Consider the following 144,179-nt stretch of genomic DNA (forward strand, 5'->3'; position numbering starts at 1 on the left):
TGATAAAGGAATAGTCTAGGGAGGCCGGGTTACACATGCAAATTATGTAAATGCTCAAGCTAATCATAGGTGGTGATACAATCGTTAATTGTTTAGGCTTAAAGACAACCACCTCTCGGCCTTATTGTCAACCATAGATCGGGTCCTAGCGAACTCTCGTTATAACTAGGCCGTTCTACTAACACATGTTTACTCTAATTCATTTTCGTGCCTCTCAACTTATAAAAATGAATTAACAAATTTAATCTAAGATAGTGATTGATACGTGTATTTTATATAAGGTTTTTACCTCATTTTTACACGCATTTCTGTACTATTTTACGTGGCATCTAGCTACAAATACCCCCGAATAGTCTACTTTGGTTTGTCTTGCGTATGTTGCAGATACAGACCGGAAAGAAGATAAATTGAGCCTAAACCCATCCCAGTTGCATACATTTATGGAGAAAAAGGAACCGGAGCTTGGAATCTATCACTTTGAAGACGCGTGAGCTGATTTCGGAAGGTGTCAATGTGCCTTATGCACTAATATAGCTCGATCGACCTCTTTTCAGTCGATCGAATGCTTTATCTCTTGTAGTTTCACTCGATCGAGTTTTTTTCATACTCGATCGAGAATGCCATTATAAGAAGTCCTCGATCGAACGGTTTTTCCATTCGATCGAGTGGAATTGCTGCTTAGTTCCTCGATCGAGTGGTTTAATTCTACTCGATCGAGAGGTTTTGTTCTGTAGTCGTATTTCTTGCCTTATTTCGTATGGGCTTTATAATTGGGCTTTGTTACTAGGTTAAGTAGTATGATTTTTCGACTAGGGAATGACACTACAGACTACGTTGCTTTCCTCTTCTCTTCTTCTCTCTTAATCTCTCATACTCTTCCCTTGGATCGAACCTTGTAATGGGTATTATACTTTCTTCTATTTCTTAATCTCTTTTATTGCTATTACTTCTTCTCTTCTTTTATTTTTGCAATTACTTTATTCAAATCCTTCTCTTTTATTATTATTATCATGTTTAATTCCTCTAGTCTATGTATGGTTATTGTTAATCCGATGATAATACATAGCTAATTCTTTTTGCTAAGACTTAGGAAATCCATGATTATGAAGGAATTGTAAATTGATATATTAGGTTTAATGCTTGTGTAGTTTATGTTGTTAATCGCTACATTTAATTGTTTCTGTGTAATTGAGTCGACGCAATTAGTCATTTAATCGTAGTAAACCTTGACCTGGACCGAAAGGTTGGAAAGGGTGAGACTTGTAGCGAACATTAGGGCACCTTAGTGAGGGTGGAAGCTAAGCTATTTGTGTGTTAGGGCGAATTGAGACCGGAAGGAGATATTCACTGCCCCATAGACCATACTTGCATTGACCTGAGACCTAAATTACTTGACTGAATGATCATGGTGAACCGACTGTCTTAGCTATTTTCTCCTTATTTGCTTAATCCTTATTCTCTTGCCTTTCCCCTCTTCCTTAATCTTATTAGTTTACAACAACCAAATTCAAACCCCCAAATTGGTTATCGCGACAGATTTAGTTAAAGGTGACTGCCCTGTGGAGATCGGCCCGACTTCCCTAGCTATATTACTTAGAGCCAGTTGGTTATTTTTGATAGGTATACGACTAGCCTATCAAATTTTGGCGTCGTTGCCGGGGAGATTGCGTAATTTTGTTGCTTTATTTAAGTTTGTCTCTCGTCTCAAGGAATTCATTCCTTGAGACTGATCTCATATTTTTGCGAGTTCTTGATTAGTTTTGCAGGATATCTGTTCTAGAAGAGAACATTGTCGTACTCTCCTCTCGTAAAATTCTATCTCGCTAGATGCCAATATAGCCACCATTCGTGAGCCGACGGTGGATTCCCTTCCAAAAGGCTTCCTATTACCCACTACTGACTCGGGAACCTTTGGAATCCACCCATCTTACATACACCTAGTCGAGAGAAATCTCTTCAGGGAGGTAACTGGAGAAGATACGTGCAAGCACATAAAGTCAAGCATGATCTTTGCTCCACCATTCCTCTTCTTCTTTGGGTGACACAGACGAGTGAAGGGAGTTCTCTTTCCCTTCTCTTTAGCTGATGATGCCCGGGAATGGTTGAGGGATTTAGACAAGGAAGCAGCCGGTGTAACCGACTGGAATTCTCTTGCCTTGGCCTTTTACAGGCGATATTTTCCACCACAGCACACTAATGTGTTGAGAGCTCAGATTACTGTATTTGAGCAACTACCTACTGAAGACTTGAATGGGGCTTGGACTAGGTTCAAGAAGCTTGTCCGTTTTGTGCCACATTATGGTTTCAAGCGTTGGTTCTTGTGTACCCAATTCTACAATGGGTTGTATCCAGACCAGAGAGCCATTCTTGATAATGCAGCCAAAGGGAGATTTTAGAAGAATGTAGAGGATAGTAAAGGGTGGCATCTTATTGAGGAGATGGCCATTCATGTTGCTGAGTATGGAAATCCCCGAGGAGGTAGGAATGCAAACGAGTTGGTAGTAGCTGAGGTGGAGAGTCCTAGCGGAAGTCTAGGTAGTCCGGAGATTATAGAGACTGTGGGTGAGCATGCACAAGTTTGTGCTATTACTGAGCATGAGATACTATGCGGTAGATGCGGCATGGAGGGGCATGACCCTATTGGTTGTCTGGCGAGTGTAGAGCGTGTCCTTGCTTATCAGAAATTCAGGCAAGGAGTTCCTTTTTCTCAATTATATGAAGACTTGACGAGTGCTTCTACTTCTTCTACGCCAATGTCGCAGCCTGGTTCCTCTTCTACAAATGGGGAGTATGACGAACTGAAATCCTTGGTTTTGAACTTAACGCAACAGCTTGGGAAGAAAAGTAACAAGGATAATACCACTATTGTGGAGTTAAGAGAGCAAGTTGCGCAGTTAACGCTCGCGCAAAACCAAATTCATCATCCACCCTCGTGTGATCCAGTCAATGCCATCAATCTCCGAAGTGGCCTTGCTTATGAGGGGCCAAAAATGCCAGAAGACGGGGTTGTGACAGCTGATAATGCCCCGGAGGATGAGTTGGACGAGTTTACGGGCGATATCCCTGCTGCATATTGTCCAGTCACTCGATCGAGTGAAACTACTACTCGATCGAGTGAAATAACCCAACCAGATGGTCGATCGCGTATAAATCCTACTCGATCGAGAGGTGCTCAATTTAAAGACTTCGATCGAGCAACTCATTCCTCTCGATCGACCACTGTGACAGAAAAAGTGACTCGATCGAGTGAAAATTGTACTCGATCGAGAGAACTTGAAATACAAGAGCTCGATCGAGAGCTTCATTTACCTCGATCGAGTAATTCTAAAGACAAAATCACTCGATCGAGTGAGGAAAGTGTTCGATCGAGTGCCAGAACCAGCGGAGATCCTATTTTAACATCTAATTCCGCTATCGTGTCATCTTCCCCTGCTGTGAAGACGTCACGTGCTGATAAAGGTAAAGAGAAAGTCGCGGGTCCACTCATTTCTACCAGAGTACCCTTTCCAGGACGTCTGAAGGACGCAAAGGTTTAGCGACAGTACGGTAAGTTTGTGGACGTTGCCAAGAACCTCCAGGTAACTGTCCCTTTGTGGACAAGGCCCTCGGGAACTGCGTCCGCTGGATCCACACTAGGCATAATCGACTCGAGGTTCTTTCGAATCGAATTAAGACAAATTAGAGTCGCCACCAAGTTTTTTGGGAACTTGGAACCGTTCAAGTCAACTTTACACCTTTCATCGAAAAGCATAAAGCCAATCGACTACGAGTGATTAAAGATAAAGACTTATACCCTATATCACTCGATTTGAATGACTCTCGTAATCCAATGGTATTTAGACGGATCCACAAACCATAGATCTTGAGTAAGGGGTGAGGGTACGTGTTAGGAAGCCCATAAGGACACCTAACCCCGCCCGTCGATAACGGCCTCTACTAAGTCAAGTATCGGATTTCAAACAAGGTCATAGCTACTACGATATATGATATGCAAACATCGTTTTAAAACCCTAACATGTGACAACAATTTCTATGTCGTTTTAGATGCAACTAAACTAACTTTGTCAAAGTTGTAATTTAGCATGTGGGTTGATTGATCTAACAACATACAAAACAAATCAAACAAGGCTTAAGGGGGAATAGGGGAGCCGTGGGATCTACCTATTACAAACCAGGCATTTCATGCCGACACAACGATAAATTAAAGATACAACTCGATCTAAATACAATTGCTACATACGATACCATACACGACACATGGCCAATTTGGCCTAGGAAAACGTGCACAAAGGGGTGGCCCACGGTTCACATGGCTCACGGCCTTGGGTCACTCCTCGTGATGTGTGCTTTCACTTAATATCATCGAATTAGACATTGGGCTACGCACCAAAGCATGCATTAGCATAAATCGGGCCATGTTGTTTTAAACAACATGCGATTTACTACGCTCTTACATGCATTGAGGCACAACCGTCTAACTAAACAAGACTAAGGTTTTTAGAAATCGTTTGACTCGATAAAAGAAAACTAACTACAAACAAGTTATTCTAACGCGACTCGGAAATACAAATTAATTACGAGATACAAACAACGAGACTAAGATAAAAAAAGGAACGAGAAAAGGGATACAAAAGACACGGCCAAACATGACCTCATACACGGCTATCCTAGTTCCTAGGTTAGATTCATTAGGTTAGATGGATTTGCAAAGCGATGCGGGAAATACATTAGAAATCGATGACAAAAGAGGTCAGAAGGCTTCGCCTAAAACCGGGTGTTCTACACGGCCTAAGGGGTCAAATTAGGTCAAGTTCGCTAATTAAATTAACTAGTCGAGTGCTAATAAGAAGGTGCTAGTCACGCACTCTTATACTAGCGAGAAATTATGTGAAAGAGAGAGATGCATTCATTAAGTTACAGAATTGTTAATTGATTTCAAAAGCTATGTCGAAGGACCCTAACATGTCTAATTAGGTTATTTAAATGATCGAATATCGCCTAAATAAGTCATTTGTTAACAATCAGAGGTCATACTAACATGTAAATGGTCCTAGGGTGTGTCGAATTGGCCGAAACAAACAAAGGGTCAAAAACGAGGAGCGAAGTTAGAAGTTCGTTTTATTTATGTCCTACCTTGAACACGAGGATATGTAAATGAGACGGGGGTGTACGACCGACTGATGTAGCGGTTTCTTTCCCATCTCAAGTCAACGCGGGTGTTCATGGTGGTACTTTAACTCATACTCGGACTAAACTAGTTTCGTAGTTAATTAGAACAATCGATAAACAAAAAAACGATAAACAAACAAAAACAAACTATAAAAAACAAACATAAAAAACGAAATAAAAGGGAGAAAGAAGAGGATTTGATGCACCCTTAACCTACATGTATCGTTTACACCGTCTTGGGTCGTAATCGATGGTAGATTTTATCTCGAGAGGCCGTCGTCGACGAAGAAACAAAGCAAACAACACGTTTTTATCGAATCTGGACAGCAACTTTCAAACAGCGATTTCTCTCTCGTTTCACGATGAAAATTCGATTTAAAAGATGTTTTGAAAACTAGAAAGAGAGGAGAACAGAGATATTAAAGCAACCCCTGCTCGTTTTTAGTTATTGGGCACGAAAAACGAGCACAAACAGAACTGGACAGACAGGAAAAAGCCGCGAAAACAGAGTGTATAACACTCTGTTTTTCGTGGGAATTCGTGTACTCTCAAGGGCAATTTGGCTCGTAAATCTTTGTCTAATGTGTAGATGGATGTTTTATGGTTAATTTGGAACAAGAAACTCGAATTTTGATGGAGGTTTGAAGGAGGAACGAATTGTTTTTCGAAGAGGACACACAAACTGTTTCAGTTTGTAAGTCGGTTTTGTGGAGGGTTTTTGAGAGGCAATTAGGGTTTGTTTCTGGAGTTTTAAGCTTGTAAGTGAAGGTAGTATGTATGGAGAACTTAGAGGAGTGAATGTATGGTGAAGGGGTGGTATTTATAAGGAGTTAAAGTAGGGTAAAAGGGAGGAGAGGCAGACGGGCTCGGCTGAGCATAGCTGCTGTCCAGCAGCTTTGGGGGGGTTTTCTAGGGTTCGTATGGGGGGTTTTCTTGGTGGTTAAGGTAAGGTAATATGGGTAGGATATTAGGGTATGGGTTAGGGTTAATGGGCACGGGTTTTGGTGGTATTTGGAGCGGGTTTTGGGCTCGGGATTGAGCTGCAAAACAGGGGGGCTGCTCGTGTATGCGGGCTGTTTGGGGGTGATTTGGGGCATGATTTGGGCCATGGATATGGGGTTCGAACTGGGGTTGGATGGGTAGAGGCTTAGGTTGGTTAGTGTACTCGAGATTCGTGCCAACTCGTAAAGAAAATGGGCTCAAGAACCGAGCTATAATCGAGCTCTAAAACACGTGTTTAAAACGAGTTCTTTTCGATTTTTAAATCGATTTTTCAAATCGATTAACACATTAAAATAAATGATTTTTCAAATCAAATATACTCATAAAATGATTTTTCAAATCAAATATTTATTTTATTTTCAATAAAAATAAACTTGAGAAAATAAATTCAAAATAAAGCAATAAAATGAATTCACTTAAAAAAAAAACATTTAATTTAAATATCATTTAAATTAATAAAATACTCCGTCGACAACGCTCATTCTACATCGTAAAACGAACCCAAATAATGACAATGACAACTAATAAAGAATACATGTGTCCTATCATCATCGGGTGTTTGTCGGGTTCTCTATAAATTCCAATATCGACGGATACAGGTATCTACAGAGCCCCCACTTTGACTGAGGCTTGGACAAGGCGAAAGTCAAAGTATACCCCAGATCCCTCTCGACCTGAGGATTCTTCGGGTCGTTTATAGTCCATTAGACTTGCGTATATAAGCTCTTGACCATAAGAAGAGATCATACCTGAAACTTCGTCGGGGATTAACTCTTCCTTCTGTTGCGTCGAATTATCATCGTTGGTCATCGACCCCTAAATTGCATATATGGTGGATTGAGCCTTATCCTTAGGCGCCTACGTATCCGTTTCTGACGGAATCAAACCCGCGTCGTAGTTCGGCCACTGCTGACACATGCCCAAAGTTTATCATCTGCTGGCATTTGTCCAAAATTCATCATCTGTTGACATTTGCCCAAAGCTTATCATCTGTGGCGGCAGCCCAAATGGGACGAGACTTTCCAAGGAGGTTGCCGCCGCTTTCATCATTTGCTTTCGGCTACGGAATTCTTCCATTTCATACTCTTGTATTGAATTGAATTCCGAGTGGATGTCATCCTTTTCATCTTGATAATGGTCTCTCAAGCCAACGGCTTAGCTCTTCTGATAATGGCTCTAAAGTCGAAGACTTTAGAGCCCCCAGTTGAAGCATATCCTGCTATATTTGAAACACAAAAACGTACTACCAATAATCATCACATAAGCACATTTGGATCATCGATCCTAAAATTAGATAATTTGAAAGATTGGGTCATCGACCCGAAAATTGAACACGTTGAAAATCTTGAATAATTGGGCCATCGACCCGAATTTTGAATTTGTCATCATTTAGAAAATTGGGCCATCGACCCGACGTTTGAATTTGACATCACTTGGAATATTGGGCCATCGACCCGAAATTTGAATTTGAAAGACTGGGTCATCGACCCGAAATTTGAACATGTTGAAAATTTTGAATAATTGGGCTATCGACCCAAATTTTGAATTTGAAATGAATCACTTGGATGTTGGGTCGTCGACCCAAAATTTGATTTTGAACTTTGAGATTTGAACCTTGACTTGAAATGTACCACTACTTGGATCATCTATCCCATAATTCGCAAAAGTTTTTGAAATTTGAATTCAAATCTTTGGCATTTTGAAATTTCGGAATTCTGAAATCTTTGGCATTTTGAAATCGAACCTTGACGGGTGAGCAGGAAATACGACTCAGACACTCTGTATGACCCGTAAATAACGTGGGCGTAGCCCGCTACCGTAAAACAAAAAAGGAAAATAAAACCGCAAGTGTGCACGGGTTTTAATTCAATTATTGACTTGTTGGGGGTAGAAATGTAAATTGGCCATTCTGGCGCACCCAAAAGATGGCAAATAGGAATCACAAGGCCATCGGACTTGAGACACAGATATCGTATGGCATGGGCGTGCTCCCAAGGGCACTTGGGAATCAAGATCACTTGGCATTGACAAGGTGGATTAAACTCACGGAGCAACAACGTTAGCCTCGCCTAGACACTAAACACAGACTGATTTTATGAGAACCGTTGGACATCACACATCACTCTTGTTGGGAACATTCTGCCACTCTTCTCCTCACCTCCTTTCTTTTCAGCGAGTATTCATCATTTCTTGCCACCGCCTTCTTTCTTTTCAGCGGGCTTTTACTATTTTTCTTCCACGCCTTCTTTCTTTTCAGCGGGTTTTTCATATTTTCTGTTCCCAACACAAACCTACATCTATATGACTCGGCATCTTTGCCTAAACCGTTCGATAAAGCTCATTCTGAGACTTGATACTATTCATCCGAACCTATATCGTTATCCTAGCCTACATCGAGTGCTAAGAGTGACTCAAACAAAGGTGGCTTCATTTGGACTTGGTTAAGACCCGTAAGAAACCGACAAGATGACAACTTGGTTGATGAGTGGATTGAATCCCTTATTCTGAAGGACTGCCTACGTATTCGCGTGAAGCGAAATCAAATCCGACGTAGTTCGATCATGGTGCATAAACATGGCATTTTTATTGTGTGTACACACTCGAAGGTTTCACCTAAGGTATCATGTCGTATCCTATTCTAGCCTGTAAGGTACCGTTGTATCCCGTGTCTAGGGTTGGTACAAAAGTCTTGGATCTTTTGGGATGTGGAGCTTGGTAATAACAAGTTGGAATGGTTAACCATCATTCTGAAGGTTTGTTTTGTGGTGCTAAGGCCAAGGGATATGGCTGCTGATGTGGTTGGAATGGGTGTCTCGGGTTTGATGAACCACGAGTGCAAATGGGTTGAAAAATGATGTGGGTTCAAATTTCCATGTCTGGACCCTAAAGGCTGGGTGTAACAACACAAGCGGAATAATTCTCAAAATTACCGACTATCCCTTTGTAACTGTCTCAGGAAGGACTTAGAGGGTAAAGAGGTTACTACTTAAGCTTTTGGGCTTCGCCCATTGAACTTCAACTATGGGTACTTGACTTGACTTCTGGCTTCCGTAACTTCGACATTCAACCAAAAACCTTTTGCAATAACTTCAACATCTTTTTTTTTCTTTCATCTTTTTTTCATTTTTCTTTTTTTTTTTTCATTTTTTTTCATTTTTCCAATTTTTCTCTTTTTCTCATTTTTCATTCTTTTTCATCTTTTTTCTCTCTTTGAAAATGATCTTCTATTCATTCTCTTAGTCATAAATGGATACACCTTGAAAACTGGGCTTCGCCAACTAATTTGGGTAGTAACTAACAATTCCTTGTTAGAACGGGTTGATATCTTCTCTCTTCGAGATGGGATGATTTTGTTGGGGAAAAGGCTTGCCTTCCATCATCGATAGGGGAAACTGTTGGGGTTAGTGTCCTTAACAGTTAGTGCAAGGACTTATAAACCTCTAAAAGGATCAAAGGGCATACTTTGGTATTATTATCAGTTGATCCACGTTTATCAATAACGGTTGGCTTGCTAGATAAGTTTGACGTTATTGTCATACAGATGGCGGTGATCAACTGGTCCCTAAAAGTCACACCTATAGGATACGTTCGAGAGACGTGACAGTATGAAAATACTGTCATGTAGATGCCAAAATTGACTAACCAGTTAGTCCGAGTTATTTGACTAGTAATTAGTCAAATATGTGATGTTGAGATATTATATTTAATACGGATTAAATATCATGAGCTAAGGCGAATTAACCATTAATTAAATAAAATTAAATATAAGCGTTTCATATTTAATTAATGTATATTGAATAAATTATACAATACTTTTTTTTGTCGGACACGTATTAATAATTCAAATAACCCGTATTATTAGGCGATGCCTTAATCTCCGATAACCGATAACAGCTTTATAATCAGACCGCGTCATATACATTTTAGCGATTTTGCGAACCAGACCATGAGCCAAGACTAAAAGGAAGTGGAAGCCCACTTCCCTAGGTAGCCCATGGCCGGCCGAGTGAGAGGGAACAAAAGGGAGGGTTTCTCCTCCCTTCTAACTGAATCAAAACATTTGTAAAAATTCTAGGGTTTTGGAGATCAAGCTTTCTCTGAAACCGAGATCTCACATCTCGAGAAAAACTCATAACAAGTTCTCCCAATATTGCAAGGCAATCGGAGAACACGTTCTAGCACAAGGGCATATCTCGGACAAGGTCTTGGGTGCAACAATTAGGAGGGAATCTGGTTTGATTTCTGTTCTTTACGCCGTTCATCAAGGACCCGAGGTTGATTTCTTGTTCCTTATCGTTTTTATGTTTTATGACAATATTCACATGTAAATTTTACGTTATAGTCCTACAATTAAAGGGGTAGTATACGGATATTAACCTACAAGTGGTATCAGAGCGAGGCCACGTGAATTTTTCCATGTGTTTTTCATAAAACTATCTTGAAACGATTTTTGTTTTGTCTAAAAATCCGTGCGGCAGCAGTACTTGAAACGGCAGAAATTTTTTTTTCTGTTTTTGCTGCGTTTTTGGTTGCTTTGGGAACCGTGTCATGATTACACGGTTGCTCTTGTTGTTGTTTTGTCTCGAAAACCGTGCCGTTTCATGATTTACACGGCCGTTTTCGTTTCAATTTTCATATTGTTTTCACATATTGTTATTTTATACGGAGATTATAACAACATGTCATGTTTTGTCAATTGTTAAATTGTTTTGATGCGGTTTTGATCAAAATTGCACTTGATTTTGTCTCGAAAATCTGTTTTCACGAGGGTTTTGAAGTTTCAGCCATTTTTGCATTCGATCGAGCGTATTTCTACTCGATCGAGTGCCTTTTATGTCTTGTTTTTGATCGATCGAGTCCCTGTTGTGCTCGATCGACCCCTTTCTAAACCCTACTGCTCGATCGAGTTGTCCTCGTACTCGATCGAGCAGATTAGCTGATAAAAGTACTCGATCGACCACCAGTTCAGTCGATCGAGCACTCTCTGTTTGGCAACCTTCTCGATCGACTTGCGTTCATCGATCGAGTTCCTTTTGTCCTCGATCGAACACTTGTGTCACTGGATCGAGGGTTTTTTTGCTTTGACAGCTTTGAAAATTTGTTTCTTTTGATTTAAATTTTCTTTTGGCTTCAATATGTACTTTATACGGATATAGTACACTCGCTATGATTGTGAAACGGTTCACACACGTACCATTGAGTTATTTTAAAGCGTTTTAAGGTAACGGACTGTATTAGATTAAAATTAAATTGATAGAAGCGGTTTTATCACATGAATTTTAATCATTAAAAGGTGGTTTGGATAAATTTAACATAATTACGGAATTATGTCACGAATGAATTTGTTTTTAGTTGATGCATTTTTATTTATCGTTTATCTTGAATGCCGTGAATGCCTTTTATTACGTATTTAATTTTTGCAAACGGTTGTAACTTAGTGTGGCCTTAGTAGAACGTGTTACCGTAATGATGGAACACGGTCTTGGTTGTATTTTGAGATCTCGTATCTCCGTTTTGGATTTTTCACTTGTAATTACAGTTTTAATTAGAATGTAAATAGGTTTATATTTTGTAATTTTAATTGTAATTTTTGAGAAGACCAAAGATGGAGACCGGATGCTCACTCCCGCTACTTGGATCAAGATGGAACATCAAGGCAAGCTTTTCGGGTCCAACGGTGGATTCCAAAGTTGTATTATGTTCTTTTACTAGGATAGGCCACACTAGGACTCTTTTATTTACGTATTGCATTCCTTTATTTATTTTTCGTAACGATAATATGCATCATTTTCCGCCTAAAAACCAAGCCACCTAATTATTGCATGAAAACTGACACATATAGAGGTCACGAGTTAGTTTTCATTGACATTCTCATGTCACACGTTTTTAAGCCATCATCCAAATAAATTCATTCACGACAAACGCTAGTTATTCGTTCACTTAAAATGAATTATAATTTTGTTGATGGGATCTTCCTCGTATAAACCAAAATTGAGAACGGTCTTTATAGGTCAAACTCCAATGACTCCCTTCTTCGTCGGTAGGCATACTATGACCCCTTCTACGTCGGGTAAGTTGGAACCGATTGACCTATTTTATCTCAACACTGTGGTCACTCGTACGATCCTGTGATCATGGTGGACTATAGATAGGATTTACGGAAATCTATCGACCAAGAGTTCTTCCGGAAGAATTAGCTAAACAGTTGGCTTATCAATTTACAGAAATTGAGTCTTGGGATCACTTGTATCATTCTTGAGGGAGATCAATTATGCAAGTGCAAGAGTCTACATGTTTAAAATGAATTTTAAAATAGACTTAAATCACCTCGATGAGTTGCTTATTTCGTTTTGTTTTCTTTCTTTTTCAGTGTAGATCACGATTTTAAACTGCTAAACAACAAATGGCTGGTTCAAGTGATAACCCAATGCCAAGTGCCACATTGGACCGTGAGTCCTGGCTTAGGATCTTCATGAATCAGATGAATCAGTCTACTCGACTGAAGAATGATGGATCCAACTTCGCGGACTGGGAGGCGGCATTACGGAATGCTGCCGCTGCTGACGGGAAGCTCAAATATCTCTTGGAGCCCATCCCGGCAAACCCAGGTCCCACGGCTAGAGCTGCTGAAGTCACCAAGTTTAATGATTTCTGTATGGAAGCGGGTGCGATTAAAAACGTACTCATTTTTGCAATGGAACCCAATTTGCAGAAACGCTTCATAGCCCATGGTGCAAACAAGATTTTCACCACGCTCACCAAGGAATTCTCGAAAGCACCGAGAATCGTGACCTATGAGCATACCACTCGCTTCTTTGATGCGAGACTCCAGAAGGGCCAACCGGTTAGCCCACACATTCTCGATGATTGAGAATGTCGAGAAACCGGAGACCTTTAATCCGTAACATCAGCGAGAATATTGTTATCGACCGTATTCTTCATTCACTCCACGATGGTTATTCGCAATTTAGAGCGAATTACTATATGAATGATTTGAAGAAAACTCCCCATGAACTGCACTCCCTTCTCGTACAGACCGAGAAGGACATGAAGTCCAGTGGGAGCATGAAACAGGATGTTCTCGTTGTATCAAATAAAGGAAAGGGTAAGGGCAAAGCTCAGGCAAACCTAGCAGTAGGTAAGGCGAAGTTCAAGAAGTCGGGCTCAGGTAAGAGTGGTCCTGGTGAGTCGAGTAACTCATCAGGCGTGACAAAGAGCAAGAATGAAAACATGGAATGCCATCATTGCCACAAGACTGGGCATTGGAGACGCACATGTCCTGTTTATCATGAGGACTTAAAGGCAGGTCGTGTTAAACCTGTTGGTATGTCTTCCTCTTCTTCTACTTTTATTCATATGATTGAGATTAACCACGCAAGTTACGGAACTTGGGTACTTGATACTGGTTGTGGTTCTCATCTGTGTAATCATGTGCAGGGGCTCCGAAACATCGAACCCCTCGTAAAGGGTGAGGTGGACCTGCGTGTTGGGAATGGAGCAAGAGTAGCTGCCATCTCCAAGGGGACATATGTGATCCAGCTTCCTAGCGGATTCGAGTTGTCATTATATGACTGTTATTATGTTCCTAGTCTTTCGAAAAACATTATTTCTGTTTCTGCACTTGACAAACTTGGTTTTTCATTTGTAATTGAGAATAATACTTGCATTTTCTCTTTAGACAATATGATTTATGGCAAGGCAGTCTCCATGAATGGAATTTATGTTTTAGATCAGACCACGGAAATATTACACGTAATGAATAAAAGGTTAAAGGTTGGTGACAAAGATCAAACATATCTATGGCACTGCCGTATGGGACACATTAATGAGAAACGCGTAAAACAGCTCATCAAACATGGAGCTATCTCGGCCTTTGATTTTCAATCATATGGCACGTGTGAATCATGTCTCATCGGTAAGATGACTCGTATTTCCTTCAAAGGTGTTGGAATGCGCGGCTGGCGACCTATTAGGACTCATACACACGGATGTATGTGGCCCTATGTCAATCACCGCACGAGAAGGCTATAGGTATTTCATCACTTTCACGGATGATTTAAGTAGATATGGCTACGTCTACTTAATGAAGCACAAAAGTGAATCCTTTGAGAAATTCAAAGAATACCAAAATAGGGTACAGAACCTACTTGGTAGAAAGATAAATACACTACGTTCAGATCGTGGTGGCGAGTATCTTTCTCACGAGTTTGATCAACACCTTAAAGACTGTGGGATCGCCCTACAGTTAACTCCACCTGGAACACCCCAGCTGAATGGTGTGTCCGAACGGAGAAATCGAACACTACTTGATATGGTTCGATCCATGATGAGTCACACGGTTTTACCTGATTCATTATGGGGTTATGCTCTATTGTCAGCCGCTCTAATACTTAACCGAAGTCCGTCTAAAGCTGTTGACAAGACTCCATATGAACTATGGAAGGGAACGGTCCCTAACTTGTCCTTTATACGGGTTTGGGGCTGCGAGGCTTATGTCAAGTGGAGACACGAAGATAAGCTCGGCCCGCGATCGGTCAAGACATACTTTATAGGTTATCCTAAAGGATCACGTGGTCATTACTTCTATTCGCCAACCGAACAACGTGTTTTTGTTGCGGCTAGTGCGACATTCTTAGAGAAGGAATTTCTCGAGAATGCAAAGAGTGATAGAACCTTCGACCTGTCGGAGATTCCAGAACCAAACACCGAGCAACCATTGGAGGAACCTATTCCTTCAATCCCGGCTGCGGTAAATATTCCTGAGGAACCTAGGAGGTCGGGAAGAGTCTCTATTCCTCCGGACAGATACATTGGTATGGTCGAGGAACATGACATAGATGACGTTCTACTCTTAACGAATAGTGAACCTGCAACCTATAAAGGTGCCGTGACCGATTCGACTCGAAACTATGGCTTGAGGCCATGAAATCCGAGATGGACTCTATGTATGAGAACAACGTGTGGGATCTTGTCGACTTACCTGCTAAGGTTCGTCCCCTTCAATGCAAATGGCTTTACAAGATAAAGCATTCTGTGGAAGGTCAACAAGATATCTACAAAGCACGACTAGTTGCTAAAGGTTTCACCCAAGTGCCAGGTTTGCACTACGATGAGATTTTTGCACCCGTAGTCATGCTGCGTTCCATTCGGATTATCTTAGCGATTGCCGCTTTTCATGATTATGAAATTTGGCAAATGGACGTGAAAACCGCCTTCTTAAACGGCTTTTTGGAGGAAGAGTTGTACATGGTACAACCCGAAGGTTTCATCGATCCAGTACATCCTAAGAAAGTATGCAAACTTAAGCGTTCCATTTATGGACTTAAGCAAGCATCAAGGAGTTGGAATCATCGCTTCGACCAAGTGATAAAAGAAAATGGATTTACTCGATCTGTCGAGGAACCATGTCTATATATCAAGTCGAGTGGGAGCAAGATTGTCTTCCTAATATTGTATGTTGACGACATACTCCTGATTGGGAATGACATACCTCTCTTAACTTCGGTGAAAGTATGGTTGAAAAACCATTTCCAGATGAAAGATCTGGGAGAGGCGCAAAGAATTCTGGGCATCCGTATCTATCGAGATAGATCACGTCGGATGTTATCTCTCAGTCAGGAGTCTTACATAGACAAAGTCCTAGAGAGATTCAACATGACTAACTCCAAGAAGGGGTTCCTTCCTATGGCTCCAGGGGTGCATTTGAGCAAGTCTCAGGCACCAGAGACACCGGAAGAGAAAGAGCGCATGACACGGATTCCTTATGCTTCGGCTATAGGATCAATCATGTATGCCATGATATGCACACGTCCGGACGTGGCATATGCATTGAGTATGACAAGTCGATTCCAACAGCAACCAGGTGAACCACATTGGTTGGCTGTCAAGAACATTCTTAAGTACCTCCGGAGGACTAAAGATTGGGCATTGACTTATGGAGGCGATCAAAAGCTATGCGCAACCGGTTACGCAGATGCTAGCTTCCAAACGGATCGAGATGACTCGAAATCTCAGTCTGGATTCGTTTTTACTCTTAATGGCGCTGCGGTCACCGGAAGAGTTCAAACAAATCACATACAGATTTCTACGACCGAGTCCGAGTACTATGCCGCGTCTGAAGCAACAAAGGAAGCGATATGGATGCGTCAATTCTTACATGGACTATCTGTAGTGCCTAGTTCGAATGACCCGATCACCATCTATTGCGACAATAGTGGTGCCATCTTCCAAGCTAAGGAGCCAAAGTCTAGCAACAAGTCTAGACATGTACAACGGAAAGCTCATCTAATCCGAGATTACGTGGAGCAAAAGGAAGTAGTGATAGAAAAGATTGCTACTGATGATAACATAGCAGATCCTCTCACTAAACCATTACGACAAGATAAGCATGAAGGGCATGTTAATTCCATGGGAATTAAACGTGTTCCTAAGTTGTAGTACTCTTTTATGGATCAGATTCATCCTCTCTTGTACTCTATACGACATCATCGTTTTGATATTTTATATATATATATTTTGTTTTTCATGTGGATTTGTACGACAAATTTTGAACACCACAAAGTGAACTGAACGAACATTATATCTTTTCAGTCCTTAATTGCCCACATGAGCTGATAACTCTGGCAATTATTTTGTGACGTTGGTTGATGGTGGGTTCAACGAGCCATAAGTCAACCGGTTGGTGACCAATCACGAGGCGATTTATACGGATATTTCGTAGGACACACTTGTGACATCGACGTGGAGTCCTAAATGTTTTATAACATTCGTTGCCCGGTCGTGGATAGGACTTCCATGGTGATCCTAAGAGTCGATTCTTTTGACTATCGACTGTCTCTTGAGACTAAGGCAGATTTTGGGTGACTTTGGTTTCTTTCTCACGGTCATCCGTAATAGGGGGCCAAGTAGATTTTTTCTGGGTCATTTCATGCTGTGCTTAGATCGGAAGGAGTTCGAGTTGAAGGAAATATTCAGCCTTTATCAGGTACTTGATATTTCTCAGGGCCACTCGAGGAGATGTAATCGAAATGCATGGCCATGCTCGGATACGGATTCGTTTTATCGGTTAAGTTACTCTAGCTAGTCGGAAACCACTCTAGATACGGATCGATTGTAAAATACGACCTTTGTGGATCCGGATCTGCAAATTGTTTTACATTGAGTGGGAGAAATTTTAAATGAATATGAGAATCGGTTATCGCACATACACTTGTACGGACAAGTGGGAGTTTGTTGGAGCTTGTGTCCTCCAATTAGTGCGGATAACGTCATTGCACATACACTTGTACGGACAAGTGGGAGCTTGTTGGGGTTAGTGTCCTTAACGGTTAGTGCAAGGACTTATAAACCTCTAAAAGGATCAAAGGGCATATTTTGGTATTATTATCACTTGATCCACGTTTATCAATAACGGTTGGCTTGCTAGATAAGTTTGACGTTATTGTCATACAGATGGCGGTGATCAACTGGTCCCTAAAAGTCACACCTATAGGATACGTTCGAGAGACGTGACAGTATGAAAATACTGTCATGTAGATGCCAAAATTGACTAACCAGTTAGTCCGAGTTATTTGACTAGTAATTAGTCAAATATGTGATGTTGAGATATTATATTTAATACGGATTAAATATCATGAGCTAAGGCGAATTAACCAGTTAATTCGTAAAATTAAATATAAGCGTTTCATATTTAATTAATGTATATTGAATAAATTATACAATACTGTTTTTGTCGGACACGTATTAATAATTCAGCTAACCCGTATTATTAGCTGATGCCTTAATCTCCGATAACCGATAACAGTTTATAATCAGACCGCGTCATATACATTTTAGCGATTTTGCGAACCAGACCATGAGCCAAGACTAAAAGGAAGTGGAAGCCCACTTCCCTAGGTAGCCCATGGCCGGTCGAGTGAGAGGGAACAAAAGGGAGGGTTTCTCCTCCCTTCTAACTGAATCAAAACATTTGTAAAAATTCTAGGGTTTTGGAGATCAAGCTTTCTCTGAAACCGAGATCTCACATCTCGAGAAAAACTCATAACAAGTTCTCCCAATATTGCAAGGCAATCGGAGAACACGTTCTAGCACAAGGGCATATCTCGGACAAGGTCTTGGGTGCAACAATTAGGAGGGAATCTGGTTTGATTTCTGTTCTTTACGCCGTTCATCAAGGACCCGAGGTTGATTTCTTGTTCCTTATCGTTTTTATGTTTTATGACAATATTCACATGTAAATTTTACGTTATAGTCCTACAATTAAAGGGGTAGTATACGGATATTAACCTACAGAAACAAGGAGCTAGTCCGGGTTTGTCATAGAATCATCTAAAAGCTTGACACAAACATTGGTTCAGATGGAGGTTTTCTACCACCAGACATGGAATAGGTAAAGGAATCAAACACGGGATCCTAGTGTACCTTACATTTTGAAACAGGACATATTTCTACCCCAGGGATTCCTTTGAGTGTGTTGTGCATTTTATCATGCTTTCAGAATGATTGAGGATTGGAAACAAGACATATTTGGAAACGAAACTGCAACTTTTATTGGAATGACAAATGCTTAACAGACTCGAAGGAACGATTCCTAGGACACACCCTAGGTCATCGCGGAACAAACGACTCAACTTCAGGAAAAGAAAGTCCTAGACTCGACTCGACTAAGATAAGAAAACAGATCCCGACTCATAATTTCAAATCTGGTCATGAGCTTTCCCTTGTTCAGCTGTCAGCTTAGATGCTCGGCTCTTGTCCTTGATCCCTGTGATGGTCGGCCTCCATCTCGAGGTAGTCCTCTGAGGATCTACTCCAGTGATGAAGGTTGGTGAATCGAATTGTCTTTACTTCGTTAATGAGAGGAGTACATTCTAGGGCAAGACTCCCGACTCGAATTTCATTCTTCGGGTTTGGCAAGAATTCAAAGCAATCCACAAATATTTTCTCGATAAACACCCCTTTCAAGTGACATGGGTGGATAAGATGGGAATAATCGACATTGTCTTCGACAGAAACAAAGTTGGCGTGATCGCCAAATGGATTGGTGATGTTATTGGGTTTAACAGTTGGGATTGGGAGTGTTCCATTCTCGATCATGTCTTGAATTTCGTGCTTCAGTCGATAGCACCTTTCAGTATAATGGCCTTTCCCTTGATGAAAGGCACAGTAGGCATTTGGTTTATACCATTTACCTTGTTGATCAGCGGGAGGGTCCGGAGTTGGACCAATAGGCTTCAGCTTTCCTTGGGCTATGAGCCTTTGGAGAGCGTATGTATAAGTGCATCCGATATCGGTGAATGCCCTTGGTGTTTGGCGCTGCGGATTCTTCGATTTCCCTTCTAAGATATTGATGGCTTCATCAATATGGGTCGTTGCTGGGGCCTTAGCCTTAGACGATGAGGCCCCTTGGTACCCTTTCTCGCTTTTTTCCGCCTCGCGCCTTATGACATCATCTTCTACCTTTATCCCGATTCTTATCAATTCTTTGAAAGAGCCAAAATTCTGGTATTTCAGAGCATTGCGGTAAATAGGTCGTAGATTCTTTACGAACTTATCTACCATTTCAACTTCGTCAGGCTTCTTGGCTAATTTCACGCTTTCAGCGCGCCATCTTGCAAGGAATTCAGTAAAGCCTTCTTTGTCTTTCTGTGTCATCACCTCTAATGTTCTTATGTTGGTTTGAATCTCGACATTATCAGCATAGTGCTTGCAGAACTCCACTGTAATATCTTCGAAAGTGGGGAAGTCCTTAAGGTCCAGTTATAGAACCACGCCTTCGGTGTTCATCCGTAGATTGAGCGAAAATTTCGAGAGCATGTCGGCAGGTACTCCCTTCAGTGCTAAGTACCCCTTATAGGCCTTAACATGGTGGACTGGATCTTCTGTGCCCTTAAACTTTGGGATGTCAGTGAGTACCATGTTCGTGGGCAACTTATCCTGCACCGGGGCATAGGCCCTAGCATTCTCATAGTGAATGTTCTTCCCCTGGGAGAGTTTCAAACGGTCTTCGATGAACTTGAACCGTTTTTCCGTATCGATCGGTGGTGGAGGGGAATCTTCACCCCCTTACATTCGATTGCATCCATTCGGGTCATCATGAGGTTCACGGCCTCAGTAAGCTTGTTAACAGCATCTTCCATTGCTTGACGTCGGGTTTTTGGCGGCCTTTCTACAAGAAAACCCCGTACTGAGTCAATATCTAAAGTAAGAGCCCCTGCACACTTAAATACACGACCCCAACTTGACTCAAACAAAGACTCGACTTGAGATTGACTAACCAGAGGTTCGACTCACGGTTGGATTTAGACCTTGGTTCATTTTAGACTTGACAAAACGACATGACTCAAACTGTCATAGCACGATTCTAAACTGGACTCGGTGTGACTAAACCCGTGATTGGACTAACATAGCCCATAGGTTCGGGTGAAACGCCCTAAATGGCCTAGCTTGGGCGTTTCTGTGGACTATCCTAGACCAAATGGTCGACCAACATGACTCAAGGCCCAAGAGGTGAGCTTGGGTGACCCAACAAGGTCGTGTTCTAGACTCTTAGAACGAAACACACCCGGCCTAACACGGCCATGACCCGGACACGACTTGACGCATTTCATGCTTGGTTGAGGTTCGAGAGACGTTTTGGATTGATTTTGAAAAAAACGAAAGATTGATTCGAAAATGAGATTTGAAATGGGCAGCATGCCGGCTATAAAAGCTCATTTTGGGCCGAAAATTCTAGTCCTATTTGGGCAGCATTCCGCGTTTTTAAAACCATGTTATTTTGAAAGTAAGTTGTTCAAAAGTTCGGTTTTGAAAAGGACATGGGAAATTTCGAAAAGACTCGGGAAAACAATTTGCACATTGTCATTCTCATGTTACAAGGATGTATGCTCCTAGACATCTCTAAGTCTCTTAAGTCTTCTACAAGAAGGTCTATGCCCTCCATCCTTTTGCGGTCTTATAGAGCAAGGTGTCTTAAGGTAGAGTACCTAGAAGATCGTCCCCACCATCAAGAACCACGCGAGGTGAAGTGGAAGCGAGCAATGTGCAGCCTCCTAGCATAGTGGGACGTCGCCCCCACGCATCACGAAGAAACGCCGGACGGCCCGGCAAGTCCTTAAGGGTTTATGCATGAATCGTAGCACTATGAGTAATGTTTTACTTTCCAACACTTTCTTTTCAAGTTTCACCTCGAAGGAAAAGACCTTAGAAACAAAGTGTAACTAGTCCTCTTTTCCCCAAATGAGTCGCCAAATCAGGACAAGGCCCTCGGGATCTGCGTCCGCGGGATCCACACTAGGCATAATTGACTCGAGGTTCTTTCGAATCGAATTAAGACAAATTAGAGTCGCCACCAAGTTTTTTGGGAACTTGGAACCGTTCAAGTCAACTTTACACCTTTCATCGAAAAGCATAAAGCCAATCGACTACGAGTGATTAAAGATAAAGACTTGTACCCTATATCACTCGATTTGAATGACTCTCGTAATCCAATGGTATTTAGACGGATCCACAAACCATAGATCTTGAGTAAGGGGTGAGGGTACGTGTTAGGAAGCCCATAAGGACACCTAACCCCGCCCGTCGATAACGGCCTCTACTAAGTCAAGTATCGGATTTCAAACAAGGTCATAGCTACTACGATATATGATATGCAAACATCGTTTTAAAACCCTAACATGTGACAACAATTTCTATGTCGTTTTAGATGCAACTAAACTAACTTTGTCAAAGTTGTAATTTAGCATGTGGGTTGATTGATCTAACAACATACAAAACAAATCAAACAAGGCTTAAGGGGGAATGGGGGAGCCGTGGGATCTACCTATTACAAACTAGGCATTTCATGCCGACACAACGATAAATTAAAGATACAACTCGATCTAAATACAATTGCTACATACGATACCATACACGACACATGGCCAATTCGGCCTAGGAAAACGTGCACAAAGGGGTGGCCCACGGTTCACATGACTCACGGCCTTGGGTCACTCCTCGTGATGTGTGCTTTCACTTAATATCATCGAATTAGACATTGGGCTACGCACCAAAGCATGCATTAGCATAAATCGGGCCATGTTGTTTTAAACAACATGCGATTTACTACGCTCTTACATGCATTGAGGCACAACCGTCTAACTAAACATGACTAAGGTTTTTAGAAATCGTTTGACTCGATAAAAGAAAACTAACTACAAACAAGTTACAGAACGCGACTCAGTAAACACAAATTAATTACGAGATACAAACAACGAGACTAAGATAAAAAAAGGAACGAGAAAAGGGATACAAAAGACACGGCCAAACATGACCTCATACACGGCTATCCTAGTTCCTAGGTTAGATTCATTAGGTTAGATGGATTTGCAAAGCGATGCGGGAAATACATTAGAAATCGATGACAAAAGAGGTCAGAAGGCTTCGCCTAAAACCGGGTGTTCTACACGGCCTAAGGGGTCAAATTAGGTCAAGTTCGCTAATTAAATTAACTCGTCGAGTGCTAATAAGAAGGTGCTAGTCACGCACTCTTATACTAGCGAGAAATTATGTGAAAGAGAGAGATGCATTCATTAAGTTACATAATTGTTAATTGATTTCAAAAGCTATGTCGAAGGACCCTAACATGTCTAATTAGGTTATTTAAATGATCGAATGTCGCCTAAATAAGTCATTTGTTAACAATCAGAGGTCATACTAACATGTAAATGGTCCTAGGGTGTGTCGAATTGGCCGAAACAAACAAAGGGTCAAAAACGAGGAGCGAAGTTAGAAGTTCGTTTTATTTATGTCCTACCTTGAACACGAGGATATGTAAATGAGACGGGGGTGTACGACCGACTGATGTAGCGGTTTCTTTCCCATCTCAAGTCAACGCAGGTGTTCATGGTGGTACTTTAACTCATACTCGGACTAAACTAGTTTCGTAGTTAATTAGAACAATCGATAAACAAAAAAACGATAAACAAACAAAAACAAACTATAAAAAACAAACATAAAAAACGAAATAAAAGGGAGAAAGAAGAGGATTTGATGCACCCTCAACCTACATGTATCGTTGACACCGTCTTGGGTCGTAATCGATGGTAGATTTTATCTCGAGAGGCCGTCGTCGACGAAGAAACAAAGCAAACAACACGTTTTTATCGAATCTGGACAGCAACTTTCAAACAGCGATTTCTCTCTCGTTTCACGATGAAAATTCGATTTAAAAGATGTTTTGAAAACTAGAAAGAGAGGAGAACAGAGATATTAAAGCAACCCCTGCTCGTTTTGAGTTATTGGGCACTAAAAACGAGCACAAACAGAACTGGACAGACAGAAAAAGTCACAAAAAGAGTGTATAACACTGTTTTTCGAGGGAATTCGTGTACTCTCAAGGGAAATTTGGCTCGTAAATCTTTGTCTAATGTGTAGATGGATGTTGTATGGTTAATTTGGAACAAGAAACTCGAATTTTGATGGAGGTTTGAAGGAGGAACGAATTGTTTTTCGAAGAGGACACACAAACTGTTTCAGTTTGTAAGTCTGTTTTGTGGAGGGTTTTTGAGAGGCAATTAGGGTTTGTTTCTGGAGTTTTAAGCTTGTAATTGAAGGTAGTATGTATGGAGAACTTAGAGGAGTGAATGTATGGTGAAGGGGTGGTATTTATAAGGAGTTAAAGTAGGGTAAAAGGGAGGAGAGGCAGACGGGCTCGGCTGAGCATAGCTGCTGTCCAGCAGCATTGGGAGGGTTTTCTAGGGTTCGTATGGGGGGTTTTCTTGGTGGTTAAGGTAAGGTAATATGGGTAGGATATTAGGGTATGGGTTAGGGTTAATGGGCACGGGTTTTGGTGGTATTTGGAGCGGGTTTTGGGCTCGGGATTGAGCTGCAAAACAGGGGGGCTGCTCGTGTATGCGGGCTGTTTGGGGGTGATTTGGGGCATGATTTGGGCCATGGATATGGGGTTCGAACTGGGGTTGGATGGGTAGAGGCTTAGGTTGGTTAGTGTACTCGAGATTCGTGCCAACTCGTAAAGAAAACGGGCTCAAGAACCGAGCTATAATCGAGCTCTAAAACACGTGTTTAAAACGAGTTCTTTTCGATTTTTAAATCGATTTTTCAAATCGATTAACACATTAAAATAAATGATTTTTCAAATCAAATATACTCATAAAATGATTTTTCAAATCAAATATTTATTTTATTTTCAATAAAATAAACTTGAGAAAATAAATTCAAAATAAAGCAATAAAATGAATTCACTTAAAAAAAAACATTTAATTTAAATATCATTTAAATTAATAAAATACTCCGTCGACAACGCTCATTCTACATCGTAAAACGAACCCAAATAATGACAATGACAACTAATAAAGAATACATGTGTCCTATCATCATCGGGTGTTTGTCGGGTTCTCTATAAATTCCAATATCGACGGATACGGGTATCTACACCCTTTTACCAAACTTATTACCCAGGTACCTACTTACGCTAAATTTATGAAAAATATTGTGACGCGTAAGAGAGAGCTAAGTGAATTTGAGACTGTTTCTTTTATGGAAGAGTCTAGTAATTTACTTTTAAATAAGGCTCCACCTAAAATGAAAGACCCGGGCAGTTTCTCTATTACCTGTGTTATAGGCAATGAAGTAATAGATAAGGCTCTTTGTGATTTAGGAGCCAGCGTCAGTGTCATGCCTCTATCTGTCTGCAAAAAATTAAATACGGGTCACCTTAAATTGACTAACATTACTCTACAGATGGCTGATAGATCTGTAAGACGACCCTTAGGTGTCTTAGAGGACACCTGGACCCCAATTATATTAGGAAGACCGTTCCTATGTACAGTCGGGGCCATTATTGATGTCAAATAAGGGCGTTTGACTCTTGCAGTAGGGGATGGCGCGATTACTTTCAGTTTGCCTGGCACTTTGGCTCGGCCAATGATAGAGGATACATGTTATTATGTTGATATTGTTGACGAGTCTGTCTATGACTTCTGGTAGGGTTCTTTTATAAAGGACCCACTAGAAGCTCTTATGCTTTTGGATGAGTGTGCAAATAACCCAGATAACAATGACGCTGTGTTGGATTTGCTTGAAGCTGCTTTAGATGAGCGTGAACTCACCGACGCCGAGGGAGAGCAAGTGGAACAAATGATCAGTACTCTTTGCTCCATAGAGGTAAAGGTACCCGAGCGTAAGCCTCTTCCATCTCATCTAAAATATATTTTCTTAGATGATACTGAGCAATATCCAGTTATTGTTAGTGCTAAGCTAGATGATGATCAGCTGGCTGCTTTGTTAGCTGTGCTTAAGAAAAACAGGAAAGCTATGGGTTATTCTTTGGATGATATCAAGGGGATTAGTCCCGATATTTGTATGCACAGGATAGAGCTGGAGGAAGATTACAAACCTTGCGGACGGTCGGTGGCCGTTTGAACCAAAAGATGCAAGATGTTGTGATGGTGAGGTAATGAAGTTGCTCGACGCAGTATTATCTATTCTCGTTGATCATTCCAAGTGGGTGAGTCCAGTGCAGGTAGTTCCTAAGAAAGGAGGGACTACTGTGGTCAGGAATGACAAAAATGAGTTAATACCTACTAGAGTAGTGACTGGTTGGCGGATGTGCATAGACTACAGACAGCTGAATGCCGCCACCAAGAAAGATCACTTTTCCCTTCCTTTTATTGATCAGATGGTAGAACAGTTAGCCTTTCATAAGTTTTTCAGCTATTTGGATGGGTACTAAGGGTTCTTTCAGATCTCTATTCTCCCAGATGATCAAGCAAAGACTACTTTTACTTGTCCTTAGGGCGTGTTTGCTTATCGCATGATGCCTTTTGGTTTATGTAATGCCCCTGCTACCTTTCAAAGGTGCATGATGAGGATATTTTCAGAGTATATTGAGTCTATTATGGAAGTTTTCATGGACGATTTTAGTGTTTATGGAAGTGATTTTTCTAATTGTCTATCTAACCTTGATAAAGTGTTGCAGCCCTGCATTGAGGTTAATCTTGTGCTTAACTGGGAAAAGTGCCATTTCATGGTCAACGAGGGAGTTGTCTTAGGGCACTTAGTTTCTGACAGGGGAATAGAAGTTGATAAAGAAAAAGTGGAAGTGATTCAACAATTACCTCTTCCTATTAATGTTAAAGGAGTGAGGAGTTTCCTTGGTCACGCCGGCTTTTATCGCCGGTTTATCAAGGATTTTTCAAAGATTGCTAAACCACTTACACAACTGCTATTTAAGGATGCCCCTTTTGTATTTACTGATGAGTGTCTTTCTGCGTTTAACAGGTTAAAGCAGGCTTTGGTATCTGCGCCGATTATACAGCCTCCCGACTGGGATTTGCCGTTTGAGATAATGCGTGATGCCAGTGACTATGCACTAGGAGCGGTGCTAGGACAAAGGAAAGACAAAGCTTTAAATGCAATTTACTATACGAGCCGAACTCTGGATGAGGCTCAAGTGAAGTACACCACTACTGGAAAAGAGATGCTAGCTGTGGTTTATGCCTTAGAGAAATTTCGTTCTTATTTGATTGGGTCAGAAGTTACTGTTTTTACTGACCATGCAGCGCTAAGGCACCTCCTTGCTAAGAAGGAGGCTAAACCACGGCTACTGAGATGGATACTCCTTCTTCAGGAGTTTGATTTGCAGATAAAAGATAAGAAAGGAGATGAGAACGTTGTAGCTGATCATCTATCGCGACTGTCACGACAAGAAGGAGAAGATTCTTTACCTAATGATGAGTCTTTTCCTGATGATTCTTTATTTGCTGTATTGTCTTCTATTATTAACCAAGAACCTTGGTATGCAGATATAGCTAATTACGTTGTCAGTGGCAAGCTGCCGCCTGACCTTTCTCATCAGCAGAGGAAGCGTTTTCTGTATAACGCAAAGCAGTACTTCTGGGATGATCCTTACTTGTTTAAGGAATGTGCAGACGGTCTCTACAAACATTGTATTCCGCAGTGGGAGACTAAAGTAGTCCTGGAAGGCCGTCACTCATCCTCTTATGGTGGTCACCACGATCCATCGCGCACCGTGGCTAAGGTACTTCAGTCTGGTTTTTACTGACCTTCTTTGTTTGCTGATGCTAAGGCTTTTGTTTCAGCTTGTGATGCCTGCCAATGATCAGGGAATATTTCAAGGAGACATGAGATGCCACAAAATGGTATCTTCGAGGTTGGGGTTTTCGATGTCTTGGGCATCGATTTCCAAGGACCGTTCCCATCTAGTAAAGGTAACAGGTATGTTTTAGTAGTTGTTGATTATGTGTCTAAGTGGGTTGAGGCAATTGCCTCACCTCATTGTGATGCCAAGACCGTAATAAAGATGTTTAAAAAGATCATATTTCCCCGATTTGGTGTCCCTAAGGTCGTCAATAATGATGGGGGAATGCACTTTAAAGAAAAGAAACTAACTTCCATTCTGTCTAAGGTTGGTGTTCAACACCGGCGTGGTTTGGGGTATCATCCTCAAACTAGTGGTCAGGTCGAGGCCTCTAATCGCGAGATTAAAGAGATCCTATCTAAAGTAGTTTCTAAATCACGGAAGGATTGGAGTCTGAAAATAGAAGACACATTATAGGCTTACAAAACTGCCTTTAAGACACCGATTGGTGCATCACCTTATCGGTTAGTCTATGGGAAATCATTTCATTTACCTGTTGAGTTGGAATGTAAAGCTTGGTGGGCAATTCGCGAACTTAACTTTGATCCTAAGTTGTGTGGTCAGAACCGTCTTTTGCAGCTAGATGAACTAGAGGAGTTTCGCCTATGATAGCTCACGCATTTACAGGGAGAAGACGAAGAGATGGCATGACAAAATAATTTTACCTCGTGAATTCCATGTCGAGCAGAAGGTGTTTGTAACACCCCCATACTCCAAGTGCCTTACCAGGACCACTCAGGTATAAGGATGCCACCATCTCGGTTACCCGAGGCATGATATTCATAAGACAATAACGAAACAACTTTAAAAGTAAATAAAGTTTAAAGTGATTACATAGCAAATCCAAACTGATAAAAAGAAACACAAGATTCTCAGACGGTCTACTGCTAAAACTATCAAAGCTATAAAACATCGTTTGACACAGCGGAAGACTTCTAACTGCCACGTGATGACTCATCCCAGCTATCCCATACGCGTCATATCATACCCGCTCAATAATCGCTCACCACCCCGAATGGATCACCACGTTTTAAAACATTTAAACGGGGTCGATAAATCACACAATTCAATATATATCAACAATAAGATAAAAAGACAGACTTAACCGTCACACACACAACCACACCAATTCCAACAATCTCAATCACCGATCGTCCACCGGACTACCAAATTTCCGCCAGGGGGGACCGCACCGTACCCACCAAATCCCCGCTCCTCATAATGAGCGATAACCCTGTCCATTAATGTGCACATCCCTTTTGTGGCGGGTTTCACAGAAGGCGAAACTAGGGCGTGAAGCCACTCCCGCAAGTGACCTCACTCAGCCGAGGACACGCCTCGAGAACCATAGACAACGATCACAATCACAACCGTCACAATACAATTACTATATCAAACAATCAATCTCAACACATCAACAATCATCCCATTATGGGACTAATACTGAGTAGGAAATCCTACCTGGAAAGCACAACAATCGACGGTCTCAACAAATTGTATCAAAAGCCTCTTCTACAAATCCTCCTCCTATCATACATACACATAACCACTACCAATCATTATCTACAACAAAACCCCCAATTCCCCATATTAGGGTTTAAACAAACTCAAAGAAACAGTATAAAATTGGTATGTAGATCTTACCCTTGACGCAAGGAACACTATGATGCAAAGAACAAGATGATCCGACACTCCTAGCCTTGGGGATTTGCCAACAACGTGACGAGAGAGAACCACGTAACTCCTTTTTCTTTTGAAGGGTTTAGAAAGGTTAAAAGTGATTAAATAAACTGACGAAAACCTTTTATATCAAACTCGCGTTATTAGCAAAACCCGTCAAAACATTCCCGAAACCGGCTACTCGATCGAGTAGCTAAGGTACTCGATCGAGTGCCCCTTACTCGATCGAGTATCCTAGTTACTCGATCGAGTACCCAACAGTCGAAACTATTTTAAAACGCAACACACCCTTACTCGACAGAGTAAGGCCTACTCGATAGAGTACCCAGAGACTCATAAAACCGTAGTATTACAGTCTTCCCTCCTTAAAAAGAACTTCGTCCCCGAAGTTCAACCCATACATGAAACAACCATGCTAACTCGACCAAGACACCACAACATAACTAAGAACTCAAGAACTCGACCAAACATAAAACATGAACTTTTAACACCCACTCCACCAACTATGTTTACTTCCTTAACATGACTCACGATATCGTATCCACCACATATATATCTCTCACAACACCAACTCCATACATAACCAACTACCATCCTCTAACGCTGCTAGCTCCATAGTATCATCCACTATCAAATCCAAAATCAAGACACTCATTGACATCAAATGGAATGTTACATTCTACCACCCTTAAAAGGAACTTCGTCCTTGAAGTTTACTAACACTCATAAACATCATCATCCAACTCAACAACACCGGTGAAATATTCTCACACTCCTAAACATCGAACTACTACAAGCACGGTCATGACCTTTAACAAAATTAACCACAACACGAATCAACCTTTTATTCGACATCAAGACTCAAACTTCCAAATATATTACCATATGCACACCCATCAAAATCTCTTTTATCGCATCCTACTCCTCTTAAGATAAATGTTACGTCCGCGTAACTCGCTAATACTAAATCCGAGATATATCTTTTCATTATCCTCATCACCACCGCATGTCAAAGATAACCACCTATAATTTAAACACTCGCCATGGACACATTCAAGGCTCTCTTACTTAAACAACTCTCATACTTCACTTCACTCGTCACACCACCTAACCTATACCACAAAATCCTTAGCTTAACCCAAAACTTCACTTGTTCCCTATTACCGCAACATGACATACCTCTCTATATAAACTATCTAAAACGCTTATCGGCAAAAGCATAACTCACGATCCACACTTGTTACGCACACTCACACTAGATCCTCAAGTTCCTTTCTTTCATTACCATTAAGACTTATACATAACTTAACACGACACTTATTATTCAACACCCTACACTCACTGTCTCAACAAAGGATTATGAACCACCTGCATATATCAGATCATAACCACACATGTTCTACGAATTTCTTGCCATGACTATGACTACCGATGCCTCATCTTAAAACAAGATCAAAATTATCAGAATAACTTCTCACAATCGTGTCCCATCAACAGAATGTCACTATATCATGACAACAACGAAAACATGTACAACTCTCTTTCATATCATACTCTACCCTCATTCCAAAACTTAACTCGGTAAGAAACATCGATAACAAAACAACTCGTCTATCCGTACAAATGAAACTCACGGAGGCAACATCAAACAAAACAACAATCTATGTATGATCGGTATGTACTTTCGAGACTCGAATCATAATCATCCCGCTTACTCCACCACAACCGGTGACGGCATCACAACACCGCCACCAACAACACACCGCAGTCGAAAAAAAAATACCCGCATCTCAACACTAAATATCGTGCCCGGATCACCACCCGAGGCACCACAACCACATCGATAGTCATCACAACGCATACAACTCCCATAAATACGACACGTAATAACTTCTCCGACAAGAAAAACTTACTCAAATCCACTTTAATAAATCATAACACAACATATTTTATGAATTAAACAGATAATAACCTCGTGAATATCATCCCCTTACCGTATCACAGATTGACATGTATCATGAATACATACAAGTATAGCCAGTCATGCCGGATCACTCAAATTATTACCTTTTTGAATATCATTCAATTAGATTAGTGCGTACTCCAACATGCATTACAGAACATTCAAATAACAACATTATGATAATCACATCATACCCACGTCTTGTGAGGTCAAAACCTCACACAAACATTTATATATCACGGACGTAATCACATCCAACCAAATCAATCCCGATCACGTAAGTTACCACCGGATAAAAGTTACCTCTCACCCGAGCTTAATTCGTATGCCCCTCATAACACATTCTCTCATTCGCATAACCATCACCTCATGCCAAATATAACCATACCATTAATACTCAACTACTAACAACCGCCTCATATAACCACATCTTATGCTCTCTCTCACAACCATACATATCAATCTGGTCTCTACAAAATCAACCTCTTTAGGATTGCTACCTTTCTAATATACCATCACCCTTAACCACTAGTCACAAATCATAACACTACCACTGTCCGGACATCAAACCTCTTACACCCATTTCTAAACATCACGATTTCTTTCCTATCTTTGGTTAACATCCCAAACAACGAACATCAAATCCATCAACAAAATTACCTCAACATTCTTTCCAATACTATCCTTAATTGTATCATCATCTAACTCTCCACCAAAAATCTCGTATCGTGCAAATACTCCACCAACTTCATACTCCCTTAATTCCTCTAAACTCATGATTAATCATGTTGTCCGACACTTCAGATAACCATTAACTTACTTACTCTTGACAAGATTATCATACATCTCGACGATTCCTTACTTTTATGTCACATAACTCCGGTGAACATTTTTCTCAACTTACTTTTATCCTTCTTTTCTCTTTATACTCAACAATACCATTTAATAGTTCAACTCCTTATTACTTCTACCTAACTCTTTAGTGCTCCAATTACCTTCTCATCGCTCTAAAACCCAAATCCCATTATTTATATCGATATCACCTCGCTCTTTCTTACCATGGATCTTCTCTTGCTATGCTATCACTCACACTTGCCACTAATCTATCCATAAAATCAACGTTCACTTTGTCCAACAATTGCATCTCCTTTGTACCTCTCTAGCAATCAGAATTCCTTTTGTACCGTTAATTGCCCAAGGAAATCACACAGTAGTTTCATCTCTTAATAAACCAAATCTCTCAAACTCACTCACTGTCTACAAATCCACCTCGCGACATGTCTCCACAAAGTTCACTATATACTACTCTTCTCAACCCCTTTAAAACGAACTTTCACTGTGTATATTCTTAACCCACACGACTCCTAACCATCCCCCTCCATGATTCTTTACACGTCTCAAGTCAGCGCCATTTGCGTCCCTCATTTCAATCTTTTCATTCTCACGTTCCATAAACTCACGTCATCCCTTGCCCACATTCACTTACATTTTCATTACTCAACATACAATCATGTCACTCATCTCGTCTCACACAACATGCCCTATGCCTCAATTAAGCCTTACCAATCTTCCTTTTCTTTTTCCTCTACCGATCACAACACATATAAATCATGTCCTCCCCACCGAACTCATACTCATTATAGGTGCCACTCTTTACATCATAAGATTGGGTAACTTACGCATCATGATCAACATACATATAAAACGGTGAATAAAGAAGCAAATTAATACCTTTAAATTAAACATAATATGCAACGAATGTTAAAAGATAAGCATATGACCCAAAACAGGGTCACTAGATCGAAGTAAAGCCACTCGATCGAGTAAGTGACTTACTCGATCAAGTAGGTGAAGATCAGAAGCACGTAAAACAAATCACCAGGGCTACTCGATCGAGTAACTAACGTACTCGATCGAGTGCCCCCTTACTCGATCGAGTACGTTAGTTACTCGATCGAGTAGCCCAATCTCAAAGACTGTCCGAGTTTTTCGTAAAACAGTCATAACTCACTCATTTCTTGGTCGTTTTGGGCGTGTGACCTATCGTTAGAATCGTAAAAGGACAAGCTATCAGCTCTAATTGGAATCACATCAAAATCATTTATGCATCTCAAGTTATAACAGTTTAAAGACAACCTCTTTATAAACGAAAAATACAACTATTGATTTTTACTGCCCAAACGACTTAAACAACAACAAGGTAGACAAAACGACTCAGTACACATAAAACCAGTATTGCTAATCTCATGTTACCATCTCCAAAAATCAAGCAACAACATCCATCATGCACATTTATTATTTAACTCATTAGTCATGTACTAACCGCATACTTTAAATTTTATAACTTTTCGTAACACAACATTCTCATACATTACAAATCCTATTTCCATGTTACTAATACAACAACATTACAAATACACTTCGTCACCTAAACATATTCATAATCACAAAATTCATATTTTCATGCAATTGCTACTCCATCTTTTCCAATCAATTCATCCATTTCCAACATATTACTCGTCATTCTCATACACTTTTCTAACAATTCCAACCAACATTGTAAGCCAACTATCATGCAACATGCTTTCAATCAACAACATACGAAATCACATTATCACCATCTTTTCTACACATTCCCCATTCTCCACATACATACATCCACTGATTCATGCCACACATCACCATATAGGTACACAATTCACAGGATAAACACATAGTGATCCCGACTCATATCCCATGGTGACCGGTTCAAAATTGTAGGGCGAGTTCGCGACTTTAGGACGTCTCCCAAGTCTTTGCATTAGCTCCTACAACCTTTACCCCGGGTTCATTTTAATTGACTCCCTATATTCATTGGGTTCATTGGTTACAGGTTTCAGGATCGTCTCTCTGATACCATTTGTAACACCCCCATACTCCAAGTGCCTTACCAGGACCACTCAGGTATAAGGATGCCACCATCTCGGTTACCCGAGGCATGATATTCATAAGACAATAACGAAACAACTTTAAAAGTAAATAAAGTTTAAAGTGATTACATAGCAAATCCAAACTGATAAAAAGAAACACAAGATTCTCAGACGGTCTACTGCTAAAACTATCAAAGCTATAAAACATCGTTTGACACAGCGGAAGACTTCTAACTGCCACGTGATGACTCATCCCAGCTATCCCATACGCGTCATATCATACCTGCTCAATAACTGCTCACCAACCCCGAATGGATCACCACAGTTTTTAAAACATTTAAACGGGGTCAGTACTAATCACACAATTCAATATATATCAACAATAAGATAAACAGACAGCTTAACCATCACACACACACAACCACACCAATTCCAACAATCTCAATCATCGACTGTTCACTGGACCAGCCCTGCCAGTGGGGGACCGCAGCCGTACCCACCTAATCCCCGCTCCTCATAATGAGCGATAACCCTGTCCATTAATGTGCACATCCCTTCTGTGGCGGGTTCCACAGAAGGCGAAACAAGGGCGTGAAGCCACTCCCGCAAGTGACCTCACTCAGCCGAAGACACGCCTCGAGAACCATAGACAACGATCACAATCACAATCACAACCGTCACAATACAATTACTATATCAAACAATCAATCTCAACACATCAACAATCATCCCATTATGGGACTAATACGAGTAGAAATCCTACCGGATAGCACAACAATCGACGGTCTCAACAAATTTGTATCAAAAAGCCTCTTCTACAAATCCTCCTCCTATCATACATACACATAACCACTACCAATCATTATCTACAACAAAACCCCCAATTCCCCATATTAGGGTTTAAACAAACTCAAAGAAACAAAGATAAAATTGGTATGTAGATCTTACCCTTGACGCAAGGAACACTATGATGCAAAGAACAAGATGATCCGACACTCCTAGCCTTGGGGATTTGCCAACAACGCAACGAGAGAGAACCACGTAACTCCTTTTTCTTTTGAAGGGTTTAGAAAGGTTAAAAGTGATTAAATAAACTGACGAAAACCTTTTATATCAAACTCGCGTTATTAGCAAAACCCGTCAAAACATTCCCGTCAGAAAATGCTTACTCTCGATCGAGTAGCTAAGGTACTCGATCGAGTGCCCCCTTACTCGATCGAGTATCCTAGTTACTCGATCGAGTACCCAACAGGTCAGAAACTATTTTAAAACGCAACACACCCTTACTCGACAGAGTAAGGCCTACTCGATAGAGTACCCAGAGACTCATAAAACCGTAGTATTACAGTGTTACTATTTAATGGCCGACTGCGATTATTTCCTGGCAAGCTGAAGTCCAGGTGGAGTGGTCCTTATACGGTGACAGCTGTCACTAAATTTGGATCCGTTGAGCTAGAAGGTCCCGGGGGAAATCGGTTCAAGGTGAATGGGCAATATGTGAAGCACTATCACGAAGCAAATGAAGCAGACAATTGTGTTGAAGTCTTGTACTTTGACGAGCTTGACGCGCCAGTTAATTGATGCCAGAAAGGTCGTGCGGGACCTCTTAAACTCGCTTTCCGGGAGGCAACCTGCCCCGTTTTTTGTTGTACTTTTGTTGAACTTATTTCTTTTCCTTTAGCTGTATGTTGAACTTTAACACCAAACTATGCGTCCTTTGTATTTCCTATGCTTCTTATATGCATTTTGCAGGTGAAGCAGCTCGATCGAGTGGTTTTTCTACTCGATCGAGCACTTTTGCTAAGATTTACACTCGATCGAGCAACTGCTATCCTCGATCGAAATGCTGCAAATATCGTTCTCTCGATCGAGTAACATATTCTCTCGATCGAGTGTTTTTGACGCCATTCCTCTCGATCGAACTATTCTGAGTTGTTCGATCGAGCAGATCCTTGTTTAAGCAGCTATTTTCCGTCTGATGAGCTGCTGTTGGACTACCTATGACCTCCCATGTTCATGGTCGGTTTGGGGAGGTACCTCTTCATGACGTCTTGTAAGTTTTCCGTCTCCCGTTATCCTTTTCTCCTTAGTTTGCATTCCTTTCATTATTTTTGGTACAATGAGGGCATTGTACGGTTTGGTTTGGGGAGGTATGCATCCATATCTGTGTCTGCATGTTTTCTTGCATTTCCGTTTGCACGTTTATTCATTTTCGCATGCATCGTTTTTTTTAATTCAAAAATCACATAAAATTCAAAAAATGTCACGTTTATTTTGAGTCGGAACGTTTGAACTTTGACGCTACATTGAATCTTTACCTCTGCCCTGCATACTCTTGACATATCGTTGGAATTATAATGTTCATAATCTACGAGTTTTTGTTTCCCTCTTATCTGAACGAATAGACTTGACTCATGTATTGGCAAGCTACATTACATTCTGAGGTTAGAGCTTTATAAACTGGTGACATTCATGACCGGTTTTATGTAGGATGTGAGTAGTATTCTCTGTAAGGCATGTAACATCAATTTGCATAAGCATGAATCTAGTCATCTTAATACCTGTATGCATTCGGTCTGTGGATGGTGACGCATGTTAGGAGAGGCAGTTCCCTTTATTTTATTCTAGCCATGAGCCTCACATAGCCAAACTGCCCTTTTGTCCTATTAGCTACAGTCTATAATTTTGCCTACCCTAGCCGAGCCAGTGATGAGTAGCCGTTTGGAAAGCTTTACTGCAGTTTGGTTATATATCTGATTTCAGAAATCGGTGGAAGAGTTGAAGGGAATAAAAAGAAAAATTTTGTGAAAAAGAAGAAAAAAAGAAGCAATAGAAAAAAGAATTGAAAAAGAAATATGAAAAGAAAGAAAAATCATATGCGGAAAAATGAAGAGTTGTATAGATGATTTTTACTCCCATGTCTTATTTGTATCCTATGGGGAGTTGACAAGTTTATGGAGTATTGTGAGTTGAGTGCATCTAATTTGCACTGTTTTGTATTGTTATATTGAGTACGAAGTTGGGATGCAGTTCACAATTTGGATCCGTTGTTGCTAGCCTGGCTATTAACTCCACATTTCCAAACTCATCTTAGCCCCTTCTTACCCATTACCTTACTTACCCAAATTTAAGTCCTCGGCATGTGTCTTGGTCATTAGTTTGGTTGGAATGCATATGTACGGTTGTAGAGACTTTATTCATGTTAACTGCATGCATGTTCTTATAGGTCGAGTTAGGTGAGTGTCTTTACTTCTTTCTATGTTTCACTTATATACTCACCCTGTGGTTTTATTTGAGGGATGAGCGACCCGTGAGAGTCCGATATCTTTGAGTCATGCAAGTCGACGGTTCAGTAAGTTTGAAACGTTGATTTAATTCGTTTGCACTTATCACTTGCCACCTTGTTAGTTGTTGCATTAAACTGGTTTTGGTGGATGATGTGTAGCTGATGCGTTGGTCCCATTCCACTGTTTATTCTTAGTTGCATTCATAGTTTGCTTGGGGACAAGCAAAGGTTTGGTTTGGAGAAATCTGATGCGTGTATTTTATATAAGGGTTTTACCTCATTTTTACACGCATTTTTGTACTATTTTACGTGGCATCTAGCTACAAATACCCCCGAATAGTCTACTTTGGTTTGTCTTGCGTATGTTGCAGGTACAGACCGGAAAGAAGATAAATTGAGCCTAAACCCGTCCCATTTGCATACATTTATGGAGAAAAAGGAACCGGAGCTTGGAATCTATCACTTTGAAGACGCGTGAGCTGATTTCGGAAGGTGTCAAAGTGCCTTATGCGCTAATATAGCTCGATCGACCTCTTTTCAGTTGATCGAATGCTTTATCTCTTGAAGTTTCACTCGATCGAGTTGTTTTCATACTCGATCGAGAAGGCCATTATAAGAAGTCCTCGATCGAACGGTTTTTCCATTCGATCGAGTGGAATTGCTGCTTAGTTCCTCGATAGAGTGGTTTAATTCTACTCGATCGAGAGGTTTTGTTCTGTAGTCGTGTTTCTTGCCTTATTTCGTATGGGCTTTGTAATTAGGCTTTGTTATTAGGTTAAGTAGTATAATTTTTTGACTAGGGAATGACACTACAGACTACGTTGCTTTCCTCTTCTCTTCTTCTCTCTTAATCTCTCATACTCTTCCCTTGGATCGAACCTTGTAATGGGTATTATACTTTCTTCTAATTCTTAATCTCTTTTATTGCTATTACTTCTTCTCTTCTTTTATTTTTGCAATTACTTTATTCAAATCCTTCTCTTTTATTATTATCATGTTTAATTCCTCTAGTCTATGTATGGTTATTGTTAATCCGATGATAATGCATAGCTAATTATTTTTGCTAAGACTTAGGGAATCCATGATTATGAAGGAATTGTAAATTGATATATTAGGTTTAATGCTTGTGTAGTTTATGCTGTTAATCGCTACATTTAATTGTTTCTGTCTAATTGAGTCGACGCAATTAGTCATTTAATCGTAGTAATCCTTGACCTGGACCGGAAGGTTGGAAAGGGTGAGACTCATAGCGCACATTAGGGCAGCGTAGTGAGGGCGGAAGCTAAGCTATTTGTGCTTTAGGGCGAATTGAGACCGGAAGGAGATATTCACTGCCCCATAGACCATACTTGCATTGACCTGAGACCTAGATTGCTTGACTGAATGATCATGGTGAACCGACTGTCTTTGCTATTTTCTCCTTATTTGCTTAATCCTTATTCTCTTGCCTTTCCCCTCTTCCTTAATCTTATTAGTTTACAACAACCAAATTCAAACCCCCAAATTGGTTATCGCGGCAGATTTAGTTAAAGCTGACATTTTCCCATCTCCCTGTGGAGATCGACCCGACTTCCCTAGCTATATTAGTTAGAGTCAGTTGGTTATTTTTGATAGGTATATGACTAGTCTGTCAGTGATCAATTATCAAAGACTAGCAATATAATGCAAACATGTGAAAGAAACAATGAAACGATATTATAACATCCTAGTTCAACAATTGCAAGAACTACTCATGCATGGTTTCCCTTATTCCCTAGACTAGTGAATTACTCATGCATAATGTAAACTAAACTAATGACAAATGATAAAGTAAACATAATAACTAATTGATAATGAAAATGACTAAGGAATAACAAAATAATACTAGAAATGAAATTACCTTGACAATGGAAATAGAACTTGAATATAGAAGAACAAATACTTAAAATGGAAATTGTAATACAATATTGAAATGCTAAAGGAAATGTAAATAACATAAAATAAATATAACCTTCATTTTATTCTAGTCAAAGGACTCAAATAAGAGTAAGAAAATGGTGTAGGAAAGAGGTGTAAGAAGTGTATATATAAGATTTGTCCAAAAAGTTGTGTCGATCAACACCCTTTATATAGGAATAAATGAGTAAAATTTGCAAATGAATATAATGGTATGTCTTAATGCTCCTTAATTCCTCCGGTTGAATGCTCATATGGAATCCAAAATGACGTCCTAAGCATACTCTTAATTTTCCTTCAATTCTTGATTAATTAGCACAAGAAATCCAATGTTTTGCTCTTAATGCCTCTTCCAATATGAAATCCTAAGCTTGCTCTTTAATCTTCACTTTGAGCTTCATTTTATTTGTTTTGTCCACCAAATAATATGGTCCGTCATCTTTAGCTCAAATACTTGTGATTAGCTCCGCTTTACTTGGGATTTGCCAAAGCGTAAGAAAATGACTAAAAACCGCTCCAATTCCTACATAAGACAATAAAATACAAGAATACTACCAAAGGCGATATTAGCTCAATAAATCGCTCCTAAGAGCGCAAATTAAATATAAAACCGAGCTAAATATGGGGAGAAAAGTATATATAAAATGGACTTATCAATTTGCAAAGAATCTAAGCGTGAAGTAAATTCTGGAGCTTGAGAAGCAGTTGCTTTTCCTTTAAGCTTCTTTTTTGCTGCATCTCTTCTTCCAGGATGACTCATTGAGACACTAACATTTACACTATTAGGGATCTCAGGATCACATGAATCATCTTGTTCATTTAACATTGATCTTTTGAACTTTCACTACTTTGAATTGCAACTTCTTCTTCATTTTGAAGGTTTGGGTTTATGTTGATACTCCATTTTGAATATTTACTCGAAACATTATTAAAAACGTCCAAACCATTATATATATCTCCCGTTTGCACCGATCGAGTAAAAATACGGCTGAGTATGATAATTCTTTGGCAAAAAGAAATGAAGGATTAGCTATTCCCATCACGGTCCCATTCCCGGGGCGATTGCAGAACAAAAAGACCGAGCAACAATTCGGTAAGTTTGCTGAAACTTTAAAGAGCCTTCACGTCAACGTTCCCTTCGCCGAATTGCTAACCCAGCTACCCTCTTATATGAAATTCATGAAATAAATATTAACATGTAAGAGGCATATTAATGACCACGAGACGGTGGCTTTGACTGAAGTGGGCACTGCCCTAATTCAAAATAAGACTCCGCCTAAATTGTCTGACCCGGGTAGCTTTTCTATTCCATGTTATATTGGGACCCATTTAGTTGGTAATGCATTATGTGACTTGGGAGCTAGCGTGAGTGTCCTACCATTGTCTCTCGCCAAGAGACTGGGTTTGACTAAATTTCATTGTACCAACATGGCCGTGCAGATGGCCGACCGTACTTTATCACGGTCCCTAGGTGTCTTAGAGGACATACCTGTTAATATCGAGAAGTTCTTTATTCTCGTTGACTTTGTAGTCTTAGACATCCCCGAAGATTCTTACACTCCTATCATTTTAGGACGACCATTCTTTTTTACCGCTCGCGCAGTAATAGATGTTGGGGGAAAGACTCTAACCTTCCAGGTAGGCGATGAAGAGTTAACTTTTTATCAGTCTAGCGTTTGCAGGGCTCCTATGTAAGTCTAGCCCTGCAATGCAATACCTTCTACTGACCCTGACACGGATCCTCCGATGGATAATGTTGAATCATGTGCTGCGATTTTAACACCTCCGCCTCAGACTGAGAGCAATGTAGAGGACCATTATGTTTTTTCTATTGTTACAGATATAAACAGAGTGGACATTGGAGATCCCGTCGATAAAGCACAATGAAAGTCAAGCTCACTGATAAGAATGGTGCCAAAGAAGATGCCAAAGAGAAAGGCTGGAACAAGGAAAAGAAGAAAGTGAAGGCATACGTGGACGCAAACTATTCTTCTTCAGTTAATTCAAGCTCAAGGAGATAAAAAAGGACGGCCTGCGATGTTGAAGGGACCTCCTCCAATCAGAAGCCCTCTTTTGGGCTATTGAAGTGTTTCGGAAGATAAACGGGGAGCTATCCCGTTGTAAAAACTTTTGTAATTTGATTATTTGCTAGACACTTTAATTGCTTTTTAGACATTAGCGTAGTTAGTTTTAAATAGCGTAAGACCGAATATAGACTGCGTATTGTGAATTTGGTATTTTCGGGAAGTATTTTCTGTGTTTTTATGCAGTTTTGGGGAAGACATGCTACATTGGGATGCGTGCCAAAAGAAAAGGCCTCGATCGAATACTTTTGTACTCGATCGAGCAGATTGCCCAGGTAAAGACTTCGATCGAGTGAATAACACTACAAGAAAAAACTAAAACAGGCGACCGAAATTAGGCGACTGATAATAGTAGTCGCCAATTTGGCGACTGATTAACAAATTAGCGACTGAAATCAGTCGCTAATTTGGCGACTGACTTTTTTAAAAAGGAAATCAAATTTGGCGACTGATTTTTCAGATTTGGCGACGGATTTCAGGTAGTCGCCAATTTGGCAACTGAATTCGGTCCCCAAAATGAATTTCAGTCGCCAAATTTTTTTTATAGAAACCAGATCCTCCTCTCTCCTACTTTACTCTTTCGAAACAAAAAAAAGGGGAAGCAGCGACGAGCGAGAAACATCGACGACACAACCACACTTCCACCGCCACTTCCACCGCCATTTCCACCGCCACTTCCACTCTCTTTAATTAGGTTAGTTTTTTTTTTGTTTAATTTCAGTTTAATTTTTTAGATTAATTTGTAGTTAGTTTGATTAATTTGTTGTTAGTTTGTTAGATTTGTTTGTAGTTAGTATGTTAGATTAATTTGTAGTTAGATTTAGTTTAATTTGTGTTTGAATTAAAAGGGAATGATTAAGGGGGTTTGTGTTTAGGTTTAGGGTTATGCGTGGGGGGTTGATCGGCTGTGGGTGGCGGTTGTCGGCCGTGGTGGGCCGTGGGTGGGGTGGGTCGTGGGATGGCCTTGGTGGGGTCGTGGGTGGTGTTTGGTAGCTAAGTGAAATTGTCTCATTATCATTAGTATTAAGCTAAGTGGAACCGTCTTAATTAATATTATTATTATTATTACTAAGTTAAGTGAAACCGTCTTATTATTATTAATATTAAGCTAAGTGAAACCGTCTTTTGCATTAATGGAATTAGCTAAGTGGAACCGTCTTTTGGATTAAGAGAAATTAGCTATTAGATAAGTGGAACCTTCTTTAGGACTTGATTTTGATAAATTTAGTTTGATAATTCATGTTATTGATGAATTGAGGTTGAATAACCCTGTTTTTTTTGTTTTTCTTTTCTCCTTTCAGGGTTGTCACCGCGCTGCTGAGCACCACCGTCCGCGGTAGCTGTTGCTTCTTGTTTTCTTTTCATTTTTGCTTTTACTTGATTAGGTAACCTCCTCTTACCAGTTACCTTTTAAATTTACTAATTTTAGTTCAAATTATGCTACGGACTCTAGGATAGAAACCTTTATTATGTTGTTGAATTATGCTATTGATTGACTTAATTAATTTAGTACCAAGTGTTGTTGTTTATCTTAAACTTTAAATTAGTGTTAGTTTGATTTGATGTTGACTTAGTACCCGTTCAAGAATTACTCATTAGGTGTAATTCTTGAATAGTCCCCATTTTGGGATTGTCTTTGTACGTTTCAAGTCATTTAGGTAGTAAACACGTACTTGTGATTTATTAATGAGGAATGAGTTTGGTGGCAATCCCTTTAATGTTCTCCGAATACATGTATATGTGGAGTAATTAGTTATTCTACATTGATGTGTATTTGGAGAACTGAAGGGAATTGCTGCCGAATTTTTTCCTCATTAATAAATTACAAGTGTGTTTGCTAGTGACTTGAAACGTACATTGACGTGTTTAGGTTGGAGTGATAAGGACCCCATTCGAAGATGGATTACTTATTGACAATATTTATATATTGTTTTCATATGTTTATTGTATAATGTGGAGTATAATGTTTAAATTTTGTATGTAATATTATTGTTAGTTTTTAAAAATGTTTAAATTATTGTGGGGTCTTCTTTAGATTAAAATGAAGAGATTGGAACGTTCATGGATGTATGAAGGAAGATTAGACCATTCCAATAAGAAAAGACGTCCTACCGCTAGATTTATAAAGGGTGTTAGCGAGTTTATTGAATTTGCTAAACAACAAGATGAATATGACTTGATAGACAAAAAACTTAGATGTCCTTGTGCCAAATGCAAAACCCTCAAATACCATCTTGACATTGTAGTAGAAGAACATCTTATTATAAACGGGTTTAAGCCAAATTATTACAATTGGATTTCACATGGAGAAGCATATTCTCCAATTCATGAACAAGCTCACACCCAACAAATACAAATTGATGAGAACCCATATAGAGAGATGGTTGTTGATGCTATGGATTCCACTATTTTTAATAGTGATGACCATACAACCATTTTTGAAGAACAACCGCCACACCCACAAGCAAAAGCCTTTCTTGACATGTTAAAAGCCTCAGAAAAACCCTTGTATGAAGGAAGCAGAATGACATTGTTACAAGCCGCTTCTAGGCTAGTTACCTTGAAATGTGAGTTTAGTATGCCATTTCTTGCTGTTAATGACATTGCCTCGTTCCTTGAGGAATCTTTCCCCGATGATAATATCATGACCCGAAGTTTCTACACTACCAAAAAAGTAGTTAAAGGTCTTCAGTTACCGCATGAAAAGATTGATGCATGTCCTGAAGGATGTATGCTATTTTGGAAAGATGATGCTTTGCTTGACAAATGCAAAGATTGTGGGGCGGATAGATATGAGACAAGTGAAGGAGATACAGTTTTGGTGTTGAAAAAAGGCAAGGGTAGTAAGAGGGCCAAAAAGAGTAAGAAATCAATAGCATGTAACCAATTGTTTTACTTTCCTCTCGCACCAAGACTTCAAAGAATCTATGCCATCAAAAACATTGCCGAACAAATGAGATGTCACAAAGAAAACTCACGTGCTCCGGGGAAGATGAGTCATCCTAGTGATGGGGAAGAATGGAAAGGATTTGATCAGATGTATCCTGAATTTGCCAAGGAACCCCGCAATGTACGACTTGGCTTGTGTACGGATGGATTTGATCCTTTCGATAATTTTGGGAGGAAGTATTCTTGTTGGCCCGTTTTGGTCACACCATACAACTTACCACCTTGGTTATGTATGAAAAGACCATTTATCTTCTTGTCACTTATTGTTCCCGGACCAAAAAGCCCGAAACGTAATTTGGATGTTTATTTACAATCATTGGCGGAGGAGTTGAAATATTTGTGGGAAGTTGGGGTGGAAACTTATGATGTGTCTAAAAAACAAAATTTTCAACTTAAAGCTTCCCTTTTGTGGACAATAAATGATTTTTCCGCCTATGGTATGCTATCTGGGTGGTCTACACAAGGACAAAAAGCATGTCCTTGTTGCATGGGGGAAAGTAAAGCATTTTGGCTTCCCAATAGCAAGAAAATAAGCTGGTTTGATTGTCATAGACGCTTCTTACGAGAGGGAAATCCACATAGGAGGAACAAGAAAGCTTTCAGAAAAGATAAAGAGGCGCTTTATGCCCCTCCAAAACGAGTGCCTGGGGATGAGATATGGAAGACGGTATGTGATTTACCATCCCCTGTTGATGGTACCGAAGAAGAATTTAAAGAATTGAAAAAGCAGAAAAACGGTTGGTTTAAAAGAAGCATTCTTTGGGACCTTCCTTATTGGAAGACAATGTTGATAAGACCAAATAATTAATTTTGATAATTTTTTTAAGAACCAAGTTAGACTTTTATTTTATACTGATATGAAATTTTGTCGCCTTTTTTTTTGTAGCAAGCATTTGCTTGGGAACCGTCTCAAGAAATGAATGTCCGTAACAGGTACAATGAAGTCGGTACTCGACGATATCGGGACGTGATCTGGAAGACGGTCAGGCGCCTGAAGGAGCCAGACAACATGAAAGGTATTTAATTAACTTATTTTGTTATTTGTATTAATTAGCATATACTCTCTTATATTATAAATTATATCAGTAACTTATTAGTTATGATTTCATATGTGTAATTGCAGGTGAGAAGTATGAAGGCTTAATAAAGCATACCAAAAATGAAGCTTTTCAGAAAAAGTCTAAGCAACCATCCCTCAACAAAAAAGGAGGAAAGATAGATGCCGTGGTCGAGCCTACTCATTACGGGGGATCCCGATCGTTCTGGGATCGTGTATTGGGTGTAAGTTTGTCTATTATTTCACACTTTTTTTGGTATTCAACATGTTTATTTTATGTTAGATTTTTTGTTGATTTTCTAACATTTATGTTTTTTTTTTTCATTCAGAAAGGAAAGAAGAAGTCAAAGCCCATTTCTGACAGATTTAATCTGTTCGACACGCATTACAGTACCACCACAAAAGGATTAGAAGTTGGACTAAGCCAAAAGACAAGGAATTATATGTAAGTTTTCCCTAACACTTAATTTTTGTTAATTTATTCTCTTTTAAAATGTCTTATATAAGTTGGTTACCATATTAACTTACTACCATTTGTTTAATATCGTAGGATGCATTTGAACATGAAAAAGCCGCCAATCCAGAAAAACCGGATAATGACATATGGTTTGAGTTAGTGAATGGCTTCAAGAAAGGGCACGTGTATGGTACCGGAAGTTCAACACCGGCTTTCTATGAGAACACGCGTAGAAGATCGACTTCAACAATTCCCAACAACACGTATCAACCGGGAATTATTAGTCAACTTCAAGCTCAAGTAAGAGAGTGTGATGAACGTGAAAGAAAACGTGATGAAGAATTCCGCCAATTGAAGGAAAAAATGGCAATGTTTGAGACTTGGTGGCAAGATTGTAACCCCGGACCTAGACCCGACTACGATCCTTTTGATCTGCATGGTCCACAAGGGGGGAGTGGAGTCGGTGTTGGCTTCCATGTAGTTAAGTAAGTTTAATTTAGCATGTAATAAGACTTGAACTTTAGAATATGTTAGCTTGTAAAACTTTCATTTTCAATATATGAAATGAAGTTTGGGAAAATGTGTGGTGTTGGGTTGAAATTTGAAATGTATGGTGTTGTGTGTGTTGAAGTTTAGGATGTATGGCGTTGTGGAACTTCGATTTGTATGCAGGTTGTAAATATTTGGCTAGCAATAAAAACGAAAAAAAATCACCAAAACAATCAGTGGCTTTGGCGACTGAAAAGTCATTTAGCGACTGAATTTAAGTCGCCAATTTGGCGACTGATTTCAGGGTAGTCGCCAAATTGGCGACTGAAATTCAGTCGCTAAATGCTTTTTCAGTCGCCAAATTTGACTCAGTGATATTGGCCTAGTCACCCAAATTTTGCGACTAAAAGTCAATTTAGCGACTGAATTTCAGTCGCTAATTTGGTGACTACCTTGTTTCAGTCGCCAAGTTGGCGACTACCATTTCAATCGCTATTTTTATCATTTGGCGACTGATTTGTCAGTCGCCAAATTTGGCGACCGACATTAGTCGCCAAAATTAGAAAAGGCGACTAATGTCTGCGACTGTCGTTTGGCGACTGAAATCAGTCGCCAAATTGATTTTAGCGACTGATTGCAGTCGCCAAAATCGGTCGCCTGTTTTATTTCTTTTTGTAGTGTAACAGTACTCGATCGAAATGTCCAATTTGAGGGGTCCTCGATCGAGTTGTCATGTACTCGATCGAGAGGAATTGAGGAGCTAAAGGACTTGATCGAACAATCTACTGTCTTCGATCGAGTGGAATTCAAAGAAGAGCAGGGAGCCTTCAATCGAACAACAAAAAAGTACTCGATCGAACACACTGGTGAGGAAAGCTCTCGATCGAGTTGCTTCGAATCACTCGATCGAGTGACAACAACTGATATGAACACGAGGGAGTAACTTTTATCCTTATTCTATTTCATTATTCACCTTTTCTTCTTCTTCCTTTTTCGCGATAAATGATGCGTGCATTTTATATAGGTATTTTGTACTTTATTTGCACGCATTTCAATGCATTTTGTGTGGTGTTTAGCTACAAATGTCCCCCGAATTGTCTACTTTGGTTTCTCTTGTATTATTTACAGGTATGAACCATAAAGGAGCATAATCAAGCCTAAAACATGTCCTTATGCATGTATTTAGGAGATGAGATGAGTCGGAGTCTTAAGACTACTATTTTGAGATGCGCAAAGAAGTAAGTTTGCTAGGCGAGCAAAGGAAGAACTTCGAATTGCTAGTTCATACTTTGAAGAGCCATATCTCGAGTTATACAACTGATTTTCAGGTGATTCTAATTGGAGATGAAATCTTGTCCTATTAGCTTTCCAACGCCACCAGAAACGCCCTGTTTGCCCAAGTAACTAAGAAATGACAGCCGTTTGAAATTCAGTGCGCGAAGCAGGAATTGTGCGCTGGAAAGTACTCGATCGAGTACAATTGTGTTCGATCGACTCCTTTTCCTACCCGATCGAGTATTTATTTCACTCGATCGAGTGGTTTGAGCTTAATTTTGCTCGATCGAGTGGTTTAAAATCACTCGATCGAGTGGTTTGCTATTGGGCTCGGGCTTTTTAGTCTTATTTCGCTATTAGGTCAAATAAAAGTCCTATTTCTTATAAATAGGAAGGACCAGACGTGACTTGTATCATCTCAGACACTACTTTACAACACTTTTTTACTTACGCTTCTCTCATTTTCTGAATCTCTCTAATCTCTCTTCACTGTAACTTTGCTCTTCCTTTAATCTCTTGCTAGTGGATTTGTTCTTTACGCCGGAATTCTTGTGATTGTAATCTTTCTTCCCTTATTAATCTTAATCTATTATTTCCTTGCTTTAATCTTGATTTCTCTATATATTAATTTCTGCCCTAATTCATCTTATGCATAATTATTGTTGTTCTATCACGCCTTTAATTAGTTTATTCATTATTATTATTATTATTGACAACATTAGTAATATGAATAGCTAAATTCTCTTATGTTGGGATTAGGGAATCCATGGTAGGATTGTGACGATGTAGCGAATAGGCTAGATAATTTATATGTGAGAATCTGTCCCCATAGTAATATAATTGTACACCAATTTAGTTGAATGCATGCTTCTAAATTACATTAATCTGGTTAATTTCGTTCCTGGATCGAAAGATTGGAATGAACAGACCTGCTATAAACAGTAGACTACCCTAATGAGGATGGAAGTTAAGTTATTGGAATTCTAGGATAGAAAGTGGACCGAAAGGACCTTTCCGTTATTCTTCTCACAGTAGATTGTCTAGGCTATTTGCAACTGAGTCGATTGACTACCATGGTGAACCGAAATCCTGACATATTCTCTCTTATCTGTTATCTTTATCACATTTTCTGCCTTTATTTCTCTTTCTGTTAATCTTCAGTAGTTTAGAAATCAATTAAAACCCCCACTGTGACCTTAGACAGACCGAGTAGACAAGCTAATCAAATAGTTGTAATTGCGCCGCCACATCTACCTTATCAACGAGGCTATCAAAAGCCTCCATTTGTCTGGCCACGGCAACAACAAGCTCCTCCTCCTGATAAATGGAAAGAAGAGATTGCTGAGCTGAAGTCTTTGGTGAAGGCACTTGCATTCCGAGTGCAAGAAGATGATAGACGTAAAGAAGCTCAACTCATTGAGCTCGAGTCTCAAATAGCTCAGCTAGCTTCTGAGTCGAACGTTAGGCAACCAGAGGAAGTCTGCGTTACCTACGCAGAGAGTGGTCTTTTCCATGAAGGACTCGAGTTGCCTAGCGCTATTAATGATTTGGATGACTCGGATTACGAAGATCTATCCAAAAATGAAGCGAGTTATGAAGATTTCTGCGATGCACTGCAAAGATCACTCGATCGAGCTAGTAATAGCGCTCGATCGAGTGGATTACTAGAGAAAACGTTTGATCGAACAGTTGATTCCACTCGATCGAACAGTTGTGTTGAGGAAGTCCTCGATCGAGCAGTTCACTGTGTTCGATCGAGTGAAAATCAGGAAGGAAGCTCTCGATCGAGTTCTATTTTTGCTCGACCGACTAGTTTGGCCAAAGAGAGCATTGATTTGTCACTTGGGTTCGTTTTAGATGACGACCTTGATGATGATAATGGTTACGGTGAATCTTCCCTTTTCAAAGCCGAGCTGGATGCGCTTGAGGCTGTGATTTACGGGACGGATTCCACAGAGGAGGGTGACGAGAAGGAAGTTGAGTCAGTGATTGCTCTCAGCACGGAAGAGGTAATATCTTCCTTTGTCAATGATTCCCTCATTAAGAGCGACCAACCCGAGGTAGTTAACGATAATTTTATTATTATTTGTTTGAGTAGCACATTGCCTCATTTGACTTATGCTTCGCATTTTAATGATATACCCCCTTTCAGTTGGACAAGTAATTTAACGATTTTTCACTGTACTTGTCATCTTAAATTTGTTAATTTGAAACGGTACCCTAAATTATTATTAATTGCTCCTGAGCTCCTTTATTTTGTTGATAAATTTAGGAGCTGTCATAGGAAATTTGTTAGACTCAAACGTTTATACATTTTATTTTCCTATGTCATTATTCTACTGTGGTGCTACTTACAGTTTTGTGTAGCACATGCGCAACTGTTTGATCGGTTGCTGCGCGCTTTGAGCTGTTTTGACCAGGCTAAATTAGAGAGGCTTGAAGAAAAGAAGGTCGAGCTGAGACCTGTCTGAAGCTAGCGCTATCCGGGAGGCAATCCGGAATTTACGCTTTGTAGTTTTTTCTAAAGTTTCGGTTTTTGTTGTGTGTTTAATAATGTGTCTTCTCGATCGAGTGCCCTACTTTCTCAATCGAACACTTATACAACCCATTTTACTCGATCGAGTAATCTTCTCTCTCGATCGAGTTGGTTTGCCTTGATTTGCTTGCTGTGACGATGTTCTGCAGCTGTTTGCGACCTCCCATGTTGCTGGCTGGTTTGGGGAGGTCCCTTCTTCGCGTATTCTTGTGAGTTCTCCGTATCTCCACTCTCTCCTTTTTAGTTTGCATTTCCTTTCCCTGTTTTTGAGTACAATGAGGGCATTGTACGGTTTGGTTTGGGGAGGTTGTGCATCCATATCTGTGTCTGCATTTATGTTTTTATTGCATTTCTGTTATCACGTTTAATTTCCGTATTGCATTGTTGTTTATTTTTATAAAATCAAAAAATCTCATAAAAATTGAAAAATTGAAAAATTTTCATGTTTATTTTTGCATATAGGTTGAGTCGGAACGATAGATTTCCGTGATGATATTGCACTGTAACTTATCATTTTTACTTGAGCCTTGCATCTAATTGACAGTAATTAGTTTAGTCCTGCACATATCTACGAGTTAATGTCAAAAATTTAGCTGACTGTATAGACTTGACCTGATAAATTGGCAACCTACTCAATAAATTCTGAGTTTTAGAGCCTAATAACTGGTGACATTCATGACCGGTTTACAAAGGAATTGAGAGTAGTACTCCTTGCATAGCATGTTCATCATTTTTGCACATTTATGACGTTCGATTTCTCGTTAAATGCATACATTCGGGTTTGTGGTCGATGTCACATGCGGGGAGGTGCTTGCAAATTTCCTTTTCTTACAGTTTTCACCTATCTAGCTCCACTTAAGCCAAATTTAGCCTTTTTGACCCATTGGCTACATCCATAATTAGCCTACCTTGTCAAGCTAGTTTAGTGTGACTGTTGTGGTATTTTGATCCATGTTGCGAGTTTGGCTCATTTTTATTGTCTGGAGTTGGTAGGAAAATGAGAAAGGATGAAGAAAAGAAAAAAAGAAAGAAAGAAAAAAAACGTGAAAAAGAAAAAAAAAAAGAAAAGGACACGTGAGAAAAAATCAGAAAAAAGAGTTGGAAAAAAATTGAAAAAATGTGTGAAAATCCCACGTGAAATCGGAAGAGAAAAAATTTGGAAAATTTTGTGTTTGGTTGAATAATAGAGACCGACTGTGCTTATTTTTATCTTGTGACGGTCTCACTCCTCCGTTTTATTCCTATATTTTTGAGGAGATAGTGTATATGGATGGTTAGTTGTGTGCCAAATGAAGGGCACTTGTGTTTATTTCTTAGTCAGTTGAGATTCAGACGGTCTTATATGGTCTTGTTTAGGAGCTAGCTTGACGCTTTACCTCCACATTTCCATAACTTGTTTTGCCTTTTCTCACCTGAACCTCACTTTCCCATACTATTTGTAAGCCCTCAGCTGTGACGGACATTGTTGGTTGGAATGTATGTGTAGTACTTGAATCGTCTATCATTTTTGTTGCATGCATGTTATATAGGTCGCAGTTTAGGTGAGTGACTGTTTCTCTTTCTCTCTTATACGTATATAATTCACCCTTTGCTTCATGAGAGAAGAGTGACCACGTGAGAGTCCGATTTTGTTGGTCTTGCAAAGTCGATAGGTCAGCTTTATTTATGGACATCTTATAATTCGTTGCGTATTAACTGTTGTAGCTATGACTGTTGATTTCTGTTGCATTAAATTGGTTCAAGTAGACATGTTATATCTAGCTCTGAGCTTTCTTTTTCCGTTCCATTAGTTTGCATATAGTTTGCTTGGGGACAAGCAATGGTTTAGTTTGGGGAGATTTGATGCGTGCATTTTATATAGGTATTTTGTACTTTATTTGCACGCATTTCAATGCATTTTGTGTGGTGTTTAGATACAAATGTCCCCCGAATTGTCTACTTTGGTTTCTCTTGTATTATTTACAGGTATGAACCGGAAAGGAGCATAATCAAGCCTAAAACATGTCCTTATACATGCATTTAGGAGATGATTTAAGTCGGAGCCTTAAGACTACTATTTTGAGATGCGCAAAGAAGTAAGTTTTCTAGGCGAGCAAAGGAAGAACTTCAAATTGCTAGTGCCTAATTTGAAGAGCCATATCTCGAGTTCTACAACTGATTTTCAGGTGATTCCAATTGTCGATGAAATCTTGTCCTCTTAGCTTTCCAACGCCACCTGAAACGCCCTGTTTGCCCAAGTAACGAAGAAATGGCAGCCGTTTGAAGTTCAGTGCGCGAAGTAGGAATTGTGCACTGGAAAGTACTCGATCGAGTACAATTGTGTTCGATCGACTCCTTTTTCTTCTCGATCGAGTAGTTGAATTTTATGGTTTACTCGATCGAGTATTTATTTCACTCGATCGAGTGGTTTGAGCTTAATTTTGCTCGATCGAGTGGTTTAAAATCACTCGATCGAGTGGTTTGCTATTGGGCTCGGGCTTTTTAGTCTTATTTCGCTATTAGGTCAAATAAAAATCCTATTTCTTATAAATAGGAAGGATCAGACGTGACTTGTATCATCTCAGACACTACTTTACAACACCTTTTTACTTACACTTCTCTCATTTTCTGAATCTCTCTAATCTCTCTTCACTGTAACTTTGCTCTTCCTTTAATCTCTTGCTAGTGGATTTGTTCTTTACGCCGGAACTCTTGTGATTGTAATCTTTCTTCCCTTATTAATCTTAATCTGTTATTTCCTTGCTTTAAGCCTGGTTTCTCTATATATTAATTTCTGCCTTAATTCATCTTATGCATAATTATTGTTGTTCTATCATGCCTTTAATTAGTTTATTCATTATTATTAGTATTGACAACATTAGTAATATGAATAGCTAAATTGTCTTATGTCGGGATTAGGGAATCCATGGTAGGATTATGACGATGTAGCGAATAGGCTAGATAATTTATATGTGAGAATCTGTTCCCATAGCAATATAACTGTACACCAATTTAGTTGAATGCATGCTTCTAAATTACATTAATCTGGTTAATTTCGTTCCTGGATCGGAAGATTGGAATGAACAGACCTGCTATGAACAGTAGACTACCATAATAAGGACGGAAGTTAAGTTTGTGGAATTCTAGGATAGAAAGTGGACCGGAAGGACCTTTCCGTTATTCTTCTCACAATAGATTGTCTAGGCTATTTGCAACTGAGTCGATTGACTACCATGGTGAACCGAAATCCTGACATATTCTCTCTTATCTATTATCTTTATCACATTTACTGCCTTTATTTCTCTTTCCGTTAATCTTCAGTAGTTTAGAAATCAATTAAAACCCCCACTGTGACCTTAGACAGACCGAGTAGACAAGTGGATAGTGACCGCCTCCCTGTGGAGATCGACCCTACTTACTGCTAGCTTCTGTTAGTGTAACTAGGTATTTTATTTTTGGTACCTGACGACGGTATCAATAAACCCCATAATCAACCCCAAATCCTCCTTTTTCTTCCCTAATTATCAAATTAATTACCCAAAATCACTCCTTGCAATCAATTAGACCATTGCCCTCTATTTTCCCCTTGCAATTTCGTGTTGTTAACGGGTTTTCTACGGATTAGGGTTCTGTGAAAATCGGGATTTAATCCGATTAATTTGTGCTTATTTGTTGGTTTTATTGCATTTCTTTGTTGGGTAATTCGTCAAGTATGTTCTTTCCCCATTCTTTAATATTTAATCGCATTTTTATGCTTGATTTTTCGAATTAGGGTTCGAAATTTCGAATTTGGGGGAAAATTCGTTTTTGATTGCTTGTTTTTAATTAAGAACTTTGCTTGTGATTATTAGGATGGATAGTAGTACTGTTTCCACCACTTCTTCTACTACTATTTTGTGTACCTCTGAGACGGTGGTCCCTGCTACCACCACCGTCAATACCCCCGTTGTTACTGCCGCCGTTACTGTTACCCCTGCTACTGTTACTGGCCCTACTGTTTCTACCGCCACTGATGCTGTCCCTTTACCGGTGTCGACCCTTGCTGTGTGGACACCTGTTGTTCCTATCACTTCCTTTGCCCTTGTACAGAGACCACCCTCTGTCCGTGCTTTGGGATGGTCGCTTCGTCAGGTTCACGGGGTGGGGGAGCGTGTTCTAGAGCTGTTGCACGTACCGCCGTCAGGTTTATGGCCGACTCTTCTTTGGAAACTCTTCCTGAGTATCCACGGGTACGCTTCATTAACCCGCTCCATCGTATTCGTTACATGCATTTGATGGACTGTGACATTATCTCTGCCCGGTTCTTGTGTCATTCTTCATTAGAGAAATTGGGGATTTTCGAACCCGTGGCTGAGTTACTAAACGGGACTGGGATGGCGGGTTTGACCTCAATGAGAGAGCTAACATATGAACAAGTGACCCTCGAATATTTTAGCTCTTTCACCTTTTCATCTGCTGCTTATAACACTGACCCAGGGAGTACTTATATTTCATTTAGACTGTTTAACTCGACCTTCACCTAGACCTTAGCCGAGTTTGGGAGGAGGTTGGGTTTGACTAGTGACAGACCTCAGGATGCTCTTAGGAAGCTCCGGGCTTTACTTTGGCCCACACTTGCACAGACTCCCTTTGATCAGCGGAAGGTTGCTCACTCACCTTCCCCCAGCCCGTTACTTCCTACGTCTTCTCGGAGAGATGATCTTTGGACGCCACGAGCCTAACAATGTTAACAACGTTGAGTTGTCGATCTTAGTGGGTTACCTAAACATTGACTGTGGTGACCCCTTTGTTCTTAACATTTCTTATCTTACAGCTTAACATTTTAACGTTGTCGGGCAGAAGGCCAAGGGCATGATTTCCTGTGGTGGGTTGGCTACCCACATTGCCCGTAGCCTTTTCACAGATTTTCCCTGTGGCCTGACATGTAGATAAGGACACATTCATTGATATTAACGTTATGTTGGCGATGTTTTAGTTAGCAAAGGACAAGCGGACGTGGAAGATCTGTGGATCCACATCCGTGACGTTACCTTCACGTGACCTACCCCGTCTTTTACCCTTGACTACTGTGTCGGGTAGGTTAGCACCACCTCCACCTTCTTACCTCCTTCACCTTACTCCTCCCGCTTCTAAGAAGTGGAAGCTATCTTCCACAGCTGTTAGGGAGACATGAGAGGGGTCCACACAGACACAGGCTAGGCAGACGTCCACGCCCATGCCTATCCCGACCCCTACACCTATTCCTTCTGTTCCTCAGCCGGTCATACCGGCTAATTTTGTTGCACCTCCACCCTTTGAGGCGCCCGAGGTCATCGACCAAGGACGTCGTGATGCTTTGCTTCTTGAGATGTGCAGTCGAGTGGCTCATATAGAGCGGGATCAGGCACTTGCCTTGTTCCCTCTATATGAGTACCACATGAGGAGAGGACATCCCGTTCCTAAGGGCTGGCCACACCCTTCTTTCTACCGGTACCCGGCGGAGGGGTACCCACAGCCAGCCAGCGAGGAGGAGGACACAGCACAGAGGGAGGAGCATTTTAGATCTGACCTTGCTACAGGGAGACGACAGAGGAGAAGAGGAGAGGAGGAGAGTGACCCCTCTACACGGTGGTTGACGAGGAGGAGGCTGACGAGTAGCTACTGGTCTACTCACTTCCCCAGTTTCCTGGCTGGTTTGGGGAAGTTCGTACATATTGTGAGTATTTCTGCTTTTATTTATTTATTTCATTTATTCTTTATTGGTTGTATTTTTCTCGTCCCCCATTTATTCTACTGGTGTATGCTGGAGGACAACGAGAGCGTTGTCCGTTTTGGTTTGAGGAGGGTTATGCATCCTTTGAGTCTGCATTTGTTTTGCATTTCACGTTTATTGCATTTATGCTTGCATTGTATTTTAATTTCAGAAAACGAAAAATAAAAAAAAAGCAAAAAATTCAAAAATTTAAAAAATATTTCACGTTTACTTTTGCATATAGGTCGAGTCGGAACGGTAGATTTCTGTGATGATTTTGCACTGTAAATTGTCATTTTTACTTAAGCCTTGCAACGAACTGTCATTTTATTAGCTTTGTCATGTGCATAATCTACTAGTTAATGTTAAAAATACAACTGAACATATAGACTTGACCTGATAAATTGGCAAACTACTTAAAATTTCTAAGTTTTTAGAACCGTATAACCGGTGTCATTTATGACCAGTTCATGTAGGAATTGAGAGTAATATACTCCTTGCATAACATGTTCACTAATTTGCACTTTTATGAAATTCAATTTCTTTTTGCCTGCATACATTCGGGTTTGTGGTCGGTGTCACATGCAGGGAAGTGCTTACAATTTTCTATTTCTTTCATTTCTACCCATCTAGTTCCACATTAGCCAAATTTAGCCTTTTTTACCCTTAACTACACCCAAATTAAGCCTGCCTGTCAAGCTAGTTTTGTGTATTATTGCGGTATTCGCTATTTTGATACGAGTTTGGTTTATGTTGTATCGTCTGGAGTTGGTAGAAAAGAGAAGGAAGGAGGTTGAAATTGAAAATGAAAAAAAAAGAATTGAAAAAAAAGAAGAAAAAAACGTGAAAAGAAAAGAAAAAAAAAGAAAAAAAAAAGAAAAAAAAACGTGAACTGAAAAAAAAAGTTTGTTTGATTGTTGATGGTTTCACTCCTATGTTTTATTTATATCTGTTGAGGAGTATTGTTTTGGTTAGTGAGTTTTTGTGCCGAATGAAGGGCACTTGTGCTTAATTTTAAAATTGGGTAAGAATCGGATGTTGTTTAGTATGGTTTCGTTAGGTAGCAAGCTTGACTATTACCTCACAATCCCATAATTATCTTTTCTTTTTCTTACCCATTGCCTCACTTTCCCCTAATTTTTGTAAGCCCTCGGCTGTGATTGACATTGATTGGTTGGAATGTATGTATGTTGATTAGAATTGTCTATAATTTTAGCTGCAAGCATGTTTATGTGGGTCGTAGTTTAGGTGAGCGACTATTTTTCCTTCTCTCTTACATTTAAATGATTACCCTTTGCTTCATGAGAGAAGAGTGACCCGTGAGAGTCCAATTTTAAAGGTCTTGCAAGGTCGACAGTTCAGCTTATTTAAATACATCATACAACTCGTTTGCACTTGACTGTTGTAGCTATAAGTGTCAATTTTGTTTGCATTAAACGGTTTAAGTGGACAATTTATAGCTAGCTCCGAGTTTTCTTTTCCGTTCCATTAGTTTGCATTTAGTTTACTCGAGGACGAGTAAAGGTTCGGTTTGGGGAGATTTGATACGTGCAATTTATATAGTCCTTTTTGGCCTCTTGTTGCACGCATTTCTATATCATTCTTGTAGTTTTGTATTGCAAAATGCCCCAAATAGGCTACTTTGGTTTGTTTTGCCTCATTTGCAAGAACGGACCCAAAAGTAGTGAAATCGTGCCTTATTCAGTCCCCTTAGCATGTATCTGCGGAGATAGAAGTTTTGAAGCGGAAATGCTATGCCTCGGGAAGCGTGAAGGAGTCTCGGAAGCTAACCAAACGAAGAAAGCAGGCTGATTCAGTGGCTAGTCCTCGATCGAATGATTTTCTGTTCGATCGAGTGTTTCTGGTAGTCAACGGTCTTCGATCGAGTCCCTGCTGTACTCGATCGAAAGGTGGATTTTTGAAGGCTCTCGATCGAAGGCTCCAACTGTTCGATCGAGAGAATATGCTGGACTATTGTTCGATCGAGGAGATTGAAATCCCTCGATCGAGTACTTTGCTATATAACACGGGATTTTATTTCATGTTAGTTATTTTTAATATCTTAGTTTAGTTAATAAATATCTTCCCTGTATAAGGGAAGACGTAATTAGGTTTTAATCATTCTGTTTTACTCTCTCTTATGCTCTTAATTACTCTAATCTCATAAACTTAATTACTGCTTAGACTATTTTCTCTCTTTAGCTGCGTTGCTTTGCTCTTATTTCCGGATCTCGAACTTTGTAATCTCTATTCACTCTTTACACTTAATTTAATTCTTCTTTGCATTCTCTTAATCTTTTGTTCTTACTTTCTGTTTTAATTGTTGTTATTGCTAGTTTATGTTATTTCATCTTTATCATATTATGTCTCTTGTTATTTCATTCATTGTTATTATTTGTTTCATCAATAGCATGAGTAGCTAAATCTCTCTATGTTAGGATTAGGGGAGCCATGGTAGTGAATAAATGAAGTTATGAATAGATTAGACGGTTGAATTGTGAGAACTGTTTTATGACAATATAATTGTAATCTTTAGTTAAGTGCACGCTTCTGAACTAGTTAAATCGGTTAAATTCAGACCTAGATCGAAAGATTGGAATGAACAGACCTGTTATGAACAGTAGACTACACTAATAAGGATGAAAGTAAGTTAGTTGTATTCTAGGGCGGACAGCGGACCGAAAGGACATTTCCCTTACCCTTCTCACATTAGATCGTTTGAGCAATTTATGACTGAATTGATTAATTGCCATGGTGAACCGACTTCCTAACATTCTTCTCTTTATCTGATCACACCGCTCATTTCCCTTTACTGTCTTTATTGCTCTTTTCTCTCTGTCTTAATCTTATTTAGTAGTTAGAAATCAATTCAAAACACCTAATTGTTACCGTGACGGACTAGATTAGCAGATAGATATAATAGCCTCTCTGTGGATACGATACCCGACTTACCTCTGCTATATTTATTAGTTGAGCCAGTTGGTTTACTTTTGATAGGGTTGCGACAGTCGTGTCAACTGCATCTGGTGAACCGCTGTGTTCTATGTTGTAATCAGAGTGAGGATTTAGAGCATCTGTTTTTTAGCTGCCCTTTTTCTGCTTTGGTTTGGCACACGATTACGTCTTGGTTGCAGATTCCCTATACTGTCGAATTGGCACAAGTGATCAACTGGTACCAATTATCCATTAGGGGCGAGGATCATACCTCTTGTAGAAAGAGAGTAGGGCTCATGGCTACTTTGTATTACGTCTGGAGAGAGCGTAATGATCGGATTTTCAAAGGCACCTTTTCTACCCCAGAAACTATTTGCATCAAAATCAAATTTGTAACTCGGAGTAGATTTTATTAGTTGGATATTTTTGTATTGGTTTCTTTTTGTTTTTTGTCTCTTTAGGGGGCTATACCGGTCTTCTTTGTAGATGAGTGGTTAGGATCTTGTACTCGATTCTAATTTTTATAATAATATCCATGCTTTTCTGCAAAAAAAAATAAAAAATAAAATAATAATAATAGTAATAATAATAATAATAATAATAATAATAATAATAATAATAATAATAATAATAATAATAATAATAATAATAATAATAATAATAATAATAATAATAATAATAATAATAATAATAATAATAATAATAATAATAATAATAGTAATTAGTTAGTAATTAGTATATGTAATATGGATAATTAGTGGGTAATAATAAGAGGATTGTATTATATAATAGAATAGGATGTATTTGTGATGGTATTACATGATTTTTATAGGATTAAGACGGTCTTGCGAGACGGAATCATATGGGATTCAGGTAACTCATGAAGAATGCTAAAATGTAGGTTAATCCTACTCGGTTTCAATAATGTGGTGATGGTTATGTTGTAGTTGTAATTAGTCTCGCATACATTAGGGCATTTGCATTATAATATGTTTAGTGGTTAATTGTATCATTAAGAGGATGATTATGATATGTTTGGTTATGTTCATGTATTGGTTACATTTGTGTATGTGGGGGATGTGTTGTTGTTGAGGAGACGTAAGACAGTTGGGAGACCGTCTTACGCTTGAGTCGCCTCCTGAGTCTTCCCACTCAAGAGGAATGTGTACATTAATGGCTTGAGTACAGAGGGACTCGTGTGGTTGAGACACCACGTATGACAGGGGATCCGGTTGGCTTCCGGATCCGGTATGTCTGGGCGTGTCCCGGTACCTTTGCGGTGAGTTGTAGTGTCGTGGGTGTGTCCCTGGCATCGGTGGTTATGAGTACGTCTGGGCGTGTCCCGGTACCGGCGTGATGATGGTATATTCGTGTCCCAATTCATATAATTGGCATGTTGCATATTTAGTTATCAGGTCCCGTCTTATATTTATTTATTGAAACTGACGTGTTGTGTGTCTGTGTAATTGTCACCTATTTCCGGGGTGGCCTGTGTTGATCAATATGATATTTACGATCGGGGGAGGGGGGGGGGGGGGGGGGGCAAGTTAAGTACAAGTTGAGTTGGTATCACGTGGGAGACGGGACGAACCTTGGACTTGAAGCCGAGTGTCATTTCATTAGAACTTAGAAGAGTATAGTAGTCACGAGTTGTATTTTTATTTTATTATTCGATTATGGTTATGTAATCCACTAAATACTTTATTTATATTAATTGTTTCTTAAATGCAACTCCGATTTCGCCGCCTCGGGAAACCGAGATGGTAACATCTCCCAATTATTTTGGCCGGCTAAGAAGGGGATGTTACAACTATACCATTAACTAGGCGGTTTCTCACTAATTTACTGAGAGGCGGTTTCTCACTAATTTACTGAGAGACGGTCTCTCAAAAGTTTTTGTTGTTATTTGGGAAACTAACTAAAATGATAGCTTAATTTGATGAAATAACGTAAAAAGGATATAATAATAATTTAATATATATAGATTGAAGGCGTAAGAAAAAAATATAACTAGTTTAGTGTGTGTTTGACCTGTCTTTTAAAAATGTTTTTGGCCTTAAAAACAGTTTTTCGCCAAACACATGCATCATTATTTAAAAGCTAAATCAAAATTTCTCAAAAGCCAAAAAATCATGTTTTTGCCCACAAAAATAGAAGCAGCAATTTGCTACTTCTGATTTTGAAAAACACTTTTAGATAATTAAGCTTAAAAAACAAAAACTCATTTTCAACAAGTTAGGCCAAATATGCTCTAATTTCCTGAAAAGTTACGGGACTTCTCTAACTTTTTATCAATAAATATTTACTCACATAAAAAATAATTTAACTACCTTTTGTAGTGGCTTAATATTCACCCTGTTCTTTAGAGCTTTTTTTTAACCTACAACCAATTATTATGTTATTCTCATCCGATACTTGTAATCGATTATATCATTACTGCTCCACGTGTGGTCGAACTTTTGTATCAACGTCTAAATGATATTTTTCTCAACCAATAAGAAAGGGAATGGATGGAATTTATAACCTTGCCCTTTCCTTCAGTCCCTCAACCAATTGCCACCTAAGAGAATAAGAAAGATTAAATGTTTTTCAACACAAATGAGACTAGATTTTTTTTTCATTAAAACATTTTTCTTTCATTAAAACACAGACTATTAATCAAATTATAATTTTTAAAAATACTAAACTACATTCTTTTAATCAAAATAAAATAAAATTCATAAAAACTTAGAAAATACAAATTGCTAACCTTTCATTTGATGTTATTATTAATTGATTTGATGTATACTTACCTGTAAAAAAGAAAATTATAAATTGTTATTATTATTTTCATGATGAATAAATTCATTAAAAAAAATCACCAGCTTTGAATTTTTTTAAAAAAATTATTAGAATACATATTCATTATATTACTCAATTTTCATGGTTAATTTTGCAAAATGATTTATTTCTCAAATCAAAATATTTTGAGGTGAAATATGAAAATTAATAATATGTCGATTTAACATTTTTACCTCTACTGCCTCTACCTAATACAATAAAAAGTAAAAATTATGTATATATTACGTATGTTATGCGGGATCTAAACTAGTGAACCTAAATTCATGCTTTAACTTTGTCCGATCCGGCCCATGATCACCACCTGTCCACGGTAAAGAGTCCATTCTGCCTGTTCTAACTTCTAACCAACCACACCCCATTTATCCGACCCATTAGAAATTTGGTTCCAAAAGTTGGTAATAGGTTTAAAGTTTCAACGGTCGAAAAGCATAGAGCTTAAAATTTGAATTTACACACCAAAAAGGCACATCTCCCAACGCTCCTTCCTCTAATCCTTTTCAAATAAAACCACCTAAATCATTGAATACACACATTGCTTCAGTCTCCCACTTTCATTCACTCTAACAAATTCAAACAAAAACAAAACAAAACAAAATTCCCCCTTAATTCTGAACAAATCAAGAACAACAAAAATGGCTAACAATATTGGAATGATGGATTCTGCTTATTTTGTCGGTCGATCTGAAATTCTTTCTTGGATTAACTCTACCCTTAATCTCAATCTCTCCAAAGTTGAAGATGTAATTTACTTTCTCAGTTTTCTTTGTTTTGATTTCTTCTTGTTCTGTTATCGTTCCGTTTCTTTCTTGGGTCTTTCGGAAACAAATGATTGGAACATAGGGAGCACATCCCATTTAGATCTAAAGATAATGTAATTATTGTTGTTTCTATAAATCGAAAATGATAATTTTTAAGTTGTTATGTATACGTATATTTTGAAAAAATTAATGATGGGTTGCCGGAATTATAGGCGGCATCAGGGGCAGTACAATGTCAATTGATGGATGCAGTGCACCCGGGATTAGTACCAATGCATAAGGTTAATTTCGATGCTAAGACGGAGTATGATATGATTCAGAACTACAAGGTTCTTCAGGATGTCTTCAATAAGCTTAAGATAACCAAGGTTGATTTTTTTATACCACTTTCCTGGCCACTGCAATGTTGTTGTGTTTTCGCTTTCGTTTTAGTTTATCATGTGTGTTTTTTTAATTGGGAATTGTGAAATTTCAGCATATTGAAGTGAACAAGCTAATCAAAGGGAGGCCTTTGGATAATCTGGAGTTCATGCAGTGGATGAAGAAATATTGTGATTCACATAATTCTGGCCTTTTTTACAAGTAATTTCCATCTCCCTTGTTTTTCAATTCTGATTTTGTATTCCATATATGTTACAACACAAATTCTTGTGTAAAACCGCCTTACACATAATCTTACTGTAAAATGGCCTCAAAAGACCAACTGATTTGAACTTGTATGTTAGTAGTGCATACATTTGCAAGTTCTGATAATATCTGCATCAATTATTCTCCAAATACTTGTTCTTTAGTAGTTCTCCACTTATCCAGTCCAATTATAAATGCATGTTAGTTAGCCGAAATCCAATCATGTCTAAACGATTGATTTCTATCAAATAGAGCTATTACGTGCAGTTGCGCCCATTTAACCTGTCCCAAAACCTGCTGGCTCGCTTTTCCGTAGACCTAAAAAAATCGGCCCCTACTATCAAATAAAGGCTTTTACGTTTTAACTCTATTTGAGACAGTCTCGAAATGTCTGTGGCCTGCCCTTGATCGTCTAGCTGTAAATGCCGCCAATACCTCCTTAAACTGTGGTCATGTTGTTAACCTTTGAATTTTTGATAATTCGGTTAAGATTTGGCGTTGCATCTCATATTTAATACTTGTACCATGCATTGTTGATTCTATTTACTGATTTCTGATATTCTAATAGTGTACTAAGCACAGGGGAAATTATAAAGATGTTTTGTTAGTATTCAGGAGATGTTACTGATTTGAATGTTTCACTGAAATAATGACAGTTACAATCCAATAGAAAGGAGAGAAGCCCGCAAAGGGTGCAAAGACATTGGTAGAAAATCTGTGAACACCAAATGTAATGTAAGGCCCAACACAACTACCAACAGGCCTTCTTCTGCTCATGGCAACCGGATGTCTTCTGCAAATCGTACTACTAATCAGACAGTTAATGCTGTCAAAACCAACCCTGCTGCTGTGTCTGCGTACGAAGAACAGGTAGAATTAATTACCTCTGCCCGCTTTTCAAGTTCATATGCATTTTACTCTATGATTTAATCCGAATCCTCATCACTAATTGGTTGAGTGGCGAATATAAACAAACCTGAAATTTTGCTGAACATCCACCAGTGTAGTATAGACTATAGATTATATATTAAACCAATTTTGCATTAAGCTGTTGTCGATACAATATGTGATTCGAGCCTTGTTGTGCAGATTACGGAGTTGAAGCTGTCAGTGGACAGTCTTGAGAAAGAACGAGACTTCTATTTCTCAAAGTTAAGGGATATTGAATTGTTGTGCCAAACCCCAGAGATCGAGAACTCACCTGTAAGTCACAAGTCAACATAACTAAACATCCAAATGTACTCTTGGAACTTGTATGACATTTCAGGAATTGACTTCTTGTGTGTTTGCAGATTGTTGCAGCGCTACAGAAAGTACTGTATGCTACAGATGATGATTCATCAGTAGTTGCTGAAGCTCAAGCCATGGTTGCACAACAGATGAAGCAGTTGAGCCCTATCGCTGAGGTAGCTGAAGAAAATATAATGGGTGAAAACCAGAAGAGAAAGAGCGTGTCCTTTGACAGTGATCTTGGTTCTCCTGCAAATACCAAATTGCCTCAGAGGCAACGGCTTTCAGACGTTTCTAACATCCAATGTAGTGGCTCTCCTCTTATAAGTTTTCTAGCTTAACTTTGGTGTTTCTTCTAGACGTTTTGTTGTTTTTGGGGGGGTTGACAGGAGCATCATGTACCTTGTGATGCACTTTTATGCTGTATGATTGTATCTGAAACCGATTCTTAGCAGTTATCTGTCATTGATATTGATTATGCTGTACCAAAACTACTAGATTCAAGCAACTTAGTTATGCATTACAGCAACTGATTACCTACGTCTTGAAGAATAATCGACCACATTTAGAGTTCGTATAGGCCGTATTGACATAGGCTGAATTTCACTTTAACAGCCCACAGGTTTGTGCCTGAGATATGAGCAGCTATTTTACATTAGGGTGACACCAACAGCAGCAAAATTTTGCACTAACACATGTTCTTACGGAAAACATACTGTTTTAATCTGATCAACACCTCCGTGTTTTCTTAATTTTTCGCTCCTTGTTTCTCCAACCAGCTTCCAAGAGTCAAGTGTAAAATTGCGCGCTAAAGCCACTAATAGCGACATCACTTGACGGACTTGCTATTGAAAGACTTTTGTCTACTTGATTATACACCATCCATCTTTTTTTCACACCCGTTAAGAAAAACTCACGTTTTAAAATCGTACGGGGGACTTTGCAATGTGGTAAAGGCCGGCAGGGACAGAACTACAGAAGAGTAATTTGCAAGAACTCAGCAAAGAGCTGGATGGCCAAGTGACACCAACCTGTCGTTTTTAATGTGCTTTAGTAGTTTAATCACTCTTTCAGATATCTTTTCTTTATAGCACAAGCTTGTGTTAGTGTGTACAACCCATGTCTTTTTTATATACACCTGAGTAATAGAGGCATAGAGCTGAACACGTGCGGGTTAGCCCAGCCTGGCCCCGACCCACTCAGTACCCCGCTAGTTGGGCTACAAGGCGAGGTTGTTAGTAATGGGCTGGGCTTGGGTTGTGTTGTGTGTAGCCCGATTTGTGGTCCGAGGAGGTGTGAGCGCGGGCCATTGAGCCCGTGTTTTTTTTTTTTTTTTTTTTTTGGCAGCTGTAAAAAAAAGTAAACCTACTCAACCATAGCCTTACAAGCAAGGCTATGTGCGACATAATTAAAACTTTGTGGGATAAAACTGAAAGCTAAGCAATGGAAATAGGTAAAACAAACATTGGGGGTAAAACCTAAGAAATGGTTGTTAAATACACCGACTAGATGGAATTTATCTCTTAACTAGTTCTTTTGTCCGTAAAATTAAGGGGACGTTTTTATTTTATGGTAGGTTTCAGTTGTTAATAAATTTTTAGGACAAAATGTTATTTGCACGGTGGATCATGTATTTATTCGTATTTACCATGATGTACATTTACTATTGTTGGAAATAGGTATAAACATAAGGTAAAGGGCGATCAAGCTTCTCTTCCAAATCAAGCCCTCATATAAAGATAACTAGTTTTCTTGCCGCCCGTGTGTTGCACGGATATTAAAATAATGTGGGATAAATTTCACAATAAAATGGAATATAGACATATAGTACATCATTCATGTCTAAGATTTTATGTATGCCGCATGACCAACAAATAATTCCCGTTTACATAATTTTTAATATAAGAAAAAAAGAGTGTTTGATTAATAAAATATTTTTTTTAGGAAAATAAAATCAATATAAAGTTTATATATATGATATTTGGACTGATAGTTTTTAGAATTTGTTCATTAATACCTGTTTGTTTTTCAATTGGTCAAGGAAAACAATAATATCTACTCTGCATAATCAACTAATGATGCAACAAATCTCCTTCTTTCGAATAACAACCATAATTTAATCATTGCTTGTTAAATTTTATAAAGGGAGAGTATTTCATAAAGGTAATTGTATTATTGAATTGTCATTGATAATGGTAGAATGAACGGTATTTATAATACCTTATAGAAAACCTAAGTATTACCAAAACCCTAGAGACAGCCGTCGTGACGTAGCCGTCACTACTAAACCCTAGATTCCCTAACATCCCCCCTCAAACTCATGGTAAATTTGATAAAATTTCCATGAGTTTGCACAAATACACAATAAAAAAAACTTCGATCTTCATCTTCTTGATCTTCAATAATTTTCTTCGTCTTCAAAGGTAGGTAAGAAACGAGTATAAGACTCGTCAGAAGATTTTCTTTGAACAAGAACGTTAAGTTTTTCGGACTTGTCGAATATAAGTTAATTTGTAGGAACACTAATCGAACCTAACAAATATCAATAAAACGGAAAAATTATCCGTCAATTTCAAAATCTGGAGAACGTTAATTTTTTCGGACCCCAAATAAATCAAGTACCACCTTGAAGACGTTGAAGAATTTTAATCAGATTTCGAAGAAAAAAGGAAGAAAATGTTTCAATACAAATTTCGATTGGGAGATGCTAGATTGCTAGGCATAAATAATTTGGGTAGGCAAAGAAAACGAAAACCATATCGCCACTTGCTTTGTTTATAGTATATGAGAATTGTTTGATTATTGAAAGCACATGAATCATAGTTGCAATTAATTTATGACATTAATATAGTATTAGTAAGAGGTAGAAAAAAGAAAGTCACCTTTTTTACTTCATTCTTTCCCCTATTTTACATGTGCTTTCATTTAAGAGGGGGAGTTTGGAACTGGGTGTGTTGAGATTTGTACTTAAATGATGGTTTCTTGGATTTTATCTAGTAGGTGAAGATGAGATTTTTAGGCGACTTACTATTCGTAGATAAAAGTTAATATTTTGGTACTGTTTACGAATTATTGATTATGTTGGTACTGTTTAAAAAATGGGTCCTTATATTTGTGTTGTTTATCAATTTATTTTCACTTTTTCATTCATATAACCGATTGATTCTTTTAATAACACTTAGAGTGTTACGGTAAAAAAAACTATTCATATAAAATAATTACAATTTTTTGTATGTTTTTCTATTTTTCAAACTTGGATTCATAATTTTCGAATTGGTAACTTTTTCTTCCTCTGCCCGGGTCAAAGTTTACACTTTTCTTTTTTGGGTTAATTTTACTCTAGACCTTATCTTTTAATAATACTAAAAAGCAAATAATACTAAAAAGCAATTCCTTTATCTTTCTACTTGCATATAAAGAATATGTAAATATTTCTTTGAAACTGAATGACTATAATTTATTTATGATGGTGTTTTCTTTTTTTTGTCGAAAGTCTTTATTTTAAATATATATCTTGAACATGATTTATATAGAGTGTCATGTGTCAAAATTAAAATAAGCTAAGGGTGTCATGCCATGGCTACAAATATTATTTGTTTTTTTTTTCTGTTTATAAAATTATAAAAATTAATGTTAGGCTCTGTTTGGTAGCGCATTTCAGGTACCTTTTTTCATCGAAGTAGCTTTTTTGACAAAAATTTCAGGTAGCTTATTTTCTTGAACGCGTTTGGCAAGTAGCATTTTATAGCAAAAAAGGTACCTGAAATGAAATGCTACCTAGGGTAGCATTTGGGATTTCAGGTACCTGATTATATTTTGCTTACCTTTTTCACCCTTTAACTTTTTATTTATTACTACAATATTATTATTTTTTATATTATGATCTTAAATAAACCCAATTAAAGAGTTTCTACGGAAATGAAAAGCGTTCGTGATAATATCAATACTTTAATTCAGGGTGCAATTTAATTAACTAATTATTTTATGTATGGTTTAATAGAAAACTTACTTTCGTATCCATAAAATACATTTTTTGATGATATACTGTTTGATATTTTTTTTTTTTTTTACGTTATCGTGATATTTTAACTATTGTTTCGTCATTTTGAAACTTGTTGAAGACTTGTGCAATTATAGTGAAAAAAATTACATTTTCTTCTAATTACTAACAATGCCAACGACAATAACACGACAATAATAATAAAAACATAAATGATAACAATAATAAGCCATGTCCTTTTACGTCATTTGACCAAATATCATTACCTTTTTCAATTTAGTCTTCCAAACAGTTTAATAAAAATCAGTGACTTTTTCGGTCGTAGTTTTTAGTTACCTTTTTGAGTTACCACCTTTTCGTGTTTCGACCACCTTTCGGGTTTCGGAGTAACTTTTCGGGTTTCGAGTAGAAACTTTTAAATTTAGTTTTTTTCACCAAACGAAGCCTTAGCCTCTAAGGTTATCACATGCATCAATTCTCATTTCTTTCCTTATTAAAATGAAGGAAATTGTAATAATTATAAATTCTTTTGTTTCCTTATTAAAGCATGAGTGATTTGGAAGGGAAAACATTGAATAGACTTACTCTTTTAGTTTATTGAGGATTCCTTCCCTACCAAATCAAGCCCTCACATAATAATATTTCCCAATCTGATTCATATCATTTCCTTCGACTTTAATTCGTACAGTAGTTTTTTTTCTTTAAAAAATGGTAGCATTGAAATAATTGTTTTGATATGTCCAGTGAGAGTATGAGACAACTTTGACCATATAATTTTTTTGATATGATATAACATTACACGTTTATAGATATTAATAACCAATCGAAATTAAGAGGAAATATTAATTCAGGGACCTGGATGGAGGATGAAACCTTCAAAACCCAAAATTCTTCGCATCGTTCTTTTAACATCTTTTTTGGAAGAAAAAAAATTCATAAGAGTACTACTTCATTGAAAGTAAATTGATAGCTACATCGTAAATAATCGAGTCAATAAAGCATCAGACAATGCATGTCACACTATGTTTTAACTAATAAAAGAATGGGTACATTATGAAACCATAAGCTCATATTAATTTGTTCTTCATGAATTTAACAAATTCTATTTTGTATTAGCAAAAGCTAATTTATTAATTTATGATTAAGAAGACGGATGCCATACTAAGTTTTGACCTTCATCGAAACACACACATCGTTGCTTCAATATATATATATATATATATATATATATAAATAAATGCGTCAGTGATCAGGTATCTTGGGTGAGTCTGGATCTTAATCTCACCATTAGATCTACTCCTAATCAACGGTTGAGATTAAATCTCAAAAATTATAATTAGACTATATAAGGCTCGGATTTCTCATTTCTAACCTTACAATTAATTTCACTTTCTCTCTCTTCATTCACACTTTTTCTCTCTCTACGAATTTCCCTCTGTTTTTCTTCGTTCTCGCGTAAAACAAATCCAGCAAAAAAATATACACAAATAATTTTACTTTTCAATTCATCATTCAATTATTTCTACGATTCAATCGTTCTCGCTTTTTGCTTGATGGTTGATACTCCTATGGATGCCGATTCTCTTGAAAATAGTTTGCGCGCGCAGTAATCCTTTTCTTTGATTATAATCGTTATTGTTTTTCCTGTCAAATTTGATTAGAATCGTTGTTTTCTCTCTTGAATTTGCAATTTCGCTTTATCCTTTGCTTTCATGATAATCGTTGTTGTTTTCCGTCATATTTGATCGAATTTGATTATAATCTATGTCTTTGCTGCAAATTCGCTTTTTCCTTTGTTTTTGCTACCGACATTAACATGCAAACAGGTAATTTCCGTAATCCTTTCGTTTTCAGTTTTGCTTTTCGCGATTTCATCTGGATTCTATGTCGCTGATCACTCGCTATTGTAATTTCATTATTCCGTTGCTTTTCGAGTTTTTTTAGGTTAATCGATTTTATGTTTGCTTCAATTTTAACGAAATCCGTTCACTTCTACTTCAATTTTACGATGTCCTTTCCTTTGATTCTTCTCGTATTTGCTTTTCTCTTAAATATTAGGTGAAATATCCTTGTATTTGTTGTTTTTCCTATCGAATTTTCATATTTGCGTTCTCCTCTCGCTCACGCTTACAATCGCAGTTGCTTTATCGTCACATTCCGTCAATTTTTATTATATTTGTCTTTATTCTGTTGCTTTTCAGTTTTTAGGTTAATCGATTTTATGTTTGCTTCAATTTTAATGAAATCCGTTCACTTCTACTTGATTCACGGTCTCCTTTCCTTTGATTATACTCGTAGTTGCTTTTCTCTTAAATATTAGGTCAAATATCCTTGTATTTGTTGATTTTCTCGTTCAACTTCGGTCAAATTTCATTATATTTGACCTCTTATCCTGTCTTGTATATTCATGTTCCCCTGCGTATATTCTGTTACTGCTTCATCAGTAATGCTTACAGGCTCGACTTGTTACAATATCAATATTCTTTGTAACACAATCACATATATTCATTTTCCATTGCACATATAACATATCTTTGTACCACTTCGGACGTCCTCTTATTCTCATTGTTTCTTGAATGTACTTTAGTTTCTTGTTCTAAATTGAAGTCCATCCTCTTCGCATATTCCCGTTCTCCCGTCCATCCTTATGTCACTACATTGTCATAGTACTAGTATTACTGTAACAATGTTACTCTTTGTAATACCACCGTTGTATTTCGGTCACTAATACTCGTATTTCCCTTTTTGTATTACGGACTCAAGTTCTCACACTCAACCCCATTCTACGCCAATTGTCCAAGAGCAACCCAATCCTCAACCAAATAATCGACATTGTTCTCGTCTCACACGCCTAATGGAGGTGAGCGCTGGATGCGTGTGGTTGAGCACAAGTTTAGACCTACCATTGGTGCGGTTTCGCCTCCCTTGAGGCTGGAATCAAGTTCTACGAGGTTTATGCTCGGGCATGCGGATTTACCCCTCGGAAGCACGGTACGAAAACACTACGAGGTGGTGTTGCACACCAAAAATTCGTAGTCCGCAAATCGTCAAGGGTTCGGGAATCTAAACCAAACAGGCGTCCCAGAACCAAGGATGATGAGAATATGGGTAATTGTTCGTCCACGCTAGTACGATTACACGGCGAGTTAAAATCACAAGAATTGGATGCCGAGCATACGTCGATTTGCCCTTCTACATGGCCTTGATGGCCCGGCTATGATTGACGAGTTTTAAAGTCCACAATCATCGTCTCACCTCTGCTGTCATGTAACAGAGATCTCGATAAGATTTCACGATCCCTTGATATGTTCCAGAAGACGCTTATCTTGGACAACTCCAAGTTGAATATTGGCTCTGGATTGACCTTTAGACAGGTTAAGGAACTTGTCAATGGGTATGAAAATATCGGTGCTACATTGATAGATTTTAAGAACTTTCAAAGAGATATCAAGTGCTACATTGGGTTAAGAGATGCTGACCTTTTCATCGATCGGCTCGAGAAACTCAAAGCAACCCAACCCCAGTTCTACTTCGCCTATGATGTTGATCCGCAAAACCGTCTAACAAAGTTCTTTTGGGCTGATGCTACATGTATTAGAAACTACTCATTCTTTGGGGATCTTTGTTAGCTTCGACCCTACTTACGGAACCAACAAGTATGATATGGTTTTTACACCATTCACGGTGTTAATCACCACGAAAAGTCGGTGTTGTTTTGCCGGTTGTCTCCTGTTACACGAGGATGACATCTCCTTCCAATGGACCTTTCAAAGCATTTCTTGACGCCATGGGACAAAAAGAGCCACGATTCATGATCACGGATCAATGCCCTGGCATAAAGAAGGTAATAGTGTGACAATGTTATCTTTAATAGACTTACTTAAGATTATTGTACCACAACTTTCTGACTCCAACTACCACTGTTCCATCTCTTCCTCTTTTACAAGGTTATTCAATAACAATGTCACTGTAACTAAATTACTAACATATAATTTACTCACTTGCTCTTTCCCTATCATCGGTCAATATCACGTTCGACTTGTTTGTTTCATTATGCCTGGCATACAACGGGCTTTCCTTCATTTTCAAGACAGGCTAGGCATCGTTATTGTATGTGGCATATTACACAAAAGATCACGGACAAAGTTGGTTCAGCACTCTGCAGAGACACGGACTTCCTTGCTCGCTTCAACGCCGTTGTTTGGGACCCTGATATGGAGCCGTCGGAGTTCGAAGAGAAGTGGCGGAAGGTCATTTCGATTTCGAGTGGAAGATAATGATTGGTTGACTACAATGTTCGACGACAGACACCATTGGATTCCTGCCTACCATCGTGACCTTGCCTTGGGCTGCATATTAAGAACAACACGATGATCGAAAAAGTACAAATTCGTTTTTCAAGCGCTATGAGAATCACTTTGGTACACTGGTCGAATTTTGGATGAGGTAAACACCTCTTTTTCATTCCTTACGATGCCGGGAACAGTGTATGTTACAGTACCATTGTTTCATTGTTACATAAATAATTTGTTGCGAATCCTTGTTGCATTAAAACCAGGTTCCAAATGCTATGGACCCGGCGGCGCTATACACGAAGGTGCGATGATTATAACAAATGACCACTCATTCCCTGAGCTTAAGACAAAATTACCTATAGAAAAGCATGGCGCTATTATATACACACATCTTTGTGTTCAAGGTGTTTCAAGAAGAAGTAATGGCGGCCGATTCATGTGGTGTTGATGACTTTGAGAAGGAGGAGCATGTGCGCATAATTCATGTAATCGATCTTTGAGACAGACGAAATTTTCAAGGTGAGGTTGGACCTTAGAAGCACGGATGCGGTATGCGAGTGTAAACTGTTCGAAAGAATTGGATTACTCTGCAGGCATATTTTGTGGGTGTACAAGGGCAAAGGAATTTGGCGAATACCAAGCAAGTACATTGTAGATCGTTGGCTAAATAACACACACGCAGCGAACGGGTTTGATTCGAAAACATTATTACGGTGACAATTTTGACTTATTACTGATGGTTGTTTTACTGATAACATTGTAACCATAATTTCTTACGATAACATTCTCACCATGATAAACGGTAACCTTTGTTTTACTTCCGAACTTGATTCGAATGGGAATGTCATTGAGGATTCATATATGGCTACGTCGATAACGATCATTTGTGCAACGTATGGTCGAGTTCCGTCGGATAGTTGGTGTTCTCAAAACTTTACCTGTTGAACACACGGAAGAGTTAGCATCCCTCCTAGTTGAGTTCGGCGAAGTTATGTATTGAACCACTTACAAAAGACCAAGAGATGGAGATCTTTGTTGGGCTGCAGCTCGTCGTCTGAAGTCACTATCCACCCTCCGGAACAAGCACGCAACAAGGGCGGTGGAAAAAGATTGAAGTCGGCTAAACAACGGGCCATTGAAAAAGCGAAACAAGCCAAAGAGGCTATGTGCATACTTTTGCAAAGAAAGAGTTACCCACGACGGAGAACATGCCCTCTTCGCATAGGCGATGTAGGCTGGCGAGAAAGCACTAAAAAGAAAAAGTTTGATCTTTGTTATGATGTTACGAATAACATTGTGACCTTAGCAATAATTAGTAGGATTTTGTGTTCTTTGTGCAATAATATGTCACAAGTAAAAATAAAAAAGTAGAATTGTGTCTTCTTTGTGGCAATAACATGTCACAATAAAAAGTCATTCGATTTTCCTACATCATAGTTAACATTTTATACAAAGACTTACAACATTTTATACAAAGAATACATATTGTTTTAGGACCATTTTCCGTCCCGTTTTAGGAGCATATTTCCTAAGTTTTACGATAAGATATTATACAATTTGTTATACGATTTCTTTTGTTTAAGGAAAAGGGTTTAGGGTTGGATTAGGCGCTCCGCGACGGTGCCGCCTAATCCAACCCTAAACCCTTTTCCATCCCGTTTAGGAGCGTTTTTCCCCAAATTTAAATCCCGTCCACGACAGGGTATCACCCGTCCTTCCCTAGGGTTTAGTTTTGGTTTTACAGTAACAACCTTTGTTTAAGGAAAAGGGTTTAGGGTTGGATTAGGCGGCTCCGCGAAGCGGTCCCGCCTAATCCAACCCTAAACCCTTTCCGTCCCGTTTTAGGAGCGTTTTTCCCCAAATTTAAATCACGTCCACGACAGTATCACCCGTCCTTCCCTAGGGTTTAGTTTTGGTTTTACTTTGCAACACTTGTTGTACTACGAACAAGCTTTGTTTAAGGAAAAGGGTTTAGGGTTGGATTAGGCGGCTCCGCGAAGCGGTTCCGTCTAATCCAACCCTAAACCCTTTTCCATCCCGTTTAGGAGCGTTTTTCCCCAAATTTAAATCCCGTCCACGACATGGTATCACCCGTCCTTCCCTAGGGTTTAGTTTTGGTTTTTTCGCACCACGATTTTTAAAGGAAAAGGGTTTAGGGTTGGATTAGGCGGCTCGCGAAGCGGTGCCGCCTAATCCAACCCTAAACCCTTTTCCGTCCCGTTTTAGGAGCGTTTTTCCCCAAATTTAAATCCCGTCCACGACCGGGTATCACCCGTCCTTCCCTAGGGTTTAGTTTTGGTTTTAATCTTGTAACAATCGTTGTACTACGAACAACCTTTGTTTAAGGAAAAGGGTTTGGGGTTGGATTAGGCGGCTCCGCGAAGCGGTGCCGCCTAATCCAACCCTAAACCCTTTTCCGTCCCGTTTTAGGAGCGTTTTTCCCCAAATTTAAATCCCGTCCACGACACGGTATCACCCGTCCTTCCCTAGGGTTTAGTTTTGGTTTTTCTTGTAACAACTTTGTTGTACTACGAACAAGCTTTGTTTAAGGAAAAGGGTTTAGGGTTGGATTAGGCGGCTCCCGCGCGGCACGGCTAATCCAACCCTAAACCCTTTTCCGTCCCGTTTTAGGAGCGTTTTTCCCCAAATTTAAATCCCGTCCACGACAGGTATCACCCGTCCTTCCCTAGGGTTTAGTTTTGGTTTTTTCGCACCACGATTTTTAAAGGAAAAGGGTTTAGGGTTGGATTAGGCGGCTCCGCGAAGCGGTGCCGCCTAATCCAACCCTAAACCCTTTTCCATCCCGTTTAGGAGCGTTTTTCCCCAAATTTAAATCCCGTCCACGACAGGGTATCACCCGTCCTTCCCTAGGGTTTAGTTTTGGTTTTTTTGCACCACGATTTTTTTAAGGAAAAGGGTTTAGGGTTGGATTAGGCGGCTCCGCGAAGCGGTGGCGCCTAATCCAACCCTAAACCCTTTTCCGTCCCGTTTTAGGAGCGTTTTTCCCCAAATTTAAATCCCGTCCACGACGGGGTATCACCCGTCCTTCCCTAGGGTTTAGTTTTGGTTTTTTTTGTTGTTGTTGTACTACGAACAAGCTTTGTTTAAGGAAAAGGGTTTAGGGTTGGATTAGGCGGCTCCGCGAGCGTGCCGCCTAATCCAACCCTAAACCCTTTTCCGTCCCGTTTTAGGAGCGTTTTTCCCCAAATTTAAATCCCGTCCACGACAGGTATCACCCGTCCTTCCCTAGGGTTTAGTTTTGGTTTTTCTTGTAACACTTGTTGTACTACGAACAAGCTTTGTTTAAGGAAAAGGGTTTAGGGTTGGATTAGGCGGCTCAGCGTCCAACCCTAAACCCTTTCCCCGTTTAGGAGCGTTTTTCCCCAAATTTAAATCCCGTCCACGACAGGGTATCACCCGTCCTTCCCTAGGGTTTAGTTTTGGTTTTTCGCACCACGATTTTTAAAGGAAAAGGGTTTAGGGTTGGATTAGGCGGCTCCGCGAAGCGGAGCGCCTAATCCAACCCTAAACCCTTTTCCGTCCCGTTTTAGGAGCGTTTTTCCCCAAATTTAAATCCCGTCCACGACAGGTATCACCCGTCCTTCCCTAGGGTTTAGTTTTGGTTTTACTTTAACAACTTGTTGTACTACGAACAACCTTTGTTTAAGGAAAAGGGTTTAGGGTTGGATTAGGCGGCTCCGCGAAAGGAGCGTTTTTCCCCAAATTTAAATCCCGTCCACGACAGTATCACCCGTCCTTCCCTAGGGTTTAGTTTTGGTTTTTCTTTGTAACACTTGTTGTACTACGAACAAGCTTTGTTTAAGGAAAAGGGTTTAGGGTTGGATTAGGCGGCTCCGCGGCGCGCACGCCTAATCCAACCCTAAACCCTTTTCCGTCCCGTTTTAGGAGCGTTTTTCCCCAAATTTAAATCCCGTCCACGACAGGTATCACCCGTCCTTCCCTAGGGTTTAGTTTTGTTTTTTTCGCACCACGATTTTTAAAGGAAAAGGGTTTAGGGTTGGATTAGGCGGCTCCGCGAAGCGGTGCCGCCTAATCCAACCCTAAACCCTTTTCCGTCCCGTTTAGGAGCGTTTTTCCCCAAATTTAAATCCCGTCCCACGACGAGTATCACCCGTCCTTCCCTAGGGTTTAGTTTTGGTTTTTTTCACCTCGATTTTTAAAGGAAAAGGGTTTAGGGTTGGATTAGGCGGCTCCCGAAATTAATCCAACCCTAAACCTTTTTCCGTCCCGTTTAGGAGCGTTTTTCCCCAAATTTAAATCCCGTCCACGACTGGGTATCACCCGTCCTACCCTAGGGTTTAGTTTTGGTTTTTCTGTAACAACCTTTGTTTAAGGAAAAGGGTTTAGGGTTGGATTAGGCGGCTCATGAAGCGGTCCCGCCTAATCCAACCCTAAACCTTTTCCTTCCCGTTTTAGGATCGTTTTTCCCCAAATTTAAATCACGTCCACGACAGTGTATCACCCGTCCTTCCCTAGGGTTTAGTTTTGGTTTCTTTGTAACAACCTTTGTTTAAGGAAAAGGGTTTAGGGTTGGATTAGGCGGCTCCGCGAAGCGGTGCCGCCTAATCCAACCCTAAACCCTTTTCCGTCCCGTTTTAGGAGCGTTTTTCCCCAAATTTAAATCCCGTCCACGACAGGGTATCACCCGTCCTTCCCTAAGGTTTAGTTTTGACTCCTAAAACTTCCCTAAGGTTTATCAGTAACATTTGTTGTACTACGAACAAGCTTTGTTTAAGGAAAAGGGTTTAGGGTTGGATTAGGCGGAACCGCTTCGCGGTACCGCCTAATCCAACCCTAAACCCTTTTCCGTCCCGTTTTAGGAGCGTTTTTTGACAATTTTAAACATAGTTACATAATCGTTGTTCAATTTAATATACCACAATTCAAATAGTAAATTGGACAATTAACCGAATTAAGATGTCATTCATTAAAAACAAGTATTACAAACACTGATTACAAACGAAACACTTAGAAAGAGTAACAGATAGTTAACTTAAATATAAGTACATCACATAAGCATAAACTGTATGTGATAAAGGGAAATTTTAAATCTTTTACTCCCTTCTTAGTCGTTTATTCACAGGAGGAGAATGAACGCTGCTTTCGCCCTCTAGCAACTCCCTTTTCAGATTATTCCTGTTACCTTCCATCTCTTCAATAGCTTTGACAACAAGAGGCCACTTCCTGTTAATCGAAGGGTTGAGTTTAGCATATGACTCCCTAAGAGCTGTAACACCAAGGAGAAATTGACGGTCTAAATCGGTTTCGGTGTACTTCTTGACTTATTTTCTTCTAAATTTGTTTCCCAATACACTTGTTTTCCGCCATCGAAACTTGATATGAGCTTGACATTTTCCAAGTCATTTTCAAGCACTTGTACTCGTTCCACCATTTCTATTACCTTACTATCGGATGATATAACCTTTGCTCAAGTAATGAATCTCTATGCCTTGTCATTTCTTCCAGTTCAAACTTGGTGTCTTCTAGTTTCCTTTGAATTCGTTCCATTTTTCTCTTCTTTGCAACAAAAAAAAAAAAAAAAAAAAAACCTATTAAAACAGAAAAATAAACTGTTTTCCCTAAATTAGAGAAAACAAAATCTATTTATAAACAAACAGAAACTGTTTTCCCTCAATTAGAGCAAGGTTTTTAATATTACAAAAGATTTAAAAAAAATTAGACATGAAAAACCTTTGAATTTGTCTTGGCTTATTTTTTTTGTTTAGAAAATGAAGTGTAAATGTTGAATGAAAATGAGATTATTTATAGATAACTGAAAAAAACAGAACAGTTTAAAAAAAAAAAAAAAAAAAAAAAAAAAACTGCCTTGAAACACGTCACTTTGAACAAAGTGCAAAACTGTTTTAGAAAGATAACTGCTGCAGATTGTAGAATTCAAAGCGTCAAAACCGTCTGTTACAGTAACATAATTGTGCTTTTTTACAATGACATTATTTATAGATAATTGTGAAAAACAAAACTCGTTATTTTTTAAAAAAAAAATTAATCGCTTTAAAAACCACTTTTATTAATCGCTTTGTAAACTGTTTTTAAATGATGATTGATGTTAACCACGTGCATGTTCCCCATAATTAAGTCCAGTTATAAATCTTTGCGAGTGGAGAATTCTAAGCGTCAAAATCTTTTATTATAATTTTCATTTATTACTATCACAGTGTTACAGTAACATTATTTTCATTTTGTCTCGACTTTTTTTGTTTAAAAAAAAAAACACTTAACATTTTAATAACTGTTTTCAAAATTAAATGCTTTAAACAAACAGTTAATTTTTGAATTCCAACAGACAAAATCAGACATGAAACTTATCCAACCCATGTTTCGTATTCCCTATGAAGTGCAGTTATAACAGCTGCAAGAGTGAAGAATTCAAAACGTCAAATTATGTTTTCTCTTTTCACTCTTGAAACTGTCACACTGTTACAGTAACATAGTTAATGAATTATGCATATAATAAGTTAATGTTACAGTAACAAACTTATTTGTAATATATTCCAAAATATTCGAAAATATGTTCCACTGTCTATGACAGCCACTATTACGTTGTTAAAGTAACATTGTTTTAGAGTACATCACTTGATTTTCACTTTAAAACGAAGTACAGGCATTTCGGTGTTGAGTGGCTTCGGTTCATTCTCAATCGGTGGTTCTTTGTTTGACAATTCATCTTCCGTTGCCTTCCCTTTGAGCATTCTAGCCGCTTCCCTCCTTGCAGCTATATCTGGCCAGATTGTTTTCTTTGATTTTTTGAAAATTTCAACGGCGTCAACAATTCAGCCCGTATTTTGTTGATGTCAACCATGAGCAAACATGCAGCAATTTGGGAAGCACATGCCCGCCGATAAAATGTGTTGTTGAGCAAAGAAGACTTGTTTGCATATCCCAAAAAATTGGAGAGGGCATCATAGTGATACTGGTGACTCTTCAAATACGGAAGCCCGTTTACGCCATTTAAACTTCACATTTACCACGGGATAGCGGAGCATTTCGATTACCCTCACGTCGCCCTTTGTGTCCAGGTAGTCACTCATGCAACCGGCACATCGAAACAGAACATTAATTTCTTTTTACTATCAACTAAGAAATCGTGTAATCAACAATGTTACAATATAGGTGTAACGAGTAACACTGAAACAACATAATAACGTTACGGTATCGTATTCATCGTAACAACTTCAAATCGAATCTGGCAAATCGTAAACATACAATTCGACAACTCAGGGGACTTACTGCTGCCATTACGATGTCGTAAGTGAATGAAGACTCCCAGTTAGCATACGATTGACTGTCGATCACACTAATCTCTTTGTTGAGGAAATTAATACACACACAGAAGTAGTGATAGCCACCCAAACAAGGTATAAAAATAAGTTCGGCATCAAGTCTGTAATTTGCCTTGCTCGCGTTGATGAAATTATCCCAAATTTCAAACAACTCGTTCTTTATATCAGACTGTTCACTATCCTCCTGCATCACAGCCAGTAGAGCATGCTGTAGTTTTTAAAAAAAAAAAAAAAATGTAAGGGTTAGATTTCCCTTGTAAAAGAATCATATGTTCTTGAACGAAAACGGACATTTAACACCGATGCAACTTACCATGTGACCTAGTCCTAAGTAAAGTATGGTTGGCCTGCTTTGCCCTTGTGCCTCTTTTCTTTTTCTCGACATAATTCAAGAGTAGAGACCAGCATTCAAACACCATCCAATTTGTGTGACTCCTAGGACGTAGTGAGAGTATATCGGCTCTTGTCAACCTCCTGTTGTCTCCAAACGCAGCCGGGATCTCACTTTACTGAACCATAAGAGTCGAGATTACTCAAGAGTTTTCGCGAAAACAGTGTAACATAAACAGTGTTTAAAAACCAGTTTTACAGAAACAGTGTCACAGTAACACTTTCACAGTAACAACAAGCATTTTACCTTTTGTGGAAGTCGATATCATCCATAAACGCATAATCAAGAACGTGCCTTCTCGGATTAGTTGTCTTTGGACAGACGATTTCGATTTGCTCTCATAAATTCAGAGACTAGGAATATATCACCGTCAATTTCACCGTCACCTAGAGAACATCCCATAACATCATCTTTATGAAATTTAAATATTATCTCCTCATCTTCACCAATTGCTCTAGGAGAATGCTTGTAAGCAACCGACTTCACCCTCGATTGTTTGGGCTCTTCCCCTTTTTGTTTTTCCTGTGGCTTCTTTGTTTTTTCCTCTTCCTTTTTTTTTCCTCTTCCTTTTTTTCCTTCTTCTCTTCCACCCTTCTTTTTCTTCAGACTTTTCCTTCAATTGTTCCCTTTCATTCCCGAATTTTGATATCCTTCCTTGCACCTCTTTTCGTACTTGATTCAAGTCGCTAAGAACAAGTATTGCACATATTTCAGCACGGTACAACATTCTTTTCCGTTCATCCCCATCGAGTCAAAAACCTTCCCCGTGTAGAAAGCCATGTGCATCATCATGAAAACCCCACAATCCACGTTTTTGCGGTGCTCTTCGCCATTTAAATTTCACATTCTTAAGTGGGAAACTTTCCACTTTGGAGCCTTTTGCAATTTGCATTTCTAACAACATTTTCCCCATGATATTTGCACACAAAAAGTAATCTTTATTCTTTGTATCTATGTTCTTTGTAACTATGATTGCCAAATTTATTAATGGAAATTTAAAGGTATAACATTGTCACTGTAAGTAGAGAAACTTACCGCATTTCTTGCCATTTTTGCTTTTCGGGATCTGGCATATAAGGGTTTGTTGTCTAGGTAGTCAACGGTTTTCGACATGAAATTTATGCAAGCACAGAAAAAGTGGTCCTCCAGAATGAGTGGAATGAATATCTGCAATTAAGCAGATATATATCATTGCTAAACAGAATTTCTATACACTCTACTTATATAAGAATAAAAAAAAAACAATATTAACAGTAATGTGGTTTACCATATCACAGTCGAAATTCAGTGGACTCTTGTTGTATTTGATCCACTGTGTGAAGGACAGCAAAACTTCACTTTCTAAATGTCTGTTTTGAATGGGTTTTCCAAGAGCCATCGTTGCTAATGCGTCCTACAAAAATAAATATAAATACAAAGTCAATAAACATTATAGAAACACAAAATCAATAAGAATAAAAATTTATTTATTACAGTAACATACAGATTGACCCAAGCCCATGAAGATCCTCAATGGTGTATCACTTGCTACCTTTACGGAGATGAGGTCATTCGAAGAACATTGACCAACATTCAGTGACCATTATATAAATAAGCTCACCAGGAGCCAATGAAGTTAAATCTTCCCTTGGAATGAAGTGATACTTCCCATACGAGACAAGCCTTTCCCTGTTGGACAATGAGATGTAATAGTCGAACACCTTTTAATAGAGTAACGATTTAACGAAGAACAACTATTCGGTTGAAACAGTATTCACTTGCAAAGTAAAACGTTTTGTTTATCACAGTGCAAGAGTAAATAAAGTACTCACGTATCTGAGAGGTTCTCGTCATCGTCGATAAAACAATAGTCAATTGTTTCTTTCCTAACTTCAAGAATAGGCGCCATTATCTCCTTGTGTTTTATCATACTCTTGGACACAAGTGTTAGATCCGGTGGTAGGCCACATTCGATTGTGCGGCCGTAGCGAGGATCCATCACGCGCATCCGGTCTTGATTGTTTCGACATGTAACAAATAGTGGTCGCCATATCTTCGTCGTAATTGTCATACGGGATCTCATCACTTTGCAATCATCGACAATATCAACTTCATCATCGTCGTCATCTTCTCGCTACCCGATTTGCTGCCGAGTAGTTATTGGTTCTTCGTCGCCAACTGTCTCATCATCAGCCTCACTGGGTTTTTCTCCTTCCTCGCCTTTTTCATCATTCCCATCGGCGTCTTCATTACCAGTTGCTTCATCCTCCTTACTGTTATCTTCGTTTTTATCGCCAGCATTGTCTTCATCTTTATCATCATCGTTCTCTTCATCTGGTTTTTCATTCCCATCATCCTCTTCATCTTTATCGTCATCTTCCTTTTCATTTCCCTCACTGGTTGGTTGGTCAACAACCTGGCCTGATGCATCATCATCGGCCTCTTCCTTGTTATCTGTGGCACAAGTAATTGAATTGAATATAAATTACTAATGTTTTTCGGATCAACAATGTCTCATAGTTATACTAACAGTGTTACTGTAAAATTACCTTCAGAAGATCCTTCTTCAGCTGCCTCAGTCGTTGGGTTCTCTTCAGCTTGGCCCGATGCATCATCTTCGGCCTCTTCGTTGTCATCTGTGTAGCAGATAATTGAATATATATATATCACTGTAAACTTCTGATAAAACTACGACACAGTAACAGCGTTACTATAACGATGTTACGATAACGAATGCTAACGATGTTACATCGGCTAATACAACGAGTGCAAATAGATTTCTCTATTACCTTCGGGAGATCCTTCTTCACCGCCTCATTGGTCGGGTTGTCTTCGAGCTTGCCGATTCATCAACTTCCGCCTCTTCCTCGTCATCGTGTCACGGTAATTGGATTCAATATATATTAACAATTTTTCTTTGAACCAAAAAAGGTACAATAGATAAAAAATCAGTAAACTTACATTAAAACTACGTCACGGTAACATTGTTACTCTAACGATGTTACGATAACGCATGCTAACGGTGTTACATCGACTAATACAACGAGTTTAAATAGATTCCTCAATTACCTTCGGAGATGCCTCTTCACCGCCTCACTAGTTGGGTTATCTTGAGTGGCTTTGATGCATCACCTTCGGCCTCTGCCTTGTCATCGTGTAGCGAGATAATGAATGAAAATATATTACTAAATTGTTTGTTAAAAAAGCACCCGATGTGAAAGGCTATAACAGCATTACACTATTACCTTCACCAGATTCATCTTCTGGCTCGCTAGTTGTTTTGTCACCCTGCCCGGATGCATCATATTCATCAGCATCATCGTTTTCATCTAAAAGGAAAGTAATTGATTATTAGTAATTATTTGTAAAATGAAAACTCTATAACAGCGATCATGTAACAGTGTTAGTGCAAGTGATTAGATTATTGTAGTATTGTTACTATATTACCTTCATCAGATGCATCTTCATCATCCTCGCCACTCCCCTCTTTGTCGTCTTCATTTTCTTCTTCTTTATCATCCTCCTCCTCTTCATCTCCGTCATCCTCTTGACCTTTGCCAGATTCATCCTCCTCATCTGCATCATCGTCTTCATCTGCATCATCCTTTTCCTCTGCATCATCCTCTTCATCTGCATCACAAGTAAGTAATTGAATATTATATTACTAACTATTAATATATATAAATATTACAGTAACAGTGTTATTGTAAAAGTATAACTAAAAGTAATAACGATAAGAACAACATTACTCGATCTATTACCTTCACCAGATTGGCTTTCAGCATCCTTTACATCCTCCTCTCTGTCCTCTTGGTCTTCTTCCTCTTCATCCTCCTTTTCCTTTTCATCCTCTTCATCGTCTTCCTCCTCATCGGCACTTTCTTCATCGTTATCTATGTCCGTGCCACCCTCTTGAAGACTCTTGTTTTTAAGAAGACTCTCAACATCGCCGCCATCGTCATCCCCGTCCTCATCATCATCCTCTGCATCATCAGTCCCGTCATCATCATTGCCATCATCGGTCCGTCATCATCGTTGCCATCATCGATCCGTCCTCATCGTCACTTTCCACTCCGTCCTCCATCTCATCTTGTCTGTCCTCGTCATGAACCTCCTCATCCTCTTCATCATCTTCTTCATGATGTTGCTCACTTAAAGCGCTCAATACTTCCTTTACCGGGATTCGACTTAATCTGTCCTAGGACTTTTCTCTGTTGGAAATGGTTCCAACTTCCTACGACTTTGGACCTTGTATATACTTGGAAGTCATTCGCCCTCCTCTTCACGATTCACCTTTCGCACAACATCTTCGGCATATTTAAGGTATTCGGGCTTTAGTGGTGATTTACATTTACGCTTTGATTCGAAAACCTTCGATCATTGAGCAAATCTCTCGTGAACAAGGTTGGAATCCCTCCTATACATCAGCAACATCAGGTCGGTCTCCTAAGTCAATAAACCAAAAAGAAAGAAATGAATTAGATACCAGATTTGGGAGTTGTAACAATTGCGACAATTAAATTTATAAAAACAACTCACATCAACAGACTTTTTCCTTCAACTCGGCATCTGTTTTTCATGCCGGGAAGCTTCTCCATCAAGATGTACTCCCTTCCCTCATTACTCTTAAGAAAAAAATGCTCGTCATCCTCACCTTCATCGATTACGCCCCATCCTATTTACGAAACATATTAGTAATTAGTAATTAATATTAATAATTAACAATATAGTAAGGTAACGATAATATTATTACGGTAAAGCCATTACGATAACGATATCACGGTGACCATATTACGGTGACGATATTACACGATAGTGCCACATTACCTTCAAATGGGATCCCTTGCCAAGGCAAATAGGATAGACGAGTTTCGACATCTCATTAGCTCCTAGACAGCCAATCTTTCCTTCGTCTTTGACTCTTTTTGAAAGACTTTCATCTGTCCAATGCTTTGTATCGAGAGGTAAGTCGGTTGGTTGTACCTCGCCATGGAACTCAAACCGGTGAATGTAGGCCAACAGCAGCACCACAATACACCCACAAAGACACTTAACCGTTCCTGTCTTCAACCCCTTGACGCCCTCTACTACCTTCTCATAGACATACTTTGACCAATTAAAACCTTTTATTTTTTCAACATCGTCCACAACCTTCAACGATCTGAAATCAACGAATAATTTGGAGTCGGCGCTAAAAAGTGGAGAGCGCATAAAGAACGAACATCTGCTTGAACTCATCACCGCAAGCACCCTTGTTATTCTTAAACCAACTAGTCACCAAATCTAGCTTGATGTTACTGTCTTTGTAGAGATGTTGAACTTCCTTCTCCATTTGTTTTTAACTCGGTGTCCTCGGCATGGGATCCGCGACCGATCGCGATCGGCACCACATTATTACCCTTCATCGGCGGTAAAAATAGGTCATGAACATCATCTTTGACACAGACAAACTCCTCTGTTTCAGTTACATGAACCTTCAAACTGTCGCAATCAAAAGCCTCAACAAGCAAGTCTGTTAGCCCGGAAGGGACTACTGATATATTCATCTTCAATAGTCCTCCAAAACCAATTTCTTTAATGGCTTTCTTTTGCTTTACGGTAAACTTGCTCATAACATCAACCAACGACTGGGCCCTGCACTTAGTTGGGTATTTATCCTTTGTATTAAGGAAGTGTAAATTAGCACCACTGCTTAAACAGTGTGACACTATTTTATGCCAACAAACCAGCGGTAAGAAAGCAACAAAACAAGGATACAAAGAAAGTCATTCTTGTACTGAAACTTTAAACAACTCAACACGACGAACAAATAAATCAGTAGAAAGGAGAACGGTAACACACATTAATTGCTCATTTATTACAAATTATTAACCCTAATTTTGAATCGAAAAACTAGAACGCAGAAAATCAATTACTCACTTCGAGCAAAACAGTTAGGATAAATTTATTACGAATCAGTATAATCGACACAAACAACAACAATAACAAGAAGAACAGCAACAAGCTAATTTTTTAATGGAAAATTAATTTCCTTCTAAGATCAATTAACAAACAAGTATAATCGACAATGTTACAGTACATCTGTTACAGTAGCACTTAAACAGCATAAAAATGTTACAGTATAGGTGTTACTGTAACAATGAAACTGAAACTGAAACTTTAAACATACAAGTTTTGGCCACTAGAAAGACACATACTTTTTTAAGACCTCTTCTTTTTCAGCCTTCACCACCGTCTTGGCTGGTCTCTTCTCTGTTTTAGCCCTCTTCGACATTTTGGAGCTGACGCTCGAGTCATCCGAAACCTCATAATCTCTATCACTTTCATCTTCAGATGACATGGGCTTATCTCTAGGTCTCTTTTTTGTTACTCGTACTGGTTTCTTTGTTTCTGCCACCTTTTTTGGCACTGCGTTTGTCGGTTTCTTTTTTACAGACACCTTCACGCTCTCTTTCTTGCTTACTAGCTTTTCTGCTATTGGCTCTTTTGCCGCTGAAACTTTCTTTTTTGGTACAACCTTCTCCGCCATCTTTTGTTTGGGCACCTTCTTTGCCACCTCTTCTGTCACCAACTCTGCAGATTTGGCCGTTCTTTGTTTTCGGTCGACCCTTTGTTCTGATAACTTTTTGGGCACCTCTTCTTTTGTCTCCTTTGCAACCGATTTTGATTGCTTAGTCGCTGCCTTTGACGTTGGCACAGTTGCTGCCTTTTGAGGAGGTGCACTTGCTTGCTTCTCAATGGGCACCGATTGCTCCTTCAACAACACTGGAACATCATGCGACGGCTTTTCTGCTGCCTTCTTCCTGGTCACATTGCTTTCTTTTTTACTTTGCTGGATCGGAACATTCGCAGCCTGCTCCTTTGGTACTGCTGCTGGTGGCTTAAGGACCTTTTCAGTAGGCACCTTACTTTCCTTCACTGGCACCTTTTTTGAAAGAGCGGTGTTGCACAGCGTAGACTCTCTGTAGGCACCTTCGTCGCCTTTTCAAATTGTAGGATTTGAAAGCTTTTCGGTCTGCATCTTCTTAGTCGGCTTTGGCAAGTTCTCTGTCGGCACCTTTTTGCTCTGTGGCTTCTCTGATGCGGCCACTTTAGCCTTTTTAGTGGTAGCTGATTTCTCAGGTACCTCTTCTTTCCTGACATTGTTATTTTCAAAAATTAAAATCAGAAGTTTACAATAACAATATAAAAGACAACAATTAAATTGAAAAGGAATGATGGTAGTCAAGTCGTTGAAGAAATGACAAATGGAATACGAATAATGGCGGTCGAATAATTTTTTAAAGATCAATTGATTCTGTTTCTTGTAACAATGAGACAATATATCATAAACCCTAATAGTAGTGACTTGCGGTCGAGCAAAGATTTGTAGACACATACTCGGATGCATGAGATGCTTCGACTTCCTTCTGTCTTTGTTGGTTTTGATGGCTTCGTGTTGGCACCTTTTTGCTAGGTGTCTTCTCGATCTTTGCTACTTTTGCCTTCTTCGTCGCAGTTGATTTCTCGGGCACCTCCGCTTTCCTGACATTGTTTTTCCAAAAATCAAAATCGAATAAGATTAAAAGTAAATCAATTACACTACTACACTGATAGATAATGATCTTTGCTCTTTAAAAGGATAGGGGGTAGTATATCTGTTATTCTTTGTATCGATGTTACGATAACATTGTTAATGTATATATGTTGAGAAATATTATAAACTTCAGGAAAAGGGACATTTCATGCAAATCACTAACAACTCAACACAACGAAGAGTTATAGGGACATCTTGATCCGCATGAGATGTTTCAACGTTTTTCGTTCTTTGGCATTTTGGAAGGCTTACGTGTCGGCGCTTTTTTGCTCGTTGTCTTTTCCGAAGCTTCCACTTTAGCCTTCTTCTTGACGTGATTTCTCGGTTACTAAATGCTTTCCCGACATTGTTTATCAAAAAACCAAAACAGAATAACATTAAAACTAAAACAATTACAACTATTAAACTGACGAGAATGATGGTGGACGAGTCTGACAAAGAATGTGGAATGGAACAAGAATGATAGTATCCTCATAGAATGAGACAGTGTTACGTATTGTCAAACAATTGTTTTGTTATAAAACTACAAGAACAACTTTATTCTGAAGCAATTTGCCCCTTCAAAAGGATAGGGGATACACTTTTACACGATAGTGTAACGATAACATTGTTAATGTAGATCTGTTGAGAAATATTATTAATTTCAGGAAAAGGGACATTTCATGCAAATCACTCGGCACGACGAAGAGTTATAGGGACATACGATCAGCATGAGATGCTTCGACGTTTTTCTGTCTTGACGGTTTGGAAGGCTTCGTGTCGGCGCTTTTTGCTCATTGTCTTTTCCGATGCTTCCACTTTAGCCTTCTTGACGTCGATTTTTCGGGTACTACCTACTTTTCTGAGATTGTTTATCAAAAAACCAAAACAGAATAACATTAAAACTAAAACAATTACGGCTATTACACTTTGAAGAGGAATGATGGTGGACGAGTCTTAGAAAGAATGTGGAATGGAATAAGAATGATAGTATCCTCAGAGAATGAGACAGTGTTACAGTATTGTCAAACAATTGTTTTAATATAAAACTACAAGAACAACATTACGAGACGCAATTGCTACTCTTTAAAACGATAGGGGATACACTTTTACTATGACAGTTTTACGAATATTATTCTTTGTAGATTTGTTCAGAAATTTTATTAACTTCAGGAAAATGAAAATTCCCTGCAAATCACAAATAACTCAACACGACGAACAAATAATTCAATCGAAAGCAGAACGGTAATACACATTAATTGCTCATTTATTAAAAATCATTAACCCTAATTTTGAAGCGAAAAACTAGAACGCAGAAAATCGGTTACTCTCTTCGAGCAAAACAAAGAACATTAACAACAAGAACTGTAATAACCTAATTTTTTTTTACTGAAAACTCAATTTCTTTCTTCGATCAATTAATAAACGTTTCAAATCACTATAATCGAGACTAACAACAACAACAATAACAACAACAACAACAGTAATAACATAATTTTTTACTGAAAACTCAATTTCTTTCTTCGATCAATTAATAAACGCTTCAAATCACTATAATCAAGACTAACAACAACAAGAATAACAACAACAACAATAATAACTTAATTTTTCGCGGAAAAATCAATTTCCTGCTTTGAGCAAAATAAGAACCCTAAGTCGGTGTTTATTTGAAGAAAAAATAGTATAATCAACACTAAAAACAACAACAATAACAACAATAATAATAGCAACAAACAACAACATGAAGTGGCGAAATAAGTTTAAAAACAATATAATGAAATAGAGCGATTTTATACCTCTTCGTCATCTTCAAACGATTGTTCGAGTAAATATAATAATGATCTTCACTTGATTAATGCGATTTTGCTTGATGTAATAAAATTTTCGGAAAAAATTTATGGTTTAGTGAATTAACTGCCAAAGAAAAAGAACGTGAAGCGGTTTGTACAGGGAGATACAGGCGTTTTAGAGAGAGAAAAGAAAGTGAATTTATGATGAATAATGAATGTGTCGTTCTTTATATATCAGCGCGCCTAGTTTTTTTTTTTTTTTTTTTTTTTAAATAAACACACGTGTCATAATCAGGACGGTTGGATCAATAAGATCCAACGGTTCTTATTGATATGCTAGACTCATCTAAGATGCTAGACTCATGGGATGCTCACTCTATATATATATATATATATAAGAGAGTTTTTTCGAGCGATCTGAGAGCGTCCACATCATCAACAATCAATTTAGGAAAGTATAATTTTTGATGTAAAAAATAAAATGGAGAATCTTTTAATTATTATAATATATATATTTTCTAAATTATATTCAAATGATATTTCCAATTTTTATATCAAATTTTTACATTTCATTTGGCAAAAAAAATATCGTTAAAAAAATTATGAAAATAATATAATTAGCTTTGCGGTAAAAAATGCTATCATTAGTATAGATTTCATATTATTTGCACATATTAAAGATGGTGTAATTCTTAATATGTAAAATTGTGTACTTTTTAGTATGTTTTGTCCCACATTGGAAAATAAGTAGGTGTGGGGAATATACTACATATAAATAGTGGAATTGTCCCACATCGAAAGATTAGTATAAGGTAGTGTGATCATATGATTATAAATAGGAGACATATTTGGAACTTATGTATCAACCCAAAAAATTTGAGTCTAATAAATATTGTTTTAAATAGCTCTCTTAAAATTTTCTATCATTATCTCTACGATATGATATAAAAAATAAAGTTAAAGCACAGTACAAAACAAAAGGTTTTACTAATGGTAGCCTCCTAACACAGTACAAAACTAAAGATTTTACTAATGATTGTCTCCTGAATGCATTAATAGAGCGTTAATGAGTCGTTATATGTACGATGTAGAGATCCCTATCTAATAATTGAGACTAAGTGGTTTTACCTTCAAAGAAAAATAATATGTATACAATAGTGATTTTTTTTTTAAGAAGAGACATTTACTTCTTGGTATGTTATATCTTTCACATTGAAAAATAATGTAGGCGTGGTGAACATACTACGTCTAAATAATTAAATTATATACCTCACATAGAAAGAATAGTATATTGTAGGGTGATTCTATAAATATAAACATGGACATCCTTGAAACTTAGGTATTAACCTAAAATTTTTTGATATAAAAGATATGTACTTCTTAGTATGTTATATGTCCCACATTGAAAAGTAATGTAAGTGCGGTGAATATACTATGTATAACTAGAAGTCATCCTTGAAACTTAGGTATCAACCCAAAATCTTTTAAGTCTCTTAAGTATTGTCTTATAGAGAGCTCTTAAAAGTTTGTTCTCATCGCCTAATAATCTATAAATGGTTGGTAAAAAAATTATTTGTACTATAACTTTTCTTAGAATATGTTATTTGTCCCACATTGAAAATTAATGTAGGTGTGGTGTATACTACGTATAAATAGTAGAATCGACCACATCGGATTACCATAAGGTGGGGTGATCTTATGATTATAAATAGAAGTAAGAGTTTGTATTATTGTCCCTACATTAATGATTACCAACCTAAATTAATTATTCCGTTGCAACGCACGGGCGTTCAACCTAGTATATATATATATATATATATATATATATATATATATATATATATATATATATATATATATATATATATATATATATATATATATATATATATATATATATATATATATATATATATATATAGAGAGAGAGGCGGGATCTCGTGAGTTTGGTTCTTACGGTGAGTTGTGAGTTTGGAAAATCTAGACCATTGAATTTGAATAAATAGACCGTTAAGATTGAAAGAATACTCTAACTAAAAAACAAGATAACAACAGGTTATCATGAATATCAAACTCAAAAACCCAAAATCACAGGATAACTTTCTTCTTCTTCTCAATCTTCTCAATCACTAATTAATTCTTATTCTTCTGATTGTTTCTATATTTTGATTTAAGCCAATTAATTGCTAAATATTTGAATGAATTGTTTCTCGATTAAGTAGTTGAAACGACTCAGCTGCAATCTTCAATCGAATTCGTCATTATCATCAGATTAATCATCGTAATTATTATCATCATCGAATTCGGTCTCTTAAATCGCGTATAGGTTGATGCGGTGGTGGACTCTCGGTTGCAGCCATGGTGATGTGCACGAATAGGTGCGTGAAGCAAGCAATGGAAAGCTCCGAAGTCGGGTTCGAAGCAGCGGCTAGCTTGATTGGTGTTTGTCGTGATGGTGGCTTCCACTGGTGTCGATGTCGAGTTGAGGTAAGACTGCTGGTGGTGCTGGAATCCCAGCAGGATTTCGATGAAATCTAATCTCAGATAGACCCGTTTTTTCAGCAGATAATCGATATTGTGGAAATTTGGGAGGAAAAGTCAGTGATAGTGTTATTGCCAAAATTTGTTCATGGCGACAGTGTTATCGTGACTTCAATCCTCGTTAATTGAATTAACCGATGTCCATCAGGATGGTGGCTTCCACTGGTGTCGATGTTCATGATTCTGTTGTGCGGATTTGGGATATGGAAGATGGGTTAGCGATTGCTTCATCTAGGTCTCTTGGTTGCACAATTCGAACTATTGCCGCTGATACAAAGTTGCTGTTAGCTGGGGGTACTGATGGCTTTATTCAGTGTTGGACAGCGGTTGATGGGATTCCTCATTTGTTTGATCCTAATTTGTGTACCACTCAAGAATTTCAGAATTTTACAATTAGAGGACGCGCAAATAGGCAAACGCAGTTGTATAGCTCCAGCACCTCTATAGACTGAAATCCCAAAATTAATGCCAACTTTCAACAATAAATGGCAAGTTCGTAAAATATTTCAACTTGCAAGGGAAGATTGTAAAATATACTCCGAATCATGGAATTATCGCATACTGTTAGAAAATATCGTTCAAAGTAGAGTACTCAAGAGAGAGTAAGACATTTTTCTTCAGTATTTAAAAGAAGATTTGCCATTACAAAATCCAGTAACAATAATAAGATGAATTGAAGGTAAAGGGATACAAAACACTCTTTTATCTCCGAAATTAGCTCAATACATCACTTGAACCGGAACAAAGCGTTGCATCTCCCAACAATGAGCTATGCAGGTTTGAGTCTCTTGCCATGCTCATTCTCCTGCAAAATCATGCACATTATTCAGATGTGCTCCCTATATTTTATGCAGTGCTGCTGAAATGTCTGCATATGTACATAACTCGCTAATTCTTTACTAAGACCGTCTTACAGGAGAATGGATGGCCGGAAAAAAAATAGAAAAAAAAAATCAAGGTCGTAAAAAAAATGAAAGTGACACCGGAATAACATCACAATAACAGCAGAATAACAGTAGAATAACAGCACAATAACACATGCTAAAAAAAAGGGAAAAAAATCAAGGTCGTAAAAAAAATTAAAGTGGCACCGAAATAACATCACAATAACACCAGAATAACAGCACAATAACATGCGGTAAAAAACAGTGTAAAAAAATCAAAGTAGTAAAAAAAAAATTAAAGTAGTAAAAATATCAAAGTGACACCGGAATAACATCACAATAACAGCAGAATAATAGTAGAATAACAGCACAATAACACGTGGTAAAAAAAAGAAAAAAAAAATCAAAGTCGTAAAAAATTCACAAGAATGAGAAATAACATCACAATAACAGTGGAATAACAATAACAGCACAATAACAAATGGTAAAAAAAAAAAGAGAGAAAAAATCAAAGTCGTAAAAAATCAAAGTAATGTAAGAGAATAACATCACAATAACAAATTTAATAACAATAACAAAGACAATAACATGTGGTAAAAAAAAAAGAGAAAAAAATCAAAGTCGTAAAAAAATCCAGGTAAAAAAAAGCACAATAATAGCATAATAACACGAGGTAAAAAAAATAAGAGTAAAAAAAAAATTTCAAGTATAAAAAAATCCGGTACAAAAAAAGAAAAAGAAAAAAAGGTAACATAATGAGTAAATTAAAGAAAAACATAAGAGAAAACAAAAATAAAAGTGGTAAAAAAAAGCATAATAACACGAGGTAAAAACAAAAAGAGAAAAAAAATTAAAGTAAAAAAAAAAACATTAGAAAAAAGAGAAAATAAGTAAATGACAATGGTTTTATATAACATGTAAGATTTGATTTTGGCCACTCATCTCTAATATAATCTAGTGGTGAGATTCCCCAACTCACAACTCACCATAAACCACCAAAATCACCAAATCCAATCTCTCTCTCTCTCTCTCTCTCTCTCTATATATATATATATATATATATATATATATATATATATATATATATATATATATATATATATATATATAGAATTAGGATCACATGAGTCCACCTATCTTTTTGAGTCTCGTGAGTCCACTTATGTATCACACACTCTACATAAAAATATCACAATTTTTTTTATGAGTAAAAATAATTTTTTTTTGTTTTTTTTTACAAAAAAAAAAAAAAAAATCAAAGCTGTGATATTTTTTAGTATAACCTGTGATATTGTATCTAGTCTGTGAGTCCATTAAAAGAGTATCACAAGTTATACAAAACAATATCACACCTTACAATAAACAATACCACTGATTGTACTAAACAATATCACGGTTATACTATACAATATCACACCACTGAACCTGATCTTCACTGTCGCCACAATCAAAGAATGGTTGTATCCGGTAGTAATACCATATGTATCTATTGTATCTGGTACTTTTTAAGACGACTTCCATGGTTTATTTTCCAACTTGATATATGTTGACCCGTTTATCCATCTTTGTGAATTCTAGATAAATATAAGGTTTTGGATTTGATCAATCGGTGCAAAGGTTAACCATTAATTTTGCAGTTAGTATTATATATACATAAGTTCTCCGTTGCAATGGTGAACTTTTTACCCATGATAACTAGGTGCATTTACTGGATATATGGAAATTTAATGTTTGAAAGATTATTTGCACTGATGTATCAATGGAAGAGGTGAATTTGAATACTTGTTTTGGGTAACATGTCGGAGCTTGCTATTAAGAGGTTAATTTCCAACTTGCTATATGTGAATAATTGAATTTCGTGTGACCTCTTTTAAGGTTTCTTCTTATGTCCTTATCGCTCTGAATTTCAGATAACTTTGATATAGTTTTTATATTCCACACTCCATTTATCGGCGTCTTACTGAATTCTATACGTTTCATTTTTAAAACCGTTTTTACATTGCACAAATTCTTGTTTATCCGTCTTAAGTTTAAGATGAGTCAAATAGTAAGAATAAGACAAAAGCAGAATGTATGGAGAAAAGCAAAAGTTTGTTCTTATTTGTTCAAATGGGATGATATTTGACCCGTTAATATTAAAACGGATGAGGGAGACTAACTGTTTACATTTTTACAATGTCCTTGTGAACCCATGTAACAGGGTATGTAGAGGTGAGAATTGAAAGTGTGGTTTAGTTACCATTTTCACTATTAATTTATTTATTGATACCTTCAAATATATATCAAGTTAATATTAAGACTATTTTAAATAGATGTACATAAAAATTTGGAATTATCGTCTGCTAACAATTATCAACAAATGAGATGGTGATTTGTTATTGCCTGCCATTTCATTCATTTATAAAAAGCTTAGAACCCCATTGCTATTATCTTCACTTCAATTTCCGCTTTCCAACTTTCATATGTGTTATTGTTAACACATTGTCAAAAATGCATAAGTTATACTCACTCATCCTATCTCTTTTCTTTCTTGCTCTCACCATTCATGGAGTTGCACTGTTTTCTGTGACCAAGTCTCCGTATTTGATTTTCCTCTCTCAGGTGTGTCAATTAGTAGGGTAACAAATCTATTTTGGCGCATCGTTATTACGGTGATATTGATATCGAGAGACGTGCTTTTGCAGAGATGAAGGTCGCCATGGTGTGTCCAGGGAGTGATGGCCAAATGATAATGGTGGGACAATGCACAACAAATATGTTAGGGAATTATGGCAGGACTTTTCCCGGCACACCTGACCTAAGTAGATGTTACACTCAAATCTCAGCTAAGAGTAATGAGACAAACTCACCAAATTCGTGATATTGTTATATATAGTGCTTGATACATAAGTGGACTCATGAGACTCAAATATATAGGTGGACTCACCGGATCTTGCCTCTCTCTCTCTCTCTCTCTCTATATATATATATATATATATATATATATATATATATATATATATATATATATATATATATATATATATATATATATATATATATATATATATATATTTTTTTTTTTTTTTTTTTTTATATATAGAGAGAGTCAGGTTCAGATGAGTCCACAAATTTAGTTGAGTCCATAAGTCCTATTCTTAGCCAATCATTTTTGAGTGTAACTTTACTGATTTATGAGTATAACTTTAGCTATTTAATGATTTATAAGTGTATCTTATCTTTTAAGGCCAACTTTTATACACAAATTTGAATTTATAAATTAAAACTTATGTAATTTTTACAAAAATCTATGTAACTTTAGCGTCTTACGAATGTAACTTTAGTCGTTGAGGGTGTAATTTTAGTCGTCGGAGTTATAACTTTAGTAATATGGTGGTTTGTATGTAAAACTTTGAGTTTATATACTTTTATGAGTGTAATTTTAGTCACTGAAGGTGTAACTTTAGCCGTAGAAAATGTAACTTTATTTTTTTTATTTTTTTATGTATAAATTTGAATTTATATACTTTTACGAGTATAACTTTACCCCTTTTAAGTGTAAATTTAGTCATTGAAGTCGTAACTTTAGTCGTATAGTAGTTTGATGTAAAAATTTGAATTAATATACTTTTCTATTGTAACTTTAGTCATTTCAAGTGTAACTTTTGTCCTTCAAGAGTGTAACTTTAATCCGATACGAGTGTAATTGTAGTTTGATACGACTGTAACTTTAGTACGATAAGGCTGTAACTTTAGTTCGATAAAATTGTAACTTTAGTTCGTTAAGCGTATAACTTTAGTCCGACAAGAGTGTAATACAACCTTGACCACCACAACCACCACCCTCGCTGCTTTCAGATTGCCAACCACAACAATTTCAATTGAAAAAAAAAAAACTTAGATCTGACCTCCACCGTCGCCCAACCATCTCCACAACAACAACCACCACCCAGCACCACGCAACAACCAACAAACCGCAACCCCACCACAAACCACCAGCACTACCGCCGACAAATAACAACCACCACCATCCCTTAATTTTTTTTTTTTTTTTTACAAAAAATCTGAAATTTACAAACCCAGATCTGAAATTTTGTCTTCAAATTTCAAAGAGGAAGACGAAATGAGTTGCTGACCGTGGTTTTGCTTGGCGGCGTCGGGGTAAGGGGCTAGAAAGAGAGGAGGGAGAATTGTGGTAGAGCAGCGGCGTGGTGGTTATTGGATGGCTGGTGGCGGCGAGGAAGTGGCTGCCGGATTTTTAGAGAGAAATGAGAGATATAGGTCAGAGAGAGGAAGAGAGAGAAGTGAGGCAGTGAAGAAATGAGAGAGGGTTGTAAAAAATTAGGGTTGTGTAGTATTTATATTCCAGCACCCTTTTTTACTCTAATCCTAGCCATCCATTATATAGATCCAAAGGCTAGGATGAGGACTCAAGGACTCAACCAAAAAAGGTAGACTTAAATGATCCTTTCTCTCTCTCTCTCTCTCTCTCTCTCTCTCTCTCTCTCTATATATATATATATATATATATATATATATATATATATATATATATATATATATATATATATATATAGAATCGGATCCCGTGCGAACTAAGTTACGGTGCAAACCGTACGAACTCAATATTAGCCTTAGATTAAGACACATCTACGGTCCTCTTTAACCCCCTGCTACTTCTCTAAAAATCCTCCCAATCCATTATCGTACCCCCAATCTATTAAATCATAACTTCCCTCCTTATCTCTTGCATCTCCACACCTCCACCAACTACCGTCACCGGCGAAGACCAACGACGCCGGCGATGTCAGCGGCCTTAATGTTCTGTTTTCTTCACCCGCGCTGACGTGTTCTCTCCTCTTCGTGTTTCTATCAATTTCGGCTGTGTTGTATCATCCTGACGCCGTCGATGCACCATCCAGATCCACATCACCCATAACGCCGGCGAGCTACCTGACACCGCATCACTTCATCCCCATAAATTTTCGGATTATAAATCATCCCTTCGGCGAAAGTCAAGTCTACTAGTGATGGCGGTCTTGACAGTGGTGGATTTGCAGTTCATTGCGGCAATGTGTGCTGCTGGCCATTGATGCCTACGATTTATGGTATGTATCGCTATATATTGTCCGCATTACTTGAATGCATGAGAAATATTTAGCAAAATTGAAAACTTCGCATTAAAAAAATGTATGTCCTACTCAAATAATGTATGTCCTACTCAAATATGTCATCAATTCCTTTTAGTTCACTAATTTTTAAGTTATGGATTACTAGTTAGTTTGGTGGCAATTATTGGTTTTAGCATGCTAGATATACTCATTTAAGTTGCTAGATACATACCTCTAGCTAATTAGATACACTCCTTTAAGTTTCTAGATATATGTCTTTAACTAGCAAGATACACTTCTTTAAATTGCTAGATACATTTCTTGAAGTAGCTAGATACACTTCTTCGAATGACTAGATACGTTTCTTTAAATTACTAGATACATACCATTATTTAGATACATACACTCGTTTAAGTTAGTTAGATACACTCCGTTATGTTAGTTACATACACTTCTTTAAGTTACAAGATACATAAATTTACCTTCCTAGATACACATATTTTGCACCTTAGATATAAACTTTTAACTTGTAGATACACATGATATTTTAGTAAAAAGTTAATTAACGTTTATAATTTACAGAAAATAAAAAAATAAAAAGTTGAGGTATTGCTCTTGCTGAACCATGGATTTGGTCAACAAGGGAAACACAAGCAAGAAAAACGCAAATTCTTATGAGTGCCGCAATTTTAACGCACTATAATAATGCATTACAAGCGCTTTCGAAGCATCGTTTTAGGCTACCAATGTTTTTTAAGCGCCTCAATAATTGTACTGGACTATCATATAGTATCAACTACTGCACTTGATACATAACAATAATCTTAATACTCAATAAACCCAAATTCCAAATGAGAAACTTTCCTTTTGTGAAAAGTAGAAAATTTTATTCATAACCACACAAAATTACATTGTTTCTTACAAAAAGAAGCTCCACTAGCACAAACCATATCGAAAACTAAAACAAATAACCCCTGTAAGTAACAAAGTTTAGAAGCCAAACTCATGAAGTACAAAAGCAATGAACTACGCTTAACCGGTTAACCCGTTGTAACATCCATTCAACACAACATGCCCGTATATATAGCTGTTGAAGGAATTCCACCTAAAATTTTAATACGAAGCTCCTCTCCCTTCAGCACAAGTACACCAAATATTGAGTATCATGTAGCCATCAGACCTACACAATTACTTGTTCCAGCATTCCATGAGCAATCTCGCAGCACCAAATTCGTTTCACCAAAATCCATCCTTGTACACCTGATTCACTTGTCAAATTATGCATCCCTTAGCCAGCTGCAATTAGTAATCTACTCAAAGAATTCATAACATAGACACACTTGCAACTATTCATACTTGAAAGTCACAACTAATCTGTGTACTCCTAGCCATGCCAACACTCGAGTCATCAAAGCATATGAATGAGAAGCAATTTCACAGGGTGCATAACATAAGTGCATAACAACCTTGCCAAATATTCTTTAAAGCAAAAGTATCCAGAATTGAGGCAAGATGGTCCGATATCGAGACGAGTGAGCTTACCAAGAAATGACACACCCAAACTAACCAACTATTTTCACCTATTTATCAAGTCTACAAGGTAGCTAGCGAGAGATAGATCAGAACATGTAATTAGCCGGCCAGTGTAGTTTAAATATGGACCGTCAAATGAGTTGATCGATAATTAAGCCGTTAATTAATAAAAGTACGATAAAACCATGACCGTTGATTAGTATTTAGGGCAAGTGGGGTAGGTCAAAGTGAAGACATTAAACATGGGTAGGCAAAATCTTAAGCACTAGTTGGTCAGCAGCATAGAATTGAGGCAAGATGGTCCGATGCTAGATACATACCTCTAGCTAGCTAGATACACTCCTTCAAATTTATAGATACATATCTCTAGCTAGCTAGATACACTCGTTTAGGTTGCTAGATACATGCCTTTTAAGTTACTAGATACATACATTTAGCTATCTAGATACACTCCTTTTAAGTTACTAGATACATACCTTTAGCTATCTATATACACTCCTTTAAGTTGTTAGATACAAACATTTACACTCATTTAAGTTATGAAAACACTCTTATAAAAAAAAAATTATGACAACACTCTTAATGAAATAGGAGATGTTGGCGTGAGATCATTTGGTTTTGATGGCCTGCACCAAGTGTGATCAAATAATACAGTTCAAACTCCTAGAACCAAATAGTTGGTGACTTGGTGCAGCTTGTCATATCTTGCATATAATTTAAACAACTCCTAAAGGAAGTCTTATAACCAGTTGCCCCTCCAAAGATGCCGCAAGCATTCAAAATGGGATAAAAAAACGAACACAAAAGCTTATATATGAAACAGAAAGGGAGAAATGGTCTATCTTATGCCGTATGAGATAGTCTAACATGTAATATGAGATCCATTAATGATATTTAAGATTTCCAATTCAACATGCGCACCAATGATTCAAGACACGGCTCTACATAGGCCAACATCTGCCATAACTCAGTATTTAAGAGAGATTTACAACATCTTAAATCTTACAGTTTCCAACACGCTGTCAATCTCTCCAATATAGGCTGCCAGAAACAAATTAAGAAGTTTAGAATACGGAACACATCGGTATATTGGAGGGTGTTTTGCATTTAGGACATAAGTGCTCTCTGGTAAAACCGTAGAAGAGAAAAAGCATTAGAAATCCGGGATTGATCTTTGCTGGTCACTACTTGGTGTTCCACACTACGCAGTTTCCCCGTGCTAACAGAAAGCATCAAAATGCACAAAATGGCACCGTGAATCTTAAACTAAAAGATGTATTTCCTCGGGAAAAAGGAAAAATAAGGTGTTTTTTTAAACATGAAACTGTGTGTAGACCAATCATGAAGTCTCAACTATTTAGAGTACTCTGTGTGTAACGGAGGCACAAGACGAATACAGTACATGGGAAAAAAAGAGAGAATAATAATCTTAGTTTACCCTCCTTCAGTCTAGACAAAATGGCACTATCGAAAACTAAGGCAATCCAAAATTAGCAAATCAAAGGATAATGACCCACAACCTTATCCGGTCAAAAGTCTTAATTATCACAAGACTAAACACTCACATATGATTCAGCTACCGTCTAGAAACACATGGTATTTCTGCCTAAGTTTCAAATTGATTTACAAAAATTAATTACACACCTAATGAAAATCAAAAATTCAGATTTTAGAAATCCTAGTTTTTTCGATTATAACCTAATTTTTCGCTTACAACACCATGATTTATCACAAAATTAGCCAAAGAGTGAAGAAAATGCAATATTTTAACTTAAAACTAACAAATCCTAAGCCTATATCGTGCAAGGTGATTAGAACTTAATTGTCAACACGAAGACGCCTGAGTTCCGACACAAAAGTGGGAGTATAACCAAGAGTGCGGCATGAAAGACTTCGTATGTCATCACGAGGGCAGTCCCGTGAGATACGAACTAGTTCTCAGGGGCCCCACCATTAATCATGTCATTAGCATTCGCTTCTGAGATTTTGAAATGGAAAGGTTTTAAGAGTTTAGGACAAAATGTATGCATCAGCAAAAGTCGAGGTGTATAGGAAGCTTACCATGTTGAGCTAGGTGGCACAGTGCCAATTCAATGTGTTGTCTAATAGATGATGTTCATTGTTCGCATTCTGTATTATCCAAGGTAGTGCCCCATCATCAATTAGCACAGATCTACCCGATTTTGATCCTGAATACGGGAGAAGAGAAGAAAATAAGTATGCACCCGAAATACTCCCGCCTAATAAAGTTGGACTCTCGACATTAACAGCTAGAATTAGCCTTCTGCTGGTAGAGAAGACATAAATCATAAAATGTAGTGGTCATTTAAATCACATAATACGAGTAATATGTGTATGTAGGTAATGCACCGTAAGTCAGTTCGCACGGGTTCCCGCCAGTGTTGTTAATCACGACAATGTGCACAAAAATTTATTCCAGCTAACTATTTTGACAATCTGAAAATAAAATGTGCTTGATTCAAAGCTTGCATTACCTAGATACACATATTACTCATTCTAGATACACATATCAATATTGTGAGATACATAAATCATACATGTATCTAGTATCATTCATACATGTATCTAGTAACAGTACTTCATGTATCCACCCCATTGAAATCTTGATACATGGCCGACTTTTGCCGAGCATAGAACCTATGGCACAAATTCTCAAATTGCAAGGTAAGGGGCATTGGAGGTATGCAACCCTCTTGTCTTAGCAGCACAAAATCCCCTATGAACTATGGTTTCAAAGAATCACCAGGCAAATTAAAGCCCTATTTTGAGCAATTACCATATTTAGCATATACGATAACTACTCGAATAGATAATTGAATTGCATATTTGAGAATTATCAATTGAATTGCATATTAACTACTCGAATAGATAATTGAATTGTATGTAGTACCTTGTTAAAAATGATGATGTTGAGATAGATGAAGAGAGATGAGTGTGGCGCCATTGTTGCAAATGATGATGTTCTTAAACTTCAAATAATATTTAGTATTGAGCATCTGACACCAATCACTGCTGCCTTTCAATTAATAATCATCCAAAACTTCAAATGAAAAATCTTAATTACCTATCGACACCGATCAATCGATTTCATCAGTATCGACGATGTCAAATCCTTAATTAAAAGATGACAATCGATGCTTCATCACTCACAAATCTTTTATCACCCTCCCTTTCCACAATTAAATAGATCGGATCGCCTCAACAAAACCACCAGCATCTTCACCCTTAACAATCTCGATAAGGACGATGATGAGAACTATGCCGGAAGGAAATGAGAGATAAATAAGAATGGCGCCGGCGATGATGGCCTCGGAGCTACGCCGGCGAGATCTATGTCGGTGCTCCGGCGTTAATGGTGGTGGTGGTATGGTTCAGTGGTTGCGAAGTTTGGTGCAAAAGGTGAGAAATGAAAGTTTAACCCGTGAGGTGTGGGGTCAGGATTTAAAAGAACAGCGTAATGTAATATGAGTATATGACGACTCCTATAGAATAGTTCGTACGGTTCGTACGGAAGTCAAGTTCGTACGGGATCTCGCCCCTATATATATATATATATATATATATATATATATATAGAGAGAGAGAGAGAGAGAGAGAGAGATAGGGGCCGAATCCGGTGAGGCCGTTAATTATGGCGAGGCGGCCGGCCTCACCAAATTCCTTCTTTAATCCTTTATTTATGGACTAACTTCCTATTATTCATTGGGCTAAAAATTGAGGGATCATTCCAAATCTTTTCATTTAGCCCAAAATACTTTCTCTCACTAAAATATTAAATCATACAATAGCCCAATTACACACTATCTCTCTAAAATATACAAACAAAATTGTTTTCCTGAAAATTCTTCAACAAGCAAGCTCTCGTTCGTTCAACGTAAATTCTTCAGCAACGCTCATCAATTTGTTCATCGATTGTTCGTGGATTTCATCAAAAAAACATTCAACAACGTTGATTCAAGTAATTTCAGAAGAAAAATCGATTAATTTTCAGGTAATTTCATAATTTTGATCAAAATTGAGTATATTCATACAATTCTGTCAATTCACTCATAAATTCATGATATCAGGTTCAAATTTGATCAAATTGAACGATTTTGTAAATAGAACGTTCGAATTTGACCAATATTTTGAGCGATTTCCTTTTTCTCGCGATTTCGTACTACTTACTAAATTGTTTTTGACGATTTTGCAGCTCTAATTGTTATGGAGATTGTAGATATCACAATGACTGATGATAATAGTGTTATTGAATTAGGTATATCGTTTTTTATGTAATTTTTGTAAAATCTCATGTCTTCTGATTCAATTTGCATTTGTCAAAATTTCTGATCGATTATTATGGAATATATGGATCGATATTGTATTTCAGTTTTTTTGCAAGGTTTAGTTTATGAATTGAGTTGAATTTGTGAATCTTAGGACCTAATTGTGTGACTGTAAGAGTTAGTTGAATTGTTACTGTAAGAGTTTATGAATTGAGTGGATTTTGCTGTTTGGTGAATCTCAGACCTTATTTTGTGAATCTCAGACCTAGTTTAGTGAATCTTAGAGCTTGTTTTGTGAAACTTGGTCATCATAAGTGGTTAGAATCACCTTTGCTGCTCTTTTACTTATTTTGTGAATTTTAGACCTTATTTTGTGAATCTCAGACCTTACTCAGTGAATCTTAGCAATTGATGATAATGTGATAATTAAATAAAACTTAAAAATCTTCACCAAATTTTTTTAAAATTATTTGAACTAATAATCTGATACTTTATTTAGTGAATCTCGGACTTTATTTGGTGAATCTCAGCCTTTATTTAGTGAATCTTGGGCCTTATTTTGTGAATCTCTGTTGTTAAACGTTGTTGATGCAATTTGTTTATTTCTTTTTGTGTGAAGCAGAGACCGTAGTTTGTGAAACTAGAAGGTTATTTTGTGAAACTTAATAACTAATATATACAACCTGGGTAAGATTAAAAACTGAACTAATAATCTGAACCAAAAAGTGAACTTGTGAATCTCAGTCCTTGTGTTTGTGAATCCTAGAGCTCTTTTTGTGAACCCTTTAGGAATGACCTATTCTGCTCTCTTCCTTACTCAGATAATATCCTCAGACTTTATTTGTAAATCACAGACCTTATTTAGTGAATCTTAAGCCTTGTTTTGTGAATGTGAGATGTGACTTTGTGAACCTTTTATCTTCTTAGGCATTGATTCAAATGTCAACAACAACTCACAGTGTAGTGTGACGCCTCGTGTCGGTTGTGGTGAGGTTCCTTGCTCTAATGTTGGTTCTGTCGGGATGGTGAGGGTTCTCTTCTTTGTCTTAACAACCCCTACAATGCCAACTATTTCCACACCTACTACTTTGGTAACTTACACACCGGGTGGCACTGAGCAATGGATAAGTAGGATTGAAGAGAAGTTTACACCCGTGGTTGGAAAAACATTTGTGGAATTAGAGTCAGCAATGTTGTTCTATAAAATTTATGCTATTGCATGTGGGTTTGAAGCAAGGAAGTCTTCAACTAAGAGGTTTAAAGATGGTGTTATTCGAACAAAATGCATGGTTTGTCATCGTCAAGGTTTTAATAACAGGGAAAATCGTCCTCCCAAAGCTGATGCAAAAACAATAACCGTTGAAACTGGTGACAAAACAAAAGCTGGTGCAATAAGTGCAAATAGAAAAACAAAAACTGCTAAAACCAGTACGAAAAAGGGTGAAGGTACAGGTGCAGGTGAAGCTGAGAGTTCCAATAAGCAAAGTGGTACAAGAATAACTAAAATTAAAAGGTGGAGTTGTGAAGCAATGATAAAATTCATGTTCCATGAAAAGATGTACAAGATTGAACAATTAGTGAGGTCACAATCACCCAAAGGCCTTTGTCAAAAATAGGGAATTTGAGAAACTTGCTGTTAATACAAATCAACTGAATGAATATCATAAGCAATTGATTATCCAAAATTCGAGATTGAATGTCGGGGCTAGTTTAACATACAAATTATGCAAGGAACAAGCAGAGGGTTTCGAAAATGTTGGAGCTACCCTTACGCAGTTCAAGAATTTCCAAAGGAATGTAAAGTGTCTACTTAATGGCAAGGATGGACATATGTTCATCTCTCGTTTAGAAACCCTCCGAGAAACAAAAGGGTTGGTATTTTCATATGAAACAGATGCTGACAGTGCTTTGACAAGAATATTTTGGACAAATGCGGATTCCATCAGATGTTACGCATTGTTTGGTGATGCTATTGATGTGACCATTATTTGCGCACATTTAGTCCCCTAATTGAGCCTATTTTGCATACTATTATAACATTCTATGGCCATTTTATCCGTCAAAACCTTCCTATTTGCTTTTCTATCGCATTTCATATGTTTTGTAGGAAAGAAAGTAATTAGGCGGAAATTCCCGTCTTTAGTGCATATTTGGAAGCTTATTGATGATATTAGATGGACTAGTATGAAGAGAAGGCAAGAATGATGACCAATGATGTAGGAATAAAGAGTATATAGAAGGGTCATAAGGTTTAAAAGTAAGAATGACGAGAGGGAAGGCATTACAAGAAGAAATTGCTCGGAACCCAAATCAAGAGTTGCTCTTTTGGCTCTGAAAATATACTAGATGGAACGGCGTCGAAAAATCAAGTGATCTAGGCTTTTGAATCACTCCAATAGGAGTCCGGATGAGAAAATGACGTCCGTTTTACAATCCGAGCTTAAGTGAAGCAGGATACAGCTCAACCCGCTCGGGTCAAATTCAACCCGCTCGGGTTGAAGCCCAGGACGGCCATATTTAACTCGGGACGAGCGTATTCCTTGACAGAAAGTCTTCCCTTGCTACGTGAACCACAAGACGCCCATCTTCCCCTGAAGACGCCCGGGCAAAAACTCAGAAGACGCCCGTCTTCCCCTGAAGACGCCCGTCCAGAACCTCCAGAAGACGCCCGTCTTCCCCTGAAGACGCCCGGCCAGAACCTCCCAAATCCGCCCGTCCCGTGCCTAAGACGCCCGGATTCTCTTACAGCAACTTTTGTCTTCTTCTTCCTCCGTGAAAGATGCCCATCCTTCTAAAAAGACTAGCGTTTCCCTGCTCTAAACTCAAAAAGTGTAATTACTAATTTAGCCTTAGTTAACCTAATGAATCCCTACTATAAATACCCCATTGGTAATAATCTAAGAAAAGAGGAAGATTAGAGGAGAAGAGATCTCTCTTAGCTAGAACAAATCCTTCTTTAGATTAGATTAGGAGTAGATTAGAATAGATTACTCTTCAATCTCTCCACAAAATACACATTAATCTTTCCTTAATTATTGTTCAAGTTTATTATTCAAGTTTATTATTGGGTAATTGAAGATTATTGGGCTATTATTGGAGGATTGACAACCCTTCATCAATCAATCAAGTTTCTTCTATTATTCTTCGCTTTATTATTTAGATCATCTCAAGTTTGGTATAATTCCTTTACTCTTTACTCTTTATTGTTTATTTCCTCATTCTCTTATCATGTTTACACTTGTTGCTATGTTTGACACCATTAATGACATGTTTCCCATGATAATGAGTGAGTAGTCTTCTAGCTAGGATTAGTGGGTAATTAGGGGAAACCAACATGGGATTGATTCATGCTTAATCTAATATGTTCACATGATTAAATTGCTTGCTTGTTGTGATGTCAACTTTATGCATATGTTATGTTTGATGAAATGTTAAGCCTATGAATCCTTGCATTTACAACCATCTCTTATCTACTCAACTTGACTTGTAAGATATAAACCAACTCGAGTCTTGTTAGACCATGCATAGAAGTTGAATAGGAGGAAAATAAGTCGACTTGTAGGTGTTGTACAATCTAACCGATTCGGCTCCGGGACCCAACTCTTCCTATGAACCGTAAGACATAAACCAACTCGGTTCCTCCACAACATTAATTGCTTGCTTATAATTGTAAACATGTTTGTATGATCAATACCATGAATCCCCTATGACCCCATGACATCCTTGTACTTTTAATCATTTGTTTACATCTTTCCTTTTATTGCTTGATTTGCCTTATTGTTTGCATTAGTTTAGACACAACTACAAACCCATCAATTGTGACACTAGCATAAATTGAGACAGATAGACTTAGAACCCAAAGCACACCGTCCCATGGATCGACCTCGACTTACCACTAACTAGTTGTATGTTGAGTATTATAAATGTATTTGATTGGATGTGACCCGACGACATCGCACCACATCAAAATGGCACCGTTGCCGGGGATGGTGCTTTGTGATTAAGTTCTTACTTGTTTGTCTATTTTGATTTTGCTTTCACCTTGAGGAACTTGTTCCTCAAGGATTGTTCTTACCATTTTTGTGTAGTTTTCATGCTTGTAGTTGTTTCCTTGTCTTAGTTATGATGACTCAAGACTTGACATATGGAGTATGTGGTGGATTCTTTGAGTATGACTATGGGTATGGGGAGTTTGAGGAGCAAGTCAACACAAACCTACCTTACTATTTGTACAATGAAAATCCTAACTACTACCCCAACTTTTCCCACCAAAACCACCACATCCAATATCAACAACAACCACCCACCCAAAACTCACTTTGCAACCAATTTCAAATGCCACAATACAACCATTTTCACACTTACCCACAACAAGAAGACGAACCCATTCAAAATGTGATTCTCCAAATGATGGGAGATCAACAAAACTTCTTCAAACAAATGCTAGAAGAGAGCCAAAGAAGGGACATTGTTCTTCAAGGCATTATTACTCAAGGTGAGGAGTTGGAAATTCAAATTGCCCAAATAAAAGAAACCCAACTAACTACCCCTCACCACTCTTTAGACATTGACCATGAATGTGAGTTTGAAGGAGTTACTTTTGATGAGAAGTGGGAAGAGCCAACCTCATTGAGCTCTTGTGAGTATGAAAGTGTGGTGTTTAATGAGGAAGACATGAGGTTGAGTAAGCCAAATACTCTTAGCCTTTGTGAGTATGAGGGTGTGACTTTTGATGTGAACATTGAGGTGTTGGATAAAGAGTTGATGAAGAGGAGTGAAGCCCCTATCTATGATTCGTATGGAGATAGCGATGATGACAAGCCTATGGAAGAAGTTTATGCGGGATATGTGTCTTGCAATGAAGAAGAGGAATGGAGTTGTGAGATTGCCTTACTTGAGGAGCCCATCCTTGAGAAGTTTGAGGTTCCATGAAGAAGATGAATTCCTCTTTCCTATTGACCATGAAGACCTTTTCGCACCCACCATGGAACCTATTATTGTTGGAGATGATATGGTGGACCTTCTCCAAAAGGTCAAAACATCATATAAAGGGTACTTGGTGGAGAAGCTCAAGAACAAAATTGCAAGTGAACGTACTTGTGGAGATTTGGCACCCACAATTTCAAAGGTACCCCGTCATCAAGGTCATAAGGATTATCCTTCTACTCTTAAAGGATTGACAAATTCAAATGCTATCATCATCACCGAAAGTGAAAGAGAAGGTGGTAAGTGGAAGTCTCCGGAGGAAAATAAACCATACTTCATACCTAGTGTTGACGAGAATCATGGGCTTATTGGTTTAAAGCATTGGGAAAGCTCTAGTGCCAAGGACAAGGTGAAAGAAAGGACATATGACAATTTTCCTTGGCCAAATTTCATCTTCAAGTGGAGCAACCCATACTTATGCTTATTTGGAGCTTGTTCACAAGCTTTCGATCTCCTTCTAAGAGCCTTGAGCTCTATGGACAAGAATCTCTACAATTTGAACTAGTTTGGTGGAGTCCTATCTCAAACCACCATTTGTAAGATATCCTTTCCTTTAACTTTTCATTACATTTACACTTGCATTTAGTCATATACATATACATTTAGCTTCCATTTGTATCATATTTCATATTGCATTTACATTAGTTAGTTCATATAGTATAGTTTGCATTGTAATATATCTCACATGATTCATGTAGATAGTTGCATATAGATTAGAATTCATGCATAGTCACTAATGACCAATCCTATTCTTTTCTACACTAGAGATAGTGTTTAAATCGGTTTGGGGAGGTTTGATCATAAGTGACCATAGCTTAATAGAAAACATGCATCATATAGTATAGTTTAGATTGCATTCATTTGTTATATATGTCATATAGAATTGCATTTAGTTAGAGCATGCATTCATTCATACCATATCATTGCATTTGTACTTCAATTTCCATAAAATCAAAAATTCAAAAACATGTTTTCCTTTTTATCCCTACTCCTACATGTACATTGAGGACAATGTTCAAAATAAAGTGGGGGATGGGAATTTATATTCCAAAATACATAAAAATTGAATTTTTTTGAAAAACCACAAAAATATGTCTTTTAATTTCATAAAAACAAAATCCATAAAAATTTGAAAATTTCAAAAAAACCAAAAACATGTTCTTTAATTTAGTAGTGTAGAATTGTATATACTTGTGTTTTTGTTCTCTTCTCACATAGATACAACACTACATTTGAGGCATTAGCAAGGGAAAATGAAGACCGCTTGGTATGATCGTTCTAATCTCTATTTCCCTTCCATTTCTTTTTTTATTCATATGAGGAGGATGGGCTTACATGTAAAGGAGAATGTGGTGTATTTTGTTGTTACGGTTTGTGTATCTATGTGTTGTTAGGAGTTTCATGTAGTTTATATGACATACTAGTTGGTAGAATCATATGCATTAAGATGTATATATGTTAGTTGCATCATGGCATGTAGTTTGCATGTTAGAAAATATTTGCGAAACCGTCTACTTAGGAAGCTTGACAAGTGTATATATGCCCTAGTAGATGCTTTTTCTTCTTAAGACTTTGCTTGTTAGAATACTTGTAAAATACCCTAGGATGTGTCATGCTAGTATCCTTTGACTCATGGTTTAAGGCCTAGTCAAGAGTACCTTGTGGTGTGATAACTCCTTGGCTACCGTTTATTCCAAGGTGACCCTTGAAAACATGCAACCATCATTCATCCATGTTCTACCATACATTTTGTCATCAAAGGGAATGGGCACGAAAAGAAATTGATTTGAGTTCAAAGAAATGAAATGAAAAGTGAAAGAAAAGTTTGCAAATTGCATCAAATGAAAAGAGGAGCAAAAATAGAACTCCTATGCTTCAAATATAAGGTACCCTCACTACATATGGGGTGACTTTGAAAATGTTCAAAAAGAAAATGCAAAAAGTTGAAAAGTTGTCAAGTATTGAAATGCCAAAAATCAAAAGAAATGGCAAAAGAAAGTGTTCTCAAATGTTATATGCCACAAGAAAATGGGGGGAAAAACAAAAACAAAAGCAAACTCCCAAAATGAAACTCAAATATCTATCGATCCCTTTATCCATCGTATCCATTTTTGTGCATGGTAGAGAGGGGACGACTCTTCTTCTTGTCTAGGCAAGAGGGGGAATTCAGTGATCCTCCAGTGTTTCTAACATCATACACTACTACAAAAATGATCAAAGAGAACGGTTGGTAACCGTTCTTATACGTAGTTTGGACCGTCCTGTGGCCAAGCGTTCTCTTTGATCTAAGAGAACGGTTGAAATCAAGTCAACCCGGTCTCTTTGTAACAACAATCAGAACGGTTGCCTTTCAGGACCGTTCTCTTTGATATATCAAAGAGAACGGTTACATATAAGAACCGGTCTCTTTGACAGGCAGTTCTCTTTGTTAGAGTTTTTGATTTTTTGGCGCCTTAGTTCTACCTTTTCAAAGAGAACAGTTGTGATGGTACTAACCGTTCTCTTTGATCCTGTTATTTTTTTTTAAAATATTTTTATTTTTATCGTAGCCCTACACGATTGAATCATATAGCTCATAAGAATTAACCCTGTTACAATTCAGAAACTCCAGCAATTTTTCCACAAGAAAAACCTTCTGATTTAATTTGAACCATTAGGACAAATTCTATTGAAACAAAATACAAAATCGTACCATGTTGTTAAGAGCCTACAAATATCGAAGATACGCTACCATGTGCAAAACATAAATAAAAATCCTTCAATCCTCATCACTTAGTCGCATCATAGTGCAAATAAATCGAACTTCAAAAAATTATAATCATCATCTGCAGAAAAATGAAGCTTGCATAAGTTTCTATGGCAGGACTCTCGTGAATAAATCTCTGAAAATCGTCTCATCAGTAGCAGTAATATATTGATACATGGCATTTAATAAGCTATCAAAGTTAACTTGTGGGGATAGTACTCTAAAATGGTAAGCAAATAGCTCAGTACTCTATGAAAAAGTAAGGAGACAAGTTGGTGTTATTGTGATCACCCCACCTTCTTTCTGAGATCAGCAGTGCCATTGAGCATTAGATTCACCAAAGCATCTTGCTTGTGACGGGCTAATCCCGTCACAAGCTGAAAACCTCTCACAAAAAGGGAGAGGGGACAAGGTGGGACACCCCCCATGTGCTTCCCCACTCACCTCTCATGAGGATTTTGTGAGAAGAAATGATATCCGTCAAAAGCTTGTGACGGATATCGCCGTCTTGAATGAGATTTTGTGTAGATTCACCCACCTTCTTTCTGAGGGTAGTACTCTGAAAATGTAACCAAATACCCTAACGTCTATTTCTCTAACTCTACCACAAGTTTTTTCTAACATTTAATTACCTTGCTAGTATAGTACAACATATTCTAGCACGCTAATTGAAAGAAACCAAGACAGGCAATAACTTTCAAGATATATGAGCTCCTTACATTATGAAGGAGGAACTTTCAAGCATCGCTCACAATGGATCGTGTGAATACTACCTTTAGTGTCAAATAGGGATAAAGATGGACAAATCTAACATGCTATAAGAAAGGATACTGGCAACATAGGATAAGTGGCGAGGTGTAAAATAGAGAAAAGGTTTGAACAACACAAACATACATCGTAAAGTATCAATGACTAGTAAATGACGATAAAAAAAGTTTCCCTACAAAGCCGATGCTAAATTAAGGTGAACTTTCAAAACATTGAAGTACCACAACTATGCCTAAAAATAATAAACTCACCTAGCCATTGTTTAGTGTCTTCCAGACATAATCTTTCAGTTGCTCAGTAGTGATGGCGCTTCATCAACAACTGACTTGATCCACAATAGAACATGCTGGTACAAAGTAATGTGAATATCATGAGCATTGGCGACTACGAGACATGAACAAAAGAAGAGATGCACAAATCACAAGTAAATGACCACTAAAACACAACACAAACAAACTCAAAAAATAGTTTCAGAAATCGGTTGCTTTAAACACGAGGGGATCTTTAGTAAATAACACAAGAAATATTACATAAGTGTCATTTGGATGTAAGGTGAAATAGCTTCCTCTATGACCAAAACTTGTGGCAAGAAAGGACAACAAATCATTTCTCGGACAAAAATAAGTAGTGATAGCCACAAATCATCATGAACATGTTTAAGCTGAAAGAGCTAAATCTAAAATCGATGTATCTCCATGATCAATAAAAAGTGACAACTAATAACAATAACACATTCGACATGTTTATGTTCAAGAGCTGAAAAGAATACGAGGGTTAGTATTAAACAGGTTAAAAGACATAAACTTGAAAACCGTGAAGTTGGAATATGCTTGATTTCACGAAAAGTTAAAGACGAAAACACGAGCTCTAAAAGTGCGAACACCACACCAGCTGAACCAAAATCCAAAGAGAAGAGGATGAAGGGAAGAGCAGGTAAGAAAGATCTTTTTATTGTTGCCAATGTTTTCGTAGGTTGGCTTACTAGATCAACAGAAAGTTAAATAAATTTCTGAAAATTTAACAAGACAAGCATACAGTTAAGAATAGATTCAACGAAAAGTTTTGGGCCATTTTGCCGATTTCTTTGCTGCACAAACAACCTTTACATTTTCAATGGAGACACAATAAGCATAATTTCCTCGAGACGTCATATAGATCAGACTAATCATTCATCAAACATGTCAAGTTGCCCAGGCAATGTTTGGAAACTTTTTTAACATTTTTTTGGAATGGCTATGTATGTACATGTAACATATCCTTTCAAATATTATATGGACTACTTCAATCTATTCACACACTTTTTTTGTTAAACAATAAAGCCAGGATTTTTACTAACCTAATCACTTGAAAGGATCATGTCTTAGGAATCGACATATCATGAATCGGTTAAAAAATAATAGCCATAGACAAGGTTCCCAAGTAGAGTGCATTTCAATAAATTCAATTTGCATCCAACTTGTTTTCTGAAGGCAGGGTGGCATCAACAAATGGCCAACATACTTTGTTTTTGTTGAATGAGAAGATTTGTCTATAACAAATGAATAACATAAAAAGACCAGACAAGGAAAATACTACGTCGTAGCATCTAAATATATTGAATTAGATCTAAATGTATGTACCTGCATCAAGATCATGGCCATTACATCAACTAATGAATTGAGCGTGGTTTTCCCATCTGGAAAATTTAAGCCGAATGCTTCAATCACTACATCAATTATGTTATATTATCATCAAATAACCAAAAAAAATACAACATTTTAATGCAACTAATTAAGCACAAATGAAATTACTCATGAAACCCTAACTAATTAATTGAAACCAGATGAAAAAAATGAGTACCTATTAAGAGGAATCGATTGAATGGAGGCACATACAACACGAGGCGACAGCGGTAGTCGGCGTGCGGCTTGGCGAATAGCGAAGACAATAAGGGCGATTTTGGCAATCGCCATGGTGAGTTGTCGTGGTGGACGAATTGGGGCAAGACCAATGGGGTATAGTTCGCAAGGTTAGACGAGGAAAGGGAGTGAGAGGAAAGGGAGGAAAGGATGTTGTATGACAGTATGACGATATGAGTTGGGAATTAAGGGTAAATGGGGGGTTTTTAGGGATTTAATACAGAACGGCTAAGGATAGGAACCATGCTCTTTGTTTTATCAAAGAGGGCGGTTCTGGATATATAACCGGTCTCTTTTATATTTTAAGACGGTTGGTCAAACCTAACCGTTCTCTTTCTTAATGTACGAGAACGGTTTGAGCAAACAACCGTTCTCTATTGGAATCCTATATGCCCGCCAAACTAAAAATAACAAAGAGATCGGTTTCGCTATCAACCGTTCTGGAAGGGGCGTTCTCTTTGCCTTAAATTGTAGTAGTGATAGGGAGTCTACTCTTGACAAAATCATTTAACGATTGAGGACAAAGGTACCCTAGCTCGACACAATTTGGAGGTGATTTATTGGTATCCTTCTAGGCTTAGTAGTTTGAAGAAATTGCATCTATGAAGGAGTATGTACTCTTGAATTGCTTCCCTTGTAGATAATTTCCGCCACTTAGATGAGGAAAGTGGCTATTCTTTTGTAGATGCATCCATTACTTGATTTTGTGTGCTTAATGCTTGGATGTGTCGCCATTTTGGCAAGCCCCACCTTGCCTTGCAAGAAGGCATCCTACCTCATGGTTGTCTTGTTGTGAGTTGAAGGGGCGGAGTGAGACCCGCTAATTGTCTCATATCGGCTATATTAGTAGGTAAGTTTAAATAAAGGTCTAGTTTTTGTCACCTCTTTACTCGGGACGAGTAAAGGTTCGGTTTGGGGATATTTGATGTGACCATTATTTGCGCACATTTAGTCCCCTAATTGAGCCTATTTTGCATACTATTATAACATTCTATGGTCATTTTATACGTCAAAACCTTCCTATTTGCTTTTCTATCGCATTTCATATGTTTTGTAGGAAAGAAGGTAATTAGGCGGAAATTCCCGTCTTTAGTGCATATTTGGAAGCTTATTGATGATATTAGATGGACTAGTATAAAGAGAAGGCAAGAATGATGACCAATGATGTAGGAATAAAGAGTATATAGAAGGGTCATAAGGTTTAAAAGTAAGAATGACGAGAGGGAAGGCATTACAAGAAGAAATTGCTCGGAACCTAAATCAAGAGTTGCTCTTTTGGCTCTAAAAATATGCTAGATGGAACGGTGTCGAAAAATCAAGTGATCTAGGCTTTTGAATCACTCCAATAGGAGTCCGGATGAGAAAATGACGTCCGTTTTACAATCCGAGCTTAAGTGAAGCAGGATACAGCTCAACCCGCTCGGGTCAAATTTAACCCGCTCGGGTTGAAGCCCAGGACGCCCATATTTCGCTCCGGACTAGCGTATTCCTGGACAGAAAGTCTTCCCTTGCTACGTGAACCACAAGACGTCCGTCTTCCCCTGAAGACGCCCGGGCAAAAACTCAGAAGACGCCCGTCTTCCCCTGAAGACGCCCGTCCAGAACCTCCAGAAGACGCCCGGCCAGAACCTCCCAAATCCGCCCGTCCCGTGCCTAAGACTCCCGGATTCTCTTACAGCAACTTTCGTCTTCTTCTTCCTCCGTGAAAGATGCCCATCCTTCTAAAAAGACTAATGTTTCCCTGCTCTAAACTCAAAAAGTGTAATTACTAATTTAGCCTTAGTTAACCTAATGAATCCCTACTATAAATACCCCATTAGTAATAATCTAAGAAAAGAGGAAGATTAGAGGAGAAGAGATCTCTCTTAGCTAGAACAAATCCTTCTTTAGATTAGATTAGGAGTAGATTAGAATAGATTACTCTTCAATCTTTCCACAAAATACACATTAATCTTTCCTTAATTATTGTTCAAGTTTATTATTCAAGTTTATTATTGGGTAATTGAAGATTATTGGGTTATTATTGGAGGATTGATAACCCTTCATCAATCAATCAAGTTTCTTCTATTATTCTTCGCTTTATTATTTGGATCATCTCAAGTTTGGTATAATTCCTTTACTCTTTACTCTTTATTGTTTATTTCCTCATTCTCTTATCATGTTTACACTTGTTGCTATGTTTGACACCATTAATGACATGTTTCCCATGATAATGAGTGAGTAGTCTTCTAGCTAGGATTAGTGGGTAATCAGGGGAAACCAACATGGGATTGATTCATGCTTAATCTAATATGTTCACATGATTAAATTGCTTGCTTGTTGTGATGTCAACTTTATGCATATGTTATGTTTGATGAAATGTTAAGCCTATGAATCCTTGCATTTACAACCATCACTTATCTACTCAACTTGACTTGTAAGATATAAACCAACTCGAGTCTTGTTAGACCATGCATAGAAGTTGAATAGGAGGAAAGTAAGTCGACTTGTAGGTGTTGTACAATCTAATCGATTCGGCTCCGGGACCCAACTCTTCCTATGAACCGTAAGACATAAACCAACTCGGTTCCTCCACAACATTAATTGCTTGCTTATAATTGTAAACATGTTTGTATGATCAATACCATGAATCCCCTATGACCCCATGACATCCTAGTACTTTTAATCATTTGTTTACATCCTTCCTTTTATTGCTTGATTTACCTTATTGTTTGCATTAGTCTAGACACAACTACAAACCCCATCAATTGTGACACTAGCATAAATTGAGACAGATAGACTTAGAACCCAAAGCACACCGTCCCATGGATCGACCTCGACGTACCACTAACTAGTTGTATGTTGAGTATTATAAATGTGTTTGATTGGATGTGACCCGACGACATCGCACCACATCATCTATTTCATTCGATCCAACCTATGGAACGAACAAATATAACATGAAATTTGCACCTTTCACTGGCATTGACAATCACAAAAAGTCAATAACATTTGGATGCGTGCTTTTAGATCATGAAGACGATGACTCATTTATTTGGGCATTTCAGTAGTTCCTGAAAGCAATGGGTGGCAAAGAACCCAATTACATCATCAGTGACCAAGATGCCGGAATAATAAATGCAGTTCCAAGTGTGTTTGGAATATCTTACTTTTGTGAAACTGGTTATTTATTTGGTGAATCTAGGAAAATTATTCGTGAATCTTGAAGTTTATTTTGTAAATCATAGAGCGTGTTTTGTGAAACTTAGATCTTGATTTGTGAAACACAAAGTTAATATTCTTAAACTTGGTCATAAGTTGTTGAAATTGCCTATTTTGTTATTTCTCTTATCTTGTGAATCTGAGACCTTGTTTTGTGAATCTCAGACCTTATCTTGTGAATCTCAGACCTTTTCTTGTGAATCTCAGACCTTATCTTGTGAATCTCAGACCTTGTTCAGTAAATCTTTGGGCTTGTTATGTGAAACTTGGTCGTGGTTTAAAATCATCTATTTTGCTCTTAATTTTGTGAATCTCAGACCTTATCTTGTGAATCTCAGACCTTGTTCAGTGAATCTTTGGGCTTGTTATGTGAAACTTGGTCGTGGTTTGAAATCATCTATTTTGCTCTTAATTTTGTGAATCTCAAACCTTATCTTGTGAATGTCAGACCTTGTTCAGTGAATCTTAGGGCTTGTTATGTGAAACTTGGTCGTGGTTTAAAATAATCTATTTTGCTCTTAATTTTGTGAATCTCAGACGTTATCTTGTGAATCTCAGACCTTGTTCAGTGAATCTCAGGGCTTGTTATGTGAAACTTGGTCGTGGTTTAAAATCATCTATTTTGCTCTTAATTTTGTGAATCTCAGACCTTATCTTGTGAATCTCAGACCTTGTTCAGTGAATCTTTGGGCTTGTTATGTGAAACACAAAGCTAATATTCTTAAACTTGGTCATAAGTTGTTGAAATTGCCTATTTTGTTATTTCTCTTATCTTGTGAATCTGAGACCTTATTTAGTGAATCTTAGAGCTTGATTTGTGACCAAAGATCTCTGAAAATATATAATGTGGATTTTGTGACTTTCAGCCGTGTTCAAAAAAGAAAGACATCGCTTTTGCATGTGGCACATTATGAAGAAAGTAACAAACAAGGTTGGGAGCACAATTTGCAAAGAGACTGATTTCTTAAGTCGTCTGAACAATGTTGTCTGGAGCGAGGACTTGGAGCCTGAGGAATTTGAAGAGAATTGGGCTAAGGTCATTAGCGAGTTTTCGTTAGAAGAAAATAAATGGTTGACTGACAAGTTTGCGTAACGAGATCAGTGGATACCCGCTTATTTTAGGAATGTGCCGATGGGCAAAATTTTAAAAACCACACAAAGATCAGAGAGTTCAAATAGCTTCTTCAAGAGATTTGAAAATAAATATGGGACTCTCGTAGAATTTTGGATGAGATTTGAGAGTGTCATGGACCAACAAAGGCACAATCTAAAGCTTCTTGAAGCACAGAGCCACAACTCAATGCCTGAAACCCTATTCGGGTCAAACTGGGAGGCCCATGCATTGAAGGTCTATATACATGAAGTGTTCTTTGACTTCTAAGAGGAGGTTAAATTTTCGGTAAATGCGTGTAGTGTTTGTGGATACACCTCACCAGATCCAGTAACTAACTTTGAAGTTTCAATTGTTGAGGACGCGAACAAGCGAAAAAGATATGCAGTTGAGTACAATAGGAGAACAATGGATGTCCGTTGTGCATATAAATTGTTTGAAAGTAAATGTATCTTATGCAACCACATCATTTGGATTTGCTTGGGAAAGTTTAAGGAAATTCCTGAGAAATACATTTTGCGTAGGTGGAGTAAGAATGCACTTAGAAACCCGTTTATGATTTGAATGGAAATCTACTGGAAAACAATGATCTTACTGGTAATAGTAAATTTGGAATGTCTCGGGTGTGGTCTGAGATTTACGCAACTGTTGGTTTGCTCAAAAGAAAAGAAGAAGAGTCAGATATGAGAGAGTTTGCCAAGCTAATAAAAGAATTCCAAGAGAAGTTGGAGCCAAACCCAAAGCCTTTGACCAAAGAACAAGAATTGGAGGCCCTTCTCAACTGCATGGCTCCAAAATAAATCAAGATCTTACCACCTAAAGTCTCTAGAAACAAAGGTAGTGGTAAAAGGATGGTGAGCAGCAAAAATAAGGCAATTATGAAGGCAAAAAAACCGAAAAGGTTGTGTGCTAAGTGTAAAATCATGTCACACCACGATAAAAGAAATTGTCCAAATGAGTTTGCAGAGCATCCTCCTAAGAATCAAGTATGTATAATTCTACTCTTGTCTTTCCATTTTAGTATTGCTTGAAAACGCAACTACTATTGTCTACTAATTCTTTTTTTTTTTCTAAAAAAAAGTATCTAATAAAGGTTTGATTCTTGACATAGGGAGACACATCGGAACAAGAGAAAGAGGTCGAGAATGAAGAATGATGTAATGGAGTATTCTTAAGCAACGAGAATAGAGATGACGATTGAAGAAGATAAGTTTTAAGCTCGTTTTATTTTTGTCAATGTAATGGAGTATTCTTAAGCAACGAGAATAGAGATGACGATTGAAGAAGACAAGTTTTAAGCTCGTTTTATTTTTGTCAATGTTGTGAATCCTGGACCTTATTTTGTGAAACTGGAACGTAAAATTGTGAAACTTGCTTCTGAATCTAGCATCAAGCATTTTTATCATTTCAGACCTTGTTCAGTGAATCTTAGGACTTGTTCTGTGAAACTTGGTCGTGGTTTAAAATCATCTATTTTGCTCTTAATTTTGTGAATCTCAGACCTTATCTTGTGAATCTCAGCCCTTGTTCAGTGAATCTTAGGGCTTGTTCTGTGAAACTTGGTCGTGGTTTAAAATCATCTATTTTGCTCTTAATTTTGTGAATCTCAGACCTTATCTTGTGAATCTCAGACCTTGTTCAGTGAATCTTAGGGCTTGTTCTGTGAAACTTGGTCGTGGTTTAAAATCATCTATTTTACAACTATCAAATATCTTTACAAAAGTCGATGAAGGCAACAATCTTTACAGGAGCCTCGACCCACTTTTGCTCAACTCAATGTCAATGTCAATGTCAAATTAGCTACACAAGTCACATAAGTGACCCTGAAAAATTATTACGACTTTACAACTATCAAATATCTTTACAAGAGTTGATGAAGGCAACAATCTTTACAGGAGCCTCGACCCACTTTTGCATATTATGACTTCACGGACAATTGTCTTCTTTAATTAAACACCTATACAACCAAAAAGAAGTACAATCGACTTATTTACGAAATATTCGCCAAAGTTATCAATAAATGAACTTCACATCATTTTTAAGACAATGAAGTGTTCCTTTTTAGTATTTTATCCCATCTAAGTAGTTCCAATATGATCGATTTTCGATATTGTGTCAATTTCTGCAAAGAGCGACATATGTTAATGAAGTATATAGATAACCAACCTATCTTTATTTGGTGAATATCAAACCTTGTTTTGTGATTCTCAAACTTTGTTCAGTGAATCTCAGAGCTTGTTCAGTGAATCTCAGAGCTTGTTGATTTTAAACCACTTATAATGACCAAGTTTCACAAAAAAAGCTCTAAGATTCACCGAACAATGTCTGAGATTCACAAGATAAGCCTTTATTTTCGTATACTAATGAACTTACCTTAAAATATTCACTTTTGGTCCATAAACTATCATCGTCCAAGGCACTCACCCACTTCAACAGAAAAACTCCACAATCATAACTAGACAAAAAAAAACAGTAAATGGTTTAAAATCAACAAGCTCAAAATAATAACTATTGATCTGTTAACAAAAGGAAAAAGATACATGCTTACATACCTTGTTGTTTGTTGAGGGACTTCGAGATTGACAAATTCGTTCGTGTGCATGAACTGCAAAGATTTATATGACTCTCCCAAAATAGATGAAACATGATGTACCTGAAAAAGAAAAGGCAATAATAAGATCAAAATATATTTTGGAGTATACTTTAAAAGAAAAGGCAATAACAATATTTTGGAAAAAAAAATCATACAAGCTCTTTGGCATGCTTGTTGTCAGGATCCACATTAACAGCCACGCATGAGTCAAGGATAAATTTTTTTCCCTGCTTTATATCACAGACACAAGCCCACCAATGCTGCGGCAGTCTGTTACTATGGAAAGGGATAAAAACCTGAGATAGTAAATGTACAAGACAAACCAAGAGATTAATGCTATAATAAGGAAAATAAGGTCCAGGATTCACAAAATAAGGTCAAGGATTCACAAAACAAGTTCATAAACTAAGATCAAGGAGTTCACAAAATAAGGTGCAGGATTCACAAAACAAGGTCCAGGATTCACGAATTAAGTTCCAGGATTCACAAATAAGTTCACAAAATAAGTTCCAAGATTCACAAAATAAGCTCCAAGATTCACAAAATAAGCTCCTAGATTCACAAAATAACGTCAAGGATTCACAAAATAAGTACACAAATAAGGTCAAGGATACATAAAATAAGCTCACAAAATAAGGTCCAGGATTCACAAAATAACGTCAAGGATTCACAAAATAACGTTAAGGATTCACAAAATAAGTTCACAAATAAGTTCACAAAATAAGTTCACAAAATAAGTTCAAAAAATAAGCTCCAGGATTCACAAAATAAGGTTCAGGATTCACAAAATAAGGTCCAGGATTCACAAAATAAACTCCAAGATTCACAAAATAAGCTCCAAGATTCACAAAACAAGTTCCAAACATATCAATGACCTACAAATAAGTAAAATAAACATCACAAATATCTGACCTTGTTGATATGGCTACCATCAACTGGAGTGTAACTGTCCTTTATGTATGGACCCCAAATAACGGGGTTGTTTTCTCGATGAAGACCCTACAAGTCACAAGAAGGCAATTTTAGAAACAAAGCAACTTTAAGAACGCAATACTTGAATATCAACATATAAAGGATTTGAGACTGACAAATATTGTTGTTGGCAAGTAGAGTAAATTTCTTCTACTGAGTGTGCACTTAATTCCAAATATATCAATGACCTACAAAATTAAATTTGTTAGGAAACATACACATCGAGTGACGTGAACAAAATGAAAACATGTGCAGGAAAAGGAAAATAATACTCAGGGGTTACTTACCTGATCCATAATAAGGCCTTTCGGTCCAAGGCTATGCAAAGCATCTCTTGTGACTTCCATCCACGGAGTGGACACCATAACCTCACTTCATTATTGATAAAATTCAATTAGTAGATATATTTATTACAATAAAAAAAATCAAAAAATCAAAGCAAAAATATGACATTACTGTTGAGTTTTCTTTGATCTCTTGGTTATGATGATCATCCGCTACCACTGTAGGCTCAGAATGGTCAGGTTGTTCATCATTGACGGGAGGGACATCATCATTGACGGGAGGGAAATCATCAATAGCAGTATTATGAGAGGGAGATAAAAGATGATCAGGTTGTTCATCAGCTTGAATACAAGACGTTGAAGGTTCACCAAGTGGTATGATTTGGCATTCTGGTTTTGGTGGTGAATGACGTGACTGTATTGGTTGCAAAGCTTCATTCATCACGTCCAATGCCTCTAACAATTCAGCTAGATTATCCCCACTATTACCCTCCACACTCTCCTGTACATTACCCTCCTCATTATTGTCTTCTTGAGATAACCTAAAACCATCTGTCATACCATCTACAGCTGCAACTAGTTTAGAAACTGTTGCTGAGGAAGGTAGTTTGCTCAGAGCTTGGCTAGCAAGAGATTTGTACTCCACGAAAGCTTGAGACATGACCTTTGTGGAAACCGCAAGTTTATTAACAAACTCAGTAGTACTACCTGAATTATTAGGTAGAAGAGGATCAACATTTGCGGAAAGCGCAAGTTTATTAATAAACTCAGTAGGAGGATCAGAAGGTTCTTCATCTTTAGAATGTTGTTGTTCACTTGTTGGCTTTGAAGACTGCCTAAACTCAATAGTAGGCAAAGGTGCACTCGGTGGCTTTGAAGACTGCCTAAACTCAATAGTAGGCAAAAGTGCATGTGCCTTATGCTGAGTGATGACCAGTGGAGGCTCAATAGAACCCCTGTCGAAAGTTTTATTGTCCGAATTTTGGTCATTCACTTCCTCCTTAAGTCTCTGGGATATAGCTTCTTTAGTCTAACTTGAGAGCGTTGGAAACTGCCGAGTAACAAGGTGTGCTTTGAAGACACATAGGTCTAGATAAATAAAAACCAAGACCATAATAGGTCCACCAAACCAATTTTCTTTCAGCTTTTTGGTCTTCCACTCCTCCTTTTGCCAAGACTCAACTTGGGAAGCCAATTTACGTTTGATAAAATTGCACCAGTTGAATTCGGAGATCAACTCAGTGTTTACCAAACTTTTAAGAAGTCTCAAACTTGCCCGATTGCCTACAACACCGCCTAAAAGAGCATTGAAGATACAAATGATGAAAGTGCGTTTGAAATCATCTCCACCATCTCTTTGTGTAGAGAGCTTTTGCATAATGTGTTTGACCTCAATGGAACTACCTTTGTATTGACTTCTGAACTCCTCCAAAACAGATACATAAGAAGGGCACTTATCTCCAATTTTTGCTTCTTCGACAATGTTTGGACCCATTGGCAATCCCAGGCACAGATGGATATCTTCCTCTAAAACAAGGAGTTTCCCATCACACAACGATTCTGTAAAGGAGTCATAATTTGAAACTAGCCAGTACGCCAAGTGACCCGGAACAACATCTGTTTTAAGATGCAATAGAGAACCAAATCCCATTTCTTGTATAGCTTCAATCTGCTTATCTGATGGCGGATTCTCCTTATTGTTGAGAAAGTTGTAAAGACCAGAAGGAGACATCCGAGTCCTCAACACAGGCAGGCTGTCTTTGTAAATTCTTGTCTTTTTTGTAGGTGGCTCAGAGAGTGGTTCAAGAGCTTGATGGGTGCTTCATGAGAATCGGCACTGTTCAACACGTCGCTTCATTTTAGCTTGCTTCCTATTATGCACCAAGTAAGGCAAAATAACATCAGAACTAAAATACAAAATGTAAACATTTTAAGTAAGTTTGACAACAGAGAAGGTGATTTCATGCACTTATTAACAAGTATAACAATATTATCTTCCAGTTTCACAAAACAGGGTCTGAGATTCACACAATTAGGTCCTAGATTCACACAAGTAGGTCCTAGATTCACGAAATGCAAATGAGATGTAGCTACTGAAAACTTAACCAACAATACATTTAAAAACTGGTAATATAGAAGGATAAGATAATGAAAACAGATAAGGTGATTTCATCCACTTATTAACAAGTATAACTGTTATGAAATATTAATATATGGATGTCCATATCTTAGAATATTCTAGAGTATATTATCTTATGAAAACTCTACTCTCATTGTATGTGTATATATACCTCTCTTAATGCAATAAGAATATGATTCTGTCTCCCTTATTTTCTCTCTAACATCTCTCTACAATTCCCCCTTCTCATAATTTCACAACACGTTATCAGCACGAGTCTACGAACTGAGCAAAAAGGAATTAATAGTCTTAATTTGTTCATATATTATTAAGATCTGATAATCAGGAGGTTCATATCAGATCTTATTCTGTTATTTTACTAATTCAGGTATGGTTTCGCAATTATTATTTATTGATGACTTGATACCTAATATAGGAATTACGTCGTTTTTCAATACGGTAATTAAATCATGTCTTCCTCATCATACTCAATTACGCAGTATTGTTTGTGGTGCTTTTGTATTCATGCTAAGCTTAATATCTCGCACATTCTTAACTTTTATAAATTTCCATCCACGAAATATTCCTGAATGAAAAACATACTACTGAGTATGTGAGTAATGTGACCGTAAGTTCTTTATTAAACACTGGGATAGTTGCTTTTGTGCTTATGTGGATTACAACAAATAAATTTAAAACTACTTGTGTTGAAAAAAAAAGGAAATCACTTGGCCTTATTTATGTACGCCTTTTATTGTAAGTAATTAAGTATCACATGTCTATCTTTGGATTTTGTTAATTACCCACGTATATCAAGTGGGGATTAAGGTGAGAAATTTTTATGTATTGAACAATTATTATAAATTGAGATTAACTGATAACTTTAAAGGTTGAAGATGATCTTGTGCATGCGTTTGTTTTTCATCCAAATTGAGCATGTTTGATTAATATTTATGGTCTCTAACTCTAATTTTGTTATTACAAAGTGTTTATTATTATTATAAAGTACTGCTGAAATCAAAATTCTTATCAAATTGATACCACTTTGATGTATTAATACAAGTTCCGTGTACTATAATCCACTAATGCCAAAAACTAAAGTCAACTTATGAGAATTATACCATACATGGCAGGTAGTATCTTAATTAATCCTTGATCATTGTCATTGTGGTCGATATGCATGTTAATATGTTTAACTATTGTTTATTAATTGGTTTAGTTAATACACTATTTATTAATAATAACGCCCCGATTTATTTCATTTATTTTATGAGACTTTTGTCATAAAACTCTCTTAATGCCGTGAGGCATAGGTTGTGCACTTGTGCGGTATACTATCTTTTCACGTATACATGTATATGTCCAAAGGGCATAATACTAGGTAAAGATGAGCAGGTATGTTTATATTATAACTTTGGCCTGAAGTTCAAAGTTTTAAAGTTGAGTACTAATTTAACACCGTCTCATCAGTACAATATATTCATATTGTATAAGTGTGGCCAGAAGTTCACGTCTATGAATATATGAGCCACTGTTCAATTTAAAGCGGTCCTTATGAAAGACAAATTTATTTGCGACTTGATTCTTGTTCACCTGAAGTTGAACAGTATAATGAGATATGAAATTTTCTTTGAAGTTGAATGTGACATCTCATAAAGACTCTGTTTGTAACACAGATCAAGAATATGGCGTTATGATAAGCTTAATATTGCGGCCTTAATTGAGGCTAATGATGTGGCCTTATTGAGAAGTAAAAAAAAAAGCCTTAATTGAGCTTAATCACGTGGCCTTATTGAGCCAAATTCGTTCATTGAAAGAAATGAAAATATCTCATGAAAGTAAATATCTCATGAAAAGTCATGTGAGAATATGACACTCATATATGCAAGAGTTTGATATGAGAAAAGAAAAAATGATATACGCGCTGAAATTTTGATATTCATACTATGACCAAAGTTCATAGTGTTTACATATACTGAATTATGACCTGTTGTTCATAATGTTTGCGGATATTAAAACTGTGACTTGAAGTTTACAGTGTTTATAAATTCTCACATTCCATATAGTGAGTATGATTTTGAGTATCAATATTAGAATGAACTCGGTGTTCATACATGAATGTCTGCAAATTATGCGACAATTCTGAAAAATTTAGAATCATATCAAACCGATTCAAAACATTCCCTGAAGCGAATGAGATATCATGTTTTGAGGATGAAATTATTTTATCTTTCATTTAAGTAATGTAGTCTTATTGACACATTACATAATAAATTTGATTAGAGGCCATTATTCCTCGAGAATAATATGGCATTGTTTTACTCATCTAATAAAAGTATGAAAGTATACCACAAGCATTGGTTAAGTATGAGGATATGAATATTTTCATGATTTATGTGTTTATTTTAAAACACTGGTATTCCCACTAGAAGTGGACACCGCTTCACATTTGAAAAAAGACTGATAATGTGACCAACATATAATATATTGTGAAGTAAATGGTCGAAAAATACAACTAATTTGAAAGTTGTTAAATCATCTCTCATGCTTGAAAGGAATAATTGATTCGTAAGTTGAACTATCAACTTACATGTATTATCATGCTATATAGCACATTGAAACATGCGTTGTGATAAGCATGCATATGTCATCATTGTATATGTTGACGATTATAATTGTTGATCATATGAAAATACTCAAAGAGTAATATATTCCCTATTGGAATATTGATGAGTCTTTCTTACATATATGAGACACTTATTGTGTCCTATGTCAGATGTCACATCATTTATCTGGCCGGATATAAAATTTTAATGAGATTTACTGATACAAGTATTGCTAAAAGATTAACATGATGAATATAGTCAACTAAATTATGGCATGTGTTAAGTGAAATTATTGAGATATATCCAATTCTTATTAAAGATTGCCGTGTATTTTTGGCAAACTAAGAAAGTTGACATGAAATGATTCAGATGTGACAAATTAAAGCCATCCGGGTTCTTACTATACCCGTTTTGATAAACCTTGAGTTTATCTTCAAGAAAAGATAAGTGCTGAAATTCTCTCGTGTAGAAATTTTATTAAAGGCAAGACACTACACTACGATTGAGTATATATATGATGTTGGAGATCTAAACTACTCGATATTAAATAAAGAACTTAACTGTTCGTGTATGGATTGACACTATATTGTATGACTTGTAGTCACATAATGATTTTTCTGAGTAGTTCCCGTGATTAAAATCACATTCAGATTTTTATATAAAATCGTTGAGCTCTTAAACTGGGCATTGTGAACCAGCACATTAAAATCCAACTGCATTATACATTTCTTCCAGAAATATTTTGTTATTGTACAAAGATGCCCATATAAATTCTCATCGATAATATGAGAAATTGAGATCTAAGGTGGTTATGATAAATATTTAGACTATACATTGGTTATAGTTTTTACCACCTTAGGGGGAGAAAAGTGAGTTAAAGCTGGTAAAAATAAAATTGATCCCATACTGAACCAAAAGTTCAGAGAAGGTTATACGTTAAATTCATTGAGTAGAGGTTTTTGAATTTGATATAACCATATGTTTTACCAGATTAATACAAGTATATACACTTGAAGTATATTATAATAAAAGTAAAGATGAATTGACGGTTCCAATTAATGTGAAATAGCAAGTTCAAGCAGTTGGTATGACATATAATTGCTATATTTGAAGTGTCCCCGAAGTGACATGATATCTGAAGGATAATAGATGGCTTAAATGAATATAATGGTACCACATACATATTCATATTCAGATATCATTAAACAGTACTGATATCATCAAGAGGTGATGAAATTATATTGATATATTTATGGAACCTATATACATTTGCGCGCGATATTTTATGGACTTTATAAATGGGGATCGTAAATTTAAGTTCATTTTGTTGTCGACATATAATCAATGATTATAAATGAGCTCATGGATTAGAAGTCCAGTTATTGAACTGAAGTCAATCCAAATTATGAATATTGGAAAAGGAAACTGTACAGTTTGCATTATCGAGTCATCATCATGTGCATATAGATAATAAGTTCATCACTGCATTTAGTTTTAATATTTACATTATTATTATTGCATATTTGTTAGGATATCTTATTTAGAACTTGGTTTAATATCATATGCATGCACATGTTTCATAATATAATTTTGAATGGATAATGTTGGAAAGAAGAAATATATTATGATCTCTACTCCTTTGAGGATAACTCCATGTAGGAGCCTCTTATAAATGATCATCAATAGTTAATGGTTGATCAATTGAGTTATTGAAAACTCTTATGAAATATATAAACCTCTACAATACGATTGAAAGATATCGTGATTATTTCCAAAATGGAACATCAAAACTCCTATAGAGTTTATTGAAAAGTTATTGTCTCAACTTGAAGTTTGAGCATATTGAACGAGCTTTTTGCTAAATATGTGAAATTAGTTTATGGTCCAGAAGTACCATAACGTTTAGAATAATATAGTGAAAATCTACAATGAAAAATGTGAATCCATACATATATGGTTTAGCAAAGAAAATCGCTCAAAAAAATTGGATGATTTATTCGATAATTATCAGATTGTTTTCCCTTAATACAAGGAATTAAGGAATGATGGCTACACTCATTTTCCCTTTGACTAGGTTTTTGTCCCAACGGGTTTTTTCTAGCAAGGTTTTTAACAAGGTAGCATTATAAGCGCCTTATTACGCTATTGTCACGATTGTCATTATATCGAAGCTGTCATGGATGTTTTATTGATCAAAGATTCAAGTTTATCAACCGCAATGGGTACTACTACAACGATCATCAAGATGAAATGTCAGAGCATGGATTATTTCAAGATACATCAAGTTATCTAGTTATCAGGGGGAGTAGACACGCATTGTACTCTTTTTCCTTATCCATGGTTTTGTCCCACTGGGTTTTCCATGGAAAGGTTTTAACGAGGCAGCTATTATTATGCGTGTTTGAAGATTATTGTACTCTTTTCCTTTCTAGCGTTTTTCCCATAGGGTTTTTCTAGTAAGGTTTTTAACGAGGCATCTTCTTCAATAATGGACATCCAAGGGGGAGTGTTATGAAATATTATTATATGGATGTCCATATCTTAGAATATTCTAGAGTATATTATCTTATGAAAACTCTACCCTCATTGTATGTGTCTATATACCTCTCTTAATGCAATAAGAATATGATTCTGTCTCCCTTATTTTCTCTCTAACATCTCTCTACAATTCCCCCTTCTCATTATTTCACAACAATAACAATATTATCTTCCAGTTTCACAAAACAAGGTATGAGATTCACACAATTAGGTCCTAGATTCACACAAGTAGGTCCTAGATTCACGAAATGCAAATGAGATGTAGCTACTGAAAACTTAACCAACAATACATTTAAAAACTGGCAATATAGAAGGATAAGATAATGAAAACAGAGAAGGTGATTTCATCCACTTATTAACAAGTATAACAATATTATCTTCCAGTTTCACAAAATAAGGTCTGAGATTCACACAATTAGGTCCTAGATTCATACAAGTAGGTCCTAGATTCACGAAATGCAAATGAGATGTAGCTACTGAAAACTTAACCAACAATACATTTAAAAACTGGCAAAGAACATGCATCCAAAGAACATGCATCCAAAAGAACGATAAATTAATCACAAAACCATACGCAAGGGAAATAAAATATACTAAAAAATCCCTAAACCCTCAATAACAAAAACTGGCAAAAACCCTAAGCCCTCAATAACAAAAACCTGCATAATATAAACAATAATTTGACGAATTAAAGAAGTTGATTGAAAATTATGGTGAAAAATACGAAACAAAAGGAGGATGAATCGAAACTTGAGAAAGTAGGTAAAAAATACCTAATTTGCGGATGATAGCGATAGTAGAAACGGTAATGCTAATGTCAGACGAAAAGCTCAATGATAATGGCGGATAATGGCGAAGACGGATGTGAAATTGGAGCACTGAATATGGAAGTTGAAGAGAGAGACAATTAGTGAATATGGAAGTTGAAGTGAAATTTGAAATTGCGAAAGTTTGTGAAACTTAACCACGTGGATCTTTACTTAAGAATACATGACTCCTAATTTTGAGAATCTTGGAACTAATTACGTGAAACTGGAGCATGAAATTGTGAAACTAAGTCTTGAATAGTTGATCTTCACTTAAGATGTTTCTTTTACTCAATGTTGTGAATCCTGGAACTTATCTTGTGAAACTGGAACATAAAATTATGAAACCTAGATCTGAATCCAGCATTAAGTATTTTTGTGAATTTAGTCTTTAGTCTTTTTTATAATGTGGATTTTGATCAAAATTTAGTCTTTAGTCGATGTCATTGTTTCCCAATGAAGTAAAGCCTAAATCCAGCATCGTTTCCCAATTTAGCCTGAATCCAGCATCGTTTCCCAATGAAGTAAAGCCTTTAGTTAATGACATTAAACATGTAATTGTGCCAAAGGTATATCCAGACCTGAATCCATTAATCATGTAATGTACATAATACAGAAAAAGATGCGAATCAAATGAGAAGGCGGCTTGCATTAAACATCTTTGTCTCTCAATAAAAGACCGTCATACGAAGTACACCCGTCTCATCTTATGGTCAAATCCAAGTTTCACAATTTCTTGTAGCATTACATTCTCGACTACTAAATACATTCTTGACTACGTAAATACAAGACTACAGACTAATCAATTCATGGTACCATTACAAACAAACAAGGTCATATGGCCGAATTTCACCATTTCGAATACTGAGTACATCAACACAAGATAGATATAGCAAGCCTGCTGAAGCAAGGGATGTCCGCCAGTGAACACATATCCATCGGAGAAAGATCATTTGCTTGCAAAAAGACTGTCATGTCATCAATGAAACACCTATACCATAAAAAACAAGTAACAATAATTAAGAGATTTTCACCCAACTTATTTACAAAATGTTCACCAAGGTTATGACCAAATGGACTTTGCATTAATTTTAAGTCAAGCAAGTGTACCGTTTTTGTATTTTTATCCCATTTAAGAAGTTCCAATATTATCTTCTTTCGATAGTCAGACAATTTCTGCAAAAGAGATTTTCATACAGTATAGTATATATTTAATATGTAGCAATGGCAAGGTAGGAGGCAAAACCCATAAATTTATACCTCAAAATATTCATTGTTGGTCCATAAACTTTAATTGTCCAACGCATCCAACCATTTTAGCACAAACACTCCACAATAAAAACTACAAATAAATAAATATTTATGAGTAAAAGAAACATCTCAAGTGAAGATCAACTATTCAACCATTCATTTCAGCAATATGGGATTAGGTACTTGGTTTTGGTCAGAGAGGGACCATTCAAACTTGTACGATAAAAACACAAATATAGCCTAAAAAATGAAGATACATGGTTACATACCATGTTTTTTGTTGAGGGACTTTAAGGTTGACAATTGGGTTCATGTACATCAACCACAAAGGTTCAAATGCAGATGAACCACCACAAAGAACAGATGAAACTTGGTACAACTGGAACATGAAAAAGCCAATAGAACATAAAAATATGACAGGGTTATATTTTTAAGAAACTAAAGATAAATACTCCAAAAGTTTTTGGGAAAAAATCATACAATCTCGTGGGCTGTGTGGTTATCAGGATCCGCATGTAAATGGGTGCTCGAGTCGAGAATAAAATTTACTTTTTGCTTTAAATCGCAAACGCAAGCCCACCAATGATGACACTTATCGTTAAGCATAAGGATAAAAACCTGCAATAGACAAACCAATTAACAATACACATGAACGAAAATAAATAAAAAAGAACATAAATAGCAGAAAAGGGATCTTTCACCTTTTGGATATTGCTCACATCAAATGGAATGTAATCAGACTTCAGGTATTGACCCCAAATAGCTGGGTTGCGTTCTTCATGAACGGTCTGCATGTGACAAAAGTAGGACCATTTTAATAAACCAGAGCGGAGCAACATTAAGAAAGCAAATACTTGAATATCAACATCTAAAGGATTTGAAGCTCACATATACTGTGGTTGGCAAGTAGAGGAGATCTGATCTACCGAGTGTGGACTTAACTCCAAACATATCAATCACCTACAAAATCAAATTTAACAAAACATAGGTAAAGGATTCACAAAATAAGTTCCAGCATTCACAAAATAAGGTCCAGGATTCACAAAATAAGGTCCAAATCACAAAACAAGTTCCAGGATTCACAAAATAAGTTCACAATATAAGTTCCAGGATTCACAAAACAAGTTCCAGGATTCACAAAATAAGTTCTAGGATTCACAAAACAAGTTCTAGGATTCACAAAAAAAGTAAAATGAAACATGAAAAGAAAAAGGAAAGGAAAATGATACTTACCTGATCCATAACAAAGCCACGTGGTCCAAGGGTCTGTAAAGCATGTCTTGTGACTTCCATCCACGGAGTGGACACCATAGCGTCACTTAAATATTGAGGAAATGCAATTAGTCAATATCTCTCATAATATAACTTTTATATTGTAAAATCAAAGCAAAATCATATAACTTTTATATTGTAAAATCAAAGTAAAATCATTACAATTTAGTTTGTGCCGATTTTGATCTGCAAACATAATCCAACAATTACTGGTCACTGTAAGGAAGTGGTCGAGAGTCACTGCCACAATACGAACATATAACATTATTTAATCAACTAAAGTACTAAAGAATGTAAAGGTTTTGCAAGAAAAATTTGATAATATTAAAAGAAGAAGGTTCTTATAGCGGTACACGACTCCATTCTAGTGCATCTTTTTTTACTCTATCTCTTAATACGTTCTTATCACATGTAATAATGTGATAGCACACCCTCAATGCAAAATATTTCACCTGAGCTTCCTATAAATGGAAAAAGAGGAATAATAATGTGTTGCAAACTTATAGAAATTTATATTTATCAATGTATAAATAGAGTTGAAAAAGTAATCTTACAGTATATATGGTTATTGGACAATCACTTTTGTTTCCTTTGTAATTCTCCAATATGTTCAATAAATATAGGCCATTATCTATTTCTTTAGAAGTTAGGTTTGATTTTAGGATAAACACTTCGGGCGTCCACAAAATACTTGTCAGTGCTGGCAACTTTGGTTTAAGAAGCCGGATGAGCTTTTCTTTCTGTATGAACAAAAGAGAAATTAGTCTTTCTTAGCACAGGTATAAACAAAACTTATTTTGTGAGGTACAACACACAATCTAGGAATCATGTAAGGTACTATACTGTCAAAACAGACACTAGCTACGAAATTGCACCAGTTGAACCATACATCTTAGTTTGTAAAACTTGGAGTGAAATGGTAAAGGACAATAGGTTCACAAAATAAGATCTAGGATTCACAAAATAAAGGCCTACTTTCACAAAGTCCCCTATTTTGCCCTTTTCCTTTTTTGGTGAACCTCAGACCTTGTTTTGTGAATCTCAGACCTTGTTCACTGAATCTTAGGGCTTGTTTTGTAAAACTTGGTCAACATAAGTGGTTTAAAATAATCTATTTTGCTCTTAATTTTGTGAATCTCAGACCTTATCTTATGAATCTCAGACCTTGTTCAGTGAATCTTAGGGCTTGTTTTTGTGAAACTTGGTCAACATAAGTAGTTAAAGTGATAAGATTCACAAACCTTAAGTGTAGGCTTCACAAAATAAAGTCATACATTCACAAAGTCATTTCCTAGTAGAATCACAATAACACACATTTTTCTAAGCAAAATGGAAACAATAGACGTACCACAGGTTGTATAAAACAAGAATAATCAACAGATCTGCCTTTCATAGGATGGATGATTTGCACTTTGCTACTTTTAGTTCAGAGGTCGATACAAATCAAGAAAGGTGGGCATGAGGCGGAGACTATTGGAGCGCAAACCTGAAAAAGGACAAAAAGTAAACTGAATTAAAAAGACAAAAATGCAGTGAATAAAAAAGACAAAAATGAACTTAAGTTAATATAAGCAGACCAAAATCAAAGACTTACTAGTTAAACTGCAGAAACATCAATATTGGAGAGACACTGCGAACAAAAAAATAAGATCAGTATGAGTAACGATTAGAAGTCAACATCATGTAAAATAGACTTGGAGAATTGGATAAAGTAGAGAGTAATAAGACTAACACTTTCATTTCTATACGGCACAAATAAACGAGAAGGGGAAGTCCGGGATTTGAATATCTCAATACTATTTAAGATCTCACAATACACATATATGACATGAGATGATATCCGATCGCTTTCAGCCACACGCTTCAACTGGCTCCTTGTCAAAGTCTGACATTGACTTTGAAAAATAATCTTCGTTTCATCATATGATTCACCAAGTATAAAATCTAATACTTGTTTCTCAGCTTGATTCAAATCCATAAAAATATTAAGATTTCTTTGCAAATAGGGTGATCGGAAAACTTCAGCTGGAACTACAACCCTCCTCTTACCACGACCCGGAATATCCTATTCAATTGATAATGGAGATAAGGGAAATGGGATTGCAGCAGTAGTTGGGGTTTTGCAAGGAACACTGGCAATCGACTTTGCCAAATGACGTGGCGATCGACGAATATAGACATTACTGACAGATGGTTTATCGATTGTTGAAACAAGTGGAGTATCTGGTAGGGAAATAACATTAAGAGTTGTGTTCCTACCACAGTAGTAGGAGGAGTAGGAGAAGTAGCTGTTATCTCAATAATTGTAGGCTCAGTGACGTCCTTGTCAGGAAGAACATCATCCAGAGCAGCGTGAGAGGATGTGTTCCCTACCAAAGAAGTGGGCTCAGTGAAAGGAGGGATGACATCCACAAGGAGGGATGACACAGCACCATATGTGTCAAGCTCAGGCTCAGGTTGAGAAAACAAATGGTCATCAGCTGCTAGGAGCCTAAAGGATGGGTATTCTGCATTTGGTGGTGGTGAATGATGTGGCGCTATTGGTTGCAAAGCTTCACCCATCACATCCAATGCCGCAAACAAATCAGCCTCAGTCCACCCATACAAATTATCCACATTCTCCCCAGCTTTCTCCACATTATCATGAATATCGTCAACCACTTTCTCAACGATATTCTCATCCACAATGTCCGACACCTTTTCCTCATTCTTCACATCCTTCACATTTTCAGCATCATCCTCTTGTTGAGATAACTTAAAACCTTCTGCTATGCCGTCTACAGCTGCAACTAGTTTCTTCACTATTGTTGTTGAAGGCAGTTTGGAGGGAGCTTGACTAGCAAGTGATTTGTAGTCTGCAAAAGCTTGAGCCATTGCCTTTGCGGAAAGCGCAAGTTTATGGACAAACTCACCAGTGCCTTCATTCCCAGGTAGAGGTAATTTTTCAGCTTCAGCTTCATATACTTTATCTTGAATTGTTAACTTCGAAGATTGGCCGAGCTCAATCTTTGGAGGAGGAGGACACAACTATGGAATATGGTGGTTGATGACCATTGGAGGCTCAATAAAACCCCTGCCGAAAGTTTTCTTGTCCGATTTTTTTTCATTCAGTTCCTCCTTAACTCTCTTGGATATAGCTTCTTTAGTCCAAGTTGAGAGTGTTGGAAACTTCCAAGTAACAAGGTGTGCTTTGAAGACACATCGGTCAAGATAAATGAAAACCAAGACCATAATAGGTCCACTAAACCAATTTTCTTTCAGTTTTTTGGTCTGCCACTCCTCCTTTTGCCAAGACTCAACTTGGGCAGCCAATTTGCGTTTGATGAAATTGCACCAGTTGAATTTGGAGATCAACTCAGTGTTTACCAAACTTTTAAGAAGTCTCAAACTTGCACGATTGCCTACAACACCGCCTAAAAGAGCATTAAAGATATAAATGATGAAAGTGCGTTTGAAATCATCTCCACCATCTCTTTGTGTAGAGAGCTTTTGCATAATGTGTTTGATCTCAATGGAACTACCTTTGTATTGACTTCTGAATTCCTCCAAAACAGACACATAAGAAGGGCACTTATCTCCAATTTGTGCTTCTTCGACAATGTTTGGACCCATTGGCAATCCCAGGCACAAATGGATATCTTCCTCTAAAACAAGGAGTTTTCCATCACATAACGATCCTGTAAAGGGGTCATAATTTGAAACTAGCCAGTATGCCAAGTGACCCGGAACAACATCTGTTTTAAGATGCAATAGAGAACCAAATCCCATTTCTTGTATAGCTTCAATCTGCTTATCTGATGGTGGATTCTCCTTATTGTTGAGAAAGTTGTAAAGCCTAGCAGGAGACATCCGAGTCCTCAACACAGGCAGTGTGTCTTTGTAAATTCTTGTCTTTTTTGTAGGTGGCTCAGAGAGTGGTTCAGTAGCTTCAGTAGGTGCTTCAGTAGAGTGGTTCAGTAGCTTCAGTACGTCCTTAACACGTCGCTTTATCCTGGCTTGGCTTGCTTCCTACAACTCAGTAAAGCCTATTATTCACAAAGCAAGGGAAATAAGTTCACAAAATAAAGAAACTTGGTCAGTAAGGTTTAGATTCTCAGACCTTGTTTTGTGAATCTTAGACCTTGTTCAGTGAATCTAAGGGATTGTTTTGTGAAACTTGGTCATTATAAGTGGTTTAAATCATCTATTTTGCTCATACCTTTATTTGGTGAATTCACATACCTTGTTTTGTGAATCTCAGACCTTATTCAGTGAATCTAAGGGCTTAATTTGTGAAATTTGGTCATTATAAGTGGTTAAAATCATCTATTTTGCTCATACCTTTATTTGGTGAATTCACAGACCTTGTTTTGTGAATCTCAGACCTTATTCAGTGAATGTAAGGGCTTGTTTTGTGAAACTTGGTCATTATAAGTGGTTAAAATCATCTATTTTGCTCATACCTTTACTTGGTGAATTCACTGACCTTGTTTTGTGAATCTCAGACCTTATTCAGTGAATCTAAGGGCTTGTTTTGTGAAACTTGGTCATTATAAGTTGTTAAAGAATATTACATTATAACAATAAGCTATGGTCAATTAACTGAATTTAAGTGATAATAGGTAAGAAAGAGGGAAAACCGTACGAAGAAGCAGAAAAATTCACTAAACAAGGTCTCAGATTCACTAAACAAGGTCTAAGATTCACAAAATAAGTTCACAAAATAAGTTTCAGGATTCACAAAATAAGTTCCCGGATTCACATAATAAGTTGAAAGATTCACAAAAGAAGTTCCACAATTCACAAAATAAGGTCACAAAATAAGTTGGTCATTATAAGTGCATGGAAGAATATGTAAGAAAACAAATACAAAATTAAATAGAAAATCAGAAGTAAAGTACATTGCATTATACATAGAAAAGTGATCCATGCAAATATTTAAAACAAAGTACAAGATTACATGATAATTTATGTTATCCAAAATGTTAAACTAAGATGTACATAATTATACAGAAGGTTGACACTACTACAAAATTATACAAAATAACAAAAGGGCAAAGTTAAAACCTTAAAGTGCAAAGCCCTAGTTACACAGATAGTACATTACAAACAAGGGACAACTCTAGGCTATATATACAACATCAAAGGTAAGTCAAGAAAAGATATATCTCTACGAGTGACTAGTAAGTCGACAAATGCCAATAGCTATATCTCGTTCTTCACTCGGCGTAGCTAAAACATGCAATGACTCATTAATCGCATCTGCGTGCAACATCATCAAGAGCATTGAGATGAGTACTCTGAGATGGAATTTTTGCTTGGTGATAATGCAGTAAGAATTTGGCAATCATATCCTCCGTCATGAAACATTTGCATGTTTGAAAGACTATTCTAGGACCCCTACGAATAGTCTGAACACCATTCATATCATTTATGTCTACAGAAAGCCAATATGCCAAGGTGACCCCGGGTGCACTTTTGTGTATCAGAAATAGTTGAGCCCAATTTTGACATACGAGCGCCATATGTGCTTTATCTTCGTAATGATTAATTTTAGAGAAGATTTTTTGCATAAGATCTTGATTATTAAAAACAGAATGACATACGTGATAGTGACGGCCAGTCATTATAACTTCCTTTAACGGCGAAAAAGAGAAATCCATAGCTGTTTGTTTTTCAGTGACATAAAGTGCACGAAATGACACTTGATCTTCGTCAAGAAGATTAACAACACAACCATTGCACCTAGTTGTCATACTTGTCTATGAAACAAGTGAAATACAAATATTAGTTAAACAAAATAAATGTGAAAATACAAAACACAAATTCCTAGGTAGTTGGACTAACAAGCTGGGAAAATAAACAAAGGTGAAGGAGGGTCACAAAATTAGATCTTGGAAGCACAAAAGCCGGGAAAATAAAAAGGTTTAAATTCTCAGACCTTGTTTGGTGAATTTCAGACCTTGTTCAGTGAATCTAAAGGCTTGTTTTGTGAAACTTGGTCATTATAAGTGGTTAAAATCATCTGTTTTGCTCATTTCTTTATTTGGTGAATTTACAGACCCTGTTTTGTGAATCTCACACCTTATTCAGTGAATCTAAGAGCTTGTTTTGTGAAACTTGGTCAGTATAAGTGGTTAAAATCATCTATTTTACTCTTTTCTTCTTAATTTGTTTCTCTGCTTCTTTGTAATCGCAGACCTTATTCAATGAACACTCAAGCAACAACAGCAGAAGACAAAAAGTAGCTAGTGTAATTTATGCAAACCTCTGTAATTTATGCAAACCTTTGAATAATCTCAGACCTTATTCAATGAGAACTCAAGCAACAACAACAGCAGAAGACAAAATGCAACACGCAGCCAAATTTACTGGTTTGAAGATAATATAACAATAAGCTATTGGTTTCACAAATTTACCTCCTAGATTCACAAAATAAGTTCTAGGTTTCACAAAAGCAGGTAAACGAAATCTTAACAAACAGATGACAAACATTAAGTCCAAGTTTGAAGATAATATAACAATAAGCTACTGGTTTCACAAATTTACCTCCTAGATTCACAAAATAAGCTACTTGTTTCACAAGTTTGAAATAGAAAGGAACATACGAAAAAGCGGAGAAATCGACTGTAATTGATTTTATGCGTTCCTACTGTGTTCGATTATGCTCACAAAACGATCAAAACTTGCATAATAACAACAATAATTTAGTAAAGAAACGGAAAATAGAAAAATAAGAGAAAGTTTCAATCAAATTGCGAGCATAATCGAGCAGAAACGAAATGCATAGAAATCAAACGAAGTCGAGTGAAGGAAAATAGAAAAATAAGAGAAAACTGAGTAATTAAACTAATTAAATAAATTTAGTAAAGAAACGGAAAGGAACATACGAAGAAAAGGAGAAATCGACTTCAATGGCGGAAGACGGAGTTCAGCGAATGGCGAAGACGGAGTGAATGGCGAATGGCGAAGACGGAGTAAATATGACGGAGTAAATGATTGAGGATGAAGGGAAGTGGCGGAATAGATGAGCTTGTAGAAGCTCGGTGGTAATGGTGATAATGGCGGAAAAGTAGCTGTAAAGGAAGAGAGAGAAATAAATGAGAGGAAGTGAGATTGTAAATGAGGGAAGTGCGTTAGTTGGGGAGTATATATGTGGGACACGTGTCATATATCTGGTGCATCTGTAAATTAGATCCATTGGTGAGTAAATGGTTCAGCCGCCTCACCCTAACGAGGGTGCCTCACATGATTCAATTTCTATATATATATATATATATATATATATATATATATATATATATATATATATATATATATATATATATATATAGATTTAGGAACGGTGAGAACGAACATTCGGGGCAAACGGTGAGAACGTTAACAAAACAATGGATAAAATCAAATATAAGCGTGTGATAAATAGAGGTATAAAACACCAAAATAAAGCAACGTGTTCATACTCCATTTCTCCTGTAACCCAATTCCCAAACCACGACCCACATCCTCATTCTCATCTCCAACCATCACTATTACCAGTCGCCGACAGTAACCACCACCACCTTACGCCGACAAATACTGCTGAACACCCAATTCTCTCCGGCGACCGTGACATTGCTGTTTCGCAAAGCTTCTATTTCGATCTCCCCTCCGGGCAACCACCACCATCAGCAATCATTGGAAGTAGAATGTAGATCTTGGCTCTAATGGCGATACCCACCCGCCGTCGAACCATCTACGAACGCCACAAGTCCGGCGAGATCATTTAATGCAACGAACCCCTAAAATTTTCGATTATCGATACCCAAATCTGCATTCTCCGTCCACATCTTTCGTGTACTACCTCGTCAACCACCAAATCTCCTTTATCCTCCCTGTCGATCAACTCATATCCATCAATGAACTCCTCAATTCGCTGCTTCAGCCCGTATTACTCACTGAAGATTAGTGTATATGGTTGATATATTGATGTATCTTGGATCAATTTTGTTGTACCTAAACACTCAATTCGCTGCTTCAGCCTGTTTCTATTGCTTTCTGGGTTTTTGTGAATTTTGTTGTAATTTGTGAATTTTCAGTTCAATTGTCGGAGTATATAAAGTTCGCCGAGTTCACCTGATGCAGATTTCATTTCATGTCACCGTTTGTACAGCTAGATTGTTCAATCGTTTTCAGTTCAATTCGACCACGGGCTACTTTAAGACTCCCCGTCGACGTTGCTCTTCTCTCGCCAACAATCCAGATACGAAGGCAACCACTGGCTTCTGGTACATTAAATCTCGTCGGAGCTAATTTTTGTGCAGTTACACTAATTTTTCATGTATCTAGCGACTATTTTAATGCACTCAACATAAATACACATAATTAATTGATAGGTACATTAAATTTTGTTTGAGATACATCATCATATAAACCAGATACATCAAAATCTCACCGGATTTCCGAAAATCGATCAGAGATGTGATTAGAGTTCCGACAGATTAAACCACATAAACACCATCCATAACAGGAAATGTCGGGGTTTCGTGTTGTTCAATGGCGTTGTCGGAGTTTCGCCGGCGTTGACGACTGCGACGACAGGCGATGGGTGATGGTGGATGACTGGATGCGAATGACAGATAGTGTTGGGTCATGGGTGCAGTATGCTGAGTGAAAACAAAACCACAAAACGATTGGTTTGAGCTTTTTCAAATGAAATATGGGCCTTTTATTTGTATAATACTATGGTTTGTGATCGTTCTCACCGTTTGCACCGAGTGTTCGTTCTCACCGGATCCTATATATATATATATATATATATATATATATATATATATATATATATATATATATATATATATATATATATATATGGAGTGGTCATTGAGTTTACAATAATAATTTTCCTTGTTTAGTAAAACTATCTATCTGGCTGGATGAACAGTGTATGAACAGTTCTGTCGTTTCATGGTCACCGTCCCCTTGGTATCAGAGCCATGGCAGTAAAATTAATTAAGGAATTTAGAGAGTTATAGTTCAACATAACTTTTTCCTTATGAGTTTGATAAAACACATTCTTGGTAACAAGAAAACTGTTAAAAACAGTGCAATTTATGAAGTAGATTTACCTAAAAATCTAGATCTGCTTAATAAATGGACTATTCCAAAAATTGAAGTAAATAAGATATATGAACTAGGCTTTTTTGAAAGTCTAGGATTAAAACAAGTAGTAAAAACTACAGAAGAGTCAGTTTCTTTAGATAATGAAGAAATGTTTTTACAATTACTAAATGATAAAGATTTAGAACCTTATAGGAAAAAGGATTATAGATTCATTCATATAGGGCTAGTTCAAATAGCTTTTAAGCCTTTAACATTAGAAGGATTACCTGAAAGCTTTATAGCAGCTTTAAGAGATGGAAGAAATTTAGATTTTAAATCATCTATAATGGGAATAATAAAATCTAGTCTGGCACATGGACCAGTATATTTTGATGTTTATCCAAATTTGACAGTTTCTTTAACAGACAGTAATATCTTAGGTACTTTAACCTTAAATGTTAAAACCCATGGTTATCATTATGCTCCAGGGTCAGAAGTAATTTGTATCTGTTATAGAATATATTATAAACCATTGTATACAATGAATCCTCATTGTAAGATCGCAGATAAAAATCTAAATGAGACTATAATTATTGAGTCTAATTTCTCTAAATCAAATATAACTACAAGGAGAAAGATTAAGTGGGAAGAAATAACTTTTTCGGAAAATTGGAAAATAGAAAGGGCTATGAAGCCAAGACCAATAATTGATACAAATTTGTTAAATGTTTCACAAACGGGTGATGGATCTGTTAATTTGATTTTTGAAAATCAAATACCTTTATTAAAAGATAGATCTTCTAAAATTTCTAGATCTAACTCTGTTAGATCATTTATTTCTCCTCTGGAATATGAAATAGAAAGACCTATACCTTCTAGAGCTTCTACTTCTCAAATAAGAGAAGAAGATAATGAAAATCTTCAAGAAGTTCGGATAAATGAATTTAAGAGATATAATGATAATATTATAAGAGGTCATACTATTGAACCCCAGTTCGAGACCTTGTCTCAAATGAGTTACAATGGTCTTAATGGATAAAAACGCAAAGATAGATTTTAGCTTTGGGAGCAAAGCTAGATGTTTAATTAAAAATGAATTTAATTCACCTAAATGGGAAAAATTTAGAACCTGGTTTTTTAATAGTTTTGATAAAAACCAGCAAAGAAAACTCCAAGATGAGTTTTATGAGTATTGTTCTTCTCATAATCAAATACTGTATTTTGGAATTTGGTTTTATTCTACATTTATAGAACCTCATATTTCTGTTCTGGAAAGAGCATATGAATTACCTAATAAAGATATAGTAAAAAGGGTCTATCCCCCATTAGAACAATTTCGTTATAGTACATGTGGTTTTACGGCAATATCAAAATTGTATACAGCCAAAGATGATGAATCTCCGATAAAAGCAACAAACTTAAATACGTTAATAGAACAAAATAATTACGCTAATCTAGTGTTACATATTGTTGGAGAACATTTAAGTTCCTTGCATAAAAAAATTGATGAATTAACTCAATTACAGAATAAGCAAAATGATATTAACAAAAATAGGATAGTATCAAAACCAGGATCCTCAGGGTAAATATTCAAAGTCCTCCTGAAATTTCCAATTTTATTACAAAGGCTCCTCTTAATTGGGAAAAAGCATATAAAGAGCAAGAAGATTTGAGTAGACAAATTGAAGCTAAACTTAAAGTAAAGTTAGATAAACTAACGTTAAAAACTCTTAATAATAAGTTTGTTGAAAATCTTTCTGATAATGAAAATAATCATAAAGAAGTTATAAGAGATGAATTAAATAGAATGGATAAAAAATGGGCAGATAAGCCTATTCAAAGATTATACTATTACAATAGACCTTCACCAATGGATGTTCTTCATGAGGAACAGGAATTCCAACTAAATAATAGTTATAGTGGAAAGTGTATTTATGAATGGAATATTGATGGATTTACAGATAAACAAATTTATAATCAAATTCACAGAATTATGATGTACGGTACTATGTGCAAAATGGCTGGTAATAGCGATGTAAATGTCGCTAAAATGATTACAGCAGGGTTTACAGGCCAATTAAAAGGTTGGTGGGATAATTGTCTCTCAAATGAGGCTAAAACATTAGTTATGAATACGAAAATTGACATGCCAGATGGTACAAAAAAAGAGAATGCAGTGTATACATTAGTAATCAATATAGTTGAACATTTTACAGGAAGATATTCTGATAATAATGAAAATATCAGAACTCTT

The 144,179-nt window shown here is 37.3% G+C and overlaps 2 protein-coding genes and 1 long non-coding RNA gene across 4 annotated transcripts; 1 reads left to right on the top strand and 2 right to left on the bottom strand.

Moving 5' to 3' along the window:
* Positions 1 to 61,942: 61,942 nt before the first annotated feature.
* Positions 61,943 to 64,531, top strand: LOC141586632 (microtubule-associated protein RP/EB family member 1A-like). The gene is made up of 6 exons (XM_074407927.1): positions 61,943 to 62,173; positions 62,404 to 62,559; positions 62,667 to 62,773; positions 63,475 to 63,688; positions 63,908 to 64,021; positions 64,111 to 64,531. Exons 1-6 carry the CDS (start codon positions 62,066 to 62,068, stop codon positions 64,387 to 64,389), a joined length of 978 nt encoding a protein of 325 aa, XP_074264028.1. The 5' UTR covers positions 61,943 to 62,065; the 3' UTR covers positions 64,390 to 64,531.
* An 18,737-nt stretch (positions 64,532 to 83,268) lies between these two features.
* LOC141587928 (uncharacterized) lies at positions 83,269 to 84,023 on the bottom strand. The gene is made up of 3 exons (XM_074409392.1): positions 83,797 to 84,023; positions 83,483 to 83,665; positions 83,269 to 83,364 (listed from the first exon to the last, which is right to left on the bottom strand). Exons 1-3 carry the CDS (start codon positions 83,818 to 83,820, stop codon positions 83,269 to 83,271), a joined length of 303 nt encoding a protein of 100 aa, XP_074265493.1. The 5' UTR covers positions 83,821 to 84,023.
* Positions 84,024 to 111,297: 27,274 nt separating this feature from the next.
* LOC141658686 (uncharacterized) lies at positions 111,298 to 114,247 on the bottom strand. 2 transcript variants are annotated; one of them, XR_012549349.1, is made up of 4 exons: positions 114,054 to 114,247; positions 113,834 to 113,889; positions 112,466 to 112,560; positions 111,298 to 111,525 (listed from the first exon to the last, which is right to left on the bottom strand). It is a non-coding gene; the product is annotated as an uncharacterized LOC141658686 (long non-coding RNA). The 2 variants fall into 2 exon arrangements; XR_012549350.1 differs by having other exon boundaries at positions 113,834 to 113,919.
* Positions 114,248 to 144,179: the final 29,932 nt, after the last annotated feature.

The sequence above is a fragment of the Silene latifolia genome, chromosome 6 (assembly GCF_048544455.1).
Source record: "Silene latifolia isolate original U9 population chromosome 6, ASM4854445v1, whole genome shotgun sequence".
NCBI classification, from domain to species: Eukaryota; Viridiplantae; Streptophyta; class Magnoliopsida; order Caryophyllales; family Caryophyllaceae; genus Silene; species Silene latifolia.

Bases quoted from the DNA above. Each gene is read 5' to 3' on its own strand.
- LOC141587928 (XM_074409392.1), bottom strand. From the start codon at position 83,820: ATGCTGAAAGCCAATCTGGTGAAG. The intron at 83,666-83,796 runs GTAATAGATCGA...CTTGTGATGCAG, and splicing joins TGAAAGCCAATCTGGTGAAG to ATGAAGAGGATGATGCAGAG. The intron at 83,365-83,482 runs GTAATATAGTAA...CTTTCCTTTTAG, and splicing joins TGAAGATGCATCTGATGAAG to ATGAAAACGATGATGCTGAT.
- LOC141586632 (XM_074407927.1), top strand. From the start codon at position 62,066: ATGGCTAACAATATTGGAATGATGGATTCTGCTTATTTTGTCGGTCGA. The intron at 62,774-63,474 runs GTAATTTCCATC...AAATAATGACAG, and splicing joins AATTCTGGCCTTTTTTACAA to TTACAATCCAATAGAAAGGA. The intron at 64,022-64,110 runs GTAAGTCACAAG...GTGTGTTTGCAG, and splicing joins CAGAGATCGAGAACTCACCT to ATTGTTGCAGCGCTACAGAA.